Below are 144,179 nucleotides of genomic sequence, written 5' to 3' on the forward strand. Positions count from 1 at the left end.
TACAGCAAATAGTTCAAGTAGCAGTTAAGAACAGTTTAACAATTAGGCAAACCAAAACAAGTTCAAATCCAAGCAAAGCATACAAATGCGTATGATGCATGCCTGTCCTATGGCTAATGAGCTCATCTGTCGGTTATACAGCCAACCCGAAAAGTCCGGTTTGCTAAACCATTGGACTGTCTCCCGACGCGCATTCCATGAGTCTATGCATAGTTTTTTCTCATATATATATATATATATATATATATATATATATATATATATATATATATATATATATATATATATATATATATATATATAATCGCTTAATGGGGGTACCATTTTCGAAAATTTATAAGTGCCCGGTCACTCTTACGTTGTAGGGTTAATAGAGTATCAAATTTCAATCTGAAGCAAGTGGTGGCAAGTCACTACGTCTACCCAGAGAAACTCGTGTCTCGGATAATTCAATTTCATAAGCCATATGAATAATTCACTCAACATTCATCAATGTCTGAGTCATTCTCAACATCATCATCATCCATCAATCTATATCTCATTTCCAAATTCATTCAAAAATCATATTTCAAAGAAAATCCTTATCATCCTTCTTTCCATTCCGTTCATCAATAATCCCAATTCAAAACATAATTCTTTCTTTGATAAATAAATCAATCTTAGAACATATAATGTTTAAAACTAAATCTTTTTAAATAATTACTTCAAATGAAACTTCTAATTTTATAAAATTTCGGCAACATCTCCTCTAAAACTCGGATTCTGCCACCCTTTTCAGGTCCCAACCAAACCAAACCAAACGCCTGTTAATCATTCAAATCACATCCAATAACCACTATTATAACAACAACACTCAACCCAAGAAAATTACAAAATCCAGAATTCAATCAACCAATCCTATAAATCACAATTTATACCAACTCCATTCAACAGCATCAATCAATAATTAAGAATTCTCAGTCTTCTCAAACAGTTTCAAACCAAACAATTCCTCAAACCATTTTCAAACCATTTCCAAAATAGCAAATCATTCTCAATAAACATCCGTTTTCAAATATCAAGTCCTTTCAAAATTTGTTTTAAAATCAAATTCCGATATCAATCGGGTTCAATATCAAATCAAATTTTAATATTAAATCTTTTTTAAAAGCAAACTGTTTCCAAAATCAAACTAAATGCCAATAATAAATTCCTTGCAATAATTCAAGGAAAATCACTTTAACAACATCAGTCAACTAATCAGAATATCTAACTTTCTCAATTGATCAATCAATCAATCGAACTAATAATCTCATTCATCCAAAACAACTCAATTCAATTCATAAGATTTACGAAATCATAAAAATGTATTTTACACATTAATATCGAACTAATAATCTCAATTTAATTCTACCGTGACTTTCTCTCTACATGGCATTATTCGCTTTGCGAATAATATTCGTCAAAAAATATCTTAAAGACAATCATTATTAAGTTCAAAGATAATTTTAGGATAATTTTAAGTTGAGAAACAAATTTAAACTCAATTATAATTTCGGAGACATTTTGAGATTTAACTCAAAAAATTATTAAATTATCACCTCTACTAAATCAATAAACTTAAAAGTAAATAATATTCATTACTAATAAAGTCTGAATTTTGAACAATTCAGGTATAATATATTTTAACTCTGAATTTTTAATTTGATTAGTCTATCAATATCTACATATATCTCCAAAAATATATGAACCGCCAGCTAGTGTAAACGCTTTTGCTTTTACTTTTATATTTTTGGATTCAAGCTAATTATTAAATATTTTATGCTTCCTTTGAGATAGTTATGTTTTTTTTTTTTTGTCAAGTAGATTAGATAATTTCTAATTCTAGGTATTATAACATATCCACATAATACTTAAAGTTTATATTTAACATTTAATGCACACACTAACCTCTAATTTAAGGTATTACAATACACCCACACAACACTTAAAATTTATATTTAACACTTGATACACACAATAAAATTTAAACTCAAATACTGCAATATATTAAGAGGTATATAGTTTAACCAATTGAATTATATATAACTCAGCTGTAGATAGTTATGTTTCAAATTGCGCATATGACCGATTTATTTATGAACTTGAATGAAGGACACACGTTTTGGGCCGAAAATAAAAATTGAAAAAATAAAATAAAAATAAAATGCCACAGTGCAATAATTTATTTCTAGGGTCACATTCTGTGTATGACATTATTATACACATTTTGTTGGACCACCATTATCTGACATAATAGTTTTTGATCATTATATCTCTGAATGTTATCTTCTTTAGCAAAACCATAAACTAAAGGAGCGGTCAAGTTAGATAGCTAGGCACATATATATGATGTTTGATAGATAACTTTCAAGTACTTCAAAAGTTTACATGTGTATATTTATATTTATAATTACATGAGTTGTCACTAGCTAGATACCTTTGTATACATAGGAGTATAGCTAATTAAGACCTTCTTAGCTATTTAGTGTTATATATATATATATACATAATTATTTATATTTTTTATTAATTTAAATTTTTAAAATTGAATTAGATCCACTCAATTTCAATTTAACTATAAATATATTTCTTTTCTTATCATCATATTTAAATGTCATTTATCTAATTATTTATCATAAATAAAAATTTCTATTTTGTATAAAAATAAAAAATAAAAATATATATAATTTAATTAATTTAACAAAGGATTAAGTATGATTTTGGTCTCTAAGGTAGGAGCTAAAATTTTTTTCCGTCTTCAACTTTTTTTGCTTACAAAATCGTCCCTAAGATTTAACATAATTTTAAAATCGTCGTTCGAAACAAAATATCCTTCTCTTCTTCTTCATCAGAAACAATAAACCAAATGCAGAATGATAAAGAGAAAACAGAAGCAAAACCATGAAAATTAGAAAACCAATTATACTTCTTTCTATTCTAGAAAACAGAAGCAGAAACAAACGTAGAAACAGAATCAGAACACAAATACCTCATCATACTCATAGTCTCCTTCATGATTCTCATTGTTGTCATTATTATCGCTGTCTTGGGCATTAGAATCTGAAGCAAAAAATAAAAGCAAAAACAGAAGCAGAAACCCTAATGTTTATAGTCTTCTATAGCCACAAGACGAAATTCGAACTCCTAATACTTACTTAAACAAACAAGTGAGCTCACCACTCGACCAACCCAAATTGATTTATTTTAATGGGATATGATCTTGATTTTGGTGTGTAACCTTTATATTGGGCCGAAGCCCAAATCAAGCCCGGTACAGGTGTCGGGTCATACTACTAGTGTACATATAAACGACATCTTTTATTAGCTAGCTTCACAGAATAAAATGGTCCCATACGGCTATATACATCATACAGATATAAAAATATTTTACATAAATAAAAATAGACATTTTATTTTTACTAAACCTCAACTTAAGATCTATTAATAATCCTAGAAAGTTTTAAAAAATTGTAGTTGAGCCCCCTAGCTAGCACCCTTTTTATACTTTCAATTATATTATTACTATCTTCTCTTTCAAATTAATTAATAAGTATATATAACATTAATTAGGAATTTTTTAAATATTCTAAAATACCAATATTTCAATAATTTCATAAAATTTATAATATAATTAAAATCAACAACTACAGCAATATTTCTAAAGAGTAAAGGGGATTGATGATGTAAAGTAATAATTAAATGAAAAGGTAGAAATTGTAAGGGAAAGAAATGAGAATGAATTAATTAAAGGGGGAGATAGTGGCATATGATATATAGTGAGGGAAATACAGCTTGGCAGATGAGTGGATCATAATTGGAGACTTACAAAATATATTATTTGCAGTGAGATGGAAAGCAACAAAAGAGAGAAACAAAAAAGCAACACATACATGCATATGGGTTATGGTTATGTATTAAAATCACATAAACATATAAATGAAAGAGGGAATTGAATTGAATTGAAGTTGTAGCATCTAGCTAGCTAGTGTCCTACTTAACCCTTTAGTAGAGGGCTATGTAATTCAAGCCTTAGAAAGCGACCTAACAGAAACATAGCCCAACGGTTTTCTCAGACCCCGCTCTAGTAATACTTTTTATTTACCATATACACATATTTTCGATTACAATTTTTTTTTCATATATTGTTAGAATGATAAGAGTGAGTAATACAAAAAAAAATTGTATTTATTTGAATTATATAGAATAATATAATATAAAAAATATTTATAGGTATTAAAAAATCGAAATAATAAAGATATAATATCGTATAATAAATATTTAAATATGTTAAATAATTATAATAAAAACTAATTGATATTAATATATATATATATATATTAGTTAAACATAAAGGTATTTATTGAGTAGAAAGCTTAATAACTAATCTTTCGAATACTATAAAGATACATATAAAGTAAACGATATTTTTAAGCAAATAAATTATATCCCTCTTGTTTATATATGACGGTTTATAATAAAACCCTATGTTATTTTAGTATCTGTATATATTTAATTTACTAATTTTTAATTCAATTAGTTGTTCAAATAATTAATTTATTTATCTTTTTAAATAAATATTGATGGTTTAAATTTTACTTTATATATATAGTCATTTATTTTTTAATAACAAATTCTTAAATAAAATTCGATTTACAATAAATTAGTCTTTAGGCTGCTTATATATAAAAATTAATCTTTCAAGTTCTAAAAAAAGTTGTTATTATTATTATTATTATTATTATTATTATTATTATTATTATCATTATTATCATTATTATTATTATTATTATTACTATTATTATTATTATTTGTTTGTCTTTATATAATGGCTTAATTTTTTGGTTAAATAATTAATAATACGTTCCTTAAAATTGAGTGATATTATAAAAGAAAAATTCCATGTGGCCATTCGTTTTTTATAATTTTGGTCAGTATAAATATTAAATTATTATTTGTGTGTGTAAATTTTAAAAAGTATAAGTATAAATTGTATTAATTTATGCATGCAAATTTTGATAAATATAAGTATAAATTATATATTTTTTGTGTATAAACATTTATAAATATGAGTGCAAAATATTTTTATAAAATATAAATACAAATTGTATTAATTTATGTGTACAAATTTTAATAAATATAAATACAATTTATATTAATTTTTATGTATAAAATACCTATAAATATAAATTATTACTTACTAAATAATAATTAAAATAATAAATTTTAATAATTCTCTAACATTTTTTATTATAAAATATATATATATTTTGTATCATAAACCCTAAATTTTATGGAGAACGAACTATATATATAGTTTTACAAATAAAGAAGTAAAACGTATTACGAAAGACGTGTACTTTACCATTTAACCATCGTTCAATATAACTTTTGACCAAGTTATTATAGTTGAAAACATTGTCGACAAAAATACAAACGCATTAATATAAAATATGGTTTTGAAAATAATAAGGTTTGAGAAAAGAAAGTTTACATTTTTGTTATTCACTATGATGATCTGACCTAATAGTAAATAGTAAATAAGTAGCAAAAAGAATAGTAAATAGCAAATGGTTCAATCTAATAAGCATGTTAGATATAATAAATTTTGGAAGGATAAAAGAGCTAAAGGAAGGAATTGTGCCTTTGCTGTGAAGGCTGAAAAATACATATATAGTAACTGTTAATAACATATGCTTCCACAGCTACCCTAGCTACATAGGTGCAGGCTCCAGCTACTTATTGGCATATTTATAATTTATGTTTTTTTAATTAAGTTAGTCGAGTGGTCAATTCACTCGTTCGTTTAAGTAAGTGTTGAGATTTGTATCAATCCATTAGCCAACAATAGATATTTAATTGGAACTCAGATCTATAACGGATTAGTCTTTGACTTGTCGAATTAGAAAATAATGTGGACAACCAAAAGTTTTCATGTATTTTTTCGGTTTAATTACTCTGTTGGTTCCTATAGTTACACAAAATTTTCAATTAGGTCCCTATATTTTTTTCTTTTAATTGGAACCCTGCACCAATTTTTTTTTTCAATTAGGTCTCTCTTGGTAGTAATTGGGTTAATTGTATAGAGATCTAACTAAAAAAAAATTTGGTGCGAGAACTCAAATAAAAGGAAAAAAAAGTGTAGGGACTCAATTGGAAAAAAAAATGGGTGAACCCAATTAAAAGAAAAAAAGTATAAGGACTTAATTAAAAATTTTGTAAAACTATAAGGACTAACAGAATAATTAAACATATTTTTTACTATTAATTTAAATTTTGAGATTAAATAATTATATAATATATATAATATCAAAATTTTTATTATAATTAAAATATTTAGAATGTAATTCTTGTTAATTTGAAAATTAAATAATTTCAGCATAATTAAAATTAAACAAATAAAAAAGAAAAAAAAGATATATATCTACTTAAAATAAGAGGCTTTTTTTTAAAAGATTAATATATATATTTATATATATATAATTATTTATAAATTTTAGTTTTATCAAGTAAATTATTTAAAATAAGTGATTTGATGGATAATATAATTATATATTTATACAATAATCCTGAAATGGAATTGTTGGAGAAGCTGGTGACCACCGAAGAGAGTTTCCTTTTCCAAAAAATTGGTTTGATTTATGTAATGTGTCCCCATTCCTTACATATGGTCCCACAGAGTGTTGATGTGGTCTCCCCCTTTATCCCTTGAGTGGTAGCAGAGATTTTTTGGATCAGCAAAGTATGTGATAGATTGATGAGGTTTTGTCTTCTGATCAAAAACTAACTCCTCTCCCATGGGATCATTTTGTCCTATATATATGTGTCTATGCTAATGTTCATTTATTGGGATATTTTGGTAGCCTTGTACTTATTTGCTTCTGTCGCAAAATATTGTCACATTTAATACTCTTCTATTTATATAATCTTTTTTACATAATTAAGTATGTGATATTTACTTTGTTTTTAATTAGTTAATGATCTCACTATAAGAAATTTGTTTTAATTTATACGGTAGGATTTTGTAGATTTTGATTATTTAAAATTTAATTTAATAATATTTATTATTATATTTGAATTTGTAAAATGTGATATTAATTAGAGAGAAAAATGAAATATGTCTTGTTATTATAATTGAGATTAGCATTATAAGAAAATTGGTAAATAGTGACAGATATTTAGCGGCAGTTTTTAGAAATTACTACTAAATAAAATTTGTCAGCAGTTACTGTAACGAATTTGGGAGAATGAGAATGACTCATATTTATAAACATTTAAAAGATATAATCTTTAAGCGATATAAAATTTGTAATATACCTTCTTCATGTATAAAAATAATTACCTGGAGTATGAATTTTTGCAAATAAGTTGACCAGTAATTTTATAATTCTAACACTTAAAATAATGAAGAGACATCTTACTTGTAGATGTATTTTAATAAATTGAGTAGATTTTGTCTCTCTATTTTATAATAAGATCATAAGGCCAGGAGTGTTTAAATAGACAATATTCAAGGGAGTGAGTTGAATTGTTACAAAATTTGTGACTTTAAATTTTTTTAAAATATTAGATTAAGTAAAAGATATATATATATATATATATATATATATATATATATATATATATATATTACTTAAAAATAACATATTATTTATTCATTTAATAATTATTAAAAAAGTTGTTCAGAAGAAGAATTTAAATAGCAAACAAATAATTTTTCTACTTACTTATACCTAACTCATTATATATATCATCCCCTATATTGAAGGTTATGTTTATATATATATATATATATATATATATATATATATAATTAAATATATATATATAATTAAATAATAGTATCTTACATGAAGTCAATTTTTTCTATTTGATTGAGAATTTAAAGTGATTGAGTCGTCATGAATAATTGATGCAAATGCAACAATATTTTATACTACTTAGCAAATTCATAATAATAAGACTCAGGTTTCAGTAACTCTAAGACATACTTATTCTTTCGTAGCTATCAGTTTAATTATAATTGTGTTAATATGAAGTGTTATTAATTAAATATGAATATATTAAAAAGATTTTGTCATTTTCTAGATACAAACCTTAGTTAGTTGAACAGTACTTTTCATTTGTGTAGGTTTATTATTATAATAATATGTTAAATATATTTTATACATCCCCTCTGTGAATTTTTTATAAATGTTTTATTATTTATTTATACTAAAATTCTTTTTATATTTCAATAAAAATTCAATTTTAAATTTTTAATAAAATTTTAATATTACATCGATATATATATATATATATATATATATATATATATATATATATATGAATTTTAATATGACTATGTTACGGTGACTATGATAATTATATAAATAATGTTAAAATTAAAATTATATTTTTTATATATTTTGATAATATTTTTTTAATTAACATTTTTTTAAAATATTATTTAACAATAAAAATATGATTTTAATTTTAATAATATTTTTAAAATACTATAATAATTACCGTAGTTATCGTAATATAGTCATACTAAAATATTTCCCATATATATATATATATATATATATATATATATATATATATCACCGACTTGTCATAAATTTGTGTTTAAGAAGGGGTGCTATTAATTATTATAGCTATTACCTCATGTAGGTTTATTAATAAATTTATTAGTTTTTATTGGACTAATTTCAGTACCTGAAAAAGAAAGGAAAAATAAAATATGAGAGAGAGAGAGAGAGATGTGTAAACACACCTAAAAAGGATGTTGGACCGCCATGTGGGTGGAGTTGAATAATTAGTGCTAGGTAGCTAAAATTTAAGTTTTGTTAATTAGATTCTTTGTAGGCTATTATAACACTTTCCATGCAAATGTATCCTACTCATTAATTATGATATCTTAGTACGCATTTTCCCTCACAAATTAGTTACCCTAGAGCTAGCATTAGCATTAGGAAGTGTTAAAGTGTTATATATATGTAAAAAAGTACACGTTTTATTATGGATCGCACTTATTGTTTTCATATATATGAGATTATTAGGTTGGATCAGTATCTTATTTTATATTATTAAAATTTAAGACTTAAAAATTTAAAATTTAATTAACATTGTATTTTTTTTAAATATTACATATACAAATATATTTAATTAATGGCTAAGTATTAGTCTAAAATAATAACTTTTGTTGGTTATGTAATGTTTTTTGATAGGATGAAATATATTAAAATATTTTTCTTCATGAAAATAAGGTTAACTTACTTTGACTTTTATATATATATAAAAGAAGGAACCATAAATGTGAATTAGAAATACTACTAACCCCTTCCCACCTTAATATGAAGACAAATGAAGAAAGAAACTTTTATATGTGATATATAAAGGAAACACAACATAAAACTAGACCTTTTATATGACTTGCAAAGCTAGATACATAAGACCTATAAATAGAAGACTTGAAAAGTATATAGTTATTGATAGAGAGAATAAAGGATCTGTTGAGAATAGGTTTAAATTTTACCCAAATTAAATTGTCAACCTAACAAAATTGATGATGCACCTAAGTAAATGGTTAATTTATGAGAAAGTACTGAAGTGGGGATGGGGGAAATTGTACAAGAGAATAACATAGGAAGAAGATTAAATTCAGGTTGGTTTAGCCAGTGAGGCTTCTTTAATTTTTATTGATATAATTAATGACCCATAACTACCTTTAATATACTTCATCACTTGATATTAAAATAGCCAGGACATATAAAGTTGTCTCTCTATAACTAGTTATTATAACTTTTTTTAATAATTTTTAGGACAATTTACATAATAAAATAAATAGAGGTTAAATTTATCTACTTACAACAATCAAAAATATTTTACATACATCTGTAAATTTATATTTATATAAACGGTTACATTTTATAGTAGATTACACATAAATCGCTACACTTTATATCGGTTTACGTTTAACAAAATCTATGTAAATCCATTACACTCTATGAGCGAATTAATAATAAATAACAATAATTAGCAGTATATATTTTAGTATATATTTTTTTAGTCTCAACAAAATAAAAATATACTTAATTTTCATGAATGAAAAATTAGTAATTACCTAATGAACACTCTTATCAGTAAGGTTTTTATCTTAAAGTCGGTAATTCGGTATTTATACAAAATTCAATCAATTCAATCTTTTATAGGTGCTTTACTCTTGTGAAACACTAGAATCTTTATCATGCCTACAATAAGCTTCTTATTTTTGATGGATCTATACAATAAACCATAAAAAGGTAATTGAATCAGTCGCAAAAGGTAATTGATTATACCAAATACTTTATACATAAAGATTTCATGTATAATCAAATAAGAATGTAACTTGATCACTAAATGAAATCTATACTAAAATTTTAAGTATAGAAAAGATAAAACAATTTTTCCAAAGCAAAAATCTAATTTCACTTGCAATTGCTTTTCTTTAAAAATAATTAAAAAAACATGTAAAATAGGAGGTCGTAGCACGCATCTATATCAGCTTACTTTTCATTCAAATTAGATTGTAATACAAAAAAAGATTTTAATTTCACCCAAAATTGAATATAAATTTAGATGATTGTTTAAAGTCTCGTACATGACCATGAAAGACGCAGCATGATATGAAAAAAAAGATAAACAAAATGACATGAATTGAAATTGAATAAGAAAAATATATTAAAATTAAAATAGAAAATAAAAGGGATAGATTGAAATTAGATACAAAGAGAACCACTCTACTTTTTATTCAATTTATTGATGCAACAAAAAGAGAGATCTCAACCTAACTTGTCTACATCATAGTTTGGGAATTGAATCGAATGGATTCTTCAACCTTCTACCCAATTTCCCTTGCAATAAAAGAGGAACTCACTCAACCTCACTTGTCTACACCATATAGTTTCATCACGAAATCAAAAAGTATTTTGTCACCTCTAATCACTTAATACTATGATTACAATAGCTAAAGATGTATTTATAACTTCTTATTAGGTTAAAACGAAGAAAATCCTAAAACTCATAAACATAAAGTCCAATCTAATAAATAAATAAACAAAAATCAAAATACATCAAAATAAAGTAATAGCTTTTATATAATATTTAAGCCCTTCATATCACGAACATTTAAAAATGTGTTATTCTCCTTCTCTTCAAAAAAATTCGTCCTCGAATCTTGTAGTTGAAAAAATAGTATATAAAAAGAGATAAATATAAACAAGATATTTTCTTTTTTATATTTTTTTACACTGTAAATTTTTTTATTTTTTTTAAATATAAAATCAACAAGAAGGACAAGATAATAATGAAATACAAACAAAAAAGACAATAACATAAAAAAGGATATGAAAGATACTGAACTCTTTTTTTTATATAAAAAAAAACATACATAGATTAATAAGGATTAATCTAATATCTGAGTTTTGATACCAAATAATACAGAAAAAAAGATAAACAAAATAACATACATGAATTGAAATCAAATAAAAAAGATACATTAAATTTGAAATAGAAAATAAAAGGGATAGATTGAAATTAGATACAAAGAGAATCACTTTACTTTCTATTCAATTTCTTGATATAACAAGAAAGTGACTCCTCAACCTAACTTGTCCACATTATAGTTTGAGAATTGAATCGAATGGACCTCAACCTCCTACCCAATTTTCTGTGCAAAAAGAGAGGGACTCACTCAACCTCACTTGTTCACACTATGTTTTCATCACAAAATTAACAAGTGTTTTGACACCTCTAATCACTCAATACTATGACTACAATGGCTAAGGAGGTATTTATAACCTCTTATTAGGTTAAAACAAAGAAAATTCTAAAGCTTATAAACATAAAGTCCAATCTAGTAACTAAATAAACAAAAATAAAAAACATCAAAATAAACTAATAACTTTTAAATAATATTTGATCTCTTTATATCATAAACATTTGAAGCATGTGTCATTGCTAAAGTTGTACTATGAATATGAAATCTCATTGTAGTTTCACATAATAAAATTAAAAACAATTATCAAGCCAATTTAGTAAATTGTTTAAAATCAAATTGTACAAATCTACCATAATACAACATGCAGTTGAGACAAAAAAAATTAGCATAAAAACATATTTTGACGAGAACCTCACACAATTCAATCATTTCTATAATATTTACTTATACAAATTAGATAGAATTCTCTAAAACTACTCATCACTTGAGTGCCTGCAACCACATTTTTTTCAGAAACCAATGCAGCCATCACAGAAGAATAAAGAAAGTCTAAATAGTAAAAGTTTTAAAATCTAACAACTTCCCTTAAATTAAACAATCCAATAACAAAAAACAGAATCATAAAAAACCTTATATTAAAAAATTTCTAAATCAAAATAGAATTAAAAATCCCTAAATCAAACTAAAATTAAAAAATCCTGAATCGAATACCGTCTGGTATGTGTTACTATTGTGCGTGGAGGAAGACGGTGGCTGTTGGTGCGTGGAAGACAATGACAGTTACTGGTGTATGGCGCCGTGGAGGAGGGTGGAGAGAGAAGCGCTTCAAAGATGGGGAAGGAGAGGAAAGGGTCGTGCCACCGCAGAACGTGAGTCAAGATATTGTGGGGCGGCGTCGACAGCAGAGAAGAGGGAGGAGCTTCGTCGTTGTTAGAGACTAATAAAGTGAGAGGAGATTCAGCGCTGGAAAAGTGGGAGTGGGGTGTTTCAGTCTTATGATGGGTGGGACTGAAGAGGAAATTCTTTGGAGGCTGTTGGTGACACCGGCACTAGCAGAGACCAGGGGGCTGTCGGAGGCGTGGTTTGGAGGAGAGAGAGAGAGAGAGAGAGTGTGGATCTTTCAAAATAAGGAGAGAGGGCGCAATTTTAATTTAGGACAAAATTATCGTCGGATTTATCGAAATATAAATTCGACGGTAATGTATTGCACGTGACCAAAACGCAACGTTTCATTAACTGGGCTTTATCGGTGGATAAATTTGCTAGTAATGATCGCACTAATTTTTCTTTCTTTTTCTCCAATTATTACTGTCGGATTTAGCGTCAGAAAACCAAATCCGCTGGTAAATCTGTTAATAAACCTGACGCTAACGTCTGATACTAAATCCAACAGTATTCAGTATTTTTTTGTAGTATATTTTTATTATCATTAAAAATAAAATAAATAACCGCTAAAAATAATTTTTCTAGTAACGTATAAAAAATTATTCCTAAATCCTTTATATTCTGAAAAAAAAAATTTTATTCAAAAAAGTGGTCCAAAGATGAAATTCCTAATATTTAGATCCATATTACCATACCTAATTCCTGAACTTGAGATATCATAAAAAAGAGAGAAGAAGAGAAATATGGGGCTTATTAGAAAACTGAACTGCTTCATTTTCTTGTACTATGTGCATGCATAATATATATAACTTCATATTTCTTTAAATGTCATTATTTAATGAACTATTAACTTAGTTGTTAAGAACCACTGCTACTAGTATTTTCTAATTAAGTATCAACAGTGTGATTCCGAATGATTAATCTATGTTGAGCCACATGGTGATTAATTGCTATATAGTATAATACATAAAATTTAACTTTTATATATTGTCTGTGTAAAATTCTTTTACAAAACAGGTAATCAATTGCATATTGTTGCATTAATAAAGTGATTAATTTTAAAATTTATTACTTAAAAATTATATATATATGTATATGGAGCACATTGCTGTCATACATAGTGGCATAAACCTGAATAGAAAAGTGCTGGGGAACCAATTAGAAAAAGACAGAGATCCAAAAAAAACATAGACCTAGAAAGTATGTATAGCAATTCCATTTGTTAAGCACCAAATGAACACCAACCTACCTAAAAAGAAAAGGAAAAAAACAAGTAAACAAAGTCTAACCAAAAAAGAAACTACAGAAAGAAACCAATACAATTAAGAAGAAAATGCTACATAAATTGTCATTATTATGGCTGTCAACTATTTCCTAGTAATTAATAATCTCAATTCTTTTAATTAGGGTTTTGATGGTAAGGACCATTTGTTAAACTAACATGTGGTTGAACAATTTTCTTCACAAAAAAAAAATCGTAAACTAAAAAAGGAAATAAAAACAAAAACTAAACGTGCCCTAAAAGTTTCTCATCAATAATACTCTTTTTTCTCCTTTGTCTTAAATAATTGTCTTTTAGACATTTATAGCTAGGTTGTGTTTTGATAAATATGTCAAATTAAAAAAAATAAAAAATATAGACAAAATAAAAAGGTTTTATATTAAAAACCCGAATAATTTTTATGTTATTAGAGCAGCAATATTTAATACAATTTAATTTTTCTATATATTTCTGTTTTCATATCCCCAACTATTTTTATATTTTTATTTCGAGATAATTAATTACCAAACAAAACATTAATAAATAATTTTAATTAAAGTATTATTATTTTTTTTAATGTGTCACAAACTAATAGGTGCATCATGAAATCATTTTTTTAATTTAAACTAAAAATAAGAGACATATAAATAATTATATTTCTGACGTTCTCTCTCACACAGAAATTCTTTTAAATTTGCATAAATTTTTTACATAAACTTTCTTTCTGTTTTTCTTACTTTTACCTCATGCTGATTTTTTTTATCTTTTGAAATTCAACAAAAATTAAACGTTATAGAATATCTAATATCATATTATAAAATCTTTTTTTTTAACTTTAAGTTGAAAAAATCCGATAAATAAATAGTTATATCTATAATAAAGTAGAGTTTGCATACACTAATTGTAAGCCCACCCTACACCATTGATCACTCTAAGGCCGAAAGAGAAGAGAGGCCACCTCATAAAGCTGCTAGCTAGAGAGAGAAAGAGAAAGAGAGATGAATGAAGGTATTGATTTTTTATGAGACTCTATATAAGCAATGGCAAGTTGGGTGGTGTAGGTAGGCATAGAAGAAAGTGGTCCAAAAACTCCTTCAAATGATACAAATACAAATACCTCAAAGCCATAGCTATATTTGAGAAGACAACACTTCCTCCGTACCCTTAATTATTATTATCCATGCCTGTGTTAACACCACTCTCATCTCCTTCAAAAAAATAAAGAATTTATTAATTACTACTTCATTCATTATTTAATTACTTTTTTGTTAAATAAATCATAACATTTAAATTCTATTGAATCTTAATTATAACAATTTATTCAGTTTGCTTAGTCTTATTAGTAATTATTAGAATTGAGAAAATTGAGTTCAACTTTAGAAAGTTTATAAAATTCGTTGAGATTTTATCTCAAAGAATCAATATGAGATTCTAATACAAGATTGACTTTAACATTGATGCCATCCTATGTCTAACATAACTAGAGCACATTGATTGTTATTTTCTTTTAGATTTAATTACTCTATTACTTTTTATAATTTTGTAAAATTTTTAATTAGGTCTCTATATTTTTTTTTCTTTTAATTGAGTAATTGTATCAAATTTTATTTTTAATCGGGTCTCTATATTTTTTTTCTTTTATTGGGATCCCTACACTAATTTTTTTAATTGGGTCCTTATATAATTAAATCAATTACTGTTAAGAAGAATCTAATTAAAAAAAATTAATTAAAAAACCCAATTAAAAAAAATATAAAACTTAATAAAAAAATTTGTAAATTATAGAGATCAATAAAGTAATTAAACCTTTCTCTTATTATATGTTGAACATTGTATTCAATATATATATATATATACACAATAGGTGAAAAAAGCATGCCCTATTATTACTTGGAATACCCAAGATATATAGAGAGGGGGTCCCCAATTCATATATAGAATATTATTATTATACCTTACTTATGTATAGTAGGTTTTCATCACTACTCAGCATATAGCCTTTAATTAAATTAATTTAAAAAATTGTGTGTTAGTAGCTAAAAGGGACTTGTGTGAGGGTGGCGGCACCACCTCCTCCCAATTGCTAATTGCTCTAAGAATATAGGATCTTAATTATTAAGATATATAATTTACTTATTTAAATTAGTCAAAAATTAATACTATTATATTGTCGTAAAATTAAATGTATTATAATTTTGTTCTCCTAATTTTAATATAAATTGCGACTTTTCTATCAGTTTTAAAATTAATGGGAAACCTAATACAAAACCACGATTTATGTATTAAAATGTCATGCGTAAATCGTGAAAAAAAAAATTAGTTTTATACTTTTAATATACAAAAGTAAACCACATAATAGTACCACGATTTAAAGCCAAAATCGCATGCAGACTTGTGTACTAATGGAGTGAATGTGTACTCGAGCAACACATTTATCTCTAACTAACTGTTGTATCGATAAAAGAATCGTAATATATGTTCGAGCATAAATTTTTACAATTTTTTTATTGCATTTGAAAAATTCTAACTTTTATTAGAATCATAATTATTAAAATTAAATTGATAATTAATTCGATCATATTACCAAATTATTATATCACTGATTTAACTAGTAGAACATTGATTTATCTAATTAATTCGGTTATAATTAAATAAAAATATAATATTATAAAAATAAATTAAAATAAAAAATTAAAATACGTATTTTTATAAATATATTAATAATCAAATATCAATTTTTAGACATAACTAATAATATAAAAAGAGACAATAAATTAGTCATTGGTACAAAATATTTTTTCAATTTAAATGAACAAAAACAAACAAAAGATAACATAATCGATAAATCAATCCAAATGATACTTATATCGATTCATCCCACCTTCTCTGACAGGTGTGCCACAATAATATATGCAGTAATTTTTTCTGATTTTTCAACAATTTGTTTACAATAATGCTCCTAAACAGAATCAGGCTTCCCCACTATTCTTATAAACTCTTTTAGTTGTAATCTCAGAAGTTGACGATACTTGTTCTTGAGATGGTGGCATTTTGGATGGCATTTGTGATAAAGGCATTTTTGAGATTCTAACAAAAGAAAAAATAAAAGAGTTACCGCAATAAATTCTACTCCCAACAATATAAAATTTTACCCAGTGATATGTGCAGCATCAAATTCAACTTACAAACAACAACAAATTAAATTCTACTTCCAACCATAAAAAAATTTACTCAATGATATGTTCAACATCAAATTCAACTTACAGGCCGCAATAAATTCTACTTTGAGCAATAAAAAATTTTACTTAATGATATGTTCATTATCAAATTCAACTTACAGACAACAATAAATTCTATTTTCAACAACAAAAATTTTATTCAGTAATATATTTCGCATCAAATTCAATTTACAGCCAGCAACAAATTCTATTTCTAATAACAAATTCAGCTCATTGATAATTTTCAACAACAAATTTAACTATGATAACTTTCAACAATAAAAACTGAAATTCTAATTCTCCAAATATGATTTACAGCAAAACAAAATTAACTAAATCATTATTTCAGCAACAAACTCAACTTTCAACAACAAATTCAACTATATACTGATGATTTAGAGCAATGAAATTGAAAAAGAAATAACAGAGCCAAAGGAAGCTGAAGCTCACCTGCAAGGAGCGTTGACAGTTGAAGCAAGAAGACGAGATTGCGACGGTTACAGAGCGCGACAGAACTTGCGATGGAGACAGAGTGTGGCGAGATAGCGACGGTTACAAGAGAATCAAGACACCGGAGACAGAGAGGGCAACGGCGACACCAGTCGCGAGAGAGGTGAAACTCAGTGAACTTGAAGAAGAGAATGGCAAAAAAAGGGAGAAGAGACTCAGAGAAAAGAGAGAGGTGGATATTAGGAGTTAGGGCACTTAGGGGAGGGGTGTTGTAAAATGAAAGGCAACGTCCCCCGTTTTTCAAATAAAGAAAAAAGTTAAACATGATCCCAGTTTTTTTAAAATTTGTCCGGATCGAATCGATTTTTATCGGATCCAATATTTAAACGGTTAGACAAGTGATTCGGCTTGGTTAAGTAATCGGGTGATTGAATTTTCAGTTGAACTGACCGGATCGAGTTGGATTTGATAACTATGATTAGACCTAAGTGTGATAGACGGTATACTTGTGAATATACTAGTAAGAAGAAAGTTCACCAAATAATCCCTCTTTAAACATAAACTACTCAAAATCTAACAGACACCCATTTATAATCTCACCATCTATTAGAAATTCAAATTGGTGCGCAACATTCTGCAATGTGATTATTCACTCTCCAAATAGCATATAAAAAATGTGTGTCTCCAGAAACCATCATTTTATAAATACATTAATAAAAACCTCATCAAATTTGAACAAGTATTCATGAAGCCTAGCAAAATAATACAATCTAGCACCCTAAAAATAAGAGATGATGTACTCGTATAATGACATCTTTTGCTGCCTACTCACATTAGCAACACAACAACTCATCTAAAAAAACAAAATCCAACCAAATGCACATATTTTTATCTAACATGCGCTAACTATATCAACTCTCCAGTTATAAATGTATTATAATCTAACATTGTTCTACGTCGCAATTCACATCAGCAATTCATAATATCAGCATATTTAGTATACTCAAAGCAGTAAAAAAAAAAATTAAAATTACTAACCTCCTTATTTATGTTCTCTGCCACATGAATAATACCATTTAATCAGTATCATTGATCGTCGCGTTCTGTTATGCGATGCAGTAGATCAAACTGACTAGGTGTTTTAAACCCAGTAACTTATGCTCGATGTGGCTATGATAATTTCTAATTCGTCCATGGTTTTGAGTTACACATGGATATAGGGTCACTTTTCTAAAATACATGCATATGGGCCACCATTTATGCTTGTTACTTAGCTTACTACATAAGTCGTCGTGTTGACCAGATTTTACGTTTAACTTTAAGATTTGTAGTATTAAAAATGGAAGGACAATGTTTTTAGAAAAATTTGCTAGTATTAATCTTCAACTAGTTTAAATAAATTACCTAATTATTATATGTATCAATTTTTAATAATTTTTTAGATATATATATATATATTTTTAATATTAAAAGTGTTTAATGAAAAATAAAGAAACATAAAAAAATATATTTTATACAAAAAATACAAAAGATATATATGCCCGTGCTCTCTCTCTCTCTCAAGAGTCAAGACCTCACCATGTGTGTGTATGTGACATTTCCTCGGAAATTCTCTCTCGGTAAGTGTTACTTACCAACTGTTTGCAGATTAATGCCAGAAGCTAACATAATAATAATAATAATAATAATAATAATAATAATAATAATAAGGGGAGGGGGGTTGTGGTCATTGCTATATTTATTAGTTAATATGTGTATATAGAAAACGGCTATTGTCACGGTTTAAGTCGAATACTAACTATTTTTAATATTTTTAATATTAAAAATAATTAAATTTTAATTTTAATTATAATTTTATAAAATATTTATAGTAATAATTATTATATATTTTTTGTTTAATTTATTTTAATAAAAAATTTTATATATTTTTATTAATTATTCTGTACAATATACAAAAATATATATTAGTATGAGTTAAAAAATAAATATTTAAAGTAAAATATTATTAATTTTTTAAATACAATACACTTATACTAAGGATAACTATTCGAGTACCATAGATAATAAATATCTGATATCTTATTGAATCAAACATTTTTAAATTTTATTGTACATCAGATAACTCCATTGACTCCTTATATTTTTTCTAATAATAATAATAATAATAAGGGGGGTAAAAAATTTAATATTAAATTAAATGTTGTGGTCATTGCTATATTTATTTGTTAATATGTATATATAGAAAAGGGCTATTGTCACTATTTAAGTATTATTTTGGGTATATATAGTAGAGTACATTTCCCTATCATATTCTAACATTGAATGAATTCAGATTAGTAATAAGTAAATTCTTTTGGAATTTCAATCGCTTTCTATTGTATGCATATATAGTTTCTCCATCAACTTGAGAAAGTTAAAGAAAGGATATCAGTATTTATGTGTTGCTCCTTTCATAGCATTGTTGCATTCTCTACTCTCAATGTGCACAAATCAATCATTTATGGAAATGAAAGAAGGGATATATAGTATGTAATTTTGTGGTTTTTGTTTTCTTGAGAAATATAAAAAGCCTTCCTTATTTGCTTAAAAGACAAATTTTCATAAATCTTAGGGTTTACATTTTTTTCTTTGACAAAATAACTATTCAAATATATATTATGGATTGGTTTTATTAATTATATCCTTAAGGATAAAATGTTTGATAAAGGATTTAAAATATATTTTATTAATTAAAAATTACTATTTTAATTATGTTTTATAATAAAATCTATAATTTGATATTAAACCTAAAAAGGGTCTTAATTGAAAGAAAAACTAAAAACACTAAAACTAGATAGTTATAAAAATGTATTTATATTATAAAATGTATAGATAAGATTCTAATTTATTTTAAAGTAGGTTTAATTACTTTGTTAATTCTTCTCGTTTTAATAAATTTGTAATTAACTTTATATATATATATATATTTCAATTGGTTCTTATATTATTTTTAATTTTGTAATTAATTTTTTTGTATAAAAAGTATTAAAATTAATAGAATTTTTTTTTAAAAAAATACATGATAAAAAATTCAATTAGGTTATTAATTATAAATATTTTTAATTTATAAAAAATATTTTATAAATTCTAATAATTTTTATCTGACAAAAACTTAATTAAAATTAGTATAGAGATTTAATTCAAAAAATATAAAAATATAATTATAAATCTAATAAAATTAGAGAAACTAACAAAATAACTAAATTTTTTTACTATTAATGTAGTTACGATGATAGTCAAGTAGTTTTAATAACCTAAATTATATATAAATAACTGGGTGATCATCTAACAAAATATTTTAAACTAACAACATATCAAAATTAAATTAAATTAATAATAATACTACACTAAAAAATCTATATATCAATTTCAACATTTTATTTTCACCGACCTTGATGAGGGTGCCCCAAGGAAAAAGCAAAATATACAAAAGGGTGTCAAGCACATTATAAATATTCTTGTATAACATGAGAGATGTCGTGCATATATAAAACTCTACAATAATTGAAATGTGACCAGACGCCATTCCTCTTGCTAAGGCAAATTCATAATCATCTCATATATTTACATTTACATTTATTATATTTATTTATATAAATTTAATTTTAATATACTGTTAGTATAAAAATATTTTATACATATTTTAATTATATAATATCACATTAAAAAAATAATTACATTTAATATTAATTACATAAATAATTACTAAAAAAATAATTATAATAAAATTACGATATCAAACATTTTATACCGTCAATACATAAAAATTAAATTTTATTATATATATATATATATATATATTATTTGATCCACACTTTAATTTATTATTCCCTATGTTTCTACCTCCACATACAACTTTGAGTATGACAATGTTAATCTTTTTGCTTGTCTATATCATAGATGCAAATTTGCAATTTATGGTGATTGGAGAGTCTGTCCAACCCATTGAGAAATAGGCACATAGATCACACTGGACCACACATGATGCTTACTTTTCATTAACACACTTAGACATCTATTATTTATAGACTCCTATACCTATATATGTATGTATTGCAGTACTTTCAATTAATTTTTAACAGTATATATATATATATATATATATATATATATATATATATATATATATATATATAAATTTCAAATTAAAATTAATGTGCCAACTATATATACTAATCCATCATATTAAAGAGACCACCCCTTGTTTGGTTTTCAGCTTTTAAGAAAGCAAATAGATACCTAAAATGCATACTATAATTTTTTGAATAACAATATCAATTTAATTTTAATAATAACTTTATACGTCATTAATAAAAATAATTATTTTTTATATTAATAATGTGAAAAATTATAAAAAATAAAATAAATATAATTATATAATTTTATAAAATATTTAAAATTCTTAATATATTAAAATTAAACCCTAATAATATATATATATAAGTAAATCTGTTGCATATATCTTTTATTTTAATATTAAAATAATTAATAAAAATAAAATAACTTAAAATATATAATTTTTATATCATAAAAAATATAAAAATATATGTAGAAATTAATACAAACATTATTTTTTCTTTTAATCTTTTGTTGGTTCACTACTTTTTCTTTTCTTTCACTAGCTAAAGCTGTTCACTGTAACATAAAAACAAGCAAATATACTGTTCTATAAATAGTAAATATTCTTCATATAGTTTTATAGAATAAATTATTACTCTAACTAGCATTCATTTTTTAATAAAAAATTATGCAAACTACTACAGTACTAATTCTCAATTTGGCATACATGCATGTTTACTTATAGAGGTATAGACAAATATAAACTTATTTAGAAGACAAAATAAATATATAATAAATTTCTCTTTTTTTTGCTTTAATTTTTTCTATATATCATATATATAGTCTTAGAGTATTCAACGTTACATATCACAAAAAATATATATACATACTAAATAATACCAAAAAATATACCACAAATATTTGAGGATAAATTAATGTATATTTGTAGAAACAAAAAAATCTAATAACTTCCCTAATTACTACTAAAAGCTAAGTAATTAGTTCAAATGATATTTTGTTTTTAATTAGTGGGCTAATAAATAATTAATGTGTGTACGTGTCTAAATACACTTTTTAATCTAGATATGAAAAAAAGAATGGTGTAAGACGTAATTATGGAATGTATAGATATTTTACGTAATTATAATGTTAGAAGTAAAAATTAGACCGTCTGATTTTTTGGCATAAAAATCAGACATTCCGATTTGTGTTTAAATAATTTAAAAAAATTGAAATACACAAATCAGACGGTCCGATTAGCTTAGTCAAAATTCAAATTCTCCATCTTACACAATTCGAACTGTTCGATTAGAGAAAAAAAAAATTTAAAAAAGAAATGGGACTATCCGATTTCTTTTTTCATTGTTTTAAAACAAACTGTCCCATATCCATGTATAACACCCATATTCTCAGCACAGCACACTCTCTCCTGCCATATCGAACAAAAATGAACCGTCTAAATACACGTGTCCTATTTTTTCCACCTTGACTTATGTAGTCTGTTGTTCAGTATAAAATTATAAACTTGATATGCTAGTTGATCATTTCAAAAATAAGTCCTTCAACAATAAGGCATCATCTATATATATTATTTTAGTACCTGTCTAATTTTGTGTTCAATGTGGACTAAGATATATTTCTTGATGACATTTTGAAGCTACCAACCAACTCAGAGACACCAAGCCCTACACACACATTTTATATATATATATATATATATATATATATATATATATATATAGCAATGACCAGAAATTAATAATTAATAAATTTATATAAACTAATAAAATTATATAACTAAATTATGTGTTAATGTAAGAAAATATTGAAGAATACAAAAAATAATGTCGTATTGTCATTAAATTAATTTTTTTTAAAGTAAAAAAAACATAAAAATTGCTATATCTCTAATATAATTTTTTAAGAGTTTTTTTTGGAAATTTGCACAAATTTTTACATAAATTTTTTTTTGTGTCATGCTGATTTTTTTTTAAGTTAATAATAGTGAAATTTTAAACTTTTAAATTAAACAAATTTTAATATTATATTATGAAACTATTTTTAAACTTTTTTAAAAGAAGTGATTTTATAAAACGTATTACTATTCCACATAAAATAATATATGATATTCTTTTAAAATTTAAACTTATCAGTAATAGAATCTGTACTAAACTTCGTACCTATTTTTTCAATATAAAGCCAAAGAAAATTAGCGAATAACTAGATTATTATATGGTTTGGTGGTTTTTTATTTATTTTGTTTTGTTTTAATAAGTTTGTACCTTTATAGAGAATAATAATTTTTTTTTGTCATAATTCATAAATACTATTAAACATAACCCACACACACATATATACACACGCACACATTTGTAATGTTGTGTTTATTATGTTTTTTTTTTTTTTTTTGAGAATTAGAAGTAATACCCCTGTATCTGTCCTAGTGTCCCTACTAATAAGTGTATTCAATTACTATTTAGAGTATTTATTAACGAAACCTAAAAAATAAATAATTACAACATGCATGGTAAGATCTTGTTAAATAATTGGTGTATGTGCTCATAATCGAAATTAAAAATACATATTAGATTACCCTACATGTTACCAATTTTTAATGAATTTGACTTCTAGGGACCCTAATTCAAGGCGTGTCTAATCTTCTTACCTCAAATTAAACAACTCATCAACTTATGCAAGTATGTATTTTAACCTTTTATTTTTTTTTTCTCCCTTAAGGTATTTTTCAATTTAGCCGTTCAAAAGTATTAATTTATCGTAAATCAGAATTTTATTAAAACATCTATGTAATTTACTGATAAATTATTGTATATACATATGATATAATTCAAATGAATAAATAAATTGATTATTCAACTAATTTAAATTAGTTACTAAATTTTTATATATCTAAGTTTAACATCTTATTTTTTTAATGAAATTATAGATATTTTTATTAAATGGCAATTTTATCTAAGTATTTGAGATCTGATAAGGAAATGACTTTTTTATATTGAATTTCTTATACTCATAATTTATATTCAATACCATGCATTAATTAAAGAAAAATGAAAATCTATCACTTCAACTTACTAAATTACTATCTGTATTAATATATACCTAGATATATACATAATATCTTGAAGATAGAGCACAAAATATAGAGTTATAGATTGATGACTATACGTACCTAATTATAGGTCAACCACGTGCAGAGAGTGGTTTCTTTATTTATAATTAATAATGCATATGATAGATAATTCAACTTCCGGTTTATTCCCCCAAGTAACATAGTTTGTCTATATATGTTCAACAAGTTCTTATAAATGATTATGAAATCTAAGTACAATTAGTAGTTGTTTGGATTATTGTTTAAATATTATGTATTAAAAGTGAATTTAATCTTTTTAAGGTCTTTAAAATTCTTTTTGTCAAAGCTATTTATTTACGTAGGGTAAAGTACTAAATTGATCCCGTATATTTAGGCGTAATTCTGTTTTAGTCTTTAAGATTTAAAGTATCCTATTTGAATCCAAAAAAGTTTCATTTAACTTTAATTTAGTTTCACTGGAGATCAAAGATAAATAATTAACGAAATATCCTACATGAAAACAGTATAAGAACAAAGTCGATAATCTAGAGAATAAGTACAAGTTACAGAGGCACAAAATCAACCGTGTATGTATCAATACATTTATTTATCATTTTTCTTATAATTAAAATGAAATATTTTCTATAAAATTAAAAAAAATGTTAAATACATATATTGATGCATTCATGGTTGATTTTGTGCCTCTGGATTTCATATTTCTTCTCCAAATTGTCGACGTTGTTCTTATACTGCTGTCATATAGTACATTTCGTTAATTATTTATCTTTGACCTCACGGTGGGACTAAATTGAAGCTAAATGAAACTTTTTTAGATTCAAATAAAACACTTTAAACCTTAAGGACCAAAGCAAAATTACGCCTAGACGTAGGAGACTAATTTAATACTTTACCCATTTAATTATATTTATAGACGTTATTTTTAATATTTTTTGAAGAATCTAACAATGTCTTTTTATAGTTAAAAGAGAGAAATTCAAATCCTCCCTAATAAGATGGAATTTCTAATAATTAAATTTCCTCTACCACAAAAGAAAATATGTACAAACATATGTTTCCTTTTTTGTTTTCTTTTGTCCAATTATTTGATTGTGTATCTAAACTAAAGAATTGTAAAATTATTGCAATTAAATTAATTATTTTGCATTTCATTGAAAATCACTTTGTGTGTTATAAAATAATCAAGGGTTTTCTGTTGTTTTTCAAAACCCCCCCCCCCCAAAAAAGAAAGAATCTTTTGTTGAAAATCACTTTGTGTGTTATAAAATAATCAAGGGTTTAAAGAGAATAAGTTCTCAACATTAAAAAAAAATCATAAACAAAGTATTTTTTCAATAAATGAGTTTCTAATGTTTTTTTCTAAATATATATATAAAAATCAAATTGCAAAAACAAATTTCTTAAGAATTAGACAAAAAGAGAAGAAAAATATATTTTAATTTATACCTAAAGAAACTATTATAAGAAATCAACTTATGTGAATACTACATAGAGCACTTTTTCTTTATATTGTAAAGAAATTCCAAGATCTAACAAAACAGCAAAATATTAAATGTATATGAAGATAATATATGGTATAGACTAATGTTATTATTAAAAGCTAGAACAAAAAAGGTCATGATAGTTGTCACTTTTACCCTGGGGATCTGGTTTATTAAATATGAATCGAACTTTGGGTTGGGGGAAGGAAGGAGATTTTGAAATCTTGAACAAGTTATTGGTTTGGCTTTGAATATCTCTCTCTCTCTCTCTTCTTTTAATTAAAAAAAATAAAATATTTAATAACAAAATAATTTAATAAAAATATCAAAATTTATTATTTTTAATTTTATTTAATATATTTTATAATAAATAAACATTTAATAAAATAAATTTAAATTATTTAAATTTATTATTTTTTTATCTTCTTAACACTACCGTTAAAAAAATAAATATCATAATTTTTTTTGTGTCTAATAAATATCATGATTGAAGCATAATATATCTGAAAATCTTGACTCATTAATTAGAAGACACCAGTAGATAAAATGAAATATTGATAACCGATCGATGTTGTTATCTGAAATTCATATTAAATTATTTAAACAAACAGAAATTTATTTTTAAAAAAAAATCAGGTATCTTTTAAGTGAATTGTTTTTTCATTTTCAAAAATCGACCTTGAAATATTTAATTAATTAAAGTATCAAGATATGCTATCTCTTGATTATCATTATGATAACTACGGTGATTATATATTTTAGACAGCCGTCAAAATTGTTACTAATATTAAAGTGACATTTTTAAATTTTTTAAAATATTTTTTATTTCAAAATAAAAGCCAAAAATACATTAATTTTAATAATATTTTTAAGTGCCATTATAAATTTTAATACAACTATATTACGTATATATTATAAATCAGTTATAAAATCAATTATTCGTATAATATATATTAAAATATAAATATATATTAAAAAATAAATTAAATAATATATATTTATTATAAATATATAATAATTAATTTAATAATTACTTTTTTTTATATGTGTATATATAATATTTTTGTATTTCAATATATAGTATAGAGAAAAGTATGGGAGGAAAGGTATAGGGTGGTGCAGAGAGACGTTTCCTTACTACTGGGACCATTACACAAACAGCACACAATCAATGGCACCAAAAGTCAAGAAAATAAATAAGCAAATATATACTATTTATATACACACGCACCTAACACTGTTCATTATCTTTCTACACCGTTGGCATTGTAATTCTAACCCTTCTTCTACTTTATTTTGTTCTCTTCAAACTCTTAAAAACAACAGCTAGCCATAACCATATTGTTCCCCTTTCCTTTTTTATATTATAATTTAATTTAATAATAAACAAATAAATTAGTCTCTATTTTAAAAATTTAATTGATTTGATGTATTGTCAATATAAAATCATTTTATACATGCATATAATCACATAATGTCATATTAACAAAAATAACTATTTTTTATATTGACCGCATGAATAATCATCTAAAAAAAATTATAATTGTACACGGTCAGTACATAAAAATTTAGTCATAATATTATTTTATACAATTTTCTTTTAAAAAAATACTTTTTGACATTAACAAATAAACTAGTATCATTTTTAACCTAATAATAATAATTGGTTGACAATAAATAGAACAATAAATAAATAATTAATTATAGAATTTAAGTAACATACATAAGGTAGCCAGCTATATCTAGTTCAGTTCAACTCAAACTCAACATATACTGGCTTCTGAAACATAACTGGAAAATTTTGACATTTCTCTCTCTTTGGAAACTATTAAAATTGAGTGGACTTAACAGATATAAAACTCATAAAGTTAAACATTTTATACTTACAAATATCACAGAAATCAAATTAGTATAAAACTCGTGATAATATTATCCCAAATATTATGAAAACGACTAGTTGCTCACATGGCCCCAAATACCCACGTTATTATTCATGGGTCCCCCACATAATATGCCTAATCCTGCTGTAGTTAGTATTTACCTCTCCTTAATTCAAAACAAAAATTTTCACCTCATCATTTTCCATCACTTAAATAGAAAAATTATCAAAACATGGAACCACCCATAAACCCTAATTAAACATCTCTTTGTGTTGTTATTATTTCTTTCTTATGATAAAATAAATTTTAAATTATAAATATAAATATAATTAAATTTATTTATACAATAATACATAATTAAATATTTATATAAAAAATTTTACGATACATAAAAAATCAAGCTAAATTAAATCCTAATCATTTGTGATTTTTATCTAGTAAAATATTTAAAAATACTGTATATACACTGAAATTAATTATTATATATTTGTGTATAAATATATATTATTTAATTTATTTTTAATATATATTTTATATTTTAAGATATTTTTTATACTAGTAACTAATTTTAATGATCGGTTTTAATATATATATATATATATATATATATATATATATATATTATAGTTGTAATTTTTTTTTTGTCTACGGTATCCTTCGATCTGAAAGGTTAAGGATTAATTCGTCGTAGATTTGAGCTTTATTTAAGGGTCCGTTGGCTAATGAATTACTACATGTATATGATAAAATTCAAACTCCGACACTTACTTAAACAGACGAGTGAGCTGATCACTCATCCCACCTAAATTAATTTAGTTATAAAATCTTTTAAGTGTCCTAATTAAGATGCGTATAATTAATTAATGAAATATTATATATAGTAAATTACTATCCTAGTTGTAAAGAAGCTTCCTGTGAGGTAACTATACTAGTTGGCTAAACTCACATCACCACCTTCTCCTTAGCTTCTTTTTTTTTTCTTTTCTTTTCTCTCTCCATAGGTAGCATAATAATAAGGTGCTCTTTCATGTTGGGGTATGTATGATGTGCATAGTAGTAGGTCAACAATAAACACATATACAGTACTAATAACTAAATCACCCTCCCTTTCTTTGCTTTTTCATTTCTGAATCTTACCTTCCATTATTCTTATTCTTATTCTTCTACTTCTCCTCCTTCTTCTTCTTCTTCTTCAATTCTTCTCCATCTACCATGGCCTTGTTGTCTTTCTCTAGGGTTTGAGCCTCAGGTCCCTCTCTCTCTTTCTCTCTTTCCTGGTCAAATATGAAGGCACCGACTCTTTCAATTGTTGTCTAGTGATTTGTACTACAACAACAACAAAACAATCAAACACATATGCTCTCTTCTCTTCTCTTACTTTTCTTTCTCTCTCTCTTTTACAGCCTCACAAATCTGGGCTTCCTTTGATTCAATTCAATTCAATTCCATTTAATTCCCTCTCTATAATTATTTCTCATTGTTCTTTGGTGAGTTTCTTTACTATATTTGACTGCTACTACTCTTATCTCTTTTCCCAACACCCCTTTTCTTTTTTTTTAATTTCCCCTAACAAAAAAATAAATAAAAATTAATTTTATTCTTAGTTTGTCCCTCTTTTCTTGCTTAATTGTAAATTATTATCAATATTTTTCTTTTTTTTTGCTTAACAATTAATACAATTCTTTAATTGTGTTAAGATCCAACAGAGTGATAAATATAATTAGGAGGAATTGAAAAGGGTGTGTGTGGGTCACACACACTATAATTTCATTTCATGGAGTTGATGCAAGAATCCAACAAAGGCTACTCTCAAGATTTGGAAGAAGAAGAGGAGGAGGAAGAAGCACCGGGAGAAGAAACCACCACCGCCGCCGGTAAGCACTTCTTCTTCCATCCACAACCACCATCACCATCATCATCATCATCATATAATTGGGGGATAATATAAATTATTCATGATCATCATCATCATCATCATAATCATAATTGAATCTCATTAAAAAAAATTCATGATATCGGTTAGGGTTACACCATCATCAACATCAAGATGCAACAACATCAAATTACTTCAACCACACAACAAGAATGAATCAAAATCAACCGCAACCGCAACCGCAACAGTTAGTAGACTTTATGGACTTGTCACTTGGGACAAACATCAACCACCATGAAGGCATCAACAATTTCCAAGGATACTCCTCTTCCTCCGCCGCCGCCACCACCACCACCACAAATAATACAAATCTACAACCTCCGCTGCCTGCTCCGGCGGAGAAAGAGCACATGTTCGACAAAGTAGTGACGCCGAGCGACGTAGGGAAGCTGAACAGGCTGGTAATTCCCAAACAGCATGCGGAGAAGTACTTCCCGCTCGACTCGACGTCGAACGAGAAGGGACTTCTCCTGAATTTCGAAGACCGGAACGGGAAATTGTGGCGGTTCAGATACTCTTACTGGAACAGTAGCCAGAGCTATGTGATGACGAAAGGATGGAGCAGATTTGTGAAGGAGAAGAAACTTGATGCAGGTGACATTGTTTCTTTCCAACGCGGAGTTGGAGAAAATTATAGACATAGATTATACATAGATTGGAGAAGAAGACCTGATAATCATCACCATCACCATCACAATCTCCATGGAGGACTTGATTTTCCCTCTTCGTCTTCCAATTTCATCACGCCCTTCTTCATTCCCAGTCAAGCGTCTTCACATTACTCTACGATTCGATACGGTGGCAGATTTTCCTCTCTGCCACCGCAATCGCAACCACAGCCACAGCCACAGCCACAACCGCAAATGATGATGTCACCAAGACATCATCATTATTATCCAATTCATCATGGTGGATATGGCGGCTATAATCATCCTCACAGTAATGAGTTGTTTTATCTGAGATCAACAACATCAACAACACTACCTTCTCCTCCTCCTCCTCCTTCTTCTTCTTCAATGTCAATGGTTGATCATCATCATTACCATCAAGGATTATTGGCAAGACAACAACAAGAACAAGAACAAGAAAGGGGGTCACCAATGATCATAGATTCAGTACCAATTGCTCATCATTTTCATCATCATGGGGGTGGTGGTGGTAATGGTAATAATGGTAGTAATAGTAATAGTAACAATAATAGTAACAATAATAATTCTGCAGGAAAAAGGTTAAGGCTATTTGGTGTGAACATGGAATGTGCTTCTTCTTCTTCAACAACAACACAAGAAGATCATCAAGAACAAGAACAAGAAGATCCAAAATGCTTCACCTTGTTCTCTTCTACTAACTCAAGGGATGCAGAAGAATCTGGTGGAGAAGATCAGAGAAGAAGAATAAGGGAGCAAGCTGCAAATTTTTTTGATTTGGACCCTTCTTTGCAATTCCGCCAACACTGATGAAGAATTGATCATCATCTTCATCTTCATCAATTGAAGAGAGAAAAAAGAAAAAGAAAAATTGAAACACATTCAATTCATTCACCAGTTCTAAAGTGTTAACTATACACTCTGATCTTTTGCAGCATTTTTTTCCTTCTTAATTTTAATTATATTATTTTTAATTATTTCTCCTCTTTATTCTTTTCTCTCATATCCGTAATTAGTGTTCATTCAGCTTTTAAGGCTTTTTAGTACGTTTAGAACTGGTCAATGCATTAAATTAGATCGGGATTTGGGTCATGAGAAGGAAAATGAAGAGAGGAAAAAAAAATCAAAAGAAAATAGAAAAAAAAATGGCCTCAAAAACCTTAATTCAATCACACGTTTATTTAGACCTTTGTCATCAATCATCAATTGTGTATAAATACAATACAAAACTATATAGTATAGCATAATTTAATTTAACTTAATTTGTCCCTTTTCTTAATTATAACATTATAAGATGATAATGTTAATGTATGTGTGTGTATATATATATATATCCACTGTTGGGTCTCTCTTTCCGTTCACTGCATTAATGGTGACGCAGAAAAGTTTGTTACTTTTTTTTTATAATTTATTTTTCTCTCTCTCTAATGGGTGTTTCTGTTAGCATTGTTGGGTTGATGTGGATCAAAACACTGCTCCTTTTTCTGCTGCTGCTATAGATGCTATGCTGCTTAGTTAGGCATTTTAGCTTTGCAGATAAAATACCTCAGAAACTTTGTACAGCTGTCAAAGGGTAATTTTTTCTCTTCTTCTTCTATCATTCTTCTTCTTCTCCTTCTCCTTCTTCTAATTCTTCTTCTTCCTTTTCTTTCTATTTTTGATAATTACTTTAATTTAATTTTAACAACTTTTCTCTGTTCTACATACATACATCATACATGTGTTATTATCTTATTAGAAAATTTTCAAATGTTTTAGTATTTTAGTAATTTTAGTTATTTATGTTAATTATATATATTTTATAACAAAAATTAATTATTAAAATACTAATATTTTTAGTGTTTTAATAAGTAAATATTTTTATGATTATGAAAATGATATTACGAATGGTTAGATAATTTAATATATTTGATTGAATTATTTAATAATTTATTATGTTATTTTTGTGTGAAAATTTTCAATTCTTTCTAATTCTTCTCTTAATTAAAGGTTATTATTATTGTTGTGTATTTATTAATTATCTTGAAATCATATAAAAACTCATCAAATTTTGATGTATTTTCTTTAACAAGGTTATTAGATATGCAACAATAAAAAATGATTAGATAAAACAGTAAAATTATACACTCTATTATTGTATCTGAATACATTTAGGTACTTTGTTTTGTTTTTTTGTGATGATACATTTTCTTGTCTTTTATATTCAGCAGCCGCATTTTCTTGTCTGGAATTGTACTACACATATATACACAAAAACGTGTTTTAGGTTAATACAGAAACATCTCTAATAATATAAACACAAGGGTAAGTAGATAAGTTAATTAGTACCCTATTTTTTGTGTTCTTATTATTATTATTATTATTATTATTATTATTATTATTATTATTAATTTATTACTATAGTAGTCGTATTAGTGGTGCAATTTATTTAAACTTTAATTGGCTATTTAATTTATTATTATTTTACTTTATTCCTCGCGTGATGTTTAATTACTCTTCAACACTGTACTCTTTACTGTTGAAAGTTGAAAACTCTCACTGCTTAATTAACATGCTAACAATTTTTATTTTTTATTATTATTTGGATTCTTCACAGTCATTGCAATAATTATGCAGAAGACTTTTTGGACACATACATCGATCGAATTCATGGAGAGAGCATAATATCCGTGAGTTGATTAATAATTATTATGAATTATATATCAGCTTTTATATTATTATATATAATTTTTGCAATATATATATGCTGAGTGAAATTTATCAAAATATATTGGATATACTATATAGAAAGTTAAACTTTAATTTTTCCTTTTAAAAATAGTTATCATTTTTATTAATTTAAAACATGTATGTGTATGTTCTTCACTATATAATCTAAAGTAAACTAAGAATATATATATTATTGTACTTTACTGAGTAAAGAGAGTTCCCTATCAAACACGGACTATGCTTTAAGGTTTACATGAATTTTCATTACTTTACTTATTAAAGGTGCTGTAAAATGATAATAGCCAAAGATAATAATAATAGAGTAATTTAATTTAATCATTAATATAAAAAATGATTTAATTATACATTCATTACATTGTTGGTATATATAAGCTACTTTGTTTACACAGAGTGAATAAATAAAAATAAAACATTGCTAACAAATGGCCTTAGAAACATTTTCATTTTTAGTAACAAGATTATTAAGGTAGAAATTCTTATTAGAAACTATCAGAAGTTTATTATAATTCCAATGCATTTATTATGCAAATATTTTTACAAATCATCAGCAGTTATAAAACAACATAATAATGTGCATTATCTATCTATATATCTATATTATATCAATTAAACCTTAGGAGCATTAATTAATCAAGAGAAGCCCTAAAATATGTTTTCTATGTGAATGTATGTATTTGGTGTACTAATAGTAATAGCTTGAGAGAAATTGAATCATCACTCTCAATCTTCTTTTGAATATATATAGAAGTTGTAAACAGATAATTGATCACATGAGTAAAAATAATTAATTTTTAAATTTATTATTTAAATATAATTAGATGATTGTATATATTATAAATATAACTATTTATGTATTTTTTTCTTATAAGTTTAAATTCTTAGAAAAAGTGGTTTAATTTATGATATGTTATGAAAACTTCTATGATTAAAAAGTTTTAAATTTCATTTTTGTTGAACAAAAATAAAATATAAGTACAAGGTAAATAAAAAGAGAAAAAAATACATACAAAAAAGATTAAGCAAAATAAAAAAATGTGTTAAAAATATAACTATTTATGTATTTTTTTAACAATTTAAATTTTTGAAAATAATAATTTTATAACTATTTAACATTTTTTATTATTAATGTATTAAAATTAAACTTTTCTATATATATATATATATATATATATATATATATATATATATATATATATATAACCATGTTACATATATAAAAGAAAGTTAACTATCAAATCAGTTAATAATACATAAATATATATTAAAATATAAAATATAAAATATATATTAAAAATAAATTAATCAACATAAATATATAGTAGTTGATTTTTTTATGTGTGTAGCATTTTTGATATAGAAAAGATAAAGAAAAATGAAGACATTAAATGCAAACAATATATTGACTGTTGAAATAACATAAAAGGGAGACATGAAAGATGCATACAGAATGTATGTTATGTGTGTTCTCATCAAGGTTTGTAATATGTGAAAGCATAAGAAGCAACAACATCATGTGGGACAGTAAGATCAGCAGTAATTGACACACAAATAAATACATATATGGAAGCACAACTTTTCTTTTTGTATTACTACACAGACTTAAATGGTGATGATGCTTTTGTGTAAAAATAATAGGAATATCTCACATCCTTCTTGTGAAGTCAATTTCCATGAAAGAGACTACAAATGCATCCCTTTTTGTTTTCTTATGTGTTTCTTCATCCAAGTTTTCAAATGCATGCATTGGAACCCAACACTGCTGGAAAACATGTTACTGTATAGTATGTTGTAGTATATAGTTAGGTCAAATATGGTTCTTCCTTTGATGATACTATTTTTTTTAATTTAAGTTGATAGAAAAAATACATAAATAGTCATATTTTTAGTACGTGTTTTCGAGTAAGAGTTTCTTTTGGGTTTGTTTAAATTTTTGTATAATTTTTTTGAATAATGCTATATATACATTAAAATCAGCCACTAAAATCAGCCATTAGTATAAATATATATTAAAATACAAATACACATTGAAAATAAATTAAACCACACATGTATTTATATACAAATACATTGGTGGTTGATTTTAGTGCACAAATAATATTTTTTATTTTTTTTACTTTATATTTTTTTCTGAATAATAAGGATCGAACTCTAAATCTTTTAGTCATAGAAGTTCCGACATTATATTATCAAATCACTTTTCTAAAAGTTTAAACTGATAAGAAAAAGTTTATAAATATATATGTGTGTATAAATTTTAGTATAACTATGTTATAGTACCTACGATGATTATATAAGTGTTGTTAAAATTAAACTTATATTTTTTTATATTTTAGTAATTTTTTTAAAACAATACTTTTAAAAAAATATTGTTTAACAATAAAAAATATTATTTTTATTTTAATAATATTTTTTAAAATACTCTAATTACCGTAATATAATTAATAATACTAGAATATATATATATATATATATATATATTACGCACTTTGCATGAAAACCGTAAATGAAGATATGCATTATTACCTCTATTGCCAAAGGATCTTTCATGGCATAATGATGAATCATATTTTTTATAGAACTTTCAGACCCCATTATTATATATATATTTTTTCATGGGATTCATTGTTATTCCATAATATATATAGGTTTTGTGTTTGAATATTGTAAAATAATTGGATGCATATATTAACTACATTTTTTTTATAGTAGATCAAAAGTTATTCATATTATACTGAAAATGTTTATATGTAGGTATGCCACCTTATTTCTTTGATGATGTTTTAGTTAATTATGAATGAAATGTATATATGTTATGCAGAAAGGGAACAGCAACATATGAATACCAAAGAAGATTAAAGATTTGAAGCCTTGATAGAGATTTTTCAATAATGAGAGATCTCAATCTTGAATGAAGGTACATCTTTAAATTTTCTGAATATATAATAAATTTTAACCCCTTTTTAGCTAGGGGGCAGTAGCATATGCATTTTAATCACTAAACATTTTGACTAAGTAAACTATATATATAATTGAATAAAAATGTTATTTGTACACTAAAATTAATTAATATATATATATATATTATTTAATTTATTTTTAATATATATTTTATATTTTAATATAAATAATATATTAGTGGCTGATTTTTATAATTAATTTTAGTAGATATATATAACATGATTGAAATTTGAAATATCTTTTTTATATATTATGTTGTAAAATGATTAAATATTTGGACTAAGTAAACTATATATATAATTGAATAAAAATGCTATTTATATTAAAATTAGTTATTATATATTATTTAATTTATTTTTAATATATATTTTGTATTTTAACATAAGTTATATACTAGTGACTGATTTTGATAGTTAATTTTAATATATATACATGTACTATGATTGAAAATTAAAATATCTTTTTATATATTATGTTGTAAAATGACTATTCCCTTTCACATATTATTCTCCAAAATGTCCGTCCACATAAAAATGGATATATCTAAATTAAGTATTTATTTATCTTTTAATTTAATCATGACCATATTTCTTTAATTTGGATGAAGATCGTACTATTGATGATAGGTGGCATAATGTCAGATCATAAACGAGTGAAAGGTATTTATTATTACCACATTTATATTTGCATATATAAATCAAAGTATAAATATGTTGTAGAAATAATCCAAAGCATGATCATAAATTTGATTTGAAATGAAACAGTTGTGAACTGTGAACCAGTTTTGTTATTAGAATATAGTTGCATTGCATTTACTATGGTTCATTGCATTTACCCTTTCAAGTGAATATACACATAATATATATATATATATATATATATATATAACTTAAAATTATTAGTTAGATTAGAGGGAAATAAAAAAGTTCCAAGTCCATACAGTTTTAACTATTTAATTACTACTTTTTCTAACTCAAAATTTCAGGTAACTGAGAAGGCTTAATGAAGCTTAAGCTATTTTTCTCTCTTCATCTTTTTTTTTATAATTATTATTATTTGTTTTAAATGAGATTTAATTTTTTCTACTGTGTCTGAGCGTTTATTTCAAGGTTAAAAAAATATAATTCACGGAATTATATTCTCAGGTATATCACACATGGGACTATATATTATAAAAAAAATTGAAAATTATTTTTAGTCAATAAAAGGAAGAGTTTCGAAAAAAATATAATAATTGAAAAATATAATGTTACATGTTAATAGAAACCCACTTTTTGATATGGAAATAAAGTTTTCAAATTTTGGTAATAATTTTTTTCCTGAAAAATAATTTGTTTTTAGAAACAAAATTTCAAAAATTAAAACAAATATAAAAATAATATATTTTTCTAGACAATTTTTAAAAATATTTTTTTTTTTGAAACAAACGCCCACTAAGAAATGGTAAAATAAAGTAGTAACGTGAAATTCATATGTGAATGAAGTTATGCAATAGTAGTTTGCTTTATGAAAAAAGTTTGAACCTGTTCTGGAATAATTTACCTTATATTGGTTGAAAAGCAATACAATTGTTTTTTAAGTTGTGGTAATTTTCTTTGTCTAAAAAAATAGTTGTCTTTTTGGGGTGTGAAATAATTGTACATGCATTTATCTAAAGACACTGTATGTACATAACACTATGGATAGACATGTGAGGACGGATAAAAATGAAAAATAAAATTTAAATGAAAATTTCTTAATTCAGTGATGGATGTTAAATTAGTCGGCAATGGATAAATCTGTTTTTGTGTGTGTGTGTGTTTTTTTTTAATAGTTTGTTATTATTTAAATTAAATTATTCTTGTAACTAATTTTTTTATGCATCTCTTTTTATTTTTAATTAATTTTTATTGTATCAATAAATTATTAGATTAGTTTAATTAATAAAATAATTTGATCACGTACGTTACCGAGATTTAAAATAACTTGCTATTATGAAGTATTATTTTTATATTTATGACATAAGATGATCATTGAAGAAAATGACATGTAGATCAGCATAGTATATATTATGTTTTTTCAGTCAAATTTAATTTAAATATTAATTAAAATATCATTTTCAATGGTTAAATGATAATATTTTTACATAAAATAATATTGTTTCACTTCAAGTGAGAACTCACTATAAATACCACGATTTAAAGGATAGGAAACAGAATAAAACATTAATTTAATTTGAATAGAATTTTTGTTATCACCTTAGATAAATTATATTTAGAGTATTATCTTAAATAAGTTTTTAAAAAATTAGTCATCGACAAATCAAATTTATCTACAGAAAAATTAATTAAGTCTTTAATTTTTTAAAAACTTTAGAAATATATTAGATATGTCTTTACGTTAAGTTTAGTTGATAAAGATTATATTCTTTTTCTTACGTAAACTGTGATGTGTCAAATAAAATGATACGTATTACTCTAAGAATAATTTAGTTCTTTATACACATAGTAAATACGATATTATTTTATGATAATTCTAAATGACACTATTTTAAGTAGACAATTTATTCTTAATTTTAATTACTGAATTTAAAAGATCTATCTGACTTATAATAAAATTTTTAAAAAACTTATCTGATTTATATTATAAATCATCAAAAACACCATCATCATAATATAATTGTTTTATATATGTGATAATTCAACCTGATGCAATAAGACCTGTTATTGTACAACATAATATAATGCTACCTTTAGAGAAGAAATGAGTAGTTATCAATGAAGCTTTTCTTTTTTGAATGTGATAGTCTTGTATGGCTACTTAATAGTCTATTTTTGCTTAATCTATCTTTAGCATTTGCATATATTATAGTCTATCTTTACTTTGTATACCACTTATTTTATAATTTGGGATAAAATGTATAATGTCACTTGAATCAAAATATCATCTTAGCCATTTCATAGCTTATCACCTTTCTTCCCAACAAAATTTCACAAAGGCAAAATTTCACCACTCACAAAATTCTCCTAATATTAAACCACTCAAAAAGGCAAAATTTCAACTTTTTTTCCAACACTACTGTGATTTTTATTATAATTCAGATAGGTTCCTTAAAAATTTTATTATAAGTTAGATAAGTCTCTTTAATGTCATTGTTTATGAGTATCCAAAAACTAAAATTGTTGGTTGGAATGGTTATAAAATAATATCGTATTTATTATATGTACAAAAATTTAAATTATTCTAAAAGTAATACGTATCATTTTACTTGACACATTAAAGCGTCAATGTCCACGTAAGAAAAAGAATATAATTTTTATCGATTAAATCTAATGTGTGAGGGCATATATTTAACATATTTTTAAGAATTTTGAGAACTGAAGACTTAATTTTTTTTAGAGACAAATCTGTTAGACGACCAATTTCTTTAAAATCTATTTAGAGTATTACTTCTATATTTATTTTCTCCATAAAATTAAGGGGTCAGTTTAGTGTATGTTGGTTACTTTTTATTATTCGTAATATTTTGTAAAAATAATATAGTGGAAATGGTAAGTTTAACCCTTCTGATCTATTAATTTTACATGTAGACCTAGTGTTAATGAACTGAAAACAAATTCGTTTTACACAACAATAAACTTTGGACTGTAAAATATAACAATCATTCACATGAATTTCTACAAAAATGTTTAATATGATATATGAAATTCTATAAATTCGATTCTTATATTGTCCATCATTCTTTAAAATAAAAGTTAAAAATTAGCCCCAAAGAAAGGAACAAATTTATGTTTTGTCGTCCATGCTACAAAAAGTGCTTTTGCATAATTATGGGTCCTGATTATCACCATGAAGAATATAATTATCCATTCAAAGATAATTAAACATATCTCTTTTAAAACCTTAACTACTAACATATTCTTAGAGCACTTAATAATCAAATCAATAATTAAAAATGCTAGTTGTGTATGTATGATGATATTAAATAGTTCTTAAAGATTATTATGTGAGTTATACTCTATTAAATCCCAAATAAATCTCAATTGTTAAAATTTTATTTGATCACAAATCTATGTTTATTTTTTTTTAAAAGTTCAACAATAATTGTTTATTAGTAGTAATCTTATTAACTAAAGGGGAGAGAGGGAATAAGCTAAGTAAAAAATAAAATAAATATAAAAAAGGAATATATATTTAATAATAAGAATTATTGTTGAATTATTTTCTTAATCTATGTCTAAAACTATATACAACTTAACAGTCATTTTGATATCAGAGAGAGTAATATAATATAATATAATAACTTATAGATAGTTGCTATGAACAAATTAAACCTTCAAATAAAAAATATGTTAAACATATAGTTATATATATTAAAAGAGAAGTTCTGTCAAAATAAACATCTTAGAAACACACACCAAAAAAAAAAAAATTTCTATTTATAAAAATAAAGATTGTTACCAGATTTAGTTAGAAACCTTGATTTTAACAAAGTTATTAATTAAAGCATCGATTAAGAAAATAATAAAACATGTTCTGCTTTTCATTGATGATGGTGGTGGATAGTACTGTATGTATGGGATGTATCTGAGATGCATGAAGGAAGAAGGAAGCAACAAAATTGACTACTTTTCATGGGTAAAGATCAGTCTTGGGATCAGCTCTGGATCTGAAAATATAGACATTTGAATGAAGGAGGCAGTGCCCCCACCCTATACACACCTACCTCCTATCTAGGGCTAATTAATATATATATATATATATATATATATATATATATATATATATATATATATATATATATATATATATATATATATATATATATGGTGTATATATATAAAATACAAAAAATTTTAAGTGTACCGATATACTGGTATTTTAGTAAATTTTAATCGTTGATTTTAATTATATATTTATTATATATATTTTTTATAATTAAGATTAACGATTAAAAATTATTTTTTATTGAAATACCAATATATCGATATACTTAAAAGTTTTTTTATAAAATAAAGGACAACGTATGACACATATAGCTAGGTTTTATTACTACTATTAATATTATTATAAATATAACTATTTTAAATTGATCGACTAATTAGTTTGTTCGTATGTTTTAATAAATGTCGTTTAAATTTAAATTTTATTTGTATATATAAAAATTTATTGATTAGTAATGAATTTTTAAATAAAATTCTTATTTACGATAGATTAGTTTTTTTAACCTATCGATTAGAAAATATTGTATACAACCGAAAAATATTATTATTATTATTATTAGACAATAACATATCAGTTAATTTATTTATTCTTTTATTTTGTTAAACACATGTAAAATTGGTAAAAATAAAATTAATTGAAATAACAAATAAATTACAATTCAATTAAGTCTTCGATTCAAATTTTGAAGATAACAAAAAATATCTTTTATAAACTATATATTAAAAATATTTTAAAAAACAAAATTATACATCATCAACCTTTTGTATATTCTTATTATATATATATAATATAGATAACCAAAGTAGTTAAAAGATGTTTGACATATATATATAGCTGATGAAAATAAAATTCAATTTTATAAGAAAAGAGCTTGATATAATGCATGATTATTGTTGTTGGTTTGGATTGATTGATGATGCTAAACCATAAAAGGAGAAGAATGAAAATGGGAAGAAACATAATTAATTATACTATGTTTAACTAATGTATTGATTATTATGAATAGGTCTAAAAATATTTGAAGGAATTGTTGATGAATTCATGTTCTGAGTTCTCATCTTTCTTCAGCTTTTGACTTGGCATGGCGTGGCCTTTCCTTTAATTAACTGAAAATCAGAAATCCATTGGACGCATGCAGTGTACTCTTTCAGTGATCAATCCAAATCATTGTAATTGTACGTACTAAACGATATTGGACCACTTCACCCATCATCATACATACTATTCATACATATATTTATTTATTTATTTATTTATATTCTCATATATCATCATCTCTCAATTTTAATTTTTAATTAGTTGTAATTATATTCATGTGCAAATTATTTATATGAGGTTATTATTTCCTTCACTATATATACTAATTATTGTTTATCATGATTTCCTTTGGAGTTTTATTATTTTTTAGTTAATTAATTAAACTCAAATTTAGATTAATTAGACGTTCATTGGGGATTTAGATGCTATATATTATACTGAATTTAACGGAAAATTAACCATTTTCAGTGAATATAAATTAATTTTTTGAAAATTTTCTTTTACCCTAAATTCTTTTTTAAATTCTTAAATTTTAAATCTTAGTTTATAGATTCTAATTTTTTTTTAAAAATAAAGACTAAAAAAGTTATATAAAAAAAATTAATATCAACTTAAAAAATATTAAAAACAAATATTTTTTATTAATATTAGTCAATTTTAGGTTAATATTTTAGCTTTATACTATTAGAATTTAGGGTTTAAAGTATAAGAGACTAAATATTAATAAAAAATTTGTTAATAATATAACATTGCTCATTAATTAATTAAAGTTGGTTCTCTTATCTATATATTTACTATTCCTTTGAACTTTGAAAAAAAAAAAAAAAAGAGGAGGAGGAGGAGCAAGTGAATGAATTGATATTGAGATTAATTAATATGAGTGTTGAATTTTGAAGGGGGTTTAATTAATTAGGTTTAGGTTGAGTGGTAGTTTGTATATATGTATAGCTGTTAAAGCCCTAAAAGTGAGGAAGATACAAGTACCAATTCCAAAAGTGAATTTTCAAAGCTACCACTATATAGCAGCTTTAATACTATTATTATATTCAGTTCTAATTTCATAGAGGATTTATATGAAACAAGAGATTGGAGGACCAGAGAGAGATGCATGTAAGATGAATATGGATATGAATGAATAGAAGTTATTACCCCATAAAAGTGACATATCATGAGATCCTATATGTATGTGTTCAAGTTTTTGCTATATATGCTTTACAAGATAATAAAGTTATTTATATAACAGATCAGATATGCATGCACATTCATTTCGGTTGAGGATGAGAATCAGGACCATGTTGCCCCCTAAAATTAAAGTTATATATATAATGTTAGATGACTTTTTTTTTTTATGAAAATATCTTTATACAAAGATGATATTATAAATCGTTAGATGATTCAGATAAATATATTCAATTAAATATGTTAAATTATCTAATGATTCACAATTATAATGATATTGAAAATATTTTAAGTGCATTAGGGAACACCGATGTACCAATTATTTTAACCGTTGATTTCAATTAATATATATTATATATACTTTTTATAATTCAGATCAACCGTTAAAACAACTAGTGTACCGATACTCTCAGTACACTTGAAATGCTTCCAATGATATTATATTTGTATTCTGTTTTATTTTGTTATTTTGTTAAAAATATTTTTGGAAATTAAGTTATTTTTTATGATAATATTAAAGAGGATATATAGTTTTTAGGAATATTTTCTGATTCATGCATTCGATTAAGGATAGGTTGAGGTTGTACAGAATGATCTAAAACAAATTTAACGATTTACAATATCATCTTCATATCAAGATGTTTTCATTGAAGTAATCATACAATAATGTTATGAACTAATATTTTTAGTATATGTTAAAGTATAATTTTTCTAAAAATTTAATTTAATAAAAAGAGATATATAAATAATTATATTTTTGCCATATTTTTTCACACAATTTTTTTTTTTAGATTTAGGTGAATTTTACATAGAATTTTTTTGTCTGCTTTATACATAAATTTTTTTTTTGGAATTCAATAAAGCTATACAAAGGTAGAATTTTAGACATTTCGATCATAAAAACTTTAATATTATCTTAAGATATCACTTTTCTTAAAATATTAAACTGATGGAAAAAAATATGTTTATATCTAACTATATAAAAAATTAGAGAGTTGGTCATCGGTTACAAGAAGTAATTAATTAGTTAAAATGGAATATTTGAGCCGTTAGTTCTTTTATTAATAATCAAAATTAAAACACAAAATTATATAAATTTTTTAAATAATTATATAACCTAAAAAAAATTAATTTTAACCATGTGTATATATATGCATGCTTGGCTCAAATTTTCTTAATGTCCTTGTGATATATATTCTTTTATATGTTGGACCAGATACCTAGTGCCTCTGATGTGACCAAGGAAAGCTTGCTGTTTATTGACTAGGGTTTCATTTCATTTTTAGTATTATTTATTTAAAAATAGAATAAAATAAAAAGAAAATTTTAAAACGATTTATTTTTAAATAATAGAGTATTGCACTACTTGTTAATTAAAAAAAAAGTTTTCTATTTATTATTGTTAGTGACTACTTAAGTTTAGGTCTAGTTAAATTTACTTGCATTATTAAACAATTCTAACTATCCCTAATTTTACATAGTCACTAACAATTACATTTTATACGAATATATAGTTTAAATTTAGAATTTAATTATGATTTAGAATTTAAAATTTAAGATTTTTAGAATTTAATAACAAGTTAATTTTTAGAAAGCATTGTATTTCGTTTTTTTTTTTGGAACGTGTTAATATTTGTGCTTAAAATGAACTTGTGGTGAGGGTTAGAATGCTTGGGACCAAATTCAGTAACAAACTAACCAACTTAGGTTGGTCAAATGGTCAGCTTACTCGTCCGCTTAAGCAAGTGTCGGGAGTTCGAATCCCGCTTTGTGCATGCAGCAATCCATTGACCGTTAAATGGAGCTCAGATCCGCGACGGATTAGTCTTTGACCTGTCGGGTTGGAAAATACCGTGGGAAACAAAAAAAATCGGTAACAAACTACAATACATATATTTATTTCAATTATATCTTCAAATGTAACAAAAAAAAAAAACTTAATATAATGATTGGCGTAGTCAAAGTAGTAAGTAAACCGAAACACACAATGTGGCGATGTAAATGATAGGAGGCATAATATTGACATGAAAGGATATGATTTTGAACAGATATAGACACACAAAAGCATAAGCAGAGAAAGAAAGATACATGATGATGAAATTAAAGCTAAGTGTTTGGGTGATGGCATGACATATATATAGCTGCTAATGTAGCTTCCACATGCCATAGTGTTATCCTTTTGTCTGATTTTGAATTTATTGCAACAAATTTGAAAGGAACAAGAGAATGTAATGTGTACGAAGCTTCTTTAGTGGCACCCCATGTTGTATGTTACTTTGGGATATGTGGTCTTGGTTGCAGTGCCCTAATTCATTCATTCTGGGTTTGGGTTTTGGCCTCTGAATATCACAACTTATACTCCATTGGATCAGATGCATGTGGGATTTTATATTCATCCATATTAATACCCATTCTAGTTAGGTAAAACTACTAATGCTTTGATAGAGATATGTCCCAAATCTTCTCTTTTTTTATTTCCATCAATTTTATTTTCATCAACCTACTTCAAAAACAAAAATTTTAAACTCGTAGAAGAAAATATATTATGATTAATTTATTATATTTTTAATATGTCACTTAATTATGAAATAAGAATTTTTTTCTTAATTTGTATAAATTTTCTTTTCACTTAAGCAATGAGAGTCAACTGTAGATTTTTAAGAGATACAAATTTTGATACCATATCATAAACTGTTTTTTAAAAAAAATTTAAGAATAAAAAAATGTTTAATTATTCTGTTAGTTTCTATAGTTTTACAAAATTTTCAATTAGGTCCCTGTACTTTTTTTCTTTTAATTGGGTCCTGCACTAAAAAAGAAAAAAGTATAGGAACCTAATTAAAAATTCGCAAACTATAAGGACCAACAGAATAATTAAACTTAAAAAAAATATATAAATGGTTATATACGAGAAAAGTTCAAAAACTAGCAAAATTTATTATTTTTGGTTAATACTTTTAACTATTAGTTCAATTTCTTTAATATAATAATCTAACAATATATTTTTAACTTATAGTTTAAATATTGTTCGCTAACTGATGATAAAAAAATATTAAATTCTACTGTCTTATAATATTCCTTGTTATATATATCGATCTCCAAGAAGTATAAAAGAGTTTTACACAATTTGGTAGCAATAAGCACTTATTGCCACTAGAGGTCAAGCATTAGAAGTACATTTCAGCAAAGATAAAATTTCATAACAATTTGCAGATCAAGATTGTCAAAATGTTGATATTAAATTTTCTCAATACAAACAACAGATCCAAAATTATCAGAAGATTCTTTTTTAGTTGTTAGTACTATGGATTCAACTTTCACACCAAAGATGATAGATTATTTTTATAGCTATCAAATATGAGAGAATAATGAGTCATATTTTACAGAATCAATGAAATTTAAAATCAAACAACTCAAAATATAACTTAAGATGATGAAGAAACAAGGATTTACAGTTTTAGAATATATTGCCAAAGACCAAGATTGTTGCTGATTCATTGGCTGTATTGGAAAAACCTCGTAAAGTAGAAAAGCAAATTCAAGCTATTTTTGATAGGTTAAATGAAGAATATATATCAGATGCTTTTCACTACTTTCAACACAAAACCAAAAATTTATATATTATGTGAGGTTGAAACTCTTCTTTCAACACATGATGATTTACTTGAAAAATTTAAAAAGTAAAAAAAAATACAATTATTCAAACTAATATTGTAAATCTCGCTAAATTAGTAAATAAATTAAATTTTAATAAGGAAGATTAGAAATGAAAATCTTATAATAAAATAGGATAGAATTCTTTAAAATGAAATTTTTGATATTAATTTTAAAGAATTTAGCCTAAAATTAAGCCAAACGGGCCAAACAGATCGATTCGGGCCCGAAATGGGCCCAAGGCCCAATTAGACCCAACCATACTTTACCAACACAGCTTCCTTTTCTCCTCTCTAGCTTCATTCACGCTGGAAAACATTCAATGAAGGGGGAAGAACAAGAACAAACCTAAGCCTCGCTCATATAATCAAACCACCATAACTTCTTCATCCAAATTTCGATCGCCGCATTGTTTGCGGCTACACGTCCAACACGTCGAGCTCTACAGTTTTATCAGATCAATTTCATAGGTAAGTCTCACCTCTCATCTAAGCCTCTCAATCTCTTGAAATTTCAAAAATTTAGGGTTATGGTTATTGAAATTCAGTGTCTTGATGTTTAGGCTCAAACTAGCTTGAGGAGCTTGTGGGTTCTTGTTTAATCAAGACATATATAAGGTGAGAACTCTCAAAATTCTGCAAATTCTAGCATGTTTAGATTTGGGTATTGAATTTGGGTGTGAACTATGTGAATTAGGCTTGTATAAGTATATATTGAAGTTGATTGAGCACATTGGAGACTTAGTAGAGTTTGGGAAGCCTTGCCTTGAAGATTTTGAACCTTGAAGCAGGGGCGGAGCTAGAAATTATTTTGGGAGGGGCTAACATGAAAAATATAAGTTAAGAAGAAAGAAAAATTAAAAATTAAAAAAGGGTTAAACTAAAAAATTAAAAACTTAATACATACATTTTATTAGTTTGGGGGGGGCATTGCCCCCCTTGCTCATAACGTGGCTCCGCCACTGCCTTGAAGGTTGCTTTGGGTGCCTTGGTGGTGTCTCGGGTTAGACGCGAAAATCAGCCAAGGTATGGTTTAGGTTTCGCGTATATAATATATAATATCGTGGAAAAATTTAGGCTAAAGAATCATAGGATAAGTTGGAATGATTATGTGTATTGAATGTTTAGTGATAATAATATGAATTGAGTATGTGTGGTGTTTGCTTGATTTTTGTTGGAATTGGAATGATGAATGATGATGTGATGAGGTTTGAAACTTGTGGTCATGGCAAAATATATATATATATATATATATATATATATATATATATATGTTGGTGTTTGTTGTCAAACTTGTGAAGTTTAGGTTGAAGTGAGATGTTATTGAGTTGAGAAGTGGTTGGAATGCAAAGATTGTTGTGATATTGTTAACGGTAAGTTATATTGATGATTAGAGGTATGATAGATTGGGTTGGAATGAGTTTTAAAAAGAAATTGAGGTTTTGAAGCTTTTGTGAAATTTGATTTTTGGCCGAACTTCAGTGACCTATAACTTAGGCTTCCGGATCCCCAAATAGTTTTAAATTTATTTTGTATAAAAATTGGGTCCATGAAGTTTACGCCGTTTGAAGAACGAAGGAAAAATGATTTAAAATGGAAAAGTTATGTGTGTCGGAAGTTTAGGAATTAAAATGGAAAATCTGCATATTTTAAACTTGGTAAAATTTTTGAAAAAACATACGCTCACGCGTACGCGTGGCCCACGTGTACGCGTGACATGGGACTTCTGCATACGCATAACCCTCGTTCGCGTATGATAGCTACTGTCTCTTGCGCATGCGTGTGCGAACAAGCCTATGCGTACGCGTAATGGGCTAAATTTGCATGCCTACGTGTACGCGTGGCCGACGCGTGCGCGTGACGTGGGATTTATGCGTACGCAAGATCCTCATGCGCGACCAAGCGCTACTGCCTAGCGCTAATGCGTACGCATGATGATTGGATTTTTGACGGTTTAGAATTTCTCAAATAAAATCTCGTCGAAGTATAGTTTTTAAACCAAGCAATAATCCTTTCATACAAAAAGTTTTTTGTCACAAGTACAAACCCCTAAATTTATAAACCGAAGTATTGGACGTCGGGTCGTTCTCCCTAGGATTTACAATAAAGTGTCTTGTTATTGGTTGTGAGTTATTTTGGGGTTTTGATAAGAGGCATGAAAGTAAATGGCAATGAAAATAAACTAACAACTAATAAAACTCTTGGCAATATATGAGAACTAGAAGTCCTATCCTAGTTATCCTTCTCAATTGTGATGAGAATTGTGTATTGCTCCCACTTAGTTAACCTCTAACCATGGAGGAAAGTCAAGTGGATGAATCAATTTGATTCCTCAAGTCCTAATCAACTCCTAAAGGAATGACTAGCTTTAGAGGCATTCAAATCAATTAGCAACTTCTAATTATCAATCAACAAAGGAATCAGATAACTCAAGAGTCACTAATTACTCTACCTAGGCCAAGAGGAACAAAACCTACACTAAAATCCAACCAAGCATTTCATCAAACACTTGGAAGGTACAAAAGAAAAGTATAGTAAATTGAGAACAAGAATAGAATCTAACAACAATTATTGCAATGAATTAACAACAACAATCAAGGAAATCACAATTATCATGAATTACCTCAAATTGCATTATTGAAAGGAAACAAAGAAACAACAATCTATCCACAACAAAATGAAGAATTACAATTATTAAAGCACATAACTAGAAAGAGGAGGAGGAGAAGATTAAGAATTGGTAAATGAAAAGTGAATCAAAGCATGAATTAAACCTAGATCTAAGAAGAGAGATTAACCTAAACCTAATCCTAATTCTAGAGAGAAGTGAGAGCTTCTCTCTCTAAAACTAACTCTAAACTAATCCTAATTATGCTATATGCTTCCTAGATTCAATAATGATCCTTCCCCTCAATCCTTGATCCTTTTATTCCTTCCTATCAGCAATTGGCGCCAAAAATGGGTTCAGAAACCCTCTCAAATCGCCAGGCACGTGTTGCTTTAATGAAGTCATGTGCGGTCATCGACGCGTGCGTGCACGGTACGCGTGCGCGTCCCTGGCCGATTCTGCAATGTGCGCGCGAGCGCCTTGTGCGCGTGCGCATGCTTAGCTGAGATCAATTCTTTTGTCTTTTGTGCTTCTCTCCATTTGCATGCTTCCTTCCTTGCTCCTTTGATCCATGCCTAGCCTATTTCAATCCTGGAATTACTAGCAAACACATCAAGGCATCTTATGGAATCAAGGAGAAATTAGAATTCATCAAAATAAGGCTTAAAAAACATGTTTTTACACTTAAGCACAACTATGGGAGAGATAACAAAACCATGCTAATTCATAGGCTAAATGTAACAAAAGGTTATCAAAACACTCTAAATTCAATACAAGATAAACCCTAAAAATGGGGTTTATCAACCCATAATCAAGGGTTGCGTACGTGTCTTGGCCTAAACGCATACCCACGCGTACGCGTGGCCCCTGTTTTTCACAAAACTAGATTTTGTATTTTTAAATCAAATTTTAGACTTCTAAACCTCTATTCTCATCCTTTTAGATATAAAATATAATTCCAAGCATAGTAGTTAGTTGAATCTAGGAAATTGAGGTAAGTTGGAGATGAAGAAAAGGGATAGACATGACGAATTATAAGAGAATGATGCAAAGGTTAAAAGAAGTTATGATGCGATGACTATAATGAATGACTATATAATGAATATGAATGGTTATAAATATTATGCGGCTTACGAATTTAATGATATCTGAGATACGAGTTTTCCTGGGTAACAGAACCGTGGCTTGCCATCACGTGTTCCAAGTTGAAACTCGATACTCTGTTGACCCTACGTCGTAAGGGTGACATGGCACGTATAAATTCCCAGGAATGGATATCCCCCATTAAGTAAGTTATATATGAATGAATGAATGTATGAATTATGAAAGAAATGAGAAAAACTATGTATAGACTCATGGGGATCCGTGATGAGGGACAGTCTAAGGGTTTCTGACTTATCGGGTTGGCTGGATAACCGACAGATGATCCTCATCAGCCATAGGACAGTCATACATCATGTGCATTCTGTTTGTTTTATCTGCTATGTATTACTTGGGATTTCCTAACTGAATATATATTATGCTAATTGTTAAATTTGCTACCTGCACTACCTGTTTTCTACTTGTGCTTGAAATTGCTTGGTTGTCTGTCTCTGCTAAATCATTGGTGAAGGAGGAGGGGAGGAAAGGTGGACCGGTTTGGTGATAAAGTTAGGTTTAAGTAAGTTTAGAATTCCTTAGAACACCTACCCTTTTTATGTCTTCTGTCTAGAATTTAAGTTTTAAACTGAAGGTTGGCGTTCTAGAATTGCCTCTGGCCTTCCCAAGACCTTATATATTATGCGCGTGGCACTTTTACCATGCTGAAAACCTCCGGTTCTCACCCCATACTGTGTTGTGTTTTCAGATGCAGGTCGAAAGGATCCTCGCTAGGCGTCTAGACTTCTGAAGTGGAGTAGTCTCTGGGTTTATTTTGATGTACAACTTTATAAATATGTACTTAGCTTTCTCTCTAAGAAACTTGTTTATTTTGTCGCTTCTAGAGGGTTGAGGAGAGTTAAGTTTTCAGTTATGTATTTTGGGTTTTCGGGATATGTATATATATGTAAATATTCTTCGGCCAGTCTTAGCTTCGCACGCTGAGTTAGGAGCTTGTTATTCTGTACTTTTGACCCTCCATTCCTGCTTTCTACTTAGTTACATCTATGATCTCTAGGTTTCTTAGCACGCAAGTAAACTCTTTTTCTGAGTGTTGTACTTTTTATTTTGCGATTTTGTTTTACCTGTCTTCCAAGGCTCCTCGTATATTACTCTCTTTCAGATACTATTATGCATATATTTTATTTTAGAGGTCGTAATACCATACCACCTCTATTTTACGGCTTAAGCATAAAATTTTGTGTGGTATGGTGTTACAAATATAGCTCAGAGTTCATATTCAACTATTCTAAACTTCAATAGAGGCAATGGAAAAAGAAGAGGAAGTTGTGGATACAATAAGAGAAGTTTAACACGATATATATAATGAGAAAAGTTTAAAATTTTCAAATATTACTTATAGCAACAACACATGCATCGGCATGGATATAGCTATTTTTTCCTTATGAGTGATGATAAACAACTCTCCTCTACCCACGGGCCGTCCTCGTGCTTTTTCCTATAATATTGATATCGACACAAGTAGTTCATAAATAACAACACCATATTCAAGAAGATTAAGCAAAATCTCAAAGCAAATAATTATTTATTATCACTTTGTCTTTTTTTTCTAGCCAATGTCTTGGAACTCCCAATATATGTGTAAAGTTACTTACTTCGATTTAAAGCGTTTTGTTTACACTTTTTTTATGAACAAATAACATTCACATTGGGTGAGGTTTGAGAGTTACAGAGATGTTGGGGGCATATGGTAAAAATAGAAAATGCTTAGAATTAGGAGTAGATCAAAACGTTTGAGAGATACGGAGATGTTGAGGCATATGGTGAAAACGGATAATGCTTAGAATTAGGAGGATATCAAAACAATATTTGACCTATAGATTTAACGTTAACCATTTCAAAGAGTTCATTTTTATTTTTATATCACCTTAAATTTGTATTATCGCTGTATTTCTGTTCCTTTATTTTCGCCCCAAATATCTTATGCTTTTACGGGATAAACTTAATAAGGTTAATAATGTCTTCTTTAAAAATTTATATTGAACCGCTTGGATATTTTATACGGGCTAAAACTGTTAGGCTAAAAAAAATAGAGAATATTGGTTTAATTTAGCATATTTGTTGAACTAATCAGTTATAAAAATCTGTATTTCTGAAAGGTAGATAAACATGCCACTTCAATTTAATAAACTTTACTGATAAGCAATAAAATCAGTTTACACATTTTCATCACAAATTATTTTTCAAGCATCACACACCTATCTGGTTCTCTTTCTTTTGTGTTCTTCTCTTAAAGATTTATTTATATTCAACTTTGAACTGTTTTTTCTACAGTTTTTTCCGGGCTTTATAAATAATTTTTACATAACAATTATACGCATTTTCTATGCACCTCACCTCCGTGATTGGTTTATTTCTTCGTGCTTGAATTATAATTGTTTTGATTTTATATGATGAATTTGGTTTTTTGTTTCTTTTTTTTAGATTTTTGAAGGCCTTAATTTTCACACCAATAGACAGTTATATGGATTTTCAATTAAGTAAGTAAACATTTATCTGCATCTCATATATATATATATATATATATATATATATATATATATATATATATTACTTGATACTTTGTTTTATACTTGTTCTAATTTTAATCTAATTTTAAATTTATTTTAAAGTATTATTTCACCACTACTAAAAATAAACCGTCTTAGATACTATATTTTTCTTTCTTCAGCAGTAGCTTTTCTCTTAAAAAATATATAATTCTTTAATTTTCATCATCATATCTGTAGAAATATTAGAATATATAAAATATTAAATACTTAAAGAAAATTATCATTACAATAATAAATATTAAAAATCATAATAAACACTAATTTATCATTTGAATTTTTTACTGATACAAAGATACAACTAAAAAGATAACAAAATTTAAAATAATATTAAAAAAATAGATAACAGAATTATATAATTTTATAAAAATAATACATAAAATTTTAATTGTTTGGAAATTAGCTTGAAAGTTAAAAGATTGAAACTTTGACCTCACCAATAATTATTGAATATCTTAATTTTGTATTTAAAAAATTCAGTTAAAAAATTAATAAAACCTAAAATAATATTAAATTAAATTATCGCCAAAAGCTAATTATCAAAATCTGTTATAGTTTACTATAGTATTTTTTATCTTCAACTTGTAAGACTTCAATTAAGTAAAAAGACCAAAATACAAAACTAGTTATAATAAATTTTGTATAAAATATTACCAACTGAATGAATAATAAGAGTATAGAACACACATATATGACTTTACTGTAAATTAGAAAAACCAAATTAGCTAAGAAAAATATTTGAAGAAGTATTACTGAAAACAGCATTATATAATCACCGTAATTCTAAAATCAAAACATGTTGACAACAGTAGACTCACAAATGGTCAAATTAATTTTCATAAATATTTTAAAAGAAGCCATAGAAATTAAAATATAGTAACAATAGAGTAATATTTTCATCTTCATAAATGATTTCACCAACAGTTTTTTAAAATCAATCCTTTGAATGGGTTCACATTTAGAATAAACTCAATTCAATGAACAGTTCATGAAAGAAAACCATCAAACATCACAAAACCCTTAAATTATAAGCCACTAACCTTCAACGGAGAACATGATAATGAAGAGACGATGGCGAATGGTGAGACGAAAACTAGACTACGCCGAGCAGCTCAAAACTTCGGACAGAGACACCGCAGGAGGATGGACGACATAAGCTAGAAGAGAGGGTTTGGTTTCAGAATATGAGAAAGGTGGAAGCCACGGCGGCACCAACAACCACGGATGACAGCCGCAACACCGTTGAAGAAATGGGATTGGGAGGGGGTTTGGTTTTTAAACTCTGGAAAATGGAGGTTTTGTGGTTTACGCTCCAAATTTGAAATGAAAATCACAAAAGGAGGGGATATTGGAGGAAGCAGGGACGCATTGGGGTTTTGGATTTTTTTTTTTTGTTATTAGTATCTATACTTTTTGTTTGTGGGCCAAAATTTTATTATAATGCCCTTTGTTTAAGCTGTAATATTTATTTAGTTATATAGTAGAATTAAATCTTTATCTATTAAATTAATTGGAATATAGAAATGAATAATAATTTTTTTTATGTCATTTATCATATGTTAAACTATATTTAAAAATGGTATATAATAAGAAAATATATAATTTTTGATAATAAAATAATAATTGAGAAATCTAAATGATACCATTTTGGATCTTGTATTTTAAATTAGATAGTGATTGATTATAAAATAATATTTATTAATTTAAAATTATAATTTTTTTAAAATAAAAATAAAAACATTATGTTTTGAATTTGATTACTATAATTTGAAATTTGAATAGAATAGTTCTAATAATACGTTAATTTTAAAAAATATATGTAATTATATATAAAAAAGATAAATTTATTATTTTGGAAATACTGATATTAATTTTTTTTATTTATTAAAAATTTACGTAATATTTTTTTATAACAATAATTTAGAAATTTAGATCCAAAACTTTACAATAAAATGCTAAATAAACAATAATTAATTCCATCTAAAAAAACAGAAAAAATTCTTTATTAATTATTCTACTAATTTTTTTACTGATTAGATGTGTTAACAATTAACAGAAATAATAGCGAAACTTTTATGACTATATTTTTAAGCTGTATTGGATCCCACAATCAAATGGATGAAAAATAATTTTAACATGCACATAGTAAAATATTAGTGGGTGAAAGTAGGTTAAACTATATTGGAAGATGTTATAAAAAAAAGCATCGAATAATTAATTAAATAACTAAAAAATTAAATTTCCCTGCATTTTTGTCAAGTGGGTGAAAATGAGTGTTCTTTGATGGCGTTGGGCCCTGTCATATATTTAGATAATTTATGAAATTTTAATAATTCTTTTAAAAACAACCCAAAACAAATAGTACGAATTCATTTTTAAGATCAAATTTTAATTAAATTTTATATTTAGCACATAAAACGATTACGTATTTAGTTTCAATTTTAATATTTCGATATCATGATGAATGTGTTGTACAAAAAGATACAATTTAAATTCAATTAAATTATCATTAAAAGATAATTTTTTTTAAAATAAGATGCAATACAAATATGATGAAATTGATAAAATTATCTTAATTGACAAATACTTAATAATTTTATTAAGTTAAAACTAAGTCAAGATGTACGAGTACAAATAATATTTATATAAAATATGTATCATATACAATTTTTCAAATAACTGAAACATGTAAATTAAAAATAAAAAATCTATTATGACTATTCATTGTTCTTTATTTTATTATTTCATTTAGAAGTAACTACCTTTAATTTTCCTATAAGGTGATATAAAATATTTTAATTTAGGTACATGAATAGTGAGATATTTAAGATTTATTGGAGTTTAATTTAATTATTAATCAATAATAGTTAACCTAAAACAAAATAAGTTTTATGACACATAATAAATAATTAACGTAAAACAAGTAGAATTAATAAAATATTTATTAAAAATATTGTTTACACATTTTTCTCTTTAAAGTGCATAGACAAAATTTTAAAGGGATAAGTATTGTTTTGGTTTCTAACGTTGAGGGTCAGAATTGAAACCATCCCCATCGTAATTTTCGATTTAGAATCTTCTTTAACGTTTTTTTCGTATTAAAATCGTCCTTTTAATTTTTTTCGGACAAAAATACCCTCACCCCCTACCAGTACTTACACCAACACCAACACCAACACCACCACCACTACCACCACCACCACCACCACCACCAACACCAACACCAACACCACCACCACCAACACCAACACCAACACCATCACCACAAACACCACCACCAAACCAAGAAGTAGAAGCAGCAAAAGCAAAAAGCAAGAAGCAGAAGCAAGAAGCCAAATTAGGAAAGCAAGAAAGCAGAAGCAAGATGCAGAAGCAAAAAGCGAGGTGCAGATGAAGCGGCGAGGTGGCGAGGGGGCGAGGCGGGGAGGCGGGGAGGCAGCGAGGCAGCGAGGTGCGCGAGGCAGTGAGGCGCGCGAGGCCGGCGACGGCGGCTCCAAGCTTCGCTGCCACCGTCCCCCTCCCCCTCTCCACTTCCCCCCACCCCATCCCCACCCCACCCTCGCGTCCTTTCCCTTTCCCCCTCCCACGCGTGTTTTATTTTATTTTTTAAAAATTTTATAATTTTTTTATTAAAGTAGGGGTAGTTTAGGAATAAAATTAAAAATTTTATTAAAAGTGACAATTTTAATACGAAAAAAAACATTAAGGATGATTCTAAATCGAAAATTACGATGGGGACAGTTTCGATTCTGATCCTCAATGTCAAGGACCAAAACAATACTTATCTCAATTTTAAATAATAACAATGTCAAAAACATAAAAAGATTGTAATATATATGACTATTGGTTATTGTATTTTATTTAAATATTATTGGTCACATTTATTTTCATTAAAATAATAGTAAACGAAGAAAAGATATTTTAAATATTGTGCAAAGCTCACTAAATTTCATATTGACTGTAATTCGCAAAACTTAATTAAAGCAATAAACTAAATTGGGATCATTTTAATGGATGAAAATTTTTACAAGTTTGTTTTCTCGTAATTCATATGTCACTATTAATTAGTACGATATATTTTGCTACTATAATAGATATTGATAAAAGCTGGATTTCAAAGTCACAGAATAGTGTGGAATATAGGCAAGGATTGAACAATTTTTTAGACTTTGCATTTACGAATGCATCCTCCGATGGCATGATGAAGTGTCCATGTCCTAATTGTGAATTTCAACTTATGCAAACAAGAGAGGATGCATACGACTATTTGTTGACACGGCCATTTTTCCTGGATATACTATTTGGCTGCGTCATTGTGAGGCACGTAATAACGATAGTTTGCTGAGGCATCCAAGGGACGCTGAAGCATGGAAGAAGTTTAATGCAAAGTATACTAACTTTTCGAAGGATCCGCGTAATGTTTGCCTAGCCTTGACGAGCAATGGATTTAATCCTTTTGGAAATATGAGCACAAAGTATTCCATCTAGCCTGTTATTCTTATTCCGAATAATCTTTTGCCCTGACTTTACGTGAAATAGACATCTTTCATTCTATCCACGCTTATTCCTGGGTCGAAAATGTCAGGCAACGAAATAGATGTGTACTTGCATCCTTTGGTAGATGAGTTGAAGCAGTTATGGGATGGCGTTGAAACGTATGATGCCAAAGAAGAAAACACTTTCAAGATGTGTGCAGCACTAATGTGGACCATCAGTGACTTTCTAGGATTGGAAAACCTATCTGGTTGGAATTCGCACAATGGGTTAGCGTGTCCTACATGTAACTTAGACGCTAAGCCTCATCGGCTGAAAGACAGTAAAAAATGGTGTTTCATGGGTCATTGCCACTTTTTGAATCAGGGACACAAATACAAACTAGATCGAAATAGATTTGACGGGCAAGTCGAAGGTAGAGATCCACCAAAAAAGCTATCCGGAATAGATGTATTGAGGTAACAGTCTAATGTGCACGTTTCATTTGGAAAGATTTCAATTGTGACAGCCAAAAAAAGACGCAATGGTCAAGATACGGATGAACATGACTCGTATTGAAAAAAGAAGAGTGTTTTCTTTGACCTCCATTACTGGGAGGATCAGATGTTGAGTCATAACCTTGATGTGATACATATAGAGAAAAATGTCTGTGACAATGTGGTCTTCATTATCTTAAACGATAGCGACAAATCAAAAGACAATCTTAAAGCTCATAAAGATTTACAATGCATGGGCATAAGGTCTGGATTGTGACCGGGCAAAGGTGGTAAATATTCTTCTGCAATATCTACGATGTCAAATTCACAGAGGGATGTATTCCTGAAGACTCTACAGAATGTGGTCTTTTCAGATGGTTACTCTAGCAATATTACTCGTTGTGTTGATTTGCGACAGCGTAAGTTGACTGTGTTGAAAAGTCATGACTGCCATATTTTGATGGAACAATTACTTCCAATTTTGGTGAAGAATGCACTTCCGAGTCTGATGTCCAATGTGATTGCAAATTTGTCATCATTTTTTCGAAAACTTTGTGGGAAAATCATAATCCCTATGCAGCTTGATGACCTTCATAATCATGTTGTGCAAACCCTGAATCAGATGAAAATGATTTTTCCTCCATCCTTCTTTACCATCATGGTTTACCTCACGGTGCATCTCATTGATGAGGTAACTCTTGGTGGACCAGTACATTATCAGTGGATGTATCCAATAGAAAGGTTAGCTTGCTAATAAACCCCTTTAATACAATTAGTTGAATTAATTGTGTATATACTGAGCGTTATGTTGTATTTATATAAAAGGTATCTAAGACGTTTGAAGCAATATGTTCGTAATAGGGCACAACTAGAAGGCTCAATTGCAGAAGGCTCTTTATTTAAGGAAATCCTGACTTACTGTTCTAGATATTTGGATAATATTGAGACTAAACTCAACCGACTAGGGAGGGTTGATGATCAACCCGTTGATGTTATACATAATTTAGGAAAACCTATGTTCCCAGCTATTGGAAAGACATTAGGGGCTGTTTCACATTTTGAACTCACTCCAATGGAAAAACATCAAGCACATCGTCATGTGCTAGTTAACTGCGAGGCCATGGTTCCGTTTCTTGAGTAAGTATACACATGTATTTTTAAAAAACGAATATAACTCTTTTCACCTGGTGACTAGTTGGACTAATTTTCTTTTCTCTCATAAAGTACATTTAGGTAAAACATAAAGCGAAGATTACGAGCTCAAACAAGTTCACATTCTAAGATAGGCTGTATTGTGCATGCGAAATTTTCTCGGTGGTTCAAGCATGAGGTTGATAGAATATTAAACTTACCAATGTATTTTTAGCCTAGAATTCATACTTTATGAAATCTGATTTTAATATAAAGCATAAATGTTATATGGTGTCAGGTTCCAATGGAAAGTATGCTTCATTCGAAAGAAATGAAGTTGCTTGCATGTAGCCCCATGATTCAGGCAAGCTGTTTTAGGTTGTACAACGTTAACGGATACAAGTTTAAAACCATCACAAAGGAAGGCGGGCTGAAAATCCAAAATAATGGAGTATATGTATCATCTAATACAAAAAGTTATGCAAGCATGCATGATAATAAAGTGGCTGTTGGTAGTGTTTCGTATTATGAAAAAATTGTGGATATAATTGAATTGAATTATAGCTGCAATTTCACAGTGGTATTGTTCAAATGTGTTTGGACTGATACCACTTCTAGTAGAGGCATCAAACAAGACCATTTGAACTTTACCAGCATTAGTTTCTCTCGTTCGACACACATTGATGATCGAGAAGACGATGAACCGTACATATTGGTATCAGAAGCTTATCTTGTATACTATGTGGATGATGAAGTAAATAAGAAATTGAGTGTTATGATTCATGTGAAACCACGAGATTTGTATGACATGGGAGAAGAGAATGAAGAAGCTAAAGTTGGTTTTTCTCCACAGCTAGGGTTGAACATTTCAGCAGAAGGTGACATCGGAGATTTACAGTTGACAAGGGAGGATGGTATAGAAGACCCCTGAGAAAATGCTTCAGAGAATTTCGATGATGTTTCATAATGCTTATATGAAAAAATTTAACATAATTTAAAAAGGATCTATGTGTGATGAACTAAGTTAAATAAACTCAACGATATACACTGTTTTCTTTGGTTATAAACAACCTGTGTATTTTCTATTTGTAGTTAAGTATTTAATGTATTGTGGATTTTCATGAATAAAAGCAGATTTTTTGTTTCTTTCAATGTTTTTTTCGTCAAAAGTTAGTTTACGTTAAATCTTTAATGTTGTTTCAGTTGTTGTTGTTCTTAATGTTGCAGTTTTGATAATCTTGATATCTAATATTCGATATCAATTCAAATAGTGTTACGATTTTTAAACATTAGTGAACATAACATGATAGTGAAACAGGACAAATGAAAACTGAGAATTTTTCATCATGCTCTGCAAGCACAACATTCGCTATTGAGCTTCTGTCTAAGAAAATTGCCCAAACTACCAACAAGGGAGATGGTAATTGTCGATAATTTGCGTTTAGTTTTAAAATTGTCTTATCATACTGTCGTCCATTTTTTTCTAAATCACTATCTAATAACTTGGGAGTTCTCAGTTTCTTTTGGGTATACTTATTTTGTTGTATGCATGTTGATATTTTTAGTATTACCTGAATATTCTGGGAAAATAGTTCCTGATAGTCTAGATGGATAAAACTCTGATTCAGAAGACAATTTAGATGATATTTCCGCTGTTGGAATTGATAGATCCATGCAGTTTGATATCAATAAGGTTTCGGAAGAAGACAATAAAACTTTAGAAGACCAACAAAGAGAAGATGATATACATGTTAAGAAAATGTGCTTTAATCTAAACAAAAAGTCATGGTATTGAGATAAAATATCAGATCCTGTAAAACGTGAAACCCATAGATTTTTGACAAAATATTTTTCGCTAGGGCAATACGATGTTGAAGATAAATTTTGACCTTTTATTATAAAAGTTATGTCGATTCCCTTAATTTAATGGTTTGGGTCGCCATTTTATATGTTTATCTACTTTTAGAGTATCTTGATTTAGGTTTAGTAAGGCATAACTTCGAAGAAGAGTAAATTTAATTTATGCTCGTTAGAACTTTATTTTAAGTTTATAAATTCAGACGATGACTTTATTTTTTTATTTTACATTTATGTCTGAATAAAAATTTAAATGATAGTATAGTAAATGAGGAAATCTTATTAGTAAATTTGTTCACATGAGTTAAAATATATAACTTATTTAACTTGTGAATTTTTTCACGTAAAACGAATCTAAAAAAAGTGTTACGAGTTTAATTAACAATGATTTAAACATATGTAGTTTAAAAAAGTAGTGTTAACTTAACTAGATTATAACCAGATAGTTATTACTAAAAAAATATTGAAATATGTAGTTAAACACATTTTGCGGCAGTTGGAAGAAAATCGCCGCAAAATATAAAATAATAATTCACCCAAGTTACATATCGCGGCGGTTCTAGAAAAACCGCCGCTAAATACAATACTGATTGCATCTCTATTCCTAACCGTCGTGATATGCACCGCAATTATTCATTTTACGACTGTTTTACAAATTCGCCACAAAATTTCCACCGTCATCTGCCAAAATTGTTGTGGTGCCAATATATATAATATACGAGGAGATCAATAAATATTCAAAAAATATTTCTAATTCTTCTATATATGATCTCAAGACACTGACATATATTTTCATAAATATATTATTACTATTACAATAATAAATACTTTAATTTCGAATGTCTAAAATATCAATACAAAGGGGAAAATATAAATTTTGATTTTAAATAAATGGTTATGCAATTATGCATACTATTAAATACATAAATATTATATAAAGAATAAATAGTCATTTTGACATTTAAAAAATTTTATTTTTATTAAAATAGATATTTGTTTTTGACAAAATAAATTTCAAAAACTAGACACTGTTTGACAAAATGATTTTGACATTAACTTCTCACTCTGAATGTTAATGGAGATGTTAAGGTGGCACATTAAGTACTTACCTGAAAGGTTAAATGTGAAATTATAATATTACTTTTTTTTAGATGCGAAATTATTAAACTTAAAATTTATATTTCACCTTTTCACATTCCAGTTGACCTCTATTGACTCACAGTAAAAACATCGTTTGACAAGGGATCATCGTTGTTACATTCAGCACATATTCAGAGAATACATATTCATTTTGGATACAATAATTTCAGCATTCAGCACCCTTAAAGGTAGCATTCTCTACTTCTAACTTTTATCATCATACAACAACAACAACACTACCACTATTTAAATAATGAGAACATGTTCATAAATATAACTAAAGCTATCCCAATTATAAACACCAACAACAAAGTTTCTATCTTTCCCATGTGCTCTTTAATCACAGATGATTTCAGAGTTACGTGCTTTATAATTCTCTCATTGTCCAATCTTTTCATCCCTTCACTCCTTAGCTTTCAACCTTCAATTTAATTTTCTTAATCTCTTCTTCTACTTTATTAACCCAAACAAAATACGTACATCTCATTCTCAATTTCTGTCAAAATAGGAAGGAAAAAGGAAAAGATTCAACAAATAAAAAAAAATTACAAACTCTATTTTAATGGATTTCATTCAAAATAACATACTTGCCAAGAAGGACAACGAAAAAATCAATGACCAAGATTGGTCTGAGTATTCAATTTTAGCACCACCACCTACTAACGGCAGAAGTAGATTCCATAAAATGGTTTTTTTCTTTTTTTGGTGGAGTCCTCATAGTTCTCGCAGATAGAAGTACCATTCTCTGTCAATGAAGATTTCTTTTTCATTTTTACTCTACTAATAACTCAATTTGGGGTTTAAATTTTTTTTTAGATTAAAATATGAGTCAACTCCACATATATCGTTCTAACTCTTTAGGTAAAAACTTAATGTGCCATCTAGATATCTCTATTAACATTCAAAGTAAAGAATTAACATTGAGACTATTTTATCAAACAGTATATATTTTTTGAGATTTATTTTATCAAAAATAAATGTTAGGATCTATTTTAACGAAAACAAAATTTTTCGGATAATAAAATAACTATTTACTCTTATGTAAATAATTAATTTTGACAACCATACCTATAACCGTTATAAATATATATTTTTCTTGTTTTTCTAATTGTTGATGTGGTGACATCAATATTACATATATATACTAATAATTATTGGAATGAGACAGTACGGCAGATAAGACTACAAAAGCAAAATTTCAAAGCCTTTACTTTCCATCTTCAATATTGATACATGCAATATATTCCAATAAGATAATCAGATAATGTGTCTCCACTTTGGCTTCATATGATGGATTTTAATTATTGTGGTAACCACTTAACTTAGAGTTGGATAACAAAGCGACAAATGGGAAATTAGTAGTGGCGACTGGAAAGAAGGAGCACGTTTCATAAATTGGTTGGTCACAACGCAATAGTTAATATAAATAATATGTGCGTCTAAAAAGATATCTATGAGTATAAAAATATTATGTGTATATTAAAATTAATTATTATATATTTTTATATGTATATAAATATCTAATATATATATATATATATATATATATATATATATATATATATATATATATATATATATATATAGTGTAATAATTATAGTGTGAAATAAGTTACAACATACTCACCAAAATAAAAATGTGACAGACAAATGTGAAATTAAGGTACCAATGCACGGTTTTAATTGAAGTACCTTGCCTTTAGGTATTTGTTTGTTTGAACTGAAAATTAACGGAAAGAAAATAAAAAGAAGTGAGAGGGAAACGTTTATTTTTCTTTGTTTGTTTGGAATGAAATTTTTAATAGAAAATTAAAATAGTTTAAAATTGAGAGTGGGTTTTATTTAAAATTTTTCTTCTCAATTATGGATGAAAAATTGAGAGAAAAACAAAACTTAAGAGTATTATCTCACATTTGCTCTTTCATAAAAGAAAAAAAAAGAACAAAAAATAGAAAAAAGTTTTTCTGCATAAAATGATGAAGTTGAGTATCACATAAAAGCATTCAAGTTCTATTTCCATCACAAAATCAGAGTGTATTTCTTTTTCAACCATGCTGTTACTATTAACATTGTATTGCAATCATTTTCAGTCTAACCTTACACAAATAGGTTAGGGTTCTATGATTTCTGATGTGAAAAAGTTGTCATTTTTCTTTTTTTTTTCCTTCATATGTGAAAGTATTTCTGCAGTATAAAATCTGTGGTAGTTCTTAAAATTTTTTTATCTTTAATTTGTATTGATAGCATTATTGTCTCTATCTTTTTTGTTTATTCTTTTTTTTTTACATTGAGCTACCAGCCTTGTGATTTGAGTGCATTATTTTGTTTTGTTCTGTCATAACTATGAAATCAAAAGTTGTGACACTAAAAAATTCAGAACTTTTTAAATCTGCTGGTTACAAATAAAATGTTAGGGTTTTATCTATTTTAGATATGGGTATTTAATCTTTTGCATATGTACATTGTTTATTCTATTGTTGTTAATGTTAAATTTTGACTTTTGTACCCAAAAATAGTATTGTATAATTTAAATTTAAAATTCATTAAATATAGAAAAAAATTCATTAAACATAGTGAGGGGGACCAAGTTTTTATTTTTTATATTTCTTTAGAAAACCACATGGATAAGAGAGGAGTATTTGAAAATTTCTCTCTCCAATATAACTGCAAATCAAAGATACTATGGTAAATAGCAGTGGCCAGTAAAAATGTTCAAAATCGATCCAATTCAAATTAAACTAAAAAAATTGATAACTGAAATAATCAAAAATAAAAAATAGCTTTTTGCAATTTTTTCTACAATTCTATTCGATTTTAAATTTTGCTAAAACATAAATCCTAACCAAATCAAACCGAACTGATATTTAATAAAAATCTTAAATTAACACCCTCAGCCCTAATGACCTAACGCTACTAAGTACTCACTTCACTCTCAATTTTATTGTCGAAAATCTCCCTCCCTCAGTTTCTTACACTGCCAAATCTCCTCTCACTCTTTCAGTATCTCACAATGACGAGACTCCTTCCTCTTCTCTGCCATCAACAACGCCGTCGAACAGCACCAATAGCCGCTGCCATCCCTTCGTCTCCCTCTCCTTTCCTCATAGTGCTTATATCTCCGTCCTCCTCCACGGTGCTACGCACTAGCATCACCATCGTCCTCCACACACGAACAGCCGCCGTCATCCTCCATGAAAAGCAACTAAACGCACCAGACGTCGTCCTCCTCCACACACAGCAATACCTTCCTATAATTAACTATCCTCTGTCTGGATCATCAACTCCCCAAAAATGGAGCCTCCGAGTCAGGTTGGTTTTATTTCTGATTGTTGTTGATTATTCTTCTTCTATTTTTTCACTGTTGGTTTCTACTTCAGCTATTTTTTTTTAATTGTAGTGATTTTTAGTTGTTGTTCTTCACTACTAGCGGCTGCTATTAGTATTTTTTTTGTTCTATTTATAAAGATTAAAATTTTTTTAATTCTATTTTGTTGATTCTATGTTGCAAATGTTATGTTTATGATTTTTGATTCTGTTTTTATGATTTTATTTTCAAATTATGCAGTTTAATATTAGTTTAAGTGAGAACATTGATAACATAGAAAGTGTAACACCTTACCACACAGATCTTTACGTTTGAGTCGTAAAGTAGAGGTGGTGTGGTATTACGACCTCTAAAATAAAAGTATATATATAATAATATTGAAAAGAATACAGTATATGAGGAGCCTTGAAAAACAGATAAAGCAAAAATCGTAAAAAATAAAAGCGCAACACTTAGAAATCAGGGTTACTTGTGTGCGAAAAAATCTAAGGTTTAAAAGCATAACTAAATAGAAAGTAGAAGTAGAGAGACAAAAAAATGATACACCAAAGCTCCTAACTCAGCCTACGAAGTTAAGGCTGGCCGGAAAATATTTACATACAGTATATACATAATAAAAGCCCAAAAGAACACGTTTAAAAGCCCTAGTTCTCCATAAAACCTCTAAGAGATACCAAAGATAAAGTGTTCATATACATATAAGGAGAGTGTAATACATATATATATATATATATATATATATATATATATATATATATATATATATATATAACAAAAGTAGGGCCTCAAAATGAACCACTTTGCCGCAGAACTCTAGGCGCCTAGCGAGGTGCCACTCGACCTGCATCTGAAAAACAACAACAAACTATGGGGTGAGAACCGGAGGTTCTCAGCATGGTAAAGGTGCCACACACATAAGATATAAGGTCCTGGAAATGCCAGAGGCAATCGTAGAACGCCGACACTCAGGTTACAAAGCTTAAATTACTAAACAAAAATCATAAAAGGTGGTCTTCTAAGGATATCTAAGCCTAGTTTAATCTTAACCTTAGCACTAAGTCTTTCCACCTTTTCTCCGTTCCTCCATCACTGGTGAGTTTGCAAAGACAGACAAACAGACAATTGCAAACACAGGTAAGAGACAAGTAGTGCAAGTAGCAAATATAACAATTAACATAATGTAATCAATTAGACATTCCCAATTAATGTATAGCAAGCAAAACAAACAATATGCACATGATGTATGCCTTTCCTACTAGGCATGAGCTTACGCATCGGTTAACTGCCAGAACCCGACACACTCGGTAGCTAACCCGGATACCGTTTCTCGATTGCGCATCTCCAGGAGGTACAAGATCGGGGGATTAGTGTCCTACCACGTTCTCCTAGTGAGGTCGTGTCATACCGGTCGGGGGATTAGTGCCCTACCACCTTCCTCACATCCCATAAAACAATATCATCGTCATGCTCATTCATTCGCAAGTTCAACGTTATAACCTCTTTACTTTATTCATAATCATCGCATAATCATATCATTAAAGTCATGGTACCATATCCACTTCAAGTATACACGTTTCCATATATAATTCATCACTTTCTCAGCTTACTTCGCCCCCAAGATACCTCCATTTCCTAGCATCATCTAATTACTATGTTTACTACTATGATTTATGACTAAACGCACGAAAATAGAGGTTTAGAAGTTTGAAATTAGATTTAAAACTCAGAAACTTAGGTTTGCTGAAACAGGGGCCACGCGTACGCGTGGGCATGAAAAATCCTCGCTCGTGTACGCAAGCTCCCTGATCGCGTAGGCGTGAATCCCAACCCGAAAAGGGTTGGTCGCGTCACGAGAAGGTGGTCGCGTACACAAATCCCAGGTCACGCGTACGCGTGGGCCACGCGTACGCATGGACGTACATTTTTCCAAAAATTTCACTAAGTCTGAAAAAGCTGCAGAATTTCAAACTTCAAAGTTCAAACCCAAACTTCCGATGCACATAACTTTTTCGTTTTAAATAATTTTTCTTCCGTTCTTCGAACTGCGTAAACTTCACAGACCCAATTTTCATATAAAATAAGTTTGAAATCATTCGAGGATTCGGAGGCCAAGTTATGACTCGCCGAAGTTCGTCTAAAAACCAATTTTCACAAAAACCTAAAACCTCAAATTTTTTTTATCAAGTCATCCTTCAAAAATCAACCTATCATGCCTAAATTGAGCACGTCACTTCACATCCTTCCTCCACCCAATTAAACTCCAATTTAAACAACTCTAGTACATGAACTTCACACTTATATCAATAAGAACATCAGTAAATCATTGCCTATTAAAAATTCATTATTATCAACATGGAAAATATCATCATTGCTTCATTTAGCATTCCATTTTCCATACCCAATATCCAATAACAGTCAACCCTCAACCTAGTTCACAATTATCATCAAGGCACTAAACCATTCAACATACATATATATTCATTCTTATCTGATGGTCATTTAGCCTAAGTTTTTACAAAACATTATATATTAAATACGTGAAACCTAAACCATACCTTGACTGATTTCCACGTATTTCCTGAGACAACCCGCTAATGCACCGAACACAGCCCTAAAAAGTTCAAAATCACCAAAGCACAAGTACCCAACCTCCGTCAAGTTCCAAAGCTCACAATTCAAGCTCCAATATATACATATATACACCTAAATTCACATATATCACACACATATACCCAAATTCAATACCCAATATACCAATTCAAGAGATTAGCTAGAGTTCTAGTATCCTCATCTTACTCAAGCATCGTATAAGCAAGAGTGAATATTTTTCTCAAGCTAATCGAATCCTAATACATCAAAGAGGCAAAAACTCAACACCACTTACATAATTTCGAAAAAATGGGAGAAGGAGAGGCTGAGAGAGATAGAGTGGCTTACTAATAAAATTGTTTCAGTAAATTTGTAGAGCTCGACGTGGTAGTCGCGTGACCAAAAACGATGCGGCGATTGAAATTCGGAGCGAAAAGTTATATGGATTTAATCAAATCCAAGGGTTTTGGTGAAGCAAAAGTGCTCTTCCCCCTTTGCTGAAATGTTTCAGCGTGCTTGCATGCAAAGGGAAGAAGAGTGAGCTAAAGCTCATTAAATAAAATGGGTTAGTCGGGCCTACGGGCCCGGTTTGGGTCCGGTTCGACCAGTTTAATCCGTTCGGTCCAATTTTGAGCCATATTCTTTGAAATTGGTGTCAAAATTCTAATTTTAATTAGTTCTATTTTATTCTATTATAAAATTTACATTTCTAATCTCCTTTATTAAAATTAATTTATTGATTAATTATTTACTAATTTTTTAGAGTTTACAGAAAGAACAATAGGACCTGATATTTTTATGTCTTTGTAAAATTAAACATGTTATTTTGTTGCTTTTTTTTTTTGAAAATATCATAGGACAAGTTATCAGGAGTGGATATATGTAGGATAATTTTTTTTTTGAAATAATTGAAAAACCAAAAAACCAAACCAATTTCAATTAGTTTGGTTTGATTTTGTTGGTCTCGACTAAAAAATCGAACTAATCTAAACCGAAGTATTAATATAACATTAAATTGGATGACTTTTTCTTAAATAATCGAGCCAAACAACACCACGAACACTCCTAGATAACTAATAGAAGCAGAAATAAAATTCTATTTGTTAGTAGTATTTTTAATATTGTGACGGTACCAAGTTTTTGGTAATAGTATTTTATTTTTCAATAATATTTGGGAGACAATAAAATCAGCTAAAATTATTTTATTTAGTATTTATTAATTATCAATAAATATTAAATAAAATAAATTTGGACTGTTTTTTTTTTGTCTTTCTAATGTTACTATTTATTTTTATTGTTTCTATTTTTTCCAGAGACAAAAAGATATATAAGATTTCTACTCCAATATATGTATATAGACAACAACAAAATTAATGTCTATTTTCTAGTGGTCTCACTCTTTTGTGAATTAATATATAATTCTTTTCAATTATTTGATTTATTGAAAATTTTGAAAAAAATCTAGTATATTTTTTAATTATTTTTAAAATAATGCGACAAATAAATTTCTAAAAAAGTAAAAATTTACAATTTGGTAGCTTATGAAAAATTAGATATCGATATATTACCTCAAAATTAATTCTTATAATTAGGATATAAAATATCTTAATTTAAATTAACTTGTTCATATCTGTTATCATAAAAGATTTTATTAATATATTTTATTAAAAATTAATATGTTTAAAATATAAATCTTATTTATTTATTATTTTACTCTTAGTTTTAAGAAATAATTAAGTGAAAGTTTATAGGCCAAAAGAGAATGTGCTAAGATCATAAATATTCAAAACACGAATAAAAGTTTTCTGAAGTAAGGAGATTAATAAAATAAGAAAGCAATTACTTAGTTATCTTTTTATTAAGATAGTGAAATAGAGAATAGATTCATCCATGATAAAGTTTTAAAAAGATTAAAACCCTAACTTGTCCACCTTACCAATTTTTTATTTTAGAATTTTTTTTCTCAAAACATATTCCAACAAAGTGTGAATTTGATAAAATTGAATAGTACATATTAATAAACTGTTCATGGTTGATTTCATCTAAACTTTTAATAATAAAAAATAATAAATTGTAAATTATGAATATATATTGTTCCTTAAATTTCAATTGTTTATCAACTTGGTTAATCTTAAATTCTCACCTAACTAAATTAGTTTTAAATTTTTTCGAGGTTAATCAAATTTGTTTTTTGTCCATATTATATTATTTTCACTCATTTGTAAAGACTTTTTCATATTTTTAATTGTTTGTGTTAACCAAAATTTAGAAGTCTAATTTAATTTACTAATCCAACAATATCCTCAATCCAAAATACTAAGAATTAGTTTGCTACAAATTTAAGTTCTACTTAAAGATCTACTGGTGGATAATAGGTTGTTACATAAGATGGAATTTGAATGTGATAATTGCATAAGTAGATAATGAATTGACCATTCGACTAAGTTGGTTGATTTAAAAAATTATTTTAGTTGAATGAAAAATTCAAAATTTAGAAGTCTAATTTGATTTTTTTTTATAAAGTTTAGACTTTAGAAAGACTCTTAAAAAAATTTTAATTGGTTCTAAAAATCGGACTGAACTTGACGATCGTATCGGTTCAATTGGGAACTGAAAATTTTTGCGGTTTGGTTCAACAAATGAAACCGAAAAAGTTAGAAATTGCTTGAATACCATTGAATCAGCCAAAAAACGGCCTATCGAATCAAATCGGAACCTATCCGGTTTTTAAAAAATGACGTCGTTTGTTAAAAAAAGAAAGAAAAAAGTCCTATTATCGCTATCAGTTTCTCACTTTCTCTTCACTTCCCCCTCAAAAAGAACATAGCTCTTCTTCTTTCCTCCAAAAAGACCCTAGCCTCCTTCGTCGCAGTCCGTTCTTCTCACCGCCGCTCGTCCGTCATGCCTACGAGCTTCATCTGTTCGTCGTGCTCCAGTCCCTTTCCTCATTCCTCTGTTCCTCGTTTGTTCTTCTAACTGCTTAGTCGCGCTTTGTCCGCTATCCCTCATCGTGCTTGTCGTCGTCGTGGGTCGAATCGTCTGTCATTCTCATCCCTTGAAAGTAATGGCTGCTCATTCGTCGTGCTTCATCTTTTTTTTCCATACATCATATTGAAATATTGAATGATTAACTTGAGCTCTTTTCACGATTGTAGTTTTTCAATTTTTTACTTTTTTTTCAGAAATCATATTGAATCATGTTTTTTAATTATTTATTTATTATTTTATTATAAAATAATTTTTTCAATTGAATCATAGTTAAACCAATAACTAAAACAATTCGATAACGGGTCCGGTTTTCAAAATCTTAAATTGTTACCCTATTTTCCAAATGGATCGGATATATTCGTTTGGATCTTCCCTAAACCCGTTACCCTTTTGTCCCTGTTTCTGTCTTCACTGCTCAGCTGCAGAAAGAACACACAGGTTTCACAGATTTAGAAGTCAGAACACCGAAAATTTCAACCAAATAAAACAAAAGTAAAACATTTTTAATCAACCTTTAGTTTTGATCGAACCAGTGATGCAACTTTTCTTGCAGCATCAATGGGTTACCAATGCGTTCGGTGTAGCTTCCCAATTAAATCATTCTATGTTCAGTATTCCTCCGACAACATTCAATTGATGAAATGCGTAAAGTTTTGCTTTTTCAATTACCCTTTTACGTTAATTACCTTTTTCTCTTCATTTTCACTTCAATTACTTAGTATTAGTGAATTTAAATTTGTCAATTTTTATTTATCCCCCTTCTCTTGAGGAAAAATGCAAGGCTGTTGATGATTGGATTTTTGACGGTTTAGAATTTCACTAATGAAATTTCGTTGTAAAGTATAGTTTCTAAACCAAACAATAATCCTTACATACAAAAAGTTGTTTGTCACTAGTACAAACCCCTAAAATTTATAAACCGAAGTATTTAAACCTCGGGTCATCCTCCCTAGGAATTACAATAAAATGTCTTGTTATTGGTTGTGAGTTATATTTGGAGTTTTTAAGATTTTAGACAAGAAATATAAATGGCAATAAAAATAAACTAACAACTATAAAAGGCTCTTGGTGAGGTATGAAAATTAGAAGTCCTATCCTAGTTATCCTTCTCAATTGTGATGAGAGTTGTTCATTGCTACCACTTAGTTAACCTCTAACCATGGAGGAAAGTCAAGTGGATGAATCAATTTGATTCCTCAAGTCCTAATCAACTCCTAAAGGAAAGACTAGCTTTAGAGGCATTCAAATCAATTAGCAACTTCTAATTATCAATCAACAAAGGAATTAGATAACTCAAGAGTCACTAATTACTCTACCTAGGTCAAGAGGAACAAAACCTACCCTAAAATCCAACCAAGCATTTCATCAAACACTTGGAAGGCATAAAAGGAAAGCATAGTAAATTGATAACAAGAGTAGAATCTAACAACAATTATTGCAAAGAATTAACAACAACAATCAAGGAAATCACAATTATCATGAATTACCTCAAATTGCATTATTGAAAGAAAACAAAGGAACAACAATCTATCCAAAACAAAATGAAGAATTACAATTATTAAAGCACATAACTAGAAAGAGGAGGAGGAGAAGATTAAGAATTGGTAAAGGAAAAGTGAATCAAAGCATGAATTAAACCTAAATCTAAGAAGAGAGATTAACCTAAACTTAATCCTAATTCTAAAGAGAAGTGAGAGCTTCTCTCTCTAAAACTAACTCTAAACTAATCCTAATTAGGCTCTATGATTCCAAGATTGATTGCCTTCCCCTCAATCCTTGATCCTTTTATTCCTTTCTATCAGCATTTGGCGCTAAAATGGGTTCAGAAACCCTCTTAAATCGCCAGGCACGTGTTGCTTTAATGAAGTCATGTGCGGTCATCGACGCGTGCGCGCACGGTACGCGTGCGCGTCCCTGGTCGATTCTGCAATGCGCGCGCGGGCGCCTTGTGCGCGTGCGCGTGCTTGGCTGACTTTGCTTCTTTGACTTTTTATGCTTCTCTCCACTTGTATGCTTCCTTCCTTGCTTTCTTTGATCCATGCCTAGCCTATTTCAATCCTGAAATTACTAGTAAACACATCAAGGCATCTTATGGAATCAAGGAGAAATCAGAATTCATCAAAATAAGGCTTAAAAAGCATGTTTTTACACTTAAGCATAAATATGGGAGAGATAACAAAACCATGCTAATTCATAGGTTAAATGTGACAAAAGGTTATCAAAATACTCTAAATTCAATACAAGATAAACCGTCAAATTGGGTTTATCAGCTGTTGCAGATGAATATATAGTGTGTGAAATCATGGTTTTTGATATCCCTTTATACTACTGGTTTCAAAGTTTAAATCTTTTTTCCTTATTTTTTAGTTTTTTATATGATAGGAGCAAGGATTGCCGTGTTTTTCTTCCCCTTCACTATTTATTTATTTATTTTTTTCAAATTCCTATGATAGATTTGATGCTTCACAAGCAAAAAGCCTTATAGACATCTTCTGTACAATATCTTCAATCAGCAAACACTGAAGTTTGAGGTATTGTACTATGTTGTTGTGTAATAATAATAAACCCTAGTTATTATTATTATTATGGTTTCTTCTGTTGATGCTTGCTTTAGTAATTTCCTATGATTGTTTTTGCAGCAAATATTATGTGCATTGGTCTTTGGATAATGATTTTTCATTTTCCCTTGGGAGATCATGTTTGATAATAAGAATTCTTAAGCATTTTGAAGTTTGAGCTGCCTTTTTTATAATCTAAAGGCTGTGTTAATTTGTGTTTAATAAGAATGCATTTTGTAAATAAATATGCTGCTTCATACTACTTTCATGATTCACATTTTCTATCACTGAAATTGGTCATTTGGTAATTTTTGCAGGGGGCTACACTCGAAAGGCCATTATTTATTTTATTTTTGATGCATGTATTCATTTGTATGTAGAAGCAAGAAACTCATCTTCCTTAGTATCAACATGTTGCAAGGTTCACACATATATATGCATTATGTCAAACCTTTCACTCAACTTGGTTGGTTTGAATTTTTATGCCATTTTTTTATGGAAGTTTTATGGTTTTCATTAGCAGGTGTTCATGGATGTCGTCTTTGGGAACTTCATGTTTCTTCTGACTTTCTTCTTTATGGTTAAGATATTTCTCAATGCATCAATCAGCATCTCCAGGTGTGTGTGTGTGTGTATATATATATATATATATATATAAGTTATCATTCATCCATTAAATTTTTTTTCGCATTTAAAGAATTTGAGGAACCAATTGTCTGTTGGGAATGCGATGACCCTATCAGTCTTTCTTTAAAGAATCTATTTTTTCCGAGTGTTGGTGATGGACTTGGTTTCGGAGTCCCGTGTATCATGAATATTTAGAGTTTTGGCCATGATAAATATTGAATAAAATGTTCTTTAGTTTTGGCTTTGAAATGAGAATTTGAATCTGATAAAATGATTCAGATGCACAAGTGATTTGCACAAAAAGGCTAACAAGTTGCCAATTTAAATTTTGAAAGGATTGATTACTAGTAAGTTGATTCTTCAATTAACATTCTATGCATACCAAATTCATACGTTAGTATCATCAATTTAATATCAGCATAAATGTATTCAACCATGCAGATTCAATGACCTTTTGCTTACAATCATGATATTGTGTTACTTCAAGATTTTTCTTATTGCCATGATGGTAAGTTTCTTGTTCTATTTCTTTGTTAACACATTCCTGTTCTTGTCTATGACGTGTTCTGAATTTGTCAAACATCTTTGTCCTTCCAAGTATGTATTTTCATGTAGGTATGGGAATTTCTGACTTCTGCATCTTCATCATAGAATCATTTTGTTTATCATCTAATGCCATGGCATTGAACGGTTAGTAATCACCTAATCATGATGTTCTCTCATATAAAACAACCCCCTCCTCTTCTTTAAAGATGTTCCTTCAAATATATGTTAGGAAAGGTTTAACTTTAATACCTTGAATATAAGCATAAACATTAATGATAGCACACTAATCTAATCCATATAGGCGATTCCACCTAGTGAAAGGCTAGTATGTTTTAGTTTTTCATCTTTCTCTCGCATAGGTATCATGATGGGCTTAATTATGTCGTTTATATTGTCATATGTCGATTATTATTTGAGATTATTTATGTTGATTGCAGGTATTTTGTGCACATAACTCCTAGAGATTAATTGATAGTACATTGACACACTTAAGCATATATTAAGCTCCGCTAAGATTTAAATTATTCGCACTCATGACCGATGTATTTATAAAATTTGATCCTATGTTTTTTTATGTGAATTTCGAAAACCATATGCTAATTTTACTGAAACAAAAGCGCTTGTAGATTTCTTAGTTGCATTTCAACACTGCTGTGAAAAATGATGTATGAATATGAGAAACATTCTTGACAAGAAAATCTGATAAACAATTTTTCTGTGATCCAACGATGACCAAATCGAGTATGAGTCGATGTGTTTGGGCCTGCTTTGGTGCATATGTTGTAAAGCTTTTTGTCACTCAAGTTCTAGATCTCAGATTTTTAGAGCAGCTGATAAAAGGGTGGATTCAAATATCCTCCTCTTCATTCTCTTCAGAACCTTAATGATCTTAATTTATATATTTGTGAAATGCTAATGTATTAATAGTAGAATTTTGAGATCAGAAAGTGTATATTTAATTATCATATACTTGTTAATAGAAATAGTTTTTCTAGGATATAAGAGATAGATGGATATGAAGTTGTGAACACTGCCATATCTAAACTTTGTCCAAGATAATATCAATAACAAAGTTTTGATGCAGAAAGTGATATTTTAGCAATAACTTGAAAAACATTGAGCATTTATACATTTGATTCTTTTAAGGATTTGATTGCTAATATGATGTATATGGGTCTTGTGCATATATATTTCTTAAACAAAAAAAGACAATAACAACGTCTAATCATGTGATACCCTTTGAGAAATTAACAAAAAGTTTCCAAAATTTATTTTACCGTAAATAATAAAACTTATAAATAAAATAAAATTTTCATAAGACTTTTTTTCCTACTTGTCACTTATAAATAAAAGTTGCAAGTCGCAAAGACATCTTAATAGAAGAAATAGCTTTGTTTTTTTGGGTCTGTAATACAATAAAAGATCATCCAGTTGTTATTTTTATTTTGTCAAGCACAAGTCCTTTTCTAAATATCCAAAATGAGTATTTATAACTTTTTTTATTTATTGGGCCATATGACAAAAACCACTCTTAAAGGTTAAGAGAGAGTTTTATACTTTTACTTGAAATAACAAATCCATTTTCTAATACCAACAACAACAAAAAACACACATACATTTACACATACATTTTTACATCTCCAAAAATCAAAAACAAATATGTATCTTTGTATTAAAGGAAATGTCTAAAGGTGAGTTTTTGGGTGACCTTGCATGTTCCATTGAGTGGTCAAAGTAAAATTTTCACACATGCATACAACTTGTACGGATAAAAAAAGAATGCAACAAGTTACAAAATAAAACTTTGAAAATCATTCATAAAGGGGTGGTGGCGCAGTTGGCTAGCGCGTAGGTCTCATAGCTTTAGAGTTATCCTGAGCTCGAGAGTTCGAGCCTCTCTCACCCCACAAACATTATTGCTTCTATTCATTAGATCTGATGTTGTTGAAGTATAACAACCACAACTTGGGGGTCAAATTTCTTGTCAAAAAAAGCTTGCTCAAAAACATCCCTATGAGTTGTCTATGTCTATGAAAGAGATTTTTTTTTTTTTACATCTTTACTTGTACCTGTGTAAAGTCAATGGTGGCCGGAATCAACATAGAGTTGATCATCCCCTGCCAACACCGAATTTAAGAACTCAGCATGAGGGTCAGCATCGATGCTAGAAAACAGCAAATTCCAAAAATACTCGATATTCATATCGGCATCTTGCCTCCATGTTGCTTCCGCGGCATTATTGTTTTCATTATCGGAATGGGCTACTGAAGATTGTTCTCCCGATGAGAGAATTTCATAATCTATAACTTGAGGTTGTTGCCGCTCGGATGAAACACATGCCTGAAAATATATCTCGTAATGTTTGGTCACGAGATTAAAATTTTTTCGACAAGATATATATAGAGCCATTTTGACTAAATTTTTTAAATGATTTTTTTTAAAAAGGAGCTTAAAATATAAAGACTCTTGTTAATAATAATTTTTAAATAAGTTATTTTATGTTTGAAAAGTTATTATAAAAGTCTTTGTATTAAAGTTGTACATTAAATAGGAGTGATAAAATAGATTTTGAAAATAGAAGAAGTCACATTTTTTAACTTTTTTAAAAACTCTTAAATAACTTTTTGAAAAGTTAAAAATTTATCTAAAAAATTATACCAAATATTATTAATGTACCTTTTTATAAGTCAAAAGTAAAAAAAAAAAAAAAATAGTTTTTTAGTGTTTCCCAAATGGACCTGTAATGTCAAATAATCACATTAGTTGTACATTAAAATCAGCTATCAAAATCAGTTACTAATATAAAATATATATTAAAAATAAATTAAATAACATATATTTATAAACAAATACATAATAACTAATTTTAATATACAAATAATATTTTTGAATATATTAATGTTTCCACTCACATTATCAGGAATGATTGCATCTTCTGTAGTTGCTTGGGTAACACAGCCAGTAATTTCGCTGCATGGTTCATCTTCACATTTTACTTCCTCCTCTTCGACTATGTTGCTTGCTTTTGTCTTTAGCTTCTGTTCCCTTTTCTCAGCATTCATTATTACACGGCTCAATACGATGTTGCTCTGCGTACAAAAATTGTATCACCCAAGACAATGAATCGACAAGAGATTAAACCATAAGTGTCATAAACGACGAGGCCTATCAACTGTAGTATAAAATTAAAGAAATTGTTTCATATAATATAAAATAGGTTTAATTATTCTGTTGGTTTTTATATTTTCGTGAAATTTTCAATTAGGTTCCTATATTTTTTTTCTTTTTAATTGGGTCTCTGTACTATTTTTTTTCAATTAAGTCTCTCTTAGTAATAATTGACTTAATTTTATAGAGATCCAACTAAAAAAAATTGGTATAGGGACCTAAATAAAAAAAATGTAAGAATCCAATTATAAAAAAATTGGTGCAATAACTCAATTAAAAAAAAGTATAAGAAACTAATTAAAAATTTTACGAAATTATAGGGACTAACAGAATAATTAAACCTATAAAATATGTTGTATCTTAGAGATGAGCTTTTGTCACATGAGCCAAAAAAATTGGATTCAAACAAGTTAATTTGAAGATAAGAAATAAATTTTAGCTCAATTTTTTTCTTGTGATCACAAAAATTAATTTTTTACTATATTTCTTTTGGTAATAAATTTTTTCAATTGATATTTTCAAGTATAATTTTATTCCACTCAACATTTTTTTTATGTTTTTTCTTGGTTCAACTTAAAATACATAATAAAAAATTTTATTTACAACAATACATGAAAAAAATTTGAGAGGATTTATTTTTTATCTTTTTCTATATATTTTCTTTTAGATTCTACTTAAAAAATTGTTTGACAAAAAAATAATATTTTCTCACATTATTTAAAAATAAATAGAAAAATTTTGTTTCCAAGTTGAATTATAAATGAAAAATTTTAAATTCCAAAGATAGAAAAAAACTAAAAAAAGTAATAAGATAATTATTTTTTTGACAGATTTTGATGCAGCATGAATCCTCTTAAATTTTCTTTGTCAAATGTGTACAGGAGAGAAAAAAAGGTTATAGGAAAAAATGCATTTTTCTATGAACATAAATACTTAATGGTAATATTGTTATATGAACATATGGAAGGGGAAACTAGATTAAGGTCCATTTGAAAAACTTTAAAAGTTATTTTTTTTATTTTTTTTAGTTTTTGACTTATAAAAAATTATATTAATAATATTTAGTACAATTTTTTAAATAAATTTTTTATTTTTTAAAAAATTATTTAAGAGTTTTTGAAAAAGTTAAAAAATGTGACTTCTCTTATTTTCAAAAGCTATTTTATCATTCCTATTTAATGCACAACTTTAAAACAAGAACTTGTATAATAATTTTTCAAACACAAAATAACTTATTTAAAAATTATTATTAATAAAAATCCTTATATTTTAAGATCCTCCTTCAAAAAAACTTATTTAAAAAATTTAGCCAAAAACTAAAGCAGCTAAAAATTTAATTTTATAATAAAAAAAATAAAATAAAATTTTCAAAAATATTAAACTAAAATTTATACATAATTTATATAAAAAACAAATCAAAATTTAGAGACCATTACCGTCCTTTTGTTGCATAAGGTTTCGCCCCTCAACATATCAATGGCTAGTTCCAAAGTCCAAAACTAATTTGAGAAAAAAATCTAAAATAAAAAATTAATAAAATAATATTTTAAATAATTAGTTTAAATTAAATATATAGAATTATAATTTGTATAATTTTTATAAAATACAATAAAACATACATAAATAAAAATATTTATATTTTATTTTATTATAAAGATATTAACATAATTTTATACTATTACGATTTTTTGTTTTTCTCATTCAAACAAATTTTTTATTTATTTATTTTTTTATCCAAACAACGTATAAATAATTATATTTTTTTAAATTTTTTAATTTTTTTCTATATCTAAACAAAACTTTTGCTTAAATAAAAAATTATTTATATATTATTTAAATGAATAAAAAATAAATAAATAAAATAAAAATTTTTTTATTTAAATAAAAAATAAAAATAAATTATAATAGTAATATAATATAAAATTATATTAATATTCTTATAATAAAATAAAATATAAATATTTTTATTTATGTATATTTTATTATATTTTATAAATATTATAAAATATTATAATCTTATATATTTAATTTAAATTATTTATTTAATACATATATAATATTTAAATATAAATTTTATATAATAATATATTAAAACAATTAAAATTAAATTTATATTAATAATTATTAATAATAATAAAATTATGGATAAAATCGTAAATACACAAAAGATAACATTTTTTTTATTTTTCTACTTGCAATAATGAAAATTTTTTTTTAGTAAAACACACATTAACACTATGTTTGAATGTCGGAAAGAAAATGAAAGAAAAGAAAAGAAATAGATAAAAAATAATAAAAAAATAAAAAATAGAATTATTTATGTATTGTTTGAATAAAAAAATAAAAACTTTTTTTATTTAGATAAAAAAATATAATAATATAAAATTATATTAATATTTTTATAATAAAAATAAAATATAAATATTTTTATTTATTTATATTTTATTACATTTTATAAATATTATAAAATATTATAATTTTATATATTTAATTTAAATTAATTATCTAATATATATATATAATGTTTAAAGATAAATTTTTAGTATAATATATTAAAACTATTAAAACTAATTTATATTGATAATTATTAATAATAATAAAACTATAGATAACATTATAAATACACAAAAAATAATATTTTTATTTTATTTTCTTACTTGTAATGAAGAAAAAGATTTTTTAGTGAGTCCTACACTAAAATTTTTTTTTCTTTTAATATCCAAAAATAAATAAATAAAAATTTTCACTCATTTTTTTAATTTTTTTCTTTTATTTTCTCTTAAACTAGTGTAAATTTTCTTTCCTTCTCATTTTTTGTAACATCTAAACAAAAAAAAAATTTCATTCATTTTTCCTCTTTCTCTTTCTTTTTTCTTATTTTTGCTTGAACCAAACATGCTAGAAATAGAAAAGACTTTAAACAGAAAAAATGATGTGAAAAGATTCCATAGTTTACGACAAAACCAATAATAGAGATAAAAAAAAAAAATTGGAGAATTAATTTCATTTCCAATACAATCTCTTACCTGGCAAGAACCTACCTTTTGATCAAATGCATGATATTCATGAAGAACCCAATTGGTTTTGACATTATGTGGAGGCTCGTAGAAAACTAGTGTTCTTTTTGTACCTATGACACTGTCTGTCCCTCTTCTTTTGATGATTCTCTCTTTTCCTGTGATCTTCCAATATCCCATGTTGGTTTTTCTGTTACACCGCTTGTTTTTCATGTATTTCAATTCATTGAAGAAAAACCATTCTTGATCATCCGATTTCACCTTCGATTGTTCTATAATATAATTCAACCAAGTATGAACCACAACTCTCAAAATAAAAAACAACAATCTAAGATTGCTAATATGTACTAAAAATTAAAACTTTACATAGTTTTTGTATAAAAACTTTATAAAGATCAAAGATATAAAGTTTTTATAAAACAATAGTAATAAGGTAGAGGAACCTGGTAAATCCCAAGGATCAAAGTTACAAAGATCAACTTGGGAAATAGTGTTCTTAATCTCTGCATCATTTTTCAAATGCTTGTTATTGAGATAGTGAATTAAAAGTTCCTCTTCTGTTGGACGAAACCTATATCCAACAGGTAGAACTCTAGTTTCTGCCATTATTGATAAATCTATTACAACAGGCTTAATGGCATAGAAGCAAAAACAAGAACCAACTTACAAAAAAAAAAAAAAAAAAGAAGGAACAAGGAAGAAGAACAATTGATGCAAGAAAAAAGAACAAGGACAGGAGAATGTTTTTTTAATTATTAAAAAAAATTAAAGGAAAGAAGAAGGAAAGAGGTAGAGAGATGGGAAGTGAAGTGAAAAGATTAAGAGTATTTATACAACTCAACTCTCTTTTTTCTCCTTCACTTCAATTCTATCAAAACAAATTCTTTAGGCTTTGTTTGGACGGAGAAAAGAAAATAAAAAGAAAGAAATTAAGAGAAAAAAATGAAAAAAAAAAGAAAATAAAATAAAAAATAGAGTTATTTGTATGATATTTAGATGAAGAGAAAATAAATAAAAAAATAAAAATAATTTTTTTTAATAGAAAAAAATTAAAAAATTATAATAATATAAAATTATATTAATACCTTTATCTATATTATATATAAATTATAATTTATTAATAATAAAGGATAAATATGTAATTTTATTTATGTTTACAATATTTTTCTTTATTTTCATCTCATAAAGATGAAAATATTTTAGTGGATTTCACATAAATTTTTTTTTAATTTTATTTTTTCTTCTCATCCAAACAACAAAAAACTTATTTTTTTATCTATTTTTTCTTCTTTTATTTTCTCTTCCTTTAAATTTCTTTAATCTAAACAATGTGTTAGTATTTTAAAAGTAAAGTCAACAAATATTAAATATTTAAAAAAATTTATTTTTATATTTTTTAATTAAATATATTTTTTAATAAATTAAATCATGTTTTATATTTAAATAAAATATATAAAAATATTTATTTCATATATAAAATATGTATAATTAAACTTATTACATAATAATACATAAAAATTAATAATATAATTTCACACATCAAAATTTTGGTCGGTTTTCTCACCGACTCTAGCTCTAGCATGAAAATTCTTTTGGGTTCCCATTTCATATTTTCTAGCAAAACAAATTAAACCAGTAAAACAATTTCCGAGTTTACTTATATACTTTTTTTTTTTTCTGCCTTAACTAACACGCCGTTAATTTTCAATTTTTTTAATTAAAAAATCAGATTGCATATAAATGTTAGTAACTCGCTACGTGTCACAAAAAAACTAATCACCCCTTTAACCGCTTTAGGCTATGCTTGGTTAAAAAAAAAAAAATAGAGAGAAAAAAAAGAAAAAAAAATTGAGTGAATTTTTATTTTTTTTAGATGTGTTTGAATGAAAAGAAAATAAGAAAGAAAGAAATGTTATAAAAAGACAATTTTATATTATAAAATATATTGAAAAAAGTAAAGAGATAATATTGGAAGTAGAAAAAGAAAATTAGTTTTTTTTTTATTTTCTCTCTATTGTTGGAAGGAAAAAAATTTGTGAGTCCCATCAAAATTTTTTCATCCATTTTCTTTCCTCTCTCATTTTTCTCCTCAACCAAACAAAAAAAATAATTATTTTTCTTCCCATTTCTTTCCCTTTATTTTCCTTCCTCCCATTTTCACTTTAAACAAACACACCATTAATGTAGTGTTTGATTTAAGAGAATACGGAAAAAAAAAAGAAAATATAAAAAAAATGGGTGAAAAATTAATTTTTTTTTATTTGAATCACAAAAATAAAAAATGGAAAAAGTGTAATGATGTACAGTCAATTTTTTTTCTCCCATAAAATGAAAATAGATAAAAAAAAATAAATAATGATACAATTACATATTTGTTCTTTACTAAATAGAGAAATTAAAATTTTTTATTTCATTTTTTTTCAAATCTTAAAATTCATCTCTTGTTTTTCTTTATTTTTAGTGTCACCAGCGTCATCGAAGTCTCATCGTCGTTGTTCACAACGCTATCGCGGTATCATTATTGTCGTCACAAGTCCATCACAACTACATCTTTTCCTTCTCAAAACGAAGGTAAGTTTTTTCGTCATTTTTGTCGTTTCTCCCAAATTAGGTAATTTCTTTGAATAGATGTTTTGCTTCTTCAGCTGAAATTGTAGAGGTTTTCTATCTATTTTCTGATTTTTGTAATTGTGGATTCTTTTTTAATTTGAGTTGGCTTAGATGGATTGTCGTAGGAAGTAATAATGTAAGCACGTTTTTATTTTTTGAAATGCTACTTTTTCGTTTCTCTTACGTTGGTTCATTGTTTTTGACGTGTGTGAGAGAAGTTTATGTTAGGTTCAATTCATGCTGCAACTGCTATTGGATGCAAAAAATGAATTCCCCTAATGATGTGAAGTATGACAAATTGGTAACAGTTGTGTACAATGCTGCAGTGGTTGTTCCATAATTGAATTAATTCATGATTGAATTAATTGATGATACATACTAATGATTATTTGAGATGATGTTGGATTATTTGTTATATATGATGCAATAATAAATTGATGATAATATATGTGGATTGTTTGAGTTATTTGTGTCTAGATTGATATGTTGAGTAATGCAAAAAAATTTTATTTTATATGAGTATGCTTAAATGTGAAAGTGACAAAAAATAGTGAGTTATTAATTTTGAATATTTGCGGTTGATTTAATCTTTTTAACAAGTTACAATAGGTAAAAGAAAGTTAGAATGCAAGGTTAAAGTGAGTGAAAAGTTAGGAATCAATTTTTGACCTCTCAAAACCCGAGGTTACATGTTGCAGTCTTGCAGAATTATGCAGTTTTGGACAGCATTTTGTGAACAAAACTGGGAGCAATTTAGCTACTCAAAATGAGTGAAATTATTTTTTTATGAAACCTTGAGATGTCTAATTGTTTCCCTAAAATTTTAGAACTTTTTGATGTGTGGTTTGGGAGATATGATTTTTAGAAAATGGTCATTTTCTGTAGAAACAATGCTCTCCGAATTCTGGAATAACAACTTCAAAACCACATATCTGAAAATCTTTGGAAGTGCAACTAAAAAAGGGTGAAATATTAGGATGTATAGTATTTTATTTCCAAATTTCAGGGCAATTCGAATTTTTTAGAAAAGGTGTGCCTTTTGGAAGCAGGGCTATTCACTGCTGTGACAACACCCTTTCCTTAAAATAAAATTATATTTCGAGAGGCATAACTTTTCTTAGAAAAGTGAAAATGCTCTAAGACTTGAAATGGGTTAAATATGGGTAAGGGGTTAACTACTTTTTTCGTTTTTAACCCCTTGGGTGAAAATTAAAATCGTCCCTCACCTTTTTTTGTTATTAAAATCTTCCTCAACATTACACAACGTTATAAAATCATCCTTTTGTCCATAATAATTTTTGAAATGACATAAAAACTCTTTCCTATTATCACTAGTACCCCACCCATTATCCGCACCCCCATTACCCCTTTCCACCTAAACAAAAAAATCAAAATGAAACCAAAATGAAAAAAAGGAACAACAGAGGGAGAAGAAAGAAAAGGAAAGGAAGAAGAGGGAGGTGACGGTAGGGAAGAGGGTAGCTGCCGCCGTCGCGTTGTGGCTGTAGGACTTGTCGCGATGGGCATGTCGTTCTTCGTCTCTCTTTCTCTCTCTGCTGCTGAGGCTTGTCGCGCCGCCGTTGCCAGGGTTCAGCCGCTCCGTCGCTGCTAGGCCAACCCTCTGCTGCTCCTCTCATCTTCTTTATGCATCCATGGGCTTTCTCTTCGTCGTCGCAGGGATTGGACTCTGGCTCCTCTCCCGTCACGCTATGTTCTGTTGCGTCGCCATTGTTAGAGTTTCAACCGCTCCATTGTCACTAGGCAAGGGTTTCGTTGCTCTCCCATCATTGCTGTACACCTGCTCTGTCTCTATTGTTGCTGGCAAGGGTTTCATTCTTCATTTATTTTATTTTTTAATTTTTTTTATTTTTGAAGAATATAAACATCATTTCTTTCTTTTTAATTTTTTTAATTTCTATTGTTTCTGATTTTGGATCTAAAATTGCCGTTGATGATTGCTGAATTATTTTTTAATTTAAAATTTTTGTTAAATTTATTTTGTTGATGATTGCGGTTGATGATTTTTGTTAAATTGCTGAATTATTGTTGTTGATGATTTCTGTTAAATTGCTAAATTGTTGCAAAAAAAGGGTTTAGGTAGAAAGAAAAGGGTTGGGAGTAGTTGGTCGGTGGTAGTGATTTAGGATGATTAACTGGTAATAGAGAGAAAGGTGTGATGGTTATGATACCAATGGTGATGGTTATGGTGATAGTGGTGGTGGCCATAAAGAAAGGGAGAAAGAGATGCGTAGCAATGGTGATGATGATGCAGAGGTTAGTGGTGAGGGTAGGAAGGATTTTTCGATTTTTGTTTAAGGGCAAAATTGTCTATAAAATATTGTTTATGGATAAAAGGATGATTTTATAACATTTTGTAACGTTGAGGATGATTTTAATAACAAAAAAAGGTCAGAGACGATTTTAATTTTCACCCAAACACGTTAAGGACGAAAAAAGTACTTAACTTTATGGGTAAGTGTAGTTCAACCACACCAAAATTTAGGAGAATCCAACCAAAGATAGATTTTATATGATTTTTCTAATATGGTTACTGCTTGCTGTTTTTCTGAAGTGTACTAAATCAGTAGCCGATTTTTAAAAAATCATATAAAATTAAATTCTTAGAACGTAGTTGCCAAATCAAAACCAAAGTACACTTTAGGATTTCTATTTAAAATAAATAACATATTAGGATTTTTTTTCCTTTATTTTATATGTATATATAATATGTTATACCTTTTATATTTGCATATATGTATAATATATTAGGTATATATATATATATATAATATGTTATACTCCTTTTGTCACTTTTTGAGTACTTTTGTTATTGATATGTCCACTCTAAATATTATATTTTCATAGATGGATACTAAAAATTTCGAAGATACGAATGTTATACATGAATCTGACTTTTAAGTAAATCAAATCACTTCTATTGACCAATATCACCCTAAACCAATACAAACCATAACTCGTGTTAGCGAAGAGTTAGAAAAGAGATAACATATCTACGTCACATCTGTTTCATGTGTTACATTGCATGCATTATATACTTTGGAATTATTATCACAATATAGGCCTAGGCAAATTAATGATAACAACTTGGACAGAGAAATTAGGCGTACTCAGCTATTGACATGGTTACTGAAATCTGAAAAATGCCGAGATGTCATACATATGGGCCGTGAAGCATTTAGGAAGTTGTGTCAAAAATTAAGAGAAACTGGTAGAGTCAAGGATTCAACTCGCTCTACGGTTGAAGAGCAAGTAGCTAAATTCCTACATATTATAGGGCACAATGTGAAAACTAGAACCATGTCTTTCTTCTTTCACCGCTCAGGAGAGACAATTAGTCGTGACTTTCACAACATCCTAAATGCTATTCTATCATTAGAGGGAGACTTCTTCAAGCAACCGTCTGGTGAGAATGTTCCTTATGAAATACTTCATAATAGTCGATTCTATCCGTTTTTCAAAGTACTAAATCTTTTAATTTACTTAGTGAATTTTATGTAATTTTCAACAAAATAATTATAAAATTATGTTAATATGTCAATATACTTTCTAAAAAAAGACTGCACTGGAGCCATAGATGGTACTCATAGTCGTGTGAAGGTACCAAGGGTGGAAGCCCCTCGTTTTCGCGGAAGAAAATATCACCCTACTCAAAATATGTTAGTTGTCTGTGGGTTTGATATGAAATTCACTTATGTGTTGTTTGGTTGGGAAGGAACTGCTTCTAACTCGAAAATTTTGAAAGATGCTCTAAGTAGGAAATATCCACTTCGAATCCTCGAGGGTCTGTGATAGTGTAATTTATAAAATTGTCTGCATAAATTCAAATTCATAGACACAGTATGTTATACTTTATTTTTTTATGAGTAACGTGGCGCAGGGCCCAAAGAAATAAGAAAAACTTGACTACTACCAATCTTCCAAACTTAACACCACTTGCATCAGTAAGAAGGTGATGAAACAAGCACAGAGGGGTTGCTTGAAGAACTTAATTCCAGCAACTTCTCCTTGACCCAGCTTCGTGAGAGAATCCGCGCAGAAAATTATTCTCCAAGTAGATATATTTTACTTCTACATTATCCATCTTTACCAAAAACTCCTTGATCGACCGGACGAGAGAAGAGCTACCATGACTCTCCGGAGACGCCTTCTGAACCAGCGTTACAGCACATCTAGAGTCTGATTCCACCACTAATTTCGTGATCCTTAGCTCAGAAGCTAGCTTAATCCCAACATAGAAGACCCATAGTTCAGCCATGGTTATGGTACAGGGTTCGATGTTCATAGTGAAACCAGCAATCGTGCGTCCAGCCCAATCCCTAATAATACCTCGGCAAGCGCCTCTGCTACCAGAATGAACGATTGACCCATCTGCATTCAATTTAGTCTAATCACAATTTGGCGCCTCCCATCTGACAAGCTCCTCTCTGGTAAGATTTAGTAAGCTACTACTATGCTCTGTTATGCTCAAAGTAATGCTATAATTTTCTGCAATTTCCCTTATCATTTGGTGAAGTTGATTATTTGGCAGAGTCTCATCCCTGAAAATGAAATCATTTCGACACTTCCAGGCTATGTTGCACGCTGTGACAAAGATGATGGGCCACGGAGTCCTATACTGCTTTCGAAAAACCAATGAAAGATTAGTACTAAGCCATTCCTAAAATGATTGGGAGAAAAAAAATTTTCCTGTGCATTTCTGTTTACTATGCTAATCCATGCCGTACAGATGTAGGGGCAATCGCGTAAGGCGTGGAACACAGTCTCTTCCTCTCCGCAGCATCTTGGATAGTCGTTGTTGTCTGTGAGGTTTCAGCTCTTCCTCTTGTTATTGGTAAGCAAAGCTTCATGGGTAAGGAGGAAATAGAAGATTTTCAACCACTAAGTTATTTTTCCAAAGCAATTTGTGTAACCTGTTATTATTCTCCTTGTTACTGAAAAGAGTCTCATAGGCTGATTTAATTGTAAATCTGCCATCTACTGTTGGAAGCCACCCCACAGTGTCTGCTCTAATGTCAGATTAGGGGATTTTAAAATTCTAATGTGCTCTAGAACATCCTCTAGCAAAACCTGACTAATTTTTGTCCAATTCCAAGTATTTTGAGAACTAATATAATTGCACAATCTTTCTCCAAGTATTTCTTCATTTGAGGTTAATGGTAGACTAAGTCTCTTAATTTGTGAATTCCTGGGATCCAATGGTCCTCCCAAAAAGAAATGCTTTTTCCGTAACCTATTCTTCAAATTAGGTTTCTTTGAAATTTTTTCCAGACCTTTGTTATTCCAATCCAAGTGTTTGAGCTGCTGGTCTTCTTATGGACTTTGGGTATGATGATGTCTCCTCTCGCATACTTTGCTCTCATCACCTGAACCCATAGGGAATCCCTTTTATAGATTAAGCCCCAAGCAAGTTTCATAAGAAACAGTTGATTGGTCTCCTGCTCCCTTCGAATCCCCAGTCCACCTTCCTCCTTTAGTTTAAAATTTTCTGTCAACTTAAGAGATGGACCTTTCTATCATTGCCCCATAGGAATCTTCATAGTCTGCATGCAGTAACTAGGAATGGTTGATAACACCAATTGGATAAGGGTGCATCTCCCTGCAAAAGATAGAGATTTCTTGTTCCAGCTAGATAACTTGGTTTGCATGCGGTCAAGGATGAATTGAAAATGACGCTGGTTACACTTCTCCATGATCAAAAGTACTCCTAAGTATTTCCCCCGACTAGCCGTCAGGGTCATTCCAAGCTCCTGGCTTAGTTGCTGCTTAATATTATTATTAACATTCTTAGAAAAGTAGACACAAGACTTGTGGAAGCTAATTCTTTGTCACAAGCTCTCGTAAAAAGTGTGTAAGATATCCTTAATCGTTCGCACTTGTTCACTAGAAGCTTTAGCAAAGAGAACCAAATCGTCTGCAAAACAAAGATGAGATATTTTAGGCCCATTTCTAGAAATAATTATTAGCTCACATTTTTTATCAGCAACTACTTTATTAATAAGGTGGGATAAACGCTCAATACACAGAACAAAAAGATAAGGTGAGAGGGGATCTCCCTGTCTAATCCTTCTGGTTGGGGGGGGAGAATGTTTCAGAGGATGATCCATTCCAAAGGAGATTCATGGTGGGGTAGAAATGCAGTGGGCAATGACATTAATGATTCCTTCTGGGATACCGACGCCTTTTAGAGTATCCACTACAAAATTTCAATTTAACATGTCGTAGGCCTTCTCTAGGTCGATCTTTATAGCTATGATTCCTTTTCCTTGATTCCTATTACGCATGGTGTGAACCACCTTCTGTACCACTAGAATATTTTTTGCACTTATCCTGCCAGAAATAAAACAATATTTAGTGTTAGAAATAAGCACAGGCATATAAATTTGAAGTCTAGAGGCAATAATTTTAGTGACCACTTTATAGCAAACATTACATAGACTGATAGGTCTAAAATGACTAAAATTTTCAGGTACTAAAATTTTAGAAATGATTGTAATAAGAGTCTTATTAACTTCATTAATATTTTTGGGTTGCTGAAAAATAGACTTCACCCAGTTTGTGATGGATTCAGCAACAATATTCCAGGACTGCAAGTCGCAAAGACATCTTAATAGAAGAAATAACTTTGTTTTTTTAGATTTGTAATACAATAAGAGATCAAATAGTTGCTATTTTTTGGGTGATTGAGGGGGCTAAGCCCAAAGAAAGAAAAACAAAAGGACAAAATTAAAAGGGGGTACCCTTGTGGCAAAAACAAAAAAAGGGTACCCTTAAAGGTTGAAGAAGTACTTTTAAACTTTTACTTGAAATAACAAATCCATTTTCTAATACCAACCAAAAAAAAAAAAACACACACATACATTTTCACATCCCAAAAATAAGAAACAAATATGTATCTTTGTATTAAAGGAAGGGTCTAAAAGTGAGTTTTTGGGTGAACTTGCTTGTTCCATTGAATTGTCAAAGTAAAATTTTCACACATCTTATACGGATAAAAGAAAAATGCAATAAGTTAGAAAACAAAACTTTGAAAATTACACACAAAGGGGGTGGTGGCACAGTTGGCTAGCGCGTAGGTCTCATAGCTTTAGAGTTATCCTGAGGTCGAGAGTTCAAGCCTCTCTCACCCCACATATTTGTTTGCAATAAATATATATTTTTTAGGATATAAACACTTCGCATATTCAATTAAATGTTGACAAATATATTTATAAAAATTTATCAATTTGGTTGCTTTTTTCAATTGGAGAAAGGGTTTGTCTAGTTACGATTTGGAATCAAATTGATAAATTTTTATAGATATATTTAATGGGCATATCATGTGTTTTATTGCAGGACTATTGGAAAAATTTTGCAGGAATACCATCACTCCTCGAAGCCTTCCAGCTTTCCATATAAAAAATGGCAGCTTTAACTTTCTCTTGGGAGACCTCTTTTGAAATATCATCATAATTCCTACTAACAAGCTTCGAAAAACAGCCAGACAGGGGAAAAGGATTGTGGTTTGAATCCATAGAGTATAAGGTCTTGAAAAAATCAACCCCTCATCTCTTTAACTGTGTAACATCATCAATCTATTCTCTTGAATCATTCTTAAGGGTTGTTATCCTATTTTTTTTCTTTCTACCATTTGCTCTGTAATGGAAGTATCTAATATTTTTATCACTAAACTTAATGTTGTTACTCCTTGATAGTTGCCAATAGACTTTCTCTTGCACTGCAATACCTTCATATTCCTGCCAAAGCTCCTTTTGGATCTTATCAACTAAAGGATTCGGGTTGAAGGAAAGACTATTGGTGATTCCCTCCAATCTTGATAGGATTCTTTGTTTTTTCTTGAAAATATAGCCAAAGACTTCTTTATTCCAAGTTTTAGCTTCCTACATGAAATTGGCAACATTCATCATGAAGTTATTTCTGTTGTTCCAACTTCTTTTAACAAGGTTATTATAGTCCTCATGAAGGACCACAGAGCAAGGAACCGACATGGTTTGTAGCCCTCATCTAAAGTATAGCCATCTAAAAATTAAGCAAAATAAGGAGGTGGACAGATTTAAGTTTAGGCAAATATTTAACCCCAACATCTTTGAAACGGTTAGTAAAATCAAGGTTGTAAGAAAACGATCGAGTCTTTTCTTAATATTATTCCTTTTCCGAGTAAAAGAGGACCTGAAAAACCTAAATTATTTAGTTCACACTTATTAATACAGTTTAAAAAACTACTAGTATCTACAGATAGGTTGGACGAACTCCCTGAGTCGTCAAGAGTAAGAATTGAGTTGAAGTCTCCCCGTAAACACCAAGATCCAGTTAAATTTTCTGAAATGTCTTCAATAATCTCCCAAAGTGCTCTCCTATTCGCTACTTGGGGGCTTCCGTATATGGCAGTGAAAAACCAAGGGGCCTCATCTCGCCTTTGGACTTTTAGGTGGACCAGATGTTTATGAACCAGAATTGGTTTAGCCTTCCAAAGAGCCGATTTCCATGAACACCATATTCCTCCTGAGAAGCCTTCAGCCTCACTTACACACCAAGCATCAAAGCCAAGCCTTTTGATGACATTCTCAGCCTTCCTGCCAGATATGTGAGTCTCCAAAAGGATGTAAAAACTAGATTTGCATCTAGAATTTAAATCTGAGAAGATAGTATGAAACCCTTTTGTTGAGACTCCTCTAAAATTCCAAATAATTATGTTCATCACAACAATCCAAAAAGTAAAACTTGAAACTCAAATAAAACAAGGGAGATGAAATTCCCTGTTCCAAGACTAAAAGAAGGCTATCAGGCTTCCATATCTTGGACAGAGTTAACCTCTGATTCAGCCTCATTGGGAGGAACAACATTCTGCATCTGCATCTCTGTAATCATATCAGTAGACATAATTATGGTGTCAGCTTGTTCAGGTGGTTTTTCTTTGTAAGTGCTAACTTGTTCCCCTTTTGATGTCTCCCCCATAAGTTTAGATATGAGAAAAGCTGAGTTAGGGTCCAAGTTTTCATTAGAGGAGATGACATGTCCTTCTATTTGTTTGCTGTAAGTGTCTTTACCAAGCCTGCTAGACTGTTTTAAGCAATCTTGATGATTGTCATCTTTTTTACCATATAGATTTGGTGGAATGAAGGTTGAGTTTGCTGTTTTCCTTTGTTACTTTTTTTTTAGACTTGGCTTGTCTGGTTTGTTTTGCTTTGATCATTATTCTTGAGTTTGGTAGGAATATTTTTTATGCTCTATTTAGGTCCAAATTTGGCATTCCTTTGACTGAATTCCTCCCTAGTGTGTGGCTGCATTTTCTTTTTGGTTGCTGCTTTGACATTGCTTTGGCTAGGTTGATTTTTTCCTTGGCTAGGATGATTCTTTCTTTCCTTAGATTTCTCAATCTCGCCACTTGCTCTTTCCTGATTGGGATTTCAAATCTGAATCCATATCCTTTCTTATCCTTGGCATTAATTGTCTTATTAATTTTTTTATTCTTTCTTCTTTGACCTTTTCTGACTACCATCCATGGGCCAAAGGGGCTTTCTTCACTTGTTTGAGCATGATCCACCATTGGAATAGACAGCTGGATGGGTTGGTTTTGGTGTAGGTCAACAGTGGTATCCTTGGAATTTTTATTAATGATACCTGGATTTTCTCTCCCAATTTTCTTTTTCCCTTTTTGCGTATTCCGAAGATTTTGTTCTTGCTTCTAGTTGTCGCCAGTGTTGCTATCCTCCTTGTGGTGGTTCTGACTATCATCACCATTCTGAACTGATTTTTCTCTTATGTCCTGCTTTTTCAATTCTAGACAGTCATCATCTTATGCCCGTATCTTCCACAGCTAAAGTAGATTAGATACAAACCTTCATACACCAAAATAAAACTCTTTTTCTAAAGCTGTAAAAGATGAAATCAATTGCTTCCCCAAATCAATTTATACATATATTCATGCAAATTTTCCACTCGATTGAATGGATGTGAGCTCATTAACCCAAAGCATGGTCCCCAATGTTTTTCCCACCTTCCATAGGAAATATCTGTTATAAAGTTCTGCCGGAAGGTTAGGAATACAAATCCAAACTGCCATTTTCTGGACTTTCGTCTCTTGAGGCATGAACAAAGGACTCCATCTTTGAATTAACAAATAATGGCCAGCTATCATCCAAGGACCCTCAAATAAGGCAAGTGCATAATCGTCTTGATTAGAAAACCTAACCAGAAAGAATCCCCCTTGCAAATCCATCACTCTGGTAGTTTCTTTTATAGCCCACCGCTTGTTTATCCATCTTACCATGGCATGTAGATTAATCTTTTTCCCTAATGGTTTGACAATTAGGGCCTGTTTCCATGGCCTGCACCATTCATCATATTCTTCAAGAGTAACCTCGATGTTTGGTTTAGGATTGAAGGGAGCTTGATCACTAAGATCCAAATCCAAGGACTCACTCTCTGACATGTACTCTTCTGTCGCCATCTCCACTATCTCCTCTGGGTTTAACTTTCCCAGACCATCACCAACCAATCTGTCTCCGTAGGAGACTTTCAATGGTTGAGTGGAGGTGGTTTCTAGTATTGTTTCAACATCTGACATTTCTTCATTTGTCTCCATTGTAGCCTTAATTGTATCAGGCTGGTGGGGCTCATCATCTATACACACATATGATTATTTTGTGCTATGCATCTTGACCTTTTTTGTGCTTCTTGCTACCAAGTCTTCTTCCTCTGGAAATCTCTTTTTCACCTCCGATGAAGAATTGCTGGCATCCTTATAGAGAGAAAACTTTTTAAAAGAGTACGTACTCCAATAATGTAATAGGGTTTATCTAGGCAATGCTGGATTTATGCTAAAGCCTGGGATACTTACACCATGTAGAGGTGTTTGGTATCACTTAAAAGAGTATTCAGTACGTGAGTTACAAAATTTGAAAAAACTATTCAACAACTACCATTCTTCATTAGAAAATGTCATCGAAAGATGTTTCGGAGTTCTAAAAAAAGATTCCCAATTTTAGCTAGCGACACTGAACCTTATTATTCATTTGAAACTATAAGAGACATTTTTTGGCATGTTGTATACTGCATAACTTTTTTATAGGTGTCGATATTGATCAATCTATAATTGATTCGGTTGATCGAGAATTGCAACAAGAATGCAACATAGATAGATCACAATCAAATCAACGTGATAAGGAATATAGACATGCAGCATTGCTACGAGATAATATTACAGCTGAAATATGAAATGTGTATCAAACTTTATGAGTGAATATATGTTTCATACATATGAATATGTATATATATGTATTTTACAATCAGAATTATTTAATTAGATTTTTTTAAGGAATTTTTTTACAGGTTAAATAATGCCAAATAAAGGAAATAAAACAACAGAAGCTAATCAACCTTCTAAAGACAACTTAAGATGGTTTGATGATATGGATGAAGTTCTGTTGAATGCATTAGCAGAAGAAGCATTGAAAGGTAATAGACACGATGGATCGTCGACAACTGAAGCATATGCCAATGCTGTGAAGACTTTGAGCATAGCAATAGGCCCGCACATAGCAAAGAACCACATCAAGAATAGAATGAAGACATTGAAAGATCATTTTGTTGAGGCATATGACTTATTTCATCACTTAAGTGGATTTGCATGGAATTCTGTTACTAGAAAGTTTGAAGCTGAAGAAGAAGTGTGAAAAGACTTTATTAAGGTATCTTACACTTTTTTATTACTTATAACAATGACGAAGTTAGTCACAAGATAATTTTAACATTTCGTTATGGAGGAGAAACCACATGCAGAAAAATGGAAAAAAAATGCAAATTAAACATTATGATACTTTGAAGGAGTTGTTGTTCGGAGCTGATAGAGCTACCAGTAAAGGGGCTGCTACTTCACGAGAAAGAATTCAACAACTTAATAGAGATCCCTTTAACTTGAATGACTCGTTTCCCCAACGTTTTCTGCTAATTTAAATTCACCAAGTGCTCCTCATAGTCAACCAAATTAATTAGGAGGGACTTCAACGTCAAGAGGAACAAAGTGTAATCTCCTATGAATGAATTTTTGGAGGCACAATAGGAGAAAGTTGCTTTAGAAATTACTACGATGGCTGATGCTGTGAAAGAAGGTAGTTATCTGTCTAGCAAACTACATGACGTGGTTCAGAGGCAGGTTGAATCAGCTGAGAGACAAGCTTTTGTGGCTGAGAGGAAAGTTTCGGTTGCTGAAAAAGAGTTGGCTATTATGCAACAAAGTAGGCCTCGCCTTTACAGCGAATCAGATGTATGGGATATGTTGACTGAATTGGGTCTGGTAGGTTTATATTAGATGCAATGTTATTAGTTTTTATGTGAAAATGAGCAGAAAAAACGCCAAATTTTTTGGATCTAACCTAAAATGTGATTGAATGCTCTTTTTCATTTCATGACCGCTGCTGGTATTCGCTTAGGAGATATGATACCTCCAAAAAATATGCACCATTACAGGTATAATTTTTATACGCACTTAGTTTCTAATTAATTTGAGGTTATTGTTTTTAATAATTGATTATGTATTTCTTATTGTCGTAAAGTAGCAGTATATCTTCATGCATTTGAAGAAGATATCATTTTCTATTTTATTTATGTTAACACATGGTTGGAAATCACTTTATGTATATATACTTTGAGATTGATTGGTTGTTTGAATAGAAAGATATTAATAAAATAGATTATCATGATCAACTCAGATCTTTGTGTTAATTTATCTTTGTTGTATATGTTTGTGTAGGAATCATAATACTTGAAAATGTTTGGGAACAACGAGTACACTGCTTAGTACAAGTAGAAATCGATCATGTGTTAATATCTTTAATTAGGAAAAACTTTCTTTTTTTGAAATAGATGGGTACAGATGGCTCAAGCTATGTAGAATTAATTTTTTAAAAGTAGGCGTATGCTGATGACTCTGACCATGAAGAATTACCCTTTTTGAAAGTGTTGTGTGGTGATAAAATAGTACTCTCCTGGAGTCCTGGTCGTTGTTACTCTTTTGGCGTTTTATTATATGTTTATAAAAATTGTATATGATTTTTTGTCCTACGTAGTAAGAAAGAAACGCTAGCCACTTTTGATAATATTTTATTTTGTAAATACGATTTAGTGAAACTTTTTCTTAAATATGATTAAGAAGATTAATGATGTAAAGTATGAGTAGTTTTTATTATTCTTTTAGAAAATTATTTATTTGTATATATTTAAAAAGAATGATATATATTTTTATTTATGATATTTAAAAGACAATAGAAAAGGATAAACACAAAAAAATATTATTGTTATAATACGTTAAAATTCTGAAATACAATTAGGATCACTTTTTTTTATTAGAAAAATAATTTAAATACATTAGTATATTATAATTTATATATAATATAGGGAAGGTATTAATGTAATTTCACTTAGTTATGATTTTTTCTCTTCTTACTTTTTCTTCCATTCAAACAAAAGAAAAATTTTTTCCTACTTTTTTCAAAGTTTTGCAGTATCTGAATAAACGAATAGTTGACTGTAGATCACATATTAGTCATAATTTTGTGTGATAGTCATAGGTCTGTTTTGACAAAGATCAGATGAAATAAGATAATTGATATATAAATCGGCCTTTCTTAAGCCATAATAGATTGTCATTTGTCTTTATTGACAAAGGTGCAGGTAGGCTTGCCTCATTAAAACATCTCCAAGCAAAACCCTTATTTTTGAAAAAATCTTGTGAGTAGGAAAAAGAGTGCAAGTCTGTCTCTGTCTTTAACTGTAATATTGCTTTAAAGAGGAAATATTCCAAGTGTTAGGCAAATTTGTACCATCTAAATATTGGAGTTTATATGATCCATTTCTTAGGACTTCAATAATTCGGAGTGGGCCTTCCCATTTGGTTGTAAGTTTTTCATGAGATTGAGGTCGTCTGGCTTGCTCGGTTTTTCTAAGTACAAGGTCACCGACTTGAAATGAGTGAGGATGGACCTTCTGATTGTATCACCAAGCTATGTTGTGTTGCATTGCTCGGTGATAAAAAGTTGCTATATCTCGGATTTCTTCTATGAAATCGAGGTCTAGTCGCCAAGCTTCATTTTGGTTGGTTGCTTGTGTTCTCAACGAAGACTGAGAAATCTCCAAAGGAATCATAGCATCCGACCTATAGACTAAGCGGAATGGTGTTTCTCTAGTTGTAGAATGTGTAGTGGTGTTGCAGTCCCAAAGATCTTTTGTATCATCCAGTTTCTTTCTTATGGCATGTAGGACGACTTTGTTTGCTGCTTTAGCTAACCCATTAGTCTATGGATGTTCAACTGAAGAGAAATATTGGTAGATATGTAAATTCTATAAAAAAAGATGTAAAGTTATGATCGACAAACTGGCGACCATTGTCAATGATAACATATTGTGGGACACCAAATCTGCATATAATATGTTTTCAAACAAAGGAAATCATTTGTTCAGATGTGATTTTGGCCAATGGTTTTATCTCAATCCATTTAGAGAAATAGTTGATGGCTACAACTAAAAATTTAACCTGACCTAGTGCAACGGGGGAAACTGACCCAAAATATCGATTCTCCATTGATAAAACGGCCAACTTACTTTAGAGTTATGCAATTGTTCTGCTGGAACATGTATTATGGGAGCATATTATTTGGCAATTGGTGCAAGTTTTTACCTTTTAATGACAATCTCTCTGTAAGTTCGGCTAAAAAAAGTTGGCACAAAAATTTTTAAAGATAGACTCCGTGCTCCCACGTGTGTTCCATAGATTCCTTCATAGGCCTCGGCTAGGGTGAGGTCTACCTCTGACCTATTTAAACATTTTTAATATGGGCAAGTATATCCTCGTCTATACAAGTTATCATTTAATAATGTAAATAATGAGGCTTCTCGTTGGAATTATTTCAAATTCTTATTTCAGATGAAATATTTCCAGTTTCAAATAATGAATATAAGGCCATCGTTAGTCGTCACTCTCGTTGATGTTACAAATATTAATAAAATTGATGCTTGGTGTAACCAGAGTGGATTGTAGAAGAGTTGAAGTGTGTGATTGTGTACTGGCGGGCTTGGATAGGATATCAGCTTGGTGATTTTGTTCTCTTGGAATATGGTGAATTTCAAATTTTGAAAAGGAAGATATGAGTGATTTTACAGTATCTAAATATTTTGTTAGAAGATGATGTTTGACTTGAAAAGGTTGATTTACCTGTTGCACTACTGATTAAGAGTCACAATGGACCTTTATTTCAGAAATATTTAATTCGATTGCTAACCTCAAACCAGCAATAAATGCTTTATATTCAGCCTGATTGTTGGCCTTGAAGGAAAAGCATAAAGAGTGTTCTAAAACAATTCTATTACCATCTTTGAGGAGAATGCCAGCTCCTGACCCTTGGGAGCTAGAGGTGCTGTCTATATAAAGCGTCCATTCTACTGGCATATCATCGGAGTTGGGAGTAGTAAACTCGGCAAAAAAATTTGCAAAGTATTGCAATTTGATAGATCCTCTAGCTTGATATCTGATATCAACCTCGAACAGCTCGATAGACCATTTTATTAGTCATCCAGTTAGTTCTGGTTTTGTGAGCACTAGTCATAGCGGTTGCTCGGTTCGAACATTGATGATATGACTCTGGAAATAAGGTCGGAGACGCCTAGTGGATAATACTAATGCCAAGGCGAGCTTTTCTATCTTGGGATAACGAAGTTTGACATTTTGTAGAGATTTGCTGACAAAGTAAATAAGATTTTGCACCTTGTTCCTTTGTGTAATAAGAATGGAACTAACAGCCCAGTCAGTAATAGATAAATAAAGATAAAATTCCTCTCTAATTTTAGGTTTTTTTCAAAATTAGAGGTTTGGAAATGATAGTTTTTAGGTTTGAAAAAGCAATTTCACAATCATCACCCCACTTAAAGTCATTTTTCTTTTTGAGTGATTGAAAGAAGCAAAATGACTTAGAAGCGAGACAAGGTAAAAATCTTGACAGGATAGCAAGTTTCCCTGTTAATTGTTAGACCTCCTTGATTGTTTGAGGACTTTTCATTTCTAGAACAGCTTGACATTTGTCAAGATTGGCCTCTATACCTCAGCTTGTAAGCAAAAACCCGAGGAATTTTCCTCCTTGGACCCCAAGGGCACATTTTCAGGGTTTAGTCGATTGTTATATTGTCTAACTTGTGCAAAAATCTCCACAACGTCATCTATGTGAGACTTGCCGATCTTGGTTTTGGCTACCATGTTATCAACATAAACCTCCATGTTCCGACCAATTTGCTTGGCGAATATCTTATCCATAAGTCGCTAGTAAGTAGCTCCTGCATTCTTGAGGCCAAAATGCATAACTTTATAGCAAAAATTATCATAGTTAGCAATGTTTTAAAAATCGGACCAGACTGGTCAGTTTAACTGGGTTAACCAAAAACTGGTCACCTAGCCGGTCCGGTCCACTTACGAAACTGCTCTGCAAAAAACCGATGGAAAAACTGTCCAAACCGTTGGTTAACCGGCGAACTGGCCCAGTTTTGGGATGTACCGGTTCTTCCCCCCAGCTAACGAAACGGCATCGTTTGGCTTTTTTAAAAAAAAAAAGAAAACAAAGGCTGAACGCTAAAGAACACGTGTTACAGGCTTGCAGCCACTTTAGACTTTACCCTAAATCCCTAATCAGCCAATCTCTTCGAAGAACACCCCACTCCCAACCCTAAGCTCTTCGAGGCTTGAACTTCTGCCTACGAAGGACAACCGCCACCGTGATTTGAAGCAGACGCCAGAGCAAGCGCCACTATATGTCGCGAGTCGTCGCCTCAGCGTCGCGGGTCGTTTTGTTCTCTACTTCGAGGCTCGAGCTTCTGGCCCTCTGTTCTCTACTTCTCTTGCGGTTAATTCTGGGCTTCTGGCTCTTCTTCTATTCTTTCTGTTTTCATTTTTTGTTCTGGGCTTTTGTGCTTCTGTTCTTGTGTTTTTTAATTTTTTAATTTTTTTATTATATGATTAAACAAATGTTGAATAAATTTGATGTATGTTGAATTTGATAATTCTGCTGATGTATGTTGAATTTGAGATTCTGCTCTGCTCTGTTCTTCAATTTTTTATCTTTTCAATTATGCTCTATTTTATTTTTGGATTTTTTCAATTCTGCTATGTTGAATGCCATATGAATTGTATGAAGTATGAACTATGAATTGGATATTTTCAATTCTACTCTGTTCAATTCTGCTCTGTTTTCTCTGTTGTGGAGTCATTGATTATTTGTTAACTTTATTTATTCTAATTTCTGGGTTGCTTCACTTGCTTGTTGCTAATTTTTTTGATTATCAGTTGATAGTGCTATGATGCATTACTGCACTACATTGTTTATGGAAATTCATAATCTTCTCCATGTTTCTGTTAATGGAATACAATGGTAACAGAGTATAGAGAATAAATGTTGAAAACTAGTGATCACATATTATGAAATTGATATAATTTTAGATTTTGAATGGCTGTAATTATGAATTTTGCTATCATTGCTGTAATGGCTGAGGTTTTATTTTACTGTAATTGCTTTAATGGCTGAAACATGAAGTTGGGTTTTCAGGGACAAGGGATGGTTTATTTTGCACATCTTGAAAAAATGTTACTGCTGAGATTGGTTTATAGTAATTTCTAATAGGTAATTTGGCATTAATTGAGTGAGTTTTGTCTAATTAAGTAATTATTGATGTTGGTGATTGTCTATTGAATATGGATATAGTATTTTATGCCACGACTTATTTTAGTTATAAATTTTGATGTTTGAATTTGAATATAGAATTTTAATGATGAGATGAGATAATAGTTTAGTTAGTGGATGGGTTATAAAATTTTAAATTTTATTATCATATGAATGATTGAAATTAAATTTTAAAAGATTTATATTGTATTTTTAATAATTTTATTTTATATTTAACAAAACCGGTTTGATCACGGTTAGACCACTGAACCATTGAACCAGTTACTCGATCGGTTCAATAACCGGTTTGGTTCTCACAACCTTGATATTTAGTTCTAAAGACAGTTTTATCTTGGTCTGGTGGATGCATCAAGATCTGGTTATAACCAGAATATCAATCCATAAACCTTAAAGTGCCAAATCCAGACAAATTTTCAACTAAAGCATCAATAGATGGTAAGGGATATGCATCTTTGGGACATACTTTGTTTAGATCAGTGAAGTTGGTGCACATGCGCCATTTACCATTATGTTTCTTTACCATGACAACATTGGCTAACCATGTTGTGAACCTTATTTCTCGAATGAAGTTGGCATCAATGAGCTTTTGAGTTTCCTCCAAGGACGCTTCTCTTTTTTCCATGCTGAGGTTGCGTTTTTTCTGTGCTATAGGTCGGATTGCTAAGTTTATTGCCAACTTAGGAGATATTATAAAAAGGTCAATTTTAGGCATATCAGTAGGAGTCTAAGCGAATAGGTCGGCATTTTGTTGAAGAAATTGGGTGAGCTTCTGTTTCTCGTCCTCTTGTAAGGCTGAACCTACAAAAGTGAACTTGTTTGGATCGTTAGTTAAGGAAATTTTTTGTAACTCCTCCATAGGGGTGGGGCAATCTTGAAATTCAGATTGTGGATCTAACTCGGCTAATGATGGAAGATGGAGTGAGTTATGGACTGCATTTATGTGTGCACCTATAGCTCGGTTGGCCATAGGCAATTTGAGATTGACATTATAGCAATGCCGAGCTTCACGGTGATCACTGTGAATTGTGGCAATAAGGTTGTCTTGCACATGAAACTTAACACACAGATGAATTGTGAAAACTATAGCGCCAAACTTATTCAAAAAAGGTCGGCCAAGAATTAGGTTATAAGGACTGAAACAATCAACCTCAAGATATTGAACATCTAGAGTTTTGGTTAAAGGATTCTCACCAAGTGTGGTCTATAACCACACAGGTCCCAACACAGGCATGCGTTCCCCTAAAATTCCACCAAGTCTTCAGTGGACGGTTGTAGTATATTATCACTCAGCTTCATTTTCTGGAATATGGAATAAAAAAGGACATCGACGATGCTCCCGGGGTCCAATAGTACTTTTGCGTACTATTAGATCTCCCAGTTGAATAGAGATAGCGACGGGGTTGTCTAAGTTTAGCTCGTTTGAAAAGGAAATTGGACGGTTGGAACATCATTTCAAGAAAGTTAGGCAAAGGTTAAGGACTGTTAAGGATGCTTACCACAGCGAGCATAGCTTGGTAGGTGCACTTCGGAGTCGAGCTTGAAGTTCCACCACCAACAAATCCTCCAGATATACAAACCTCAGGGTTGATTGGGTTGAGCATTGGTTGCTTTGTCCTTGTCATGAGAAGATTGTCCAACAGAGGATAGTCAACACACTTTTGAATGTGGCCACCAACATATTTGTCCAAATGTCCTTGACGAGTTAATCGCTCTAGTAGATCTTTGGCTATGACACACTCATCCATAGTGTGTCTGTGCTTTCGATGAAAGGCACAATATTTCGTCTTGTCTACATTCTTCAAATCCTAGTAGGTTCTAGCCTTTCGAGGAGGTTTGATTAGCTTTGAATTTAGTATTTCTTTGATGAACTCCTCCTTTTTGGTGTTGACCTGGGTGTAAGAATCATATTATGGTGTTAATCGAAAAGGTTTCTTGTTATCTTGATTTTTGTCATCATCCTTGCTGGTTTGGTTTTTTTCTGACCTCTGAGCTTGGCGTAGCTCCTCAATCTTCATTTGACCCTTGGCCTTCTCGCGGAACTCGGCTAAGGTTCTCGGTTAAGCCACTGTCATGACTTCTTGGAATTTTTCTGGACGAAGACCACTCTTAATAGCATGTAGGTTCACCTCTGGATGAAGGTTTAGGATGCTCATCGCTACTTTGGTGAAGCGAGTGACATACTCTCGTAAACTTTCATGCTATCCTTGCTTGATCGTGATTAGATAATCAGAGTTGTGTAAATATATAAAAGATGCAGCAAACTGATATTCAAATGATTTGGCGAGCTCCTAAAAGCGTGAGATAAAATCTGCAGGGAAAGAGGAAAATCAATCAAGTGTACGAATGTCTAATAAAGTAGGAAAACAATGACATAAGATGGGATCAGAGGCACCGTTCACTATCATCATAGAACGGAACTTTTTGACAGGCTTTTTAGGATCTCCCATGGCATCGTGGGAGTTAGTGTCATTGGTCATGCAAAGTTCCTAGGCAATTTAAAATTCACGACCTTTTCTGTAAATGGTCCAATTTCGTTGTCTGATTTGTCGTTTTCATTGTGTTGTTGATCTCTCTCTAGTTGTTGAGTTTCAGAGACGTGTGTCAGATCAGAATTTTTCTCATCGTCTTCTGGTTGCTCATTGTGATCATTATTATTTTCAATCCAAACATTGGTTAGCTCGGCTATCTGATTTGTCATTCTTTGATTTTTTTTCTACCATGTGCTGATTAGCTTGTTGTAACTCCGTTACCATCTGAAGAAGTTAGGATGGTGTGAGAGGAGGTTGGTCAGCCATAGGAAGATTTGGAAATTTTGGGACCTAAAGAAAAAAGGGTTTTTGTTTCTGGGTCCCACGATGGGCGCTAATTGTTCTTGTGGAGGTTGGCCGCTGTATAGCTCGTCCGCTGATGAGTGACTGTAAACTTTTTCATTAGGATGAGTTATACTTCAACAATGAGAAAATAGGGGGGTGGACACCTGTAAAAAACATTTCGACGCTCAAGTTAGTAAGGAAATAATAAACTTTACAAATTGCAATATATCTAAATGATTTTCTTTTCTTATATTTGAGGTTAGATATATTCGGTTATAATTCTGATAATCTTATTTAAATGAGAAAGAATAATATTTTAGAACATTATTATACGTTTTGGTATTTTCATAACCAAACTATAATATTTATAACCGAATTATAACGTTTTAACCGAATTATAATGGTCACGTCTGATTCATTAGTATTACTCTTATGTAATATTTGATATACATCAAGATTTAACTATATAGTATCGAAAACATTTCAAGTATTTCATGGTTCTAGGTATTCTTATGCTTTTTAGTCATTGATCTTAATCATGTATATATTTTATGATTAAAATTAATGACTTAAATTAATTTTATTATTTGGATCAATGACTAAAAATACTAAAGCATTTAAAACTAATATATAATTGAAATGTTTCCTACTGGTTCCTAGAGTAGTATTTCTTAGGTTGTAATTAAGCTTATACAAATAAAATTGGAAGCCTATATCCCTTTATTAAATCTTTTTAATTTTTTCTATTATTTATAAAATGTGATATCTTAATTTATATTTTTTAAGTAAGATTAAGAAAAATATGTAAAAAAAAAATTAATAGTAAAAAATCACATTTTATAAAATAATTAAAAAGATTGAATTTTTACGTAATTAATATAAAATAAATTATTTTTATTGATATATCATTATATGATTAAATACACATAAAATTATTTTATACTGACAATGTATTAAAATTAAATTTTATAAAATTTCTAAAAATTAAGGTACAACAACTTAAGACTCAATTTAAGTCAATCAAAAAACAAGGAAGCATAGCAGCAGATTACTTGAAGAAGATCAGAAATGTTGTTGATTCTTTAGCTTTAATAGGTTATGTTCTCTCTCTTGAATATCATGTCAGTGCAATTATTGATGGTCTTTCAGAAGCTGAAGTTCTTATTCTTGCTCATGAAGCAATGTATGATTGATTTAGAAAAATTAACCTTGGTTCAATTCAAGCAAATCTTATGCAATCAGCTCCTCATTTCAACTCTCAATTTCAAAGACCACCCGAAAGAAGAAACTTCAATAGGAGAGGTCGTGCTGAAAACAATTTTTAATTAACTTAGATACAAGAAAACAATTTTTTTCAGACAAATTATTACATTCACGTGATATCACACACAATCTTGTTAATGTACATAAATTTGTTATGGACAATGATTGCTACTTTAAATTCCATGTTCATGTTTGCTATGTTAAATCTTAGGCCAATCAAAAAATTCTTCTCCAAGTCACACTTAAAAATGGGATTTATGTCTTTGATCGAGGAGTTGTTGTTATTAATAGTTCCTCTCCTTCTATTAAGTATTAGGGGCCTGCTACACATACAAGTAAAAAGACCGTACAAGTTTTATAAGTTATCAGCTCAAATTTTATTAACACGCGCACTAACTCATTTTGAATGGAGCGTAACTACACGCGCCCCACTCAAACAGTTCCTCTTCGTCTTCGTCTTCTTCTTCCTCTTCCTCTTCCTCTTCCTCTTCGTCTTCGTCTTCTTCTTCTTCTTCTTCTTCTCTTCTTCTTCTTCTTCGTCTTCGTCTTCTTCCTCTTCCTCTTCCTCTTCCTCTTCCTCTTCTTCTTCTTCTTCTTCTTCTTCTTCTTCTTCGTTTTTTTCGATTTTCATGGTTTCTGAAATTCTTCTTCTTCTTGCTGCACGTTCTTCTTCCTCTTACTCTTCTTCTTCTCCTTTTCTTTCGTTTCTGCACATTCTTCTTCCTCGTTTTCTTTTTCTTCTTCTTCATTTACGTCTTTTCTCTCTGTTTTCTCTTTTTTTTTTCAATTTTTCATGGTAAAATCATTTTTGAAGAAGAAGAAGCAGCAGAAGATGAGGAGGAGAAAGAGAAAGAGTTCTGAATTATGCATAAGATGTACTTCAACGAATTTTGGGTGTATTTTCTTAAATCCTTTGGGTGTATTTTCTGTAACCCTTTGGGTGTATTCTATAATCGTTTGGGTGAATTCTTGTAACCGTTTGGGTGTATTTTCTGTAATCCTTTGGGTGTATTTCTGTAATCATTTGGGTGTATTTGAGTGATATCTGACTGATATCTATGGGTGTATCTGACTCATATCTATGGGTGTATCTTACTGATATCTATGGGTGTATTTTTCATTTCAGAAAAAATAGCAGGCATTACAGAAATACACCCAAACGATTACATAAAATACACCCAAGAGATTACAGAAATACACCCAAACGATTACATAAAATACACCCAAGAGATTACAGAAATACACCCAAACGGTTACAAGAATTCACCCAAACGATTATAGAAATACACCCAAAAGATTACAGAAAATACACCCAAAGGATTTAAGAAAATACACCCAAAATCATGCATAATTCATAACTCTTTCTCTTTCTCCTCCTCATCTTCTGCTACTTCTTCTTCTTCAAAAACGATTTCAGAGCTTGATGTCAAAAAACAATAGAAATCGAGAATAACGAAAAAAGAAAACAGAGAGAAAAGCACGTAAATGAAGAAGAAGAACAGAAAGAGTAAGAAGAACGTGTAGCAAGAAGAAGAAGAAGAAGGAGAAAGAGAAGGCAAGAAACGTACCTTGAATAATATTTCTTCGTTTTTTCTAGTGATTTTGATGAAGGAGAAAGAGAAAACGAAAAGAGGAGAAGAAATTTCAATAAAAAAAGAGGGAGGAAGAGAAAAAAAGAGACACAGAGAAAGAAGAAGAAGAAGAAGAAGAGGAAGAGGAAGAGGAAAAGGAAGAAGAAGAAGAAGAGGAAGCACGAAGAAAGAAGAAGAAGAAAAAGAGGCACACAAAAAACGTGAAACGGCATGAATAAAGCGCGTGTAAGTGACGTAGGAGTTGCAACACGTTTTGGTGGATTAGGCATTAATAAACTTGTAATAGTTACAAGCCCTAATCGTTTGTATACTGAGCTTTTCCCTAAGTATTAATATGATTTCTTCTACTTTCAATAATAATATCCATTCTAGTTATGCTTCTGTTCCTACAGTCTTTAACACAAAAATTACATCTTACGATATATGGCACTATAGACTTAGACACTGTGCTACTCAAAATATAAATAATGTATTGAAATCATGTAATATCAATCTACCTATGAATTCATCTAAATTGTGTGATTATTGTTGTATGGCCAAAATGCATCTGTTATCATTTTCACTTAATTCCTTTAACTTTCATGCACCACTTGATATGATATACTCAAAATATTTGAGGAGCCTGCTCCTTTTACTTCCTTTAATGGTTTCAATTACTATATATCCTTTATTGATATATTTATTCGTTATACATGTGTTTTCTTGTTACAAATTAAATCTCGAACATTTACTGTCTTTTTACAGTTTAAAGCAAATATTATAACTCACAGTTTCTTGCTACTCACAGTATACTCGTCATTTTTTTTGTCCTCACACATCAGTAAAATGACTGTGCAGAGAAAAAGCATCGATCTATCATAGAATTTGGTTTAGGAGTGAATAAGTTAATTTTTTTATATATTTTTTATTAGTGGTTTTGATAGTAGAAATTGTTAGTGCCATTGTTAGTGAATGATTTTAGGGGTTTTATTAGTGATTTTGATACTGAATGATGTTAGTGGTTTTGTTAAGAGTTTTGTTAGCGATTTTGGGAGTGAATGATGTTAGTGGTTTTGTCATTGATTTTGTTAATAAATGATGTTAGTGGTTTTATAAGTGGTTTTTGTTAGTAGTTTTGTTAGCAGTTTTGTTAGTGGTTTTATTGGTGGATTCGTTAGTGGTTTTGTTAGTGAATGTTGCTAGTGGTTTTGTTAGTAGTTTTGTTAATGATTTTGTTAGTGGTTTTGTTGGTGGTTTTGTTAGTGGTTTTGTTGGTGGTTTTGTTAGTGAATGATCTTTTGTTAGTGAATAATTAAAGTTGTTTTTTATTTTCTGGTACATTATCTTTGCAGCCCCAACGATGCATCTCGAGCATTTGACGGCAGCAGGGTATGAGTCTGGACGAGAGGTACGTTCCGTACTTGCAGATAGCTGGCTTATATCATCTTGCGAGACTGAACGAGAGATGGTTTACCAACCAGACCCTCCTATAAGTCGGCCTGAACCCAAAGTGTGCCTCCGTTGCATTCAGCAGTACCTTGATGCAGACGGATGCATCAACTCTAACCATTGGCATGATGAAGGCCGAGATCACATGATAATCAAGACTCTTATGGTCGCTCGAAATCGACGTCGCGAGACAGGTATGAGGTCCGTTGTACCGTTTTACCTGTCAAATACCCTTGCGCTGCCAGAGACTTAACCTAATCAACCATGTGCACCCGCTCCCAAATTCAGTACACTTCCCAACGTACCTGCGATAATCGAACTCTACCACTTTGTACCGTACCCCGCGTCGGATGCTATACGTCTTCACGCTTAACACAGCCTCCTCTTTATCCTGAAACTGCTGACCAACCTGAAACTCTGTAAAACCTCTAGTACCCTGGGTATCTCTAGCACTAAATCCAGTGGTTTCTCCAAGAACCCCCTTCTGTCTCATGGCATCCAAGTCCAAAGATGAAAAGTGCGGAGGGTACTGCTGTGTCCCAAAGCTAGAACAACCGCCAGCCCCAGTTGGATTACTTGCTGCAATGTCATCGCCACTGTCATCAGCAATGAGGTCCAGCTCCACATCATCATCGTCATCATCATCTAGCAATGCATCACCCATACCAGCCGGTGCCCCACACTGAAGTCGACACCCTATCCACAATACTAACCTCTCCACCACCACTGCAGTTGAGATCAACAGCGAATGACGGGGAGGTGACAGGCTCGTCCTGAGGTGCATTCATAGGCACGAAGAAAGATGCACCAACAGGTCTCGAGCTAGAACCGGCTACCGTGCCTATAGTGTGGGTATTCCGATTCGAACCCCCGAGTTAGATACCACATCAACCAACTTTGTCAACAGCTCAGGTGTCCTGACCTCGAGAAATCACCGACGACAATGGAAGAGGACCTGCAAATCCTCATCACTCCCTATGATGAAACTATCGTACTTCACGTCATCTCGCAGCATTGAGATCGGAATGCGATAGAATAACTTCTGAACCCGTTTAACGACTTGCAGCCCAAGTTTCTGTATTATAGAATTCACGAAGTCATCGAATCTCGTCGTATGTCTCATAAAAATACTCAGAGAATCCTTATCAGTGAACTTCACACCAGATCGTGTTTTTCTCTTAATTGACCCTCTGTAATGCACTAACACTACAAAATTCTCCTCACTAGCCATTTTGTCACTCTAATAAGAGGAATTCATGTTCACACCATACTTATACACGTCTGACCCTTCATAATTTAAAACAGCCAATTTCGAATTATACCCATAGTAATTCGAATTAGCTCTGTTCGAACTACCTACAAATTCATGCATTCATAGTTCGAATTGATCAGCTTCAAATTACCCTCCATATAATTCGAATAGCTCTTATTCGAATTATTCCATTTATAGTTCGAGTTGGTTTGATTTAAATTAATATAGACATACTTTGATTGATTCATGTCTCGTTTTTTCTTTTAGCTGAATTGTGAAATTTGTGTCTCCAATTGGCTTATACTGTGTTTTGCCCTAATTTTTATTTAAAATATTTTAATAATTTTATACCTTTTGACTTTTGAGTGATTCAACAAGTCTTCATGAAATAGATACTTCTATCCCGTTTTTGTCCCCATTAAATCTCTCATGGCAAGTAATACTTTCGAATATCCATTTTTGCGATATTTTTGTTATGTTTAATTGTACCATTAAATCAAAAGAGGTATATTTCGTTGTTAGTTTAACATCTAAACTTTGTTGACAAATAGAGACTCATACATAGCTAATATGTACAAATTAAGTAAAATTCATGAATTAATATGAAATTAAATAAATGATTTTTATTTGTTATTTATTATATAAGAATATAATAGAGAGTAAAAAATATTTTGTTATTATAAATAAATTAGTTTTACATAAATATGATTTATGATATGATTATCATATATTTTTGTCTTTATTTTTCTGTATTTCTCTTAATTTTTTTTTTGGTCGATTCAGTTAGAATAATATTTTTTTAAAATAGTAAAACTGTTTAATTTATTTTTTCTTGAGCGTTTCTACTTTTTGTTATTTATCAAAAGAATATTTTAAATATATTATTATATGTTATATTATTACTAAAATTATTTATTTGAATGAGCTGAATAAATCAATCATGAATTTTGAACTCATAAATATACATTTTACCTATTGTAAAGTACATAATAGTAAAACCGGTGAGAAATGACTATTGAGGGTATATTGGAGCATAATGAAATTTCATTTCCGAGAGTAAAAGTAAGGCAAATAATAAAACTATTTTTTCTTGAAAACTGAAGCTACAGTGTTTCACCATAAATACTGGACATGCTTCTTAAATGTGAAATGCCTTGTGTAGTTTTGCGCCAAGAAATTGCATTTGCCTTTTATAGTGCCTACTGCCTAGTGGGTATGCTTGTGCCAGTTTCATTAGGGGTCCAATCCACAACATAATTTAATTTGATTTAATCTTCTTTTAAGTTTTCATGTTTGCAAATTTTATTTAGTATAAAGTGACAGGTAATACGATTTATGGAAAAATAATAACATATATCAAATTATAGAAATAGTGTAATAAATTTTAATTTAAAATAATTTAATAAATTTAGATTTTTATTTTATTGAAGTAAAAAAAAAAAGCTATAAATACGTAAGATTAAATATTAATTTTATGGGTTACTTAAAAAAAATATAATATACTTTTTGTTTTTAAAATTTGTTTAAAATTTTAAAAATATTTTTAAATTTTATTTTATTTTAATTTTACTTTAAAAACTTTTTACTTATATTTGATGGGTTAATTTTTAAAAAAATTTAGGATTAATTCAATAAGAATTTTACAAAAATAATTTTTAATATAAATAAATTAGACATAGTTGTCATATATTATTATTGAATTGATCTTAAATTTTATAAAAATTTAATCATCAGTAGTATATTTTATGTAAATTAAAAATTTTAGAGATAAAATTTAAACAAAATAAAATTTAAAAGTATTTTTAAAATTTTTAATAAATTTAAAAAAAGTTATTCTAATATAATTATGTAGTGTTTTTATATATACATCAAAATTCAACTATATAATATTTTTTAAGATGCAAGTTCATCCAAATAAAATTGAAAACCTTTGTCACTCCTATATATATGAGAATATATATTATTTATTCCCTTTTTGTATAAGCACACCTTTTATATGTTTATTTTTTTTTGGAAACAGTATTAATTGTTACATAAACTGATAAAAGTGGATGGTCCTATCTCTAACGCGGTATGCTGCTATTCTTACATGATATTGGTTGTAACAAACTAACAATCAAAGTGGATACCTGTTTGTGCCTTTTAATTTTAGTATTGGATTTATAGTTGTATTTTTTTAATAATATATAAAATTTGGTGTGATTTTTTTTATATAAATATCACAAATCTGATTTTATTTGTAAAGTTTAACTTTTTAAAATTTTTAAAATACAGAATTGATGATTTGATTTATGAATTTATATAAATCTAATTTTTTGATTTGTGAACTTTAATTTTTAAAAATTTTTAAAATATAAAATTGACCTTTCAATTTGTAAATATATACAAATTTAATTTTTTTAGTAGTGAATTTTAATTTTTTAAAATTTTTAAAATACAAAACTAACCCTCCAATTTGTGAACCCAAAATTTAAATTTAACTCCTCTCAAATTGGACTATCATTTTTCCTTCTCCCTCCCAATTCGGTGCTTTTAATTTATGTTTTGGAATTAAAAAGAAAAAATGGCTTCATATTGATTAGAAACACACAAACTCTCTATAATAACACATCTTGAAAATTCATATAAAAAAAATAACCCTACATATTTGTACATGTTTTTTTTTAAGAACTAAAACTAAATGTCTATGGATTGTTAGGTTCATATCATTTTTCAATTATATATAGCTGCGTATTATTATGCAATGCTTAATATATAATTTATATTTGATGAAGGGTAAATACCAACTTAGAATTTTTACAAATTAAAATTTTGAATTTATTTTAAGTATAGTCCTAAATCGATAAATGACTATATCAAAATTTAATAAATTGTCACAATTTAAATCAAATAACTAAAAGTTTTAAATTCTGAGTCGTTTTTCCACAAAATTATAGTCGGGTGTTCATATCTTGGCTATGAGAGAATTAGTAGGATGATAGCAATAAATAAAAATTTAAATAGTAAAAAGGGTTAACAACAAAAAATGTCCTTAAATTATTCAAACGCGGATAAAAATACACCCAAATTTTACTATCGACAAAAACACAACAATACCCAATAGTAAATATATATTTTCAAAAAATACCTTAGAGATTGAATTTTGATACAATTTTTTGCAAGCATGATTATAAAAATAATATATTATTATACATAAAAATTGGTAATTTTTTGTTAAGTTTATATAATTTTTTTATAATTATTTTTTTTAACAACCAATAATACTTTTAAAAAATCATAAAATAATATATACTTAACAAAAAATTACCAAATTTTAAGAATAATAATATCTCATTTTTCAAATTATGTTTGCAAAATATTACATCAAAATTCAATCTCTAATATATTTTTTGAAAAATACATATTTAAAGTTAATTTTTTTGCAAGATTATCTAACATTAAATATGTATTTCTCAAAAAATATATTAGAGATTGAATTTTGATACAATTTTTTGCCAGCATAATTAAAAAAAATGAGATATTAGTATTCTTAAAATTTGATAATTTTTCGTTGAGTATATATATTTTTTGTAATTTTTTTGTTAACAACTAAGAATACTTTTAAAAAATCACAAAAAAATATATACTTAGAAAAAAATTATCAAATTTTAAGAATAATAATATCTCATTTTCTAATTATTTTTGTAAAAAATCACATCAAAATTCAATCTCTAAGGCATTTTTTAAATATATATTTACTGTTAGATATTGTTGTTATATTTTTAAATTATTTAAAAGTATTTTTATCCATAGTAAAATTTGGGTGCATTTTTGTCAGCATTTGAATAATTTGGGAGCATTTTTAGTGGTTAATCCTAGTAAAAAAGTAAAACAATTAACTAAACATTAAAGAAAATTAAACAAAGCAGTTAAAACAAAAAAAAATCCAAATATTTAAAAAAAAATTTGGCAATAAGTGAGAGTCAAAGATTCCAATTATAGTGATTGACTACAATGAAGAGTTAATCCTACTCAATCCTTAAGTTTCGGAGATAAATCAAGTAAGTATAATTGATCTTAATGCACAAATTATAATTAACTCATTAATTAGACTTAATGAAAGGTGAAACCAAATTAACTAATAATTCTAAATCATCAATTAGTATTAGACATCAATAACTCAAAATCACTTAAGTCTCAAATTTTAAATCAAGAATAAAAAAATCTACTCCATGATCAAAGTAAACATTTCATCAAACACTTAGTAGGCATAAAAATAAAGTTTGATAAATTACAAAAATTAATAAAAATTATAGCTAACAAAGACAAAAAAAATCAATCTTAACAAACTAAACAAGTATATATCAAACTCAAAACATCAACTTCATTAATAGAAATAAAAAATTCACAAGGTTCATAAACTAACAAAACAAAAACAAGATACTCCACTAAATTCTAAAAAAATTAGGGTGCAAGAATATAAAATCAAATACTAAAACTACAAGTAAACAAAATTAATCACGACATCAAATGCATAAAAAGAAATTAAAAAATTAATAATTAAGAGTATAAAAAACATATTTTTTACTCATGAATTCATAGGAAGGAATAATTAAAAAATTTCATAAATTAAGCTAAAATTATGTGATTTAGTTAATAAACTATATTTTTTAATACAATTTATAAGACAAAATGAGTTTATTAATACTTTATAAATATTTAAAATTTGTTGACAAATTATTATCTAAGTTAACAAATTATCAATGCTTTAATATTTTTTAATTTAAGATTAATTTAATCTAATTATATAAAAGGATTTAGCTAACATATATGTGTCTTAATGGTACATAATAAATTTATTATTAGTAAAAAAATTTAAATATTTTTATTTAATGAAAATAAAATAAATACATTAAAAACTTAAATTTTTTATATTTTCAATAATTTTTTTTATTTTATAGTCTTAACATATGCCTTTAAGCATATGATAAATAAAATTTATATAAAATTATTATATTAATAGTCAATTAAAATTATCAGAATGTGTAATAGTCAATATAATGTTGTTTAACCTGTTATATCAACAAATTTTAATTAATTTTTTTAATTTTTGAAATTAATATGACTAATTTAAAGTATTTAATAAAAATAAATTTAACTTTTTACTTTTGTACTGGTATATATTCTCGTATCTTGTACGAGATAATACATAAAATTATATAAAAATTTTATTAAAAATTAAATAAAATATATATATTATAAATATTTTACAAAGTTATAACTAAAATCAAACTCTCATGATTTTTAATATTAAAAATAATTAGTATTTGTCTTAATCAATTTGAGTTTGTTGAGTGATCATCTCACTCGTTTGCTTAAACAACTATTAGAAGTTAGAATCTCACCTTGTGTATGTAACAATCCATTGGCTACCGATAAACCCTTAATAAATGGAGCATCAATACGTGGTTAGACTTGACAGAAGTACCCGAATACGCGGATATCCGACCCGTCCATATCTGGTCGGGGAGGGTAATAACTTTACCCGAGTCGGGCAGATTTTGTTTAGGATATGGCATGGTCGGGTTTAGAATGTACCCGCCTCGGATAAATACATATAAACACTTTTAGGAATTAGGATTTGCCTCACATTACAGATTTAGTGATTCACAGCATGAGTCCATACTCTATAGTCATGCAAGAAAAACCCAGTTATCCTTACTCAGAGTCTTCTTTTTCTTGGCTTCTTTACAAAAAAACCCCATAGCTCCCGTCATTGTTGTTGTTGAGCCCATCACCGCCCACTCCTTCACAGCTCTCATCTTCTTTCACAACTCATGTCGCCATTGCTGCTTATCTCGTTACCGTCGTTGTTGAGCCCATCGCTACCTTTCTCCTACCGAGTCTCTTTTCTCTAGGTAAATTTTTCTCCTTTTCTCTCATTGTGAGTCTGTTAAGTTCTTCTCTTCTTCTTCCATAGACTTATCACTTAGTCGCCGTTGCTACGAGCTCGGGCGTTACCGTTACAGTTTCATTTGAATCTGTCATCAAATAAAATAAATTTTTTATTCAAGTTAGACCAGTTGGAAATAGGTATGCATGAGATCATTTTTGCATGTAATTTCTGAATTTTCTCATCTAAATTTGATCTATGTGGTTGAGTATTTTAGTATGGCGATCATCGTGGTTTCGTTGCAATACTAATGTGATAAAAGTTGTGGTAATTTCATAACTAATATATGAGACAAACCAAATTATTAAAGTAATCCAGAAAATAACATTCAGATGTGCGCATAAAATTTATAAGATGTGATTATCTCAGAAAAATATATACGTATAGCTCAAGTGGAAGATTATTAGAAAATTATTATTTCTTAATATATTGGACAATATATATATTAATTATAATTGCAAATTAAGTAATTTCTAGAGATGGCAACGGGTCCCATAGGGTGGGGACATGGCCCCCGCCTCCGGCCCTCGCCCCCGGCCCTTGCTCCCGGCCCCCGCCGCCAATATCTGTCTCCGTCCCCGCCCCATCCCCACGATGGATAACGGGGACCCCATATCCGCCAAGGACCTGGGTCTCTGCGGATATCTGCGAATTTTTGTAAAAATTAATAAAAATAGAAAAAAAAATGAAAAAATTAGAAAAAATAAAAGATAATTCTCAATTGTCATTACAAGCATAATATCTATAGTCGTTAAAGACTTAAATAGCAATAACAACAAACATAAACATCCAAACACATCCATAAACAACCAAATATTACATAAACAACCAACCATATTCATAAACAACCAAATAAAGTTCATCACATCATAAAAATATAATTCTACCATCTCAATCTTCCTTTCATCCCGTAATGGTAGTAATGGTAGATTCCGACTTACTTGAAACCTACATCGATAAGAAAATAATTTTATGAATTTTAGTGATGATAGTGAGTATTACTCAATGCATCCAAAGAAGATATTTTATAAATCATGAATCAAAATCACATTAATCCAAAATATAAATCATGAATCAGAAATTCAGAATCAGAATCTCATTAACCTAACTCAGAAATATAAATTATAAATTAAAAATAAAAAATTCAAAATCACAAACTCATTAACCTAACTCAGAAATCAGAACCTAATTACCCTAATTCAGAAATTCAGAATCAAATCAACCCTAATTAGAAATCAGAATTAGAAAATTTAGAACTCAGAAGCTAATTACCCTAATTCAGAAATTTAGAATCAAATCAATCCTAAATAGAAATAAGGATTAGAAAATTCAGAACTCAGAACCTAATTACCCTAAATCAGAAATTTAGAATCAAATCAACTATAATTAGAAATCAGAATCAGAAAATTCAGAACTCAGAACTTAATTATCCTAATTCAAAAATTCAGAATCAAATCAACCCAAAATAGAAATCAGAATCAGAAAATTTAAAACTCAGAACCTAATTACCCTAAATCAGAAATTCAGAATCAAATCAACCCTAATTAGAAATTAGAATCAGAAAATTTAAAACTTAGAACCTAATTGCCCTAATTTAAAAATTCAAAATCAAATCAACCCTAAATAGAAATCAAAATCAGGAAATTCAGAACCCAAAATCGAATTACCCTAAATCAAAATCAGAAATTAAAAAATTCTTGAACTATATCAACCTAATTCAGAAATACAAATTCAAAAACCACATAACTGACTTACCCGACGGAGAAAAGGGACAGACCAGCAAAGAACCAAAGACCAGCTATTTGGCGAACGAACGGCGAAGAGGAGAAGACGACGACCGGTGACGAGTCTGCCGCGACGAAGAGAAGACGACGTGGCCGCGACAGTGAGATCGAGACCTGCAGTGAGCAACTGAGCCACTCAGGGGTTGGGAGGCGGCGCTGAGGGACCCAGAGAGTGGAAGGCAGCGGTCGGCGGTGTTCAAGAAGGAGACAGGAGGGGCTGAAGGTTTCAACTTCAAGGAGGAATGGATAGGAGAGGAGACGAGACTACGGCGTTGAAGGACCCAGAGGGTGGGACGCGGCGGTCAGCAGTCGATGGTCGGCGGTGTTCGAGAAGGAGAGGAGAGGAGACGAGATTGATGATTTCACCTTTGAGGAGGAGTGAACAATGAAGAGGAGAGGAGACGAGATTCTCACTCTCTGTCTCTGAAGAAGTGATGCATGTGTGAGTATGTAACGGCTAGGGTTTCGAAAACAATGGCTCACTTATTAATATATATATATATATATCAAGGGTATTTTCGTCTTTTCAAATAAACGGAGATTTAACGGGTCTCCACAGGGTGGGAACCTTTACCCCCGCACTTGTCTCGTTTATTATACGGGGCCCATCCCCCTTTCCCGCGGATAAAAATTATCCCCTATACATGCCCCCGGTGGGGATTACCGTCCCGCCGGAGATTTTTGCCATGCCTAGTAATTTCACATTAAATAACTTATAAAACGGTGATCTTATTTATTGTCATAAATATTGAATTAAATAAGTCATTATTACTTTTGATTTAGATAAATGAGATTAAAACCATATATACTATTTTATTTGAATTTTAGAGTTTAACGAGTGACACTTAAGTAAAAATAATGACTTCAGAATTTTGGTCTCCAACACATCAAACTCGTTTCCATAGCTCTTTTCTTACAGTGGAGTTGTGATTCAACCCTATCAGGGATACAGAAGGTTTTGGTTGACGAAAATCAAAGAACCACAAGAGCCAAGCTTTCTGATCCCAATCATGCTCTCGAATAAAAGGACGCTTCCGCGCTCTCAGTTATATTTTTTAATGATTTAACATGGATGATCTTGCAGTTGAAAAATCCTAAAATTTTCAAATAAAATAGAATTTTTATTCAATCAAATGATAAATAATTTTGTTGAATTAAATTATATTAATATGATCATTGGATAATAAAGAAAACTAGAAAAATAAATAAATAATATTTTAAAAGTATAAAAATATTACATTGTCATTTCCATTTACTTTTTTAATTAATGACAATAAATATCTTGAATTAATTAAATTTTTACAAAAAATTATATACCTAAAATTATTTTATTTCTTCAAAAATCTTTTAAACATAAAATGGTTCAATGAGAGGTTAACTATTGAGAATTGAATATAATATTTTTAAATTCATATTTACAATAAAAAATGTAGTTAGTTCTATCCATCCTAAATAATTTTATATTCACTATTACTTATCTATCTAAATAATTCTAATATTGATAGAATATTATTTTTAGATGCAAAAAATTTAAAATATATTTATTCTATTTCAAAAATATATATTCATATTTAACTTAGGATTTCAACAAATATGGCAAAAAATATTATATTTTTTAGTTAAAAAAGTAAAATCTCTATAAATATATTTTTGTGCTATAGCTTTAGATTTTTTTAAAAAAATTGGCAAGTTAATGGAATTAAATCATATTTCTATAATATATATAAGAATGTATATTATACATAAATAAAAAATGTTAGGTATAATAAGCACAAATACATAAATTAAAGTAAAATTTAGAAAAATAAGAACCAATAAAATATTGAAAAAAATAAGAGAAACAAAATTATTAGACGGAAAAAAATAATTTAATAAATTTTATGTGTATATAAAAGAGGAATAAAAAGAAGATAACAATATCTTATTTAATTTAGCAAGATTTATAGGAATAAACAGATAAAATAAGAGAATAAAAATAATAATAAAAAATAAATATCTGAACTAATATCAAAATAAAAAGTAATAAAATAATATTAATCTATCATAATCTTAATCTTTTAATATAATTAATTAAAAATAATATAATTAATCTACCATAATCTTAATCTAATCTTTTAATATAATTAATTCTTATTAAATAATCAAATAAATTGAACATAAATATGTCTAATCTAATCGTATAAAAAAATAGTAGATTTTCTACCATTAGACATATTATATATATATATATATATATATATATATATATATATATATATTTTGTGGATAAAACGTTACTTTAAAATAAAATTATTATTATTAATGACATATAAATATTAAAATTGTATTAATGTATTAATTAAAATACATTATTAGAATAAAAAATTGTAAGAATTAAAATAACTGAAATTTATTAACTTTAATTAATTAAATTAGTATAAAATAAGAAAGAGATTATTGATCAGATTAAATAAATTAAAAAATATTACTCACCAAAGAAAACGTTACAATAACTATATTACTAATTTGAAAAAAATCAATTCAATCCATTCAAATTTCTATTTAAAATAGACAATTAAAAATTACCAATGAATAAAAATAAATAAAATATAATAAAGAATAATTTTGATAGTATAAATAATTAAATTAAATTATTATATATATTTTTTACTTTTTATCTTATTAAAATTTAAGTTAACATTAATGGTAAAAAGCTAATTTTAAATAGCCCCAATTTGTATTTTACAGCATAATTAAAGCACAATTCGTACTTTTTAATTTTGTGATTAATTAATATTTTTTAAATTTTTTGGTTAAGTCTTCTGTATTTTATGATTGATAAATTTTCTCTACAAAACACAAATTTGTGATGAATTATTATAATCATAATTAATTAAGAAAATCAAGAAAAATTATAAAAAAATCAAATAAAAGGTAAAAAATAATTTTGAAACTAAAAATTTGTCAATTATGTTAGAAATTCTAAAAATTTGTATCTTATTGTATAATAAATTTTGTTACTCACTTCACCTTCATTATTCCTTTGTATCTAGAAAAGTATATAATGTCACACTTATTTTAAAAAAGATGAAACCCTTCAAATACACGGTATAATATATAATTTAAGAACAATAATATAAACAATATCTAGAATTTTATAATAGTTGATGAGTTTGGAAAACTCTAAATTAAATTAATGATGATCAAACATTATTAACAGCAAAATTATTAATCTAATTTTGATTGATATAATAATTAAATTAATTTTGCTGTGCAGATTTTTAATATTGGGCCGAAAATAAAATCCTGATGCAAGCCCAATTATACTCAGCCTTGACTAATGCAAGTATAAATGATGAGTTTGGCTGAAATAATTTTGGGCCGAAACAAAAGAAAATTAACAAGCCCAACTGTTTTATTATTGGCTCAGCTTGTGGCTAAAGCTAGTTGTTATATTGGGCCAAGAATAAGTTTTAATGCTACAAGCCCATGGTTGGTTCTCATGCATGATCCGAAACCAATCCATCAGGAAAGCAAATGTTAACATTTGCTAAGGCTTTCAACGGATCTATTCTCTAAGCATGAAATGGAACTCAAAATTTATTAAGAGAAGTTAAGGCATGGGAACTATGAGAGAGATTGTGTCATTGATTTGATTGAAAGCATCAATGTTACACGCCACCCAGGGAAGTAAAAGCAAGTTATTTTCAATTAATTTGTTTAATCACTTTGAATTGATTTTCTTCAGATTCTCTTTTCTCTCCCATCTCTTTCTTTCTTCTTTTTTGGTCATTGTCTAGGAAACAATGGAAGCTATGTTCAGCTATCAAGAAAAAGAAGAAGTTGCATGCATCAAGACCATCAAGCTAATGATGGCAAGAAAAACACGAAAAAGAAAAGTATGTAGTGGCTGAGATTTTCACCAAATATGGTTAGATTTGGTGAAGTAATCTCGAGCTCTTCATGCTCAAAAAGGAAGATGAAGACTCGGCCAGCAAGGGAGATTTTTGAAGCATGGCTTGTCTTTGATTCTGCTCAACCACCACAGGAAGTAGCTAGAGTGGCGAAGTGATGGTTGAGGCAGAGATTGAAGCAGATGAAGTCATCATCATCATGAAGCATCAAGGGGCAGAAATCCATCTTGGAGAGCAAGCCAAAGATGGAGAGCTCGGATTGATGAAGAGTGATGATCAAGAAAGGACTAGAGGTAATTGCATGTTGGTTTGCATGGTTATCTCTTCTCTCTCTATGTGGCCGAACCGGTTCTGTTTCTTGAAGGAGGAAGAAGTTGGTTTGGGTGTTGGCTTCAAGTGTGGAGGCTTCCCTCTTCTTTAAAAAGAGAGAACAGCCACTGTTTGGAGCAAGGAGAAAATTTGAGAGTGCAAGGCACAGTGTTCTCAGAGCTACCTGAGCTAACAGTTTTCTCTTCTCCTTCAATGTATTCTGTTTTGTAATTTTTCTGTTTAATTTTGTCATGTCTTGAGTCTCATGGAAAAAAGGCAAACAGTGAGGTTTGTATGAAAAAGCCATAGAGCGAAAAAAGGCAGAGAGTGCAAAATTAAAAGAAAAAGCCATAGATGTCTTAGAGTTCCTTTGTTCATCTATGTTGTGTTTCATGATTCTGTGGGAATCCCCTTGTAAGTTGGGTTAGCACTTTACAAGTTATAATCAGATTGATTATAGTGAAATTCCATCATGTTTGTGATGGAGACTCGATGTAGGCTACACTGCATTTAGCAGCTGAACCAGGATATATCTGGTGTAATCTTCTTCTCTTCTCTACTCCATTTCTGTTTCTACTACACAGGAGCAAAATCCAAAAATATATCGTGCCAAGTGACGAGATAAAAAGAAAAGTCTCGTGGCTAAGGACGAGACAAAAGAAAAAGTCTCATGTGAAGTGATGAGATAAAAAGACTAAAAGTTTCCAGAATTGGTCTAACAAGTCAGCAAGTGCAATCAAGCAAAAAGGGGGCTAAGATTCAACCCCCCTTCTCTTAGCCACTGAAACCATCAATTGGTATCAGAGCTTGGTCTCAAAGAGATCAAGCTTTGCAACTTGGAGTAAAGATCCTCATGGCAGAAAATAGTGGCGCAAATGTGGTGTCTTACAATCTGACTGAAGGTCAATCAAGCAACAGACCTCCCCTTTTCAATGGAAAAAATTATACCTATTGGAAGGAGAGGATGAAGTTATTTGTACAGGCAGTGGATTACAGACTTTGGAAGATTATCCTTGAAGGGCCTCAATTTCCAACTACCACAAGTGCTGAAGGAGTAGTCTCTCTCAAACCAGAAGCAAGATGGACCGAGGAAGATAGGAAGAAGGTAGAGTTAAATGCAAAGGCAGTAAACCTGCTCAACTGTGCTATCAGCTTTGAGGAATACCGACGAGTATCACGATGCACAATGGCAAAGAAAATCTGGGACAAGCTACAAATCACTCATGAAGGAACCACCATTGTAAAGAAAGCTCGGACAGACATGTTGAACAGAGAATATGAAATGTTTGCAATGAAGGAAGGAGAATCCATTGATGAACTGTTTGAACGGTTCAACTCCATCATTGTTGGCTTGGATGCTCTTGGAACTACACATTCAGAATCTGTGCTAGTGAGAAGAGTGTTGAGATGTCTTACAAAAGAGTGGGAAACAAAAGCTTTAATTATTTCTGAGAGTAGTAGCTTAGACTCCATGACACTTGATGATTTGAGAGGAAATCTTCTTGCTTTTGAAAACTCCTATTTGAAAAAAGATTCAAAAAAAAAGGAATTGCTTTTTCTTCTATGACTAACCCTCTGGATGATGAATCCAGTGATAATTCTTCTGAAAATGAGTTTGTGTTGTTTGCAAAAAAATTCAGGAAAATGATGAAACTCAAAGACAAAGGCAGCAGCTCAAGGAGGATGAAGAAAGACCTTAGCAAAGTAATTTGTTACAATTGCAAGGAAATGGGGCATTTTAAATCTGATTGTCCCAAGTTAAAGAAGGAGGAAAAGCCAAAAAAGGGAAAGAAGAAGGGACTGATGGCTTCATGGGAAGATTTGGAAAATGACTCAGATGATGATGATGAAGAATCTGAGACTAAGTCACAGCCTTGTCTCATGGCAAATGATGTAGATCAGGTATTCTTTCAAAATCCTGACACTGAAGACCTTCATCTTATGATAGATCACCTCTCTAAAAAAATAAGATGTTTTTTTGACTGATAATCAAGATCTTGAACAACAAAATTTCATTCTTAAAGCTGAAAATGATTTTCTCAAAGAAAAACTAAGAGAGGCCGAAACTGCTTGTGATCTTGTGGAAGAAAATAAGCAGTTGAAAGCTCAACTTAGAAGCTGTGAAAGTGATCACTCGGTAGTTGCGTATGTAAATTGTTTTAAGGAAAATGAAGAGTTGCTGGAGAAGGTTAAAAATCTTGAAAATGACTTAGCCAAATTTACTCTCGGTTCTGAAAATCTAAATCAAATCTTGGCTAGTCAAAAACCACTTTTTGATAAAGCTAGATTGGGATTTTATAAATCTGATAAGACACTCTCTTTTAAAGATAAACCTTCTTCATCCAATGACACAAGGTATCAAGATCCCACCTACTTTAACAAAACAGCAACTCCAAGGTTTTGTAGATTATGTAACCGAAGTGGTCATTTTCCAGTTCAATGTTTCTTTGGTGAAAGAATGATAGGTGATAAAGTTTACAAAGTTGTTTTTGATTACAATGATTTGGGACATAAGAGATGGTTTAACGTGAAAGGATCCAAGAAAATTTGGATACCTAAGGTCACTTGAGCTTATTTTGTAGGTATGCCTAGCATCCAAGAAGAAAGAAAACATGTGGTACATGGATAGCGGATGCTCTAGGCATATGACCGGAAAGACAACCTTCTTCATGAAGCTTGATGAATATGATGGAGGACTTGTCACTTTCGGTGATGATGCAAAAGGAAAAATAGTGGCTGTTGGGAAAGTGGGTAAAAATATCTCATCTTGTATAAATGATGTCCTTCTTGTACATGGCTTGAAACATAATTTACTTAGTGTTAGTCAATTATGTGATTTGGGTTTTGAAGTTATTTTTAAGAAGTTTGTTTGCTTAGTTGTTTGTGAGAAAATTGGGGATGTTCTTTTTGAAGCTAAAAGATGTAACAATGTGTATGCATTAACTCTTGAGGATTTAAAGGAACAAAATGTAACATGCTTTACCTCTCTTGAATCTGAAAAATGGCTTTGGCATAGAAAGTTGGGCCATGCAAGCATGTACCAAATTTCTAAGCTAGTTAAAAAGAATTTGGTTAGAGGAATTCCAAACATCAAGTTTGATAAGGATCTTACTTGTGATGCTTGTCAATTGGGCAAACAAGTAAAATCCTCTTTTAAGTCAAAAGATGGAATTTCAACCAAAAGGCCATTGGAGATGTTATATATTGATCTTTTTGGTCCTACTAGAACTCAAAGTTTAGGAGGTAAACACTATGGTCTTGTGGTGGTAGATGATTACTCTAGATTTGGTTGGGTACTTTTCCTTGCTCATAAGAATGATGCATTTTATGCTTTCTCCACTCTTTGCAAGAAAATTCAAAATGAAAAAGATTTGAAAATTGCCCATTTGAGAAGTGATCATGGAAGAGAATTTGAAAATTAAGACTTTGAAAAATTCTGTGATGACTTAGGAATTTCTCATAACTTTTCATGCCCTAGAACCCCCCAACAAAATGGGGTGGTTGAAAGAAGGAATCGAAGCCTTCAAGAAATGACTAGGGCTATGCTATGTGAGAATGAAATTCCTAAATTTTTATGGGCTGAAGCTGTGAACACAGCATGCTATATTTTGAATAGAACAATCATAAGAAAAAGGTTAAAGAAGACTCCTTATGAGCTATGGAAAGGAACCCCTCCAAATCTTAAGTACTTTCATGTTTGGATGCAAATGTTTTGTGCTTAACAATAAGAAAAACCTTGGAAAATTTGATCCAAAATCCTATGAAGGGATGTTTGTTGGATATTCCACCACAAGCAAGGCCTATAGAGTTTATCTAAAAGAGCATAGAACCATAGAGGAATCCATACATGTTACTTTTTGTGATTCTAACTTAATTCCCAGTACTGTGATAGAAAATAATTCAGATTGTGAAGAAGATGAAAAAAGTAAAGAAAATCCCAAATCTGTGCAAAATGAAGAATTTGTCAGCCCAGTTTTGTCTCGTCAGATTGGAGGAGACATTTCCATTTTGTCTCCTGAGCCAGCACGAGCAACTGAAACAGTGAGACCACCAGAAGCTCATCAAAGCTCTGCACCTGTCTGAAAGCCTAGGGAATGAAAGTCTATGAGGGGTTATCCTCATGACTTCATCATTGGTGATCCCTCTCAAGGAATAACAACAAGATTCTCCACCAAAAGGCAAACCGAACCTAGCAACTTTGCTCTCTTGTCATAAATGGAGCCCAACAATATCAAACAAACTCTTGAAAATCCATCATGGGTCAAGGCCATGCAAGAGGAGCTTGCTCAATTTGACAAAAATGAGGTTTGGACACTAGTACCTCATCCGAATGGTAAGAAGGTAATGGGTACTAAGTGGGTGTTTAAAAATAAACTTGGTGAGGATGGACAAGTTGTTCGTAACAAGGCTAGATTAGTGGCCCAAGGTTACGATCAAGAAGAGGGTATTGATTTTGATGAGTCTTTTGCTCCGGTAGCTAGAATGGAAGCAATTAGGTTGCTTCTTGCCTATGCTGCCCATAAGGGTTTCAAAATGTTTCAAATGGATGTTAAATGTGCTTTTCTTAATGGCTTTATTGATAGAGAAGTGTATGTAGCTCAACCCCCCGGTTTTGAACATAAAGATTTTCCAAATCATGTTTTCAAACTTTCAAAGGCTCTTTATGGTCTTAGGCAAGCTCCAAGAGCTTGGTATGAGAGGCTTAGTGCTTTCTTGTTGGAAAACCATTTTCAAAGGGGTACCACCGACACTACTTTATTTATTGAAGCATCTAATGATGATATACTTCTTGTTCAAGTTTATGTGGATGACATTGTGTTTGGATCGGCCAATGAGTCCTTGTGTGAAGAGTTTGAAAAACTCATGACTAGTGAGTTTGAAATGAGTTTAATGGGAAAGCTAACTTTCTTTCTTGGCCTCCAAATTAAACAAACTCCTAATGGCACTTTTATTCACCAAGGCAAGTATGCAAAAGAATTGATAAAGAAATTTGGGCTAGAAAATTCCAAACCAATGGGAACACCAATGCATCCTAACACTAAACTTGAAAAGGATGATGATGGCCTAGATGTGGATGAGACATGGTATAGGGAAATGATCGGCTCACTAATGTATCTTACTTCCTCTAGACCGGATATTGTTCAAAGTGTGGGTGTATGTTCAAGATTTCAATCTCACCCAAAAGAATCCCATTTATCGGCCGTTAAACGCGTCATTAGATATATTAAGGGAACATGTGATTATGGTTTATGGTATCCTAAATCTAAAGATTTTTGTGCAGTAGGGTTTTGTGATGCAGATTATGCAGGAGATAGAGTGGATAGAAGGAGCACTTCCGGCATGTGTTGCTTCCTTGGAAGCTCACTCAACATGTGGTCAAGCAAAAAACAAGCCACAGTGGCTCTATCCTCAGCTGAAGCAGAATATATTTCCGCATCTGCATGTTGCTCTCAATTAATTTGGTTAAAAACACAATTGGAAGATTACAAATTAAAAATCAATAGTATACCCTTATTTTGTGATAATATGAGTGCTATAAACATTTCAAAAAATCCTGTTCTGCACTCAAGAACTAAGCACATTGAGATAAAATATCATTTCATTAGAGAACATGTGCAAAAGGGTACTATTGATATTCAATTTGTAAAATCTGAAGACCAAATTGCTGATATTTTTACAAAACCCCTCTGTGAAGACAGATTCTGTACCTTGAGAAAAAGTTTGGGAATGTTTGATTTAAGTTCTGTTGAAAATTGTTAAAATTCTGATTCTGTTCAATTTTATCTCGTAGGTTTGGACGAGATAAAACTGCATGCTTGATGGATGAGCTATAATTAAGGGGGAGACTGCACAGAAATAAATTCCAATGGGCCCACAAAACCTTTTTGATCCATCTCTGACCGTTTTGTTAGTTACTTATTTTTTTTGAAATCAAATCTCCAAGTTGTCCTATCATATCTTATTGGAAGAATCATGTTGTCAAATCAAATCCTTTCAATTCATCAAATCCCTTGATTTAAGGCATCAACTTTTCAGTTTTAGATTTCAAAAATTAAAAGGAAAATCATTTTTGGGTAATAACCACCCCATAATGGTCATTAACCGTCCACTAATGGTCATTACTTCCACCATATTCTCTCTCCAAACCTCATTTAATGTGTCACCAACCTTGCTTCTCTCTCCCTCAATTTGGTTATTCCATTAACCTTTCATATTTCATTCCTCCATTACCATGAAAAAAAAACCGCGCCAAGAAAGAGTGAAAGAATTCTTCTTTCTCAAAAACCATCAACGCCTCAAACCCACACTCATATCCACATACATTCTACTTCTTCATCTTCTCCCTCACCCCCAACCAAGTAGACCGAAGCCATGAGAAGAAAAGTAGTGGCACACAAGAGCTCCGGAAGAAGAAGAAGCAAGAAGAATAAGGAACCCCGCATTGAGGAAGAGGAAGAATCTCATACATCTCCCATTCATTCACCACCTTCATCACCGAAGAAAGCTACTTCCGGAAAAAGCTCACAGAAGACCAAAGGGTTTGCACTGAACGACACCACCGAACCTCCAAATTTGGAATCTTTGGAATTCAAAAATAAATATGGCAAGACTCACTCCCACTTTGATCAAAGCAGATTCAACTCTTGCACCTCTTTTGAGTTTCACAAAGAGGTTATGGAAAAACGTCATTTGTGTGCAACCTACCTTGTTAGTCTCAACACTCTCACTAACAAAGGCATCAACATCTCCTCTCTGTTTGAACTTCTCAACTGGAAGCCACTTCTTCTCATCCAGAAACCAGTCTATCCTGGCCTTGTTTGAGAATTTTATGCCAATATGCGACTCATTGACGACACTCTTCATTCCTATGTCAAAAGGGTTCAAATAGCCCTTAATTCTGAGACCATTGGAGCGGCCCTGGGCTTCAAGGATGAAGGACCACGAGCATACATGATGGACAAATGGGATACACAAGTCGGCGTTCCATACAACACAGTTTTTCAGCAGATTTGCGAGAACCTTTCTGGTTTGCATGGAACCATTCCAACCCACAAAGCTCTAGGACCAGTTAACTCTCTGATTCACTGAATCATCACCCACATTTTGACTCCCCAAAGCGGCTCACACAACCGAGTAACATTTTCTGACTGTCTCATATTATTTGCTTTGGTTACCTCTACTCCAATATCCTTTCGTTATATTATGATTAGGCATATGTGGGATTCTGTTAGAAGCACCAAAAAGGCTAACCTACCTTATGGTATGTTTTTAACTAGAATTTTTGAATACCTTAAAGTTGATTTGCTGAATGAGGCTGTAGAAAATAAGGTGTCCTCAATCAGAGGAGGAGTAGCGACTAAGGGAACCAAAGGGCGCAAATCTGCTGCATCGGATAGTGACTATGAAGGCAGACCAGCATCTTCCAAAACAGCCAATTCAATAAAACAGATTTTTGGGAAACTATCAAACATGGCAGACATGATGTTTCAATCTCACAAAGATGCCCTCAAGCAAGCTTATGAGAGTGAAAAAGCTTGGAAAAATTGCAAAGAAAGGATCAATCTGATGATAGAAAGTTTTAAGGAAGATCTGGGAGATGATAGTGAAGGAGGCACTGAGGAACCTGATCTTAATCTTTCTGATGATTAATAGCTGTTTCTTTACTTTCTTTGATATTGGCTCCAATAGGCTCAATCTATTTTTTTTTGTAAGAGCATGACTTGATACTCACTGCTCTATGATACTTTGATACACTCTTGCTACTTTATCATGGATATTTTGTTGTGCTATTTATATTTTGTGCAGGTGCCCCTTGATGCCAAAAGGGGGAGGAAAATTAGTTTCTAAAATTGAAATTGAAACTAATGAAACAGGGGAAGATTTGCTGAAAACAGGGGATGAAATTTTCAATTGAAAATTCATGATCACCCTTGTTTAAAGAATGCATGCTGTTGTTACATTTGTTTCACTATGGTCACTGTTGCTTATTGCATTTGGCATTTAGTTTATAATGATGTTTGATTTTGATCATATGAATGCCTGGTTGTTGATTCATCTTGATAAACATGTTGGTTTGAAAATTTATTTTTGGCAGTTCCTTTAAAACTGTGATATCTAACAACTGCCATGTTTTGATGTGATCATGTGTGATTCAAATTTTTTTTTACTTAAAAATATGGCTCTGATATCTTGACTAGAAAATATTTGAAACCTTTTGTACAACATTGTTTTATGCTCTGTTGATATGTGTAAAGTTTGAGCAGAAAATCAGTTTATGATATCAAATGAGTTTTGATTATCAATTTAAAACTGCTCATAAATCAAGCATTTAGCATCATGAATAAATATGCTAAATAACATTGTTACTTGAAGCTTGATTCAAATGTTACAGGTTAGTGCTTCCCTTGGTAAAATAGCATACATTAAGGGGGAGCCATGTGACATTTAGAAAGGGGGAGAAATTCAAATTCAAAGGAAGTATTCTTTACTCAATCTTTAAATTTCTTTCCATTTCAATTTTAATAATGTTTGTCACCAAGGGGGAGATTGATGAGTTTGGAAAACTCTAAATTAAATTAATGATGATCAAACATTATTAACAGCAAAATTATTAATCTAATTTTGATTGATATAATAATTAAATTAATTTTGCTGTGCAGATTTTTAATATTGGGCCGAAAATAAAATCCTGATGCAAGCCCAATTATACTCAGCCTTGACTAATGCAAGTATAAATGATGAGTTTGGCTGAAATAATTTTGGGCCGAAACAAAAGAAAATTAACAAGCCCAACTGTTTTATTATTGGCTCAGCTTGTGGCTAAAGCTAGTTGTTATATTGGGCCAAGAATAAGTTTTAATGCTACAAGCCCATGGTTGGTTCTCATGCATGATCCGAAACCAATCCATCAGGAAAGCAAATGTTAACATTTGCTAAGGCTTTCAACGGATCTATTCTCTAAGCATGAAATGGAACTCAAAATTTATTAAGAGAAGTTAAGGCATGGGAACTATGAGAGAGATTGTGTCATTGATTTGATTGAAAGCATCAATGTTACATGCCACCCAGGGAAGTAAAAGCAAGTTATTTTCAATTAATTTGTTTAATCACTTTGAATTGATTTTCTTCAGATTCTCTTTTCTCTCTCATATCTTTCTTTCTTCTTTTTTGGTCATTGTCTAGGAAACAATGGAAGCTATGTTCATCTATCAAGAAAAAGAAGAAGTTGCATGCATCAAGACCATCAAGCTAATGATGGCAAGAAAAACACGAAAAAGAAAAGTATGTAGTGGCTGAGATTTTCACCAAATATGGTTAGATTTGGTGAAGTAATCTCGAGCTCTTCATGCTCAAAAAGGAAGATGAAGATTCGGCCAGCAAGGGAGATTTTTGAAGCATGGCTTGTCTTTGATTCTGCTCAACCACCACAGGAAGTAGCTAGAGTTGCGAAGTGATGGTTGAGGCAGAGATTGAAGCAGATGAAGTCATCATCATTATGAAGCATCAAGGGCCAGAAATCCATCTTAGAGAGCAAGCCAAGGATGGAGAGCTCGGATTGATGAAGAGTGATGATCAAGAAAGGACTAGAGGTAATTGCATGTTGGGTTTTGCATGGTTATCTCTTCTCTCTCTATGTTGGGTGTTGGCTTCAAGTGTGGAGGCTTCCCTCTTCTTTAAAAAGAGAGAACAACCACTGTTTGGAGCAAGGAGAAAATTTGAGAGTGCAAGGCACAGTGTTCTCAGAGCTACCTGAGCTAACAGTTTTCTCTTCTCCTTCAATGTATTCTATTTTGTAATTTTTCTGTTTAATTTTGTCATGTCTTGAGTCTCATGGAAAAAAGGCAAACAGTGAGGTTTGTATGAAAAAGTCATAGAGCGGAAAAAAGCAGAGAGTGCAAAATTAAAAGAAAAAGCCATAGATGTCTTAAAGTTCCTTTGTTCATCTATGTTGTGTTTCATGATTCCGTGGGAATCCCCTTGTAAGTTGGGTTAGCACTTTACAAGTTGTAATCAGATTGATTATAGTGAAATTCCATCATGTTTGTGATGGAGACTGGATGTAGGCTGCACTGCACTTAGCAGCTGAACCAGGATATATCTGGTGTAATCTTCTTCTCCTCTCTACTCCATTTCTCTTTCTACTACACAGGAGCAAAATCCAAAAATATCTCGTGCCAAGTGACGAGACAAAAAGAAAAGTCTCGTGGCTAAGGACGAGACAAAAGAAAAAGTCTCGTGTGAAGTGATGAGATAAAAAGACTAAAAGTTTCCAGAATTGGTCTAACAAGTCAGCAAGTTCAATCAAGCAAAAAGGGGGCTAAGATTCAACCCCCCCTTCTCTTAGCCACTGAAACCATCAATAGTATTTAAAATTTTCAATGACGATAATATAAAGAGTTTAAATCTACCAAATGAATTCAATAGTTACCCTTTGCACATTTTATTTAAATTTGAATTTTAAAATTTAATTTGTATCTTCTTTTTTTGCTAATATAAATTATTTTTGACAAAAAAAAGGAAGAAAATCTATTAGACCAAAAAAAATTCTATCAAACAATTATTATAAAGTGATTTATAATAAGAGAAAAATAATAAAAGCATTAATATTAATAAAGAAAAAGAATGAAGCTCATATTAAAAATATTAGAAAAAAATAATAAATTTCGTATTAATAATAATAAGGGCAAAACACGCATATAAACCAATTGGATACACAATTTTTACAATTCAGCTAAAAGGAAAAACAAGACATGAATCAACCAAAGCATGCCTATATGTAATTCGAATCAAACCAACTCAAACTACAAATGGGAGTAATTCGAATCAGAGCTGTTCGAATTATGTGGAGGGTAATTTGAAACTGACCAATTCGAACTATGAATACATGAATTCGTAGGTAGTTCGAAGAGAGCTGATTCGAATTATGCATAGAGTAGTTCGAATGACCCTGACTCGAATTATATAGTGAGCAAATCATTAGGTAGTTCGAAAGTAGCTTATTCGAATTATGAAGGGCCAGACGTGTATAAGTATGGTGTCAACGTGAATTCCTCTCATTAGAGTGACAAAATGGCTAGTGAGAAGAGTTTTGTAGTGTTGGTGCATTACAGAGGGTCAATTAAGAGAAAAACACGATCTGGTGTGAAGTTCACTGATAAGAATCCTGTGAGTATTTTTGTGAGACCTACGACAAGATTCGATGACTTCGTGAATTCTATAATACAAAAACTTGGGCTGCAAGGCGTGAAACGGGTTCAGAAGTTATTCTATCGCATTCTGATCTCAGTGCTGCGAGATGATGTGAAGTACGATTATTTCATCATAGGGAGTGATGAGGATTTACAGGTACTCTTCTATTGTCGTCGGCAGTTTTTCGAGGTCAAGACACCTGAGCTGTTGGCAAAGTTGGTTGATGTGGTATCTAGCTCAGGAGGTTCGAACCAGAATACCCACACTATAGACACGGTAGCTGGTTCTAGTTCGAGACCTGTTGGTGTATTTTCGTCCGTGCCTGTGAATGCACCTCTGGATGAGCCTATCGCCTCCCCGTCGTTCGCTGTTGATCTCAACTACAGTGGTGGCAGAGAGGTTGGTATCATGGATAGGGTGCCGACTTCTTTATAGTGTGGGGCACCAGATCTATCTAGTGCCACTCTATGACGGTGGAATATATCAGCGCCGTCACACACCTCCATAATGCCGTATGCCGAGGCTTCAATATCTCTGGATGCACAACCTGAAGAACGTCAGGAGAGCTGTACGACATCCAAATAAACTGCAAATACATAGCATCATCATTTAGCCAAGAACACTTGCTAATCTAAAAGAGTATATAATCCGAAGGAGTGGTCCATATACTTAAATCCCTAGCCTGTAAGAGGTCTATCCTGAGCCTCCACATCTGCACTCGAGGTCCGTTCTCGCTCGCTGTAGGATTGTGATCTGACCACTTGCAACCCACGCCCATGTTATCACGAAATGAAAATAACACCAAGTAATATAGCAGTATAAACATAGATATAATAAAATAATAGTAGACGACAAAAAAAAACATAACAGTACCTCGAGGCCAATGGCCAGCTAAATGTATCATATCCAGTGGGTCTAAATCTAGGAAAGCGCTAGAAGATCCATGACTGAAGTAGCTGTAACGGTCCGGCTAACTTCACCACATGTCTGTTCGCCACTCGGCACATGCATCGGTATAACCACGAGAGAGCAGATGATCCCCAACTATAGCCACCCATCTCCTCAAGCCTAGCTACGTATGAGAACCACCTAATGTGAATGCGGTTGCCGAACTTATCGGCAAATAGCTGAGTCCCTAACAGCATCATGATATAGGCCCGGGCATACCTCCTAACTGTGGGCTCATCGACTCCCTCAGGGAGCTCTCCGAAGGTCTCCTGGAACCAGCTACAATTCACTGCAAACTTCTGGATTTGGTTCGCAGGAGGTAACACGCCAAGTGACTCCTGAAACCACACCCAAGCTGGCTGACCACCCTGGATGTATGTCTGAAAATCTATCAGGCAACCACTAACATAACGTCCATCGATCGGCAGTCCTAACTGGTACACCACATCCTGCAGTGTAATAGTGCACTCCCTGAACGACATATAAAACCTGTGCGTTTCCGGATGCCAGCGCTCAATGAATGCACTGACCAGGTGCTTATCCCGTCTGAACCATCTCTTGTTCAGCCTTGCAAGATGGTATAAGTCGGCCATCGCAAGTACGGAACATACCTCTCGTCTGGACGCATACCCTCTCGAGATGCATCGTTGGGGCTGCAAAGATAATGTACCAGAAAATAAAAAAAAACTTTAATCATTCATAAGAAAAGATCATTCACTAACAAAATCACTAACTAAACCACCAACAAAATCACTAACAAAACCACCAACAAAACCACCAACAAAACCACCAACAAAATCACAAATAAAACCACTAACAAAACCACCACCAAAACCACTAACAAAACCACTAACAAAACCACCAATAAAACTAGTAACAAAACCACCAACAAAACTACCAACAAAACCACTAATAAAATCACTAATAAAACCACTAACAAAACTACTAGCATCATTCACTAACGAAACCAGTAACAAAACCACCAACAAAACCACTAACAAAACTAGTAACAAAACCACTTACAAAACCACTAACATCATTCACTAACAAAACTAATAACAAAACCAATGACAAAACCAATGACAAAACCACTAACATCATTCACCCCCTAAACCACTAACAAAATCCCTAACAAAACTACTAAAATCATTCACTATCAAAATCACTAATAAAATCCTTAAAATCATTCACTAACAATGCCACTAACATCCTTCACTATCAAAACCACTAACAAAAAATATATAAAAAAAGTTATTTGCTCTTATGTTAAAAGAATAAGTTCGCACTAACCTCTTCGTTGATGACATCAGCTATATGGGTTACTCCATCCAAACGATAAAGTCTGTCTGGATTACCCCCCATCGGCTAAATATTCTGCTCAAGCCTTTGTTGGAGTCGTTTTGGGTCGTTTTCCTTGGAATTTGGTGGAGTATGGATTCGGAATAGTGGTTTGAATGAGGTTAGTTCGAACTTCTTATATAGGCAAAATAGGGAGTAATTCGAAACAGCCTGTTTCGAATTACTATGGGCATGAAAACTTGAGTAATTCAAATCTATCCCATTTGAATTAGTGTGTCCTAGTGTGTGTAATTCGAATCAGTTTGATTCGAATTAATGTGTGTGTAATTCGAATAATGGTGATTCAAATTAGTGCTTGACTGCGTGTGTGTAATTCGAATTAGTATAATTCGAATTACTATGAATGTGTAATTCGAATTGCACTAATTCAAACTATATAGAAAAGTCCTCTTGGTGGAACCTTGTAATGTTTTTTATTTTGGTGGAATCATGTAAATATACTCAATGATTGGTTTATATGGGTTATTTGCCCTAATAATAATGCTGAGAAATGATGTTGCTATTTTAGGCTTCTAACCTCTGTCTTTGGCAATCTTTTTTTTCTTTCTTTGCTTTTTTATTTAAATTATCAAGTCATAAAAAAATAAAGAATAATTTAAGAAAACAAAAACAAGAAGATCAATAGTAACTATACAAATCAAAATACATAGGAGAAAAATAAACTATTATATGATAGAATTAACATGAGTATATTTCATCATTAAATAAACAAAGTTAACGCAAAACAAAATTACACGTAAAGAAAAAAAGAGTTAAAATATCTAAAGTGGTAATAAAAAGATTATTTTTATAATTTTATTCTGTCATATATTTTTATAAAATAATAAACTTCTAACTAAATTAAATTGTATTTATTATTATTAGAAAGGATAAGAGAGAGCAGTAAAGAAAAAATTTGTGCGCATTCAAGTTGTGTAGAATGATCAATATAAAAAGAGATTTATAGGTGCTAAGAGAATTAAAATAATAAAGACGTAATATCCTATAATAAATATTCAGATATGTTAAATAATGCTAATTGATCTAATTAATCCTAATTATACTCTAACATCCCTCCTCAAATTCAAGTGACAACTTGAGTTTAAAATTTGTTTGAAACAACTAAATAAAAAATGCATAAACTGATAGAACGGATGCAAACGGAACTACCTGAAAAAAGTACAGACAGAACTATCAGAAGGAAGCGCAGACAGAACTGCCAGAAGAAAACTCAACGGAATTAACTGCCACAAGGAAGCGCGGACGAAACTGCTGGAAGGAAGCGCAGACGGAACTACCAGAAGAAAACTCAACGGAATTATCGGAAGAGAACCCAAACGAAACTGCCGCAAGAGTGGCCAACTGCCGAAAAACTACTGAAAAGATGACGAACTGCCAGAAAACGGTTAAAAAAGACAAAGTGCGAAAAGATGACAAACTATCGGAAAGTGACAAAAAATATATAGTTTCTCCATGAAAATAAATAGTGGATGAGTTGATTGGTGAGGTAAAAAAACATCAAAATATTGACAAAAGAGAAGAAAAAAATGACACGAAAGAAAAGTATGAAAAATATGGTGATTTCACTAGAAGAAAATCAACTTATCCTCCTCAAGAAGGATATCATGGCTCCGATACCATGTTAGAAAGGGGAGAGGGAGCAATAGAAAAAATGTTTGTGAGTATTCAAGTTGTGTAGAATGATATAATATAGAAAGATATTTATAAGTGATGAGAGAATCGAAATAATAAAGACGTAATATCTTATAATAAATATTCTGATATGTTGAATGATGCTAATTGATCTAATTGATCCTAATTATATTCTAACAATCATATTCAATTAATTGATATATATAATATTAAATTCTGTGATACTTAAATATATAATAAAATCAATTAATTGATATAATTAAGTGTGTGTTTGGATTACAGTTTGCAAACGGGAGTTTGAATAAAATTGATTTTGCAAACTTGATTTTGATGAAAAGTAAGTTTGTGTTAAGTGATTTATGTTTGGCAATATTTATATCAAAATGGATTATAGTAAAATAAATGTTGTTTGGATTACATTATTCAAAATCACTTTTAGATACAAAATTACTAAAATAGACATCAACTTAAATAATTTTTGTATATTATTTTAATTTAGATATTTAAATAGATCTTATTAATTAATTCTATAATAAAATTAATATTTATACACTAAAATAAAAACAATATATAAAAATTGGCAAAATATACTTTTAATTAAAACTAACAAAATATAAATTTTAGAAAGTACTAAAAATAATAAAAAATTAAATATTTATTTTGGTAGTAATTAAAATAAATCAAAAAAAATTTTATGATATTTTTTATATAGTATATTTTTAGTACTCTTAGTACTCTTTTTTAGTATGTTATAATTTTTTATTATTATTATTTAGAATTCATTTTTTGTTTAATTTATTTTTTTAATAGGGTCAATATATTATATTAAAAAAATAAAAATAATACAAAAAAATTATAATTATAAAAGTGTATAATATCAAATAAATAATTAATAAAAAAATAGTAAATAATAAAAAGATAGTTCATATAAACAAAAATAATATAAATAATACAATAGTATGCATAAAGGATAAAATTGGTAAAAGATAAATAAAGATTGAGTATTGATGGCTAAAAGCCCGTTGGTGAAACGCAGAAGCTTAAAATTGTTGCTTCTTGAAAACGTGGTTTTGAATGCAAAATCACTTCTGCGTTCATGATCCAAAAATTTGCCAAACCAAAAAATTACAGCTTTCAAGATATCTAAACGTACTTTTTCTCTTTGAACGTGGTTGCCAAACACACCCTAAGTCATCATAATGAATTATATTTAATGAGTTAAAAGAAATAAATTAAAAAATACTCTTAGAAATATGTCACATTAGTTTTATAATTAAGTATAAAAATTTAATTTTTATATAATATAATAGATAATAGATAAATTAGATAAATATTAGAATTTTCTAAATATAAAATGTACCAGAACTTTTTGTGAAGAGATAAATATTTAGTAACTTCTACATTTGTGAATAAAAAAAAGCATAGCAGTTATGAAACTGATAATACAAAACCAAAAATAAATGCTAATAAAGATAAAAAAAATTATACAAAAGATTAATACTTTTAAGGAAAGAATTCAAACAAAAATAATATTTTAATCAAATGGTTAACATTAAAGTATTGTTGACCAAGAGAACAATATTTTGAAACCATAAATTGATGGAAAAGGTTAAGGCGTGGTCAACAAGTTTCTTTCTTGTCACCACCATTTTAAATGATTGTCTCTTTCAATTTCATGTAAAATAAATGAATAAATAAAAACAAATTAATAAGATCTTTGGACCAATTTTCAATTTTGATTCGGGTCCTCTCAGTTCCAAGTTATTGTGCATGCTTTCTAATTATATCTAGTCTGTTGTACTTTCCATCAAGGTATGTCACTTGAAAAAAGAAAAAAAAATAAAAATTTAGTTAACATGTATTTATGACACAAGTTAAGATGTAAAATTTTACTATTTTTAATATATTACTTACTTATTTATTAAAATAAAAATAAATTTTTTTATTACTATAAATTTTAATTATACTCTTAAAATATATAATAGTTAAATTTTAAAATATAAAAATTTATTTATAAAAAATAAGAAGAAATTAATTTATAAAAGGAATTAAATGATATTAATAAAATGAATTTAGTTAATATATGTTCGAGATATATCAGATAAAATGTTTTTAATAAAACAGATTTAGTTAACAAATATTTTAAGAGTATAAGATAAGATTAATATTAGTAAGACTTTTTGAACTTTTATCTTTAATAAATATATTAAAAGTTAAATTTTACGTATGTTTCACAACAACTTTTAATTACTAACTTTAATTAAGTTAAAGTTATAAGCATCCAAAAAAATTTAACTTTTGTTGAAAAAAAAAGAATATATTACAAAATTATATATTAAAATATCCTTATTTAATAAGTAATTTATTGGACAAAAATATAAATGACACTGAAATAATAAATGTATAGCTTAGTTAAAAATATCAGCTTAGGTATTAATTACATGATTATATAAACTACAAATTAATTGAAATTGAAACTATTTAAATTGAAAGTCATAGTACTGATATCTATTATAGGCCAAGCAGTTAGAAAAAAAAATAAAGAACGAAAATATTATATTTTTCTTAAGGAAATAATTAATTATTAAAATAATCATATTTTTAGGAATTAAATAACATTTTGTCACTATAAAATATTTGTATTTTGCTTTTAATTTCTATAAAATTATTTTTTAGTCCAATAAAATTTAACAATGACCTATTTGAATTGTTATCATTATTTTATTTCATTAAGTATTGAGGATAAATGTTAAATATTGATATGACAAGTCTTGTCATTATACCATTTCAATTTGTCACATCAATAATTAAGGATTGATGAAAAAGGTTAAACCTTGATCAACAAATTTTTTTCTTGTCACCACCATTTCAAGTCATAGTCTTTTCCAATTCAAATAAATGGATGAATAAAAAGATTTAATTTGTGTTAAAATAATAGTTAATTTTATTAGTCAGCTTAAAACAAATATTAAAAATTTAATTTTTTTATATGTAATAATTTATTATTTAGTAATAAATTTTTAAATAAATAATATATTTATATTCTTTTTAATTTATAATTAGATCATTTTTATGTCAAAAATATTAAAATTAATAGAATATTTTTATTTTTTCTAAAATAGTAAAATATATACAGTCAAAAACTTAATTAGATTTTTAATTATGAATATCTTCAATTTGCAAAAAAATATTCAGTTAATTTTAATATTTTTTAATTAAAAAAATTAATTATAAAATTAAAAATAATATAAGAACCTAATTAAAATATATATATATAAAGACCTAATTATAAATTTAATAAAAATACATGAACTAATAAAATAATTAAATTTATATTTTAACTATAAGTATAAAACTAGTTTGTTCCATGTGCCATATGAAAGTAGAGAGAAGCATTTATTTATTACAATTTGAAAAAAAAATATTTGATCATAGAATATCTGCTAAAAGTTGAATCCAATATCCAAATTTATGTAACAATTTCTAAACCTGCATCTAGTAGTTCTTTTTTGTGATCATTGATTCTGCAATTGCAGTTCAACCTTGACCTTATGGTTAAATCAAACTCTTCTAGTTGAATTAACTCTGCTATGAACATAAACTTTCTCAGATACATTCAATGATTTTGGTTCTTGAGAGAATTGTAAAATGAAACAAAGATCCTATTCAAAGTAACACTGCTACTGCCACATGGTGTGTAATCTGCTTTTGACTTTATGCACTTCTGTATCAAATTTTCTTCTTTTGGAACATTGACTTTGGTCTGTTTCTACTAAATGGAGAATTTGAAGTCAGCACATTTTGGGAATCAAGCTAATCAAACATTTATTGAATGGAAAAAGGGAATCTTTTCACTAGAAGTCTAGAACTCAACTAGTTCTAACATTAAATGATTTTTGTGACTTAAAGACTGCAATTATAGAATTAATGACAATATGAAGTTACCACTAATCACAAGCATAAATTTCATTATGATAAGAAAGGTGCAGTAATCTTTGCATCAGTGCAAGATCTATGTAAACTATATTATTACTTAACCTATGTATATAACTATGAAACTCCTAAAACAAATCTTGCATGGCAACACTTCTCTAACAAGATAGCACATCCCAACTAATGGCTAGAAGCAACAAAATCCCAATAACTACATTAACAAGGTATACCGCTCGTGGAGTCAGGCTTTCGCTCGACGAACACGGCTCTAGGTGGATGAAACTACCAATTCTATTAACATCAGAGCTTCTGGTTTCTAGCTTCTTTCCTGGACTAGTTTTTTGAGCTTTTTCTTGATCTCTTCTTGATTGTTCCACAGTGGTCAATTTCTTCTTATCCTGCATATTACATCACATAGGAGCATGGTATGATCAGTGGCATGTTAGAATTTAATTTTCTTCAAATGAAGCATCACAGCCTACTCAGTCAAGATAGGCTTCTTCGTCGTTTAGTCTGGCTGCTCGGTGTTCTCACCTCAAGATGGGGAATTGCATTGCTTGAAACCTTCCTATGTGTTTGAGATAGCCTCGGATTATATTGATTTTTCGATCTACTTAGAGCCGATGGAGGACTAGAAATTTCAATAGAACTGATCTCAAAAGGTTTATCTGCATTTGAGTCACATGAAGATGAATCCACTCCCCAAAAGTCTTCTGAAGAGATACTTCTAGTTTTATCTGTGCACGCAGCACTATGTGATGATTGAACCATTTTTGATACATGGTATTCTCTTGAACCAGCCTGATCATTACACATTGTTGAAGAATCAGGAATATTGCCATACTGTATAATTTCAGAAGTGGACCGATGGATCAATAGCATGTTTGGATTAGCTTTTAGAAACCCTGAACCATGATTTTGGAAAAAGCTATTTAAGATGAACTTTTTCTAAAACCATGGCTCAGGGTCATCAAAAACTAAACTAAACATGCTATATAATTTCAGCAGAGAATTAATGGATACCATGGCTGATTTAGCTTTTGGAAACTCAAAGCCATGGTTTGGAAAACAGCTAAACTTATCTCCATTTAGTTGTTTCCCAAACTATGGTTTTGGGCCACCAAAAAGTATACTCCTTCGGTTTCATATAGCATGCTCGGTATAGGCTGACGAAAACCTAAAACCATGGTTGGGTTGCATCAGTAGCATAAACCGAGCATGCTATAAGTCAATTCTTGAAAGGGCTCGAAACAAAGAAGGATCATGAATCCAGGAAAAATATTGCTTTTGAAGTATTTTCTTAATTTCCATTCCCTGCCCCTTTCTCCACTTTATGCACTGATGTATTGTTAAGGTGCCAACTGCCATGTATCAAACAGGACACAAACAAAAACCAGACATTTCAGCTAAGTATCTCTCTAACATCCTATAGAAGGAACTAACTAAACATTTTTCATAGACTGGTGAACAACAATTAATGTACATAACCAACAAATAGCTCATAAACAATTGGAGATATAACTCCCCAATATCATTTTTAAGGATTTATCTTTACCCGTCTAGAGACTACTTCAGCATCTGTGTCACTGCTTTCATAGCATACCCTCATTGATGGGACCGAGCGGAGGTGATTATTCATGAAAGTATGATGCTGCTGTCTTTCTTCAAACATAGCTATACTTCCACCATCCAAAATCGAATCCGCAAATTTCTCAGCATCTTGCTTCTCTTCGTTTGTTTCGAATTGTATATGCATACTTCTATCTTCATTTACAAGGTAATAATTTTCAGATGGGGAGAATGGGAAGGATTCTTGCTGTTCAATGCTGACTGGAGAGTGCTGTGATGATGATCCGTCTTGAGGCAGTGTGTGGAAGATCGAACCCATGTCCACATCTGGCGACTCAAACATCTAAAACAGACATAAAAGATATATTAACTATCCCCAAACTTTTTTAAAATGCATAAACCAAGAAATAGAGATCAAAATGATGCTTCTGCTTACACTTGGGACACTCTCATCTGCTTCTTCCATATGAGTGCTAGGTTCCCCCTCATCACAAGCTTGTGCATCAGTTCCATCTTCGGATTTTCTCTCGGCTTTCTTCATCAAGCGACACAAAACAAAATTCCTCTGCAGAATGTTGAGTATAATCAGCACTGAAAAATTGATACTACAATGGAGACTATCACAAATTCAGTTCATTGGAGACTTCATCTAGAAACAGCTTAAATAGCAAAAATCAACAATTCAATAGTATTCCACTATTTAATGAAAACCAATGATGAATTGTTCCACCAATCAACAAAAAAGAATGAATTAGGGGGGAAAAAGTGAGTCATGATTCATGATTCATGAAGAGACTATGACACAAAATACAAACATGGGAATAATTCCAATGACATAATCACCAATCAGATAAGGAAACATCAAAATCACAAGAAGGAGCAACAACAACCATACACTATAATAGTAATTTATACCAACAAAACATATAGATAAAAAACAAAAGTGAACACTTAAATTGGTCCAAAGAAATTTAGATCTACCACTTTGTTCTCCAACAAATTTTTTACTCTCTCGGTCATTTTCAATTATGCATTTTGAACAAACAAGTCCCTATCAAAGACAATTAGGTCTAAAAGAAATTAGTCCCCTTCAAAAAGTAATTCTAGAGTACCTCAAAATTTGTTGAACAACCAAAGTATGATATGAAATAGAATCAACTTGGGTATTTATTATAGAAACAAAGATCAATTTCCAAAACAGATGAAAACTAATCAAGGCAAAACTTATCTGGAAAAAGAAAAACCATATGTACCTGGCTATCATCAAAGGTAGTAGCATGATACTCATGGATAACCCAATTGGTTTTGACACCATTAGGAACACGGCCACTATAGAAAACCAGTGTCTTCTTGCTCCCAATTACATTGGTAGTTCCTCTTTCCTTTATGTATCTATCTTGTCCTGTGGCTTTCCAATATCCTCCTTTGGTTGCCCTGTTTGATCTTTTGCTCTTTCCATACTTGTAATCACGTCCACTAAAGAAGAACCATTCTGGATCATCCGATTTTATCTTTGATAATGCTGACACACAAAACCCAATTCATCAATCATCAAACATCATCATACTAAGTTACTAACATGAAGAAAAGTTTCAAACTTTGTGACATTAAGATCATGGGGTTGTGACAAAAAAACAAAAGGTACAAGCTTTGTCTCATGAAGATGATGGGGTTGTTGAATAATTGTATATTTATTACTTCATTTTCTTAAATTTTGAATACCA

General features: G+C 29.5%; 4 protein-coding genes, 2 long non-coding RNA genes and 1 other non-coding gene across 12 annotated transcripts in view; 4 read left to right on the forward strand and 3 right to left on the reverse strand.

The window, feature by feature from the left end:
* Positions 1–29,105: 29,105 nt before the first annotated feature.
* LOC112734685 (uncharacterized) lies at positions 29,106–31,697 on the forward strand. Its single transcript, XM_072205816.1, has 4 exons — positions 29,106–29,389; positions 29,544–29,627; positions 29,838–30,014; positions 30,164–31,697. Exons 3-4 carry the CDS (start codon positions 29,915–29,917, stop codon positions 31,528–31,530), a joined length of 1,467 nt encoding a protein of 488 aa, XP_072061917.1. The 5' UTR covers positions 29,106–29,389; positions 29,544–29,627; positions 29,838–29,914; the 3' UTR covers positions 31,531–31,697.
* A 449-nt stretch (positions 31,698–32,146) lies between these two features.
* On the forward strand, positions 32,147–42,378 carry LOC112734694 (uncharacterized). Of its 4 annotated transcripts, none has more exons than XR_011867090.1 (5): positions 32,147–32,293; positions 33,317–33,389; positions 36,269–36,364; positions 37,016–37,067; positions 42,119–42,263. It is a non-coding gene; the product is annotated as an uncharacterized lncRNA (long non-coding RNA). The 4 variants fall into 4 exon arrangements; XR_011867093.1 differs by lacking the exon at positions 32,147–32,293 and adding an exon at positions 32,584–32,609 and having other exon boundaries at positions 42,181–42,378; XR_003812818.2 differs by lacking the exon at positions 32,147–32,293 and adding an exon at positions 32,584–32,609.
* A 4,900-nt stretch (positions 42,379–47,278) lies between these two features.
* On the forward strand, positions 47,279–51,761 carry LOC140177788 (uncharacterized). The gene is made up of 3 exons (XR_011869265.1): positions 47,279–47,453; positions 47,546–47,600; positions 51,437–51,761. It is a non-coding gene; the product is annotated as an uncharacterized lncRNA (long non-coding RNA).
* A 25,125-nt stretch (positions 51,762–76,886) lies between these two features.
* LOC112734711 (uncharacterized) lies at positions 76,887–81,994 on the reverse strand. Of its 2 annotated transcripts, none has more exons than XM_025784145.3 (3): positions 81,238–81,994; positions 77,941–78,117; positions 76,887–77,368 (listed from the first exon to the last, which is right to left on the reverse strand). In XM_025784145.3, the coding sequence occupies exons 1-3, from the start codon at positions 81,424–81,426 to the stop codon at positions 77,108–77,110; spliced, it is 627 nt and encodes a 208-aa protein (XP_025639930.1). In that variant the 5' UTR covers positions 81,427–81,994; the 3' UTR covers positions 76,887–77,107. The 2 variants fall into 2 exon arrangements, with proteins under 2 accessions (XP_025639930.1, XP_029146985.1); XM_029291152.2 differs by having other exon boundaries at positions 81,223–81,988.
* Positions 81,995–90,887: 8,893 nt separating this feature from the next.
* TRNAM-CAU (transfer RNA methionine (anticodon CAU)) lies at positions 90,888–90,972 on the forward strand. The gene is given in 2 exon segments: positions 90,888–90,925; positions 90,937–90,972. It is a non-coding gene; the product is annotated as a tRNA-Met (tRNA).
* A 2,791-nt stretch (positions 90,973–93,763) lies between these two features.
* On the reverse strand, positions 93,764–94,426 carry LOC140176471 (uncharacterized). The gene has a single exon (XM_072207985.1). The coding sequence runs from the start codon at positions 94,424–94,426 to the stop codon at positions 93,764–93,766; it is 663 nt and encodes a 220-aa protein (XP_072064086.1).
* A 46,468-nt stretch (positions 94,427–140,894) lies between these two features.
* LOC112734701 (uncharacterized) overlaps positions 140,895–144,179 on the reverse strand; it is a 3,876-nt gene continuing 591 nt past the window's right edge. The window contains exons 2-6 of one of the 2 annotated variants that reach the window (XR_011870564.1): positions 143,709–143,977; positions 142,892–143,020; positions 142,442–142,798; positions 141,421–142,247; positions 140,895–141,284 (exon numbers count right to left, since the gene is read on the reverse strand). Coding sequence is in view for 1 of the 2 variants with exons in the window: in XM_025784136.3 (XP_025639921.1) it covers positions 141,045–141,284; positions 141,421–141,687; positions 142,442–142,798; positions 142,892–143,020; positions 143,709–143,977 (1,262 nt within the window). In the remaining variant the exon portion in view is untranslated. The remainder of the gene's footprint in view (positions 141,285–141,420; positions 142,248–142,441; positions 142,799–142,891; positions 143,021–143,708; positions 143,978–144,179) is intronic. The other variant, XM_025784136.3, reaches the window with a different exon arrangement.

The sequence above is a fragment of the Arachis hypogaea genome, chromosome 2 (genome assembly GCF_003086295.3).
Source record: "Arachis hypogaea cultivar Tifrunner chromosome 2, arahy.Tifrunner.gnm2.J5K5, whole genome shotgun sequence".
NCBI classification, from domain to species: domain Eukaryota; kingdom Viridiplantae; phylum Streptophyta; class Magnoliopsida; order Fabales; family Fabaceae; genus Arachis; species Arachis hypogaea.

Bases quoted from the DNA above. Each gene is read 5' to 3' on its own strand.
- LOC140176471 (XM_072207985.1), bottom strand. From the start codon at position 94,426: ATGGAGACAAATGAAGAAATGTCAGATGTTGAAACAATACTAGAAACC.
- LOC112734711 (XM_029291152.2), bottom strand. From the start codon at position 81,426: ATGAAAAACAAGCGGTGTAACAGAAAAACCAACATGGGATATTGGAAG. The intron at 78,118-81,222 runs GTAAGAGATTGT...TTTTGTACGCAG, and splicing joins AAAAGGTAGGTTCTTGCCAG to AGCAACATCGTATTGAGCCG. The intron at 77,369-77,940 runs GTGAGTGGAAAC...ATATATTTTCAG, and splicing joins ATGCAATCATTCCTGATAAT to GCATGTGTTTCATCCGAGCG.
- LOC112734685 (XM_072205816.1), top strand. From the start codon at position 29,915: ATGGAGTTGATGCAAGAATCCAACAAAGGCTACTCTCAAGATTTGGAA. The intron at 30,015-30,163 runs GTAAGCACTTCT...GATATCGGTTAG, and splicing joins AGAAACCACCACCGCCGCCG to GGTTACACCATCATCAACAT.